Raw genomic sequence first — 144,179 nt, forward strand, 5'->3', positions numbered from 1 at the left:
AGGTAAAATTGTCTTACAGCTGCTGTTGCTGCTGCTGCTACCGCTGTGTGAATACTGATGTTGTAACACATTATGCAGCAGAGTCTATCAGTAGGATAATAAGAAAAACCTCAGTATTATTGCCATTTTGATGTTTGTCAGGACTTTTAGAGAAGGACAATTAAAAGGAAATGTATGATATTTTAGATATATCTTTATCTGAAGAAAGATAGATTGATAGCACTCTAATGTCTCTCCATTCATTGTGAAACTAGTCAGTGAGCTTGTCTTACAACAAAGACTGGAAATAAGTGGAAACAGTTGGCCAGTCTCTGTCCAGAGTTATCAGTGCATGTCCACCATCACATCTAAAGGACAAATAACAAAATAGATACATCTTGTTTGTTTAAGCAGCCTTAAAAATACATTTAAAAATGTTTTATTCATCTTCTTCTTTAGATTAGAAAAATCCTTTTACAAAATTATAAGCATTCATTGTTTCTAGAAACTATTTCCTTTCTACTGCTAACTAAAAAAAGGGGGTATAGCTTAGTCGCTGTATATAAAAGATAGAAATATCCAATGTTAGAGAAGCATTAAGGCACAACAGATTAACCAGTTGCTTAGGGCTCCCACAGCAACTGGGGGTGTCCAAAAGTGCTTAAAAGTCATACAAGACATGTGGATAAATGTATATTTGCTGTGCGTGTCATACATCACTAGCAATCGTGCAAGACTAAACAAAATATGTTTATAAGTATGTTAGCTGTCTGCAAATTTAATACCGCTGGTCTTATCATTTCTACTGCCTTTGTCAGAACTGAAATCATGTTCATATGCACTGTAACTGTTTATAAGTAGATTTCTGCAAGTATGCCCCAAAAAAATGGTTTTTCCCTCTGAGGGAGAAAAGCAAAAAATGAATGCACAAGCAGAACAAGCATTGACTGGTGGTGCTCAGACAGGTGGGGGCGAGGACCCCAGTTCAAAAACTTAAGGCTCCATAACACCTTAAGCTGGTTCTGGAAGGACATTCACCAAAATTTCATAGTTCAAGTTGTCCCATTTAATATGGCAGCCAATGGGAACTGACCAAGTGAAAAAAACTGTATCTAAAGAATGAAGTGTGGAAGTGACAACAACTGCAGTTCCTTTAGGTACCATTTGAGGCTGGCTCCAAAAGGAAGTTGATCCTCATTGACACCTTTGTTAAAATCTCCAATTCTAGCAGCAACGAGCATATTTTCCAGCCTGGTATAAAAACAGTTTTGACTTCTATGCATAGTTTCCACAAAAATAAAGCTAAACTCCATGGACAGGCTAGTCTGCATAGCAAGCCAGATATCTCATAACAATTCTGAATGTGGTGAGTTTTAATGTACAGTAACCCATCCCAATCAGCATTTGTTTGGCCTCTGCTACTCAAACTGGAACTTATGGTGAATGAAATTATACTGCTTTAGTAATCTGTTACTTAGCACCAATTAGCATGCCATCCTTTTATCCATATAAGGTAACCTTTGGCCCCAAAGTACAGCAGTGGCTAAAACTACCAAACTGTAGATTTCCCAATGTTGCATGAGATGTTACACATCTTGTGCTTCATTTAACATCTAACATGAACTTTACCTCTTTATCATTTAAACTGAGATGTTTGTGCTTCATTATGTTTAAGACACAAAGTGAACCATAAACTACATTTGTTTTTGTAAAACAAATTTGAGCCATATATTTTTTGCGTGAAGTGTAAAGTTCTGTAAAATAACTCCAACAAATGCTCTTATCTTTATTTAAATCGGGAAAAAGATGTTCTATTTCAGACAAAAAAACGTGTTTTTAAGACATTTAAAACATTTAAACAGCATATTGGGTTGCTAGAGGATGCCTTTTTTGTTTTGTTTTTATTTTTGTTTTGAAAAGCTAATACTTACTTACGTGACCTAATGATAAGAAGAACAAACACATGGCAATTTCCTGCAAAAACTGTGACATAAACATATAAAAATAAACGATAAAAGAAAATCATGTGCTATGGATATGTTGTGTGAACCTTTTCAACAGACTTTTCTATGAATAAATACCAGTATTGTTGAATAAATGAATTATAAACATTTGATATTTGTTATGAAGGAAATTCTTGGTTTGTATGTGATATTGAGATACCCAAGAAATTTAATTTGGTTCATTTGGATGAAACTTTTCCACCGCAAATACGTTCTTACCTGGATTATTGAACATTTACAAAGGCATGCTCATGAGATACTCTCAATAAATACAGCCTCACTCCCTCCTCTTTCTTCCTTATCTGTGTCACACAGCTGTTACATGCACCTTCCCAAGAATAGGGAAAAAGCTGATGAGAGCTGGAGAACTAGGGGGAAGGTGGGAGGAGGTGAGACAGGATGAGATAGAAGATGGAGGGAGAAACCAGGCAGTAGAGAGAGAGAAGCTCTTAGACAGATTATTGCTCATTAGAGGCTGCCTTGCACCATACCATTATGTCAGGAGGAATCCTTTTTCATTTGCACAAATTTGCCTGGAATTTTTCTTATTTAGCCTGGCCTCCATTATCAGAGCTGGAAATCAGATTAGCCTATGATTATTCTCTGGCTCGCTTGCCAACATTTCCCCATGCGGCCAGCGCCGGTGGCTTGGATTTGTCTTGGCCTTTTGTTAACCTCTGCCCACCAACAATGCACACAACAACAGCAGCAATATGAAATAATTCAGTGCTGGATAATAGCTCCACCTGAGAGCACGCATATTGGATTTGTCCGTGCTGTACAACCATTTCCAAAAACAAAACAAAAAACAAAAAATGGTATGCTGAGTAAAATATAAATAAAAATACATATGCATTTTAAATTTTACTTCAATAACACTTTTTAAAAAACAATTAGGACAGGGCCCAAAAAAGACTATAAAAAGTGGCAAAAATGCAAAAAATTAGGTGATTTTATCACCTGAAGTATAAAATATCGTTAAAAGACTCAGAGAATGTGACTGAATATGTGACCATCATTAAAAACATCCATATCAACAGTGTCAACTTTTTGGATTTACTTACTTGGATGATCAAGCATGCATTGAGACTACTGTGCGTAGAATATACGTATAAAATACTGAGAGAAGATTCCAGAAATAGCATTGCCCTTTCCAGGCTTGAACTTCTTCAACATGGATAGAGTGAAGTGGAAAACTGCCCTGTGGCAATGAAAATTTGAAATTCGTTTTGGAGTCCATGGACAAAGAGTACATCCCAGCCACAGATAAGGGGGACTATACTTCATGTTACGAGTGCACATTTCAAAAACTATTACCAGGGATTGTATGGGGGTGTACACAGTATGGAAAACTTAACATCTCTGAAAGCACCATTCATGATAGTGGAGAAACATATGCAGTAATCAAGTCAATATGAATTTTCTTATTTCAGCAAGAGAATCCTGCACCAATTCTGCACATAATGTAACAGGATGGCTCCATGGTGAAAGAGTTCAGGTGTTATACTAGCCTACAAGCTAAACTCATCTCACGTTAAAGCAAGAAGGAGAAGACATTTTGCTTTTAAAATTAGAGCAACTGTTCTCATCAGTTTCTAAATGGTTACAGGAAAAAGTGGGAAATTGTTACAACCCTTCTAATTTGTTTCCAGCACACAAGCATCAGTGAACATTGCATGTATCCCCCTGATTTATACCCAAAACACCATAAACTCCAGCCAGCACCACTGAGGTGAATTTGTGCTAGTTTCCACTGCCCTCAACTTACTTTGGAGTCTGACATCTGACAGATAATTTTCCAGACATTGTTTGAGGACAAAGAACTAAATGTACTTTCAGTTGTAATTTGGAAGATTGTTCTCTGCCACTACATTAACATTTCAACCACAAATATGAAAAGAGCACAGCCAGCTTTCGCTTTGAGTGTATATAGACAAAGTCTTTTTCAGCTTTTATTACTATGAACCATTGAGACCAAATTTTGGACATGCACCATAAAAATAAAAAGTCTATCCAAATATTGCATTTTTATGACAAAGGATGCATCTGAGGCTTTCCTTTTTACTGGTCCTTTAAGATATCTGACTGCTAGTAGGTAAACTAGTTTAAATCAGATTAACCTCATCCAGCTAAAATATTAAATTATGAATGGATGTCACATAAAAATAATTTACTGCAAAAGGAGTTTAGAAGCAGGATTTGAATGCAGGGGCTTTTATTTGCAATGCAGAACTTGTAACTGTATGCTTCAACATGACTTTCAAGCACTGTTGACTCATTCACGTGTACAGAGGGGGGAACAGGTGGATTGGTTTCCCATTGCTAAATAATCACTCCAATTAAGCAATTAAAATATGAGACAAAATCAAGTTATGGATACCCCACGAATGAGCCCCCCACACTAATCACAAATCAATAAAGACACATTTGATTGTTATCTTTCATCAACCTATTGCTTTTGAACTGCTCACACAGATTTTTCTTGTGGCTTTAATTGACTGTAAAGCAATAAGATGTAATTTGTTGCTAGCTAGGCAGTTTTAGGTTCATTAGTAAATAGTACAAGTCATTCATTCACATCATAAGGAGATTACAAAACCCTAATAACAGGCCATGGATAAGAGGGGTTGACAGAAAAGCCAAGCAGCTTCACACTCCTGAACATTAGTCATTATCATTATTGTTTATTTCATAAACCTAGTTCGTTTGTTTGTTTTTAAACCAGTCTTCCTGTGTTGTTTGAATCTTGAAACCTGACCAGTGTTTTCTAGCTTTGCTGTCTCCTTTGTTTTTATTTTTCTCCTTGTTGTAAGTCCGTCCCCAGAGTTCATACAGTTCATCTAAAAACCCCGAAGTCCTGTCTGATCAGACAGTGTGGCCCTAAACCTGCTTTAAGAAGGTTTGTGAATTTTTTTCGCCCTGTGCAATGCTGCTAAAATATTAAACAATTTAAAATGCTCAGTGTCCTGATATAATTTGTGCTCTATATATTTTGAATTAGTTAAATACACTACATTAATAATCAACAAACGGCAAAAGTTGAGTACAGGTCTAATTTACAATCATGTTGCTTTATGTTTATTTTGAACATCTCTACATCCACCTTTATTTCAAATCAATCCTTATGTGAGTGGATTATACTGGTCTGTCACCATTTTTGACAGAAGTACCTCTTTTCTAGTCTACTTTTAATTTGTTAAAGTGCTCTTAAAATATATTTTAACTCAGGGTTAATTCTTGTCCAGTTAAGTGTTTTTTTCTTCTTTTAAAAGTTCTTGCCTGGTTATTGCAGCACTGCAATAGAAATATCCTAAAAGACAAACTTAACTTTTTCTTTAGTGTTTGGTAAGAAAATGTGTATTTGTAGTGCTTCTATAAGACTCATCTACTTTTTTGCACCTTTAGCAGTCATTTCAAATGCTCAGTCGACTACCACCTTTGATTCAGGGTGTGGGCATTTTGGCCAGGTCAGCAGCAAGGCATCATTGTTCAAGGACAGCCCCTGCACCTTCTTCAATGTTTGACTCTTTGGGTGACATTCATTGACTCTTCCTTTACCTGCTAATCCACTGCTGGAGGTTAGGTTCTGTAGGTTTTGATGCTATTTTGGCTTTAATCGCTTTAATGAATCACATTTCTTTCTTGTTCAGGCTGTTCTACTCAGTTTACAGATGGAGTTTTTTCTTTAATGCTTCCAGCTTTAATAGGAAATTGCGTGATTGTTGTTTCAGTATGTCTGCAGTGTGTCTATCCTGTTTTTTTAAATTATCCTTAGGATCAAATACTTGAAAATTCAGTGACTGATACAACTTTGGATATCCAATTTAGTGTTGATGTTGGATCGGTGATAAATATAACTGCAAATATCTTAAGTTTAGACTATTTATTGGACTTTTGGTACATCTTACATGGCAAACATACAAATATAAAGCATGCTATAGCTATGCCTTCTTTATATTGGTTTTATCATAACATATCAAAAAACACCTCCTCATTCTCTAATCTACTAAAATTACAATTTGCTATTAAAATGTTGTTGACTTGAATCTTCTGCTTAGGTTCACCTAAAATCACCCAGTCAACTACTGCTTTGAGGTCTCAACAGCCTGAGGACGTTAGACTTGAAAGCAAAAACTTGATTAGTTTTGACCTCATAAGGCAATAAAAACTGACCTCACAGTCAATGCCTTCATTCACTGGAGAAATTTGTGCTCTGGGTTACTAGTAAGATTTGGGAGATGTGTGTTTATTCTGTTATTGTGATTCCATTTTTGACCTCCATTGTTTTGACCTCCGATGCTATGCCCTCCTGTCACTGTGCTGCAAGGACACATCAGCGGTAACTATGTCCTGGGATATGTTGTTCTTATATGGCTTACAAACCCTTATACCTTTCCTTGAATCTTCATGCAGGTGAGAATCCTCCATTCAATGTCCAGTGCCAGATAACCTCTAAATTTAAATTTAAAATCTTGACTTCCTTTCTAAAATTTGTGAGATATGGTTTGGACATGTGCTTATGAATATATATATATATATATATATATATATATATATATATATATATATATATATATATATATATATAAATAATATTATTGCATGGTGTGCAAGAGCAGATTAATCAAAGAGCAGATGTAGTTGGTGAAAACTTTGGTAGATTTATTTTTAGAATGCGTTAACACAAAGATGTTCATTAACATGCAATACAAATCCAACAGAAGAAAATGCAGATCTGAATGAGTTAAAATCTGTGCAAAGTATTCTTGGGAGAAGCGCATTCAAACCAGGCCGCAACTGTTATGAAACTTTCATTTATTTGTAAATTGATAGCAAACTTTTTTTTAATATTCGTCCTTATTAGCCCAAGCTCTGGAAAATGTTTCCCTACAACTTTGATCTTTCCAGACCCTCATCAGGCCAACAGTCATCAGTCCATTCTCTCAACTCCAGCCAGGAGGGTCTGCAGGACATCGTGTAGCCATGCTGGAGTCGCTGAAAGCTGGCTTGGTAGGAGCAGATTATTGCCTAATTGTGCTTTTCAGAGTTGCTGTGAACTAGGGGTTGCAACAGGGCTGCATGGGGCCACAGCCGTGGACGCAGCACCGAAGGAATCCAACCTAGCAGGGTCTCATTGATTTGCTGAAGCAAAGGTCACCGCAGTTATGCATCTGTAGGCTGAATAATGGCCACCAGAGTGGCAGCACTGGGGTCAGATCACTCAGTTTGAGTCTCCAGTCACTTTCTTGTGGTCAACTTTTTTGGCTTTTGATCATTTATAGTGTGCGTGTATGTGTGTGTGAAAAGCAGCCTGCAGATCTCATTTCCAGTTTGGTTCATCCGCTTCCCTTTTTTCCATTATGCATGCTGAGACTGGATGATCCATCTCTCGCTCTGTTTTTCCCTCTCTCTCTTTCCCTGTATCTCCCCTCCAGCACTCCACCAGCCAACCCCTGCTATTTTCACCCCACACACATCCGTCGCTGCACTTATCCAGCCTCAGACGGCTGCTGGCTCGATAGCTAAACAGATTATCCAACAACAGAGCACCTCTCCTTCTCCCTCTCTTCCTCTCCCTCTCTCCATGCACTCTTCTAGCCGTGGGTCCTTAGAGGCGGAGGGGCCCTATTGAGCGGGGCCCAGGCTCTCCACTAGCCAGGCTCTTTATTGAGGCATCTATGGGGCTTTATGCTGCTAGCGCTCGGCCTTGCCCTCGCCATCATCAATCATCCTCGGCTCCAGGGCTGCTATCACTGCCCAGACAGACGGCCAATCACAGCCTTCCAGGAAGCTCTATAGGAGATGGAGAGAGAAGCAGAGGAGATGGCAAAAAAAAAAAAAAATAGAGAATCAGTGTGTTTCTGTTGCTGCCAGTCTGATTTGATTGACATCTTCTGTACCTTCTGGGTGAATGACAACAGTGGACTGTGTGATATTTGATTAGATCATGAACTAAGAGTGCGAGTCATGAAAGCACATATAACCATGTTAAAATAATAATTATAGAAGGCGCATTTGTCAGCAATATCAAAGCCTTTTATGACAGATCTATATTAATCTTGTAAGAGTTCAGTATAAAAAATATTGCAAACCTATAAATCCCAAAGGAGAAAAAGGCTATTCTGACAGATTAAAAAAAATCACTAATGAGTGCTGCAGCCGCACTGGAGGGTTCTATAGTAATAATGTGGGTTTATTTAAAGAAAAGTCAGGCAATTTGTATGTTAAAGCCGACTTTCCTCTTTTTCATCAAGCCTCAACAGTATGTTGAATTTCTACTCAAGGCTTAACTTTTTTAATAACGATTTTTTCCCCCCCTGTTCTTTCTTTTTTTGCCCCATCTCTTTCTCTCCGCAGCCCTGAGCTCTCATCCTGCTCCAGGAGGAATAGGCGGAATCTGATTACAGACCTATTTTACAGCAGACGCCGGGGCGCAATAAAGGGAGAGAGAGCACGGAAACGGGACTCGGCCCATCAATTAGATCTCTATTAGCAGCCAATGCAGACCTCACCTCAGGAAACGCCGGGGCTCTGAAATTAAACAATTCTTCAAGCTCGACAAGCCAGTCAGTTCTGTTGTATCTTTTAGAGGGAATGAGGGAGGGGAAGAGTCCTTACAAGAATGCACTACTAGCCTAAAATCATTAAAAGAAAATACGCTATATGAAAACAGAAATATAACCGTGATGATAAAAGCAAAAAGAAAGATACAAACCTAAACCGAAAGTCGCTACTTATAAAGTAGAAACTATAAATTCTCATTTGAATAATAAATAATGTAGGAGGGCCATTGATGGGATTTTATATGAGCAGTAAACACGAAGGTAAAAACCACCCCAACAATGTCTGAGTAACATTACACGGCCTGTTATAGCCGAAAACATTGAAGTGAACAAAATCTTAAGTATTATATTGCAATATAAAAAATTACAGTCAGGTTTCCTTGTTACCTCTTCCTACAACCTCCTTCCGGTGTCATTAATCTCCAACTGCTGACCTGTTGACCTGAGGCGGGACAATATGTCAATACTGGATAATTAGCCGCGGCATTAAGGCCATTTAGATAGAACACCTTCATGGGCTTCTGAATGACCATTAAATCAAAACGGCTTTTTGGGGAAATTAAAAGTTTTAGTCCACTCTAAAGATGCTGCGAGTCTGCACATAATTGAGTTTTAGTCAATGGGATGTGACATTTCCATGTTAATAGAGGTTTATTGGATGGGAGGGAGGGCAGGAATAGTGGACCAGCTCCCTATAGTTCCAGGCCAAAACCTCCTTTAAGTTTATGAGCACGCGTTTCATTTGTTACACTTAACCTGGTAAAATAAAGACCAATATTATCGGTATGATATGGCACCCGTTGGTGAACTTAATGTCTGTCTGTCACTCACTGTTTCGGCTTGAGTAGTTGAAAAATAACCTTCATGGCACTAGTGTAAAAAGAGTTTTAACATTTTTCTTAAGCATGCGTAATACTTATCGTTCTGGTAATAGTGGCCATTAAGCTACTTAAGTTTTACGTAAGTGTGGATCAGTTAAGATCTAGCCTGCTCTTAAGCCTTACAGATTTCCAGGGTTTGGGAAAATGCAGTCGCTTTTATAGCCTAATGATTTGTGGTGATTCATTTCTGGCATGATCTGACGCAAGACCATGAGTCCTCGCCTCACAATCTTCGCCTGTTTCTCAGTACTATGGCACGTATTTCTCTATTTGCTCAATCAAAGGATGGCCATTTATCATCGAGAAGGACAGCTTCGTATTTTCTACCTTGCCCGCTCGGTTCCAGGACCAAATTCAGCATTTTTATGGAAAACTGCAGTCATTTTGATTGATGAAATCCAAAGATGTCCAAAACAATCATGGAGATCCCCAACTGTGGCGCACCGGCGGGGTGCTCCAGTGTTGTCATTGTTCCGCAGAAAGAAAGGAGCGCGTCCGGAGAACACCAGGGGAAAAATCACGATTTTCAGTTCAAAAGGCCCAGAAAAGCAGCATTTCTTTACAGGCAGTGGGAAAGTGCAGGAAAACCTTTTTCCACTTGCAGACGAAAACAATACTTGCTTGGCTTTTTCCTCCTGATGCATTCAGCTATAAAGACATGGTCTAATAGAAACAGGCCAGAATAATGAATTGATTATTTTACTGTGAGGGGTGATGTTATTTGTGTCTGAGCCAGCTGAATGGCTGGTGCAACACATCCCCCTGAAGTCATCCGATTTGCGCATACAGGCTCATTGTGTGTCATGTAGCTGCGAAAAGTAAAATAACTTTTCCTTAAAAGCGATTTCACATAGCCTTTATTTACCCGCGCTTGTCTTGTTTGCTGTGATTCATAATGTCACAAGAAATGTCACCTGTCTGGCCTAATTGCCACCTTCTGTTATTAATACCAGGAGTGTGACTCCCTTTTGCACCCGTGGATATAAGCCTATATTGCGTACTTAATACAGCGTCACCCAAAGGGAGATTCAATAAATCTCCCTTTAACGGCGTTTCCCCTCAAAACTCCTTCAGGCGAGTGGAGGCCGTGTCAAGATTGCGATTGTGCGCCAGTGCTTAGGACCAGCTGCTCCCAGGACAGACAAGCCCTTGTCAATTAGGCGGTGACAAGCAGGTCCTCCAACTGCCTGCAGGCGCTCCACTAGCCAGCAGTGTACAGTCCCTGCAATTAGTATCAATTTCTGTCGAGACCTCCTTGGAGCGCGCAGACACAGGCTGGGTAAATGGCCAAACATTGTCCAAATAACACCAAGAGCCACAAATGACAACGTGTAATGGGCCCAGTGTTAACCGCACGGCGCGCTGCAGAGAAAGAAAAACGTTTGAATTTAGGAAGAGCGGGACATAAACCCAGGATAGCTTTCACATAAACGCACAAACCTTTCGCTTATGACCGCCTTATTGCCTATAATTACCGTTACTATTTGCGTTGCTGCAGTTTACCCCAGGCACTGTTTATATTGGTGGAAGAATGACAACATTATTAAATATTTAATCGGAATAATCTTGTTAACTAATCACTTCTCTGGCAGGCGATGCATTCATTAATCAGTCTAATGAATAAACACAAAAATATGTTGCATGAACATTTTGCATTGCTGCGAAAGCACTTTCTGGTTTAAATGTTGCTGGTATTAGCAATTCATAGATACTTACCGCTGTTAGACTGCAGATCGCTTTTATTTATTTATTTATTTATTTACTGCACTAAGAAAAAAGCTGCAAATTTCTAACTACTGACTTTCAAATGATCAAACACAATGCTATTAGACCTGGGGTCTTTCCTCCCTTAATTACGATGGCAAAAGTTACAGCGTGGGTCTACCAGGTTGTTAACCTCTGTATTTGATGCCTTATTTAAACATATTAATACTTCACTGATAAATTGTATGGTTCTTGTCTATAGTTATTAGCATTAATACGTTTTACGAGTCAGTAATTAACACAGATTATCTACAGACTGTTCTCCCCAGTCAGGTAGTTTTCATCACCTGCCAACTGCCAGCATCTCATTATTAGTGGAATATAACTAATTTATAAAGCATTAGCAGATGCTTTCTTTACCTTTGAACCAATGTACAACTTGGCTCTTTGCTTAAGCCAAACCGTCAGTTTTGATCCTACAAGTAAATAAATGTCAGAACAGCACTGTCACAACACTGACAACCCATAGAAGGATTGCTCACCAAGCCCCCTTTGTAAATGGTGTCACCGCAAGCAGCTGGTGGTGACATTCCCGGGCCTTGGACGCTGCCCTTTGCCCTCTGTGGGGGTTGGACTCCGGACAGGGCGGTCCAGCCATCTACACAGCTTCGTGATAGCTCGGGTCAGCAGGGCCAAGTTTCCAGCGGGGGAAGTTGGGGGAAAGTAGGCGAACAAAAACCCCGAAGCTCACCAGGCCAGTGGGATCATTAGTATGAACGTTTGTTTAACTAATTAGCAAGCTGGGCAACCAGAGGGAGGCTTGTATAGACGACATGGACGTCATATATGGCAAAGGTACGGGCATCCGTCACTCTGATTCAACAGAGGATGAATGCAGTTTGGATGATGTGGATGGAGCACACAAATCCAGCCAAGACTGCGTGGATAGTGAGCATCAAGGATCAGATAATAATCCGTCACATCGGCCAAATTATGATGCTCGGACAGTCCGTCCACTCTGTTTTATAGCAAATTAAAGAGTGTGCAACATTTAAGGGACTGACTCCATCCGTTGGCGAACAATGCGTGTTTTTTTTTTCGACGGAAGATTTTACTGCAGAGTTCAAAGTACAGGATGAGGACAGGGCAGCGCACTGAAGTTCAAGAACAGTGCAAACAGCACATGCCAACAAAAGGAGCCACTGAGCATTCAGCTATGGCAGAGCAGAAGAAGTTGGTGGGGAGGAGGCTGCGGGTCCCGCGTTAAATATGGGAAAGTTTGGGGAACGAGGTCGGCAGGTCAAGAAAAGTCAACAAGAGAGCAGTCTTGATGACAGAAGGAATTTAATATCAAAAATACATAAATCTTCAAGTGAGGGCAGGCGCATAATGGGCACAATGGAGGCGAGTGTTAGAGTCAACACAGATTTGTTGGCGATTAAATGAATCAGGCCAAGTTGTTAACATTTAACACAAAACGTTGGCACTAGAATAGAGGTTGAGCGGGATGGAAGGGGGTTTCCTGGCTGGAGCAGAACTGTCAGGGCGTGCAGAAAGACAGCCAATGTGCAGCGACAGATCTGGCGCAAGACTGCACATTTTGTGCGTTTGATATTATGCAGCAGCTTCATTATTTTAAATTTGAACAAATAATTCCAATTTAAGTTATATGAGTGTTCTTAGACGATTTGCTGATCATTTGTGCCGAGTTGTTGGTGCGCAATTACACACTAAGTTTTAAGAATTGGGTGACTTATCGCGCATTAAGATAAACCCACCTCAGTTTGTTGAATCATATGTCACTGCAAGGATATCGGTCATCTCGAACAATAGGTATTAATCTTCCCATGGTGTAGGAAATAAGCCTACATTTGTCTCCACTTCCCTTCTGACTGCTGTGCTACACTGGACGCAGCGCTGAGAACTCTGTCTGACCTTCGCCCTCGCCCCTGCAAAGCCCTGCAAGTTCCCCGGCAGTCGCAAACAACTCTGAATTCCATAATTCTTCACGAAAAGGCACTATTAGGGAAAAATCCTTCCTTTTTGACAATTTAATAGTGCAAACTAATCATCTGGTTGACACGGGCCATTCATCTCCGTACAGGCAGACAAAGACAAGGCCTTTTCCATAGGTTTGTCTGGATCCTGGAGTCAGACCAGCCTCTATTTTGAGATCAAGTGCACAATAAAAGCATTGTGACTGCTTAATGGCTATGTTTGCGAAGCCACCCAAAACCCAGTGTATTAAATGCATTTTTTTGTAAAGAATGAAAAATAGGCAAACGTGGACAAAAGGCCGCAGAACTGACAATAAACCTGTTTCCACGGTATAAAACTTTGTTTGGGTGCTTAAAGCAATCAAAACACGAAATAAAAGAAAAGATTGGGGATAAAAACTGGGCGCCACAAAATTGCTTAAACGCCTCAAGTTATGAATTCGTTTCTGAATCAATTTAGCGGTGCAGGCATTTTCCAAACATCCTCTTGCGGGAGTAACAAGACAGGGAAATTGATCCGGTGAGACCTCACCTCTCGGTGCGCCTCAATAAAAGAGACATCAGCCTCTCTTGACGACTGTATAATTTTTAATATATATGCAATAAATGTTCAATTTGTTTCCAGAAATGACGGGAAATAATAACGTCAAATTTTAAAGCCATCCATTACAACCAAACAATGCTCACGCATAGGTGCTCTAGCGCAGAGTGCTTTGATTAATTCGCATTTTGATTGTGTTTGATAAAGCAATAACGTTACGGCGCTCGACTCTGGACCATTTTACACTCCTGGAAAACAAATACGATGGTGGCTGAGTTTTGATTAAAAAATATATGTATTTCAGGATCATTTCTGAAGCCAACAGATCCTCTTTTAAAGGCTTTACTGCTTGTTGTCCGGGTGGAATCTGATAAACTTCAAGAAACCCTAGGAGTGAATTTCCATGGAAATTAAGTAAATCCAATATGAAGAAACAATCTGATTGGTGTCACAGTCCTCGATTTCTGTGGTCATTAAGTGAGCAGTCACAACACCCCTCAACAGAATCTAGTTATAAATTCTGTTTTAGGGGTTGTTATTAGCAGTAAATTCATCAAGATCTTAAATAAACTAAACTTCAAAATAGTAATAGTAAACAGGCTGATTTGTTAGAAAATACATAAAAAAATAGCCATGTGCTGTTTAAATTGTCTTCCACTCCAGACTCATACAGTCCAATAACATCGCAAATATATGATTTAGCCTGTTACATAAATAACATTTTTAAAAAATGGTGCCATAGACACATAGCTACTTTCAATACCAGTATATTTAACACCTAATAAGTACCTACAGAAATGATGAAATGGCAACTCATGCTATATTATAAAAAGTCTCTTGGGGAAAAAAAGGGAAGAGACAATTCAGTTTTTGTGGCATAATAAATGTCCCTTTAGAAATTTGATTCAGCCAGGTTACAGTCCATGCATGGATATGTTCAGATGCAGGAAGTCCAGGTAGAAGGGGGCTGAGGTCCCAGATCACTGCAGACCTTGACACAAAGTGCATTAAGTTGGCTGATCTCTCTCAAACCATTTGATTAATTCACTCCCATTCAAAACCAAGCGAGCAAGGAGTGGAGGGACGTGACCAATGACATAATAGGTTCTGTCAAACAGCCTTGCAGAACGCCCAGACCATTTGTGGTGACAATCCTGATGCCATCAGTTCCATTATAGAACCCCCATTCAAGCCACAAACAAACATGGCTTTACTTCCAAAAAAGGGGAAAAGTCAGCTTTCTGGTAGATCCCTTTTTGCTTTTTATCTCAATAGATTTTGGCTCAGTGCTAAGCGTGGACACCAGATACCCTGACTGATCAGTAAATAATATACACTGATCAAAAAGAAAGACAAAAACCAGACCTATGTGCATCTATGCAAATTGCTCTAATTTCATATAATGTGAGCTATAATATCGATAGATGTACGTTAGACTTTAAAAAGAAATAAGGGCTCACATAATACATTTAAAATGGCTACACAATACAGTATGATTGTACACATCTCCCCTGTTACAGGAAGATAAATCTATTTAACGTTTTACCTTCCAAACAAGTTCATTTTCATTTGCCTTAAGTGTTCTGTGATCATTATGTCAATCAAAGCCAACATGTCAGGGAAGGTTTTATTTCTGAGCACTTGCATAAAAAAGGCTGGCATGAAAAAAGATTTCAGAGATTTTGCAAAATGTGATAAAACAGTTTTTAGTGTGTAAACACATACAGCAGCAGACAGTAATGGCCATCAAAAACTGAGGGTCGTTACAAATGTAATGAAGAAAACACACTACATGTAAACAACAGACAAAAATGTGGTACAACTGGAGCCACTTGTCTGTTAAACAGTAGATCACATCTCCTCCAAAAGTGTTTAGCTCAAATAAATATTCCAGGTCTAAATCTCCAACAAGATGGTCCAATATCAGGAGTCAACATGCTGTTTTTGTCATTTTGCCTTATATAAGAGCAGCCTGTTAAAGCAATAATGTGTAAGATGACCACTTGCAGGATATCTTTTGAAAATTGTGCATGGTCTAATAAAATTAAGGGATAATTTGTATAACCTAAAATATTTAATCAAAAACATTTTAGTGTGCTGTTTTCTATCTTTTGTGAAAAAAAATATTAAGATTGTAAGAGAACCCTAATCCAAATAAAATCTGCCAAGAGAACAAAGTATATTTTAACCAGCTGACAGAAGTGAAAACAGGCACAGCAAACTCAAATAAATAACTTAAATAACTGACAAGTTACTGCAGGTAAACGGGTATGTAAATATTTGTCTTTCCTTTAGCCTTGGGGGAGATCTGGTACGCGTCTGACTTTATTCCGGCTTTCTTTGGGAGTTTTAAAGCAGTTCAAATGTTTTTCCAACGCGTGATTGGATAAAAATTAAGCAAAAACATTCATTTGTATAAATTGTACAACTTCACTTTTTAAACCTGAAGATATAAAGATATCATTCGGCCTCATCAGTTCGCCTAGAGGTTTCACACCCACCATTAATCACTGCAGTCATCGTGAAATAAGCTTGAAACGCATTCTTTGAGAAAAAAGGCCAGAGTCTGTTGATAACTCGTTTTATTGTTCTTTTAACCAGTCTGAGGGAAATTCACCGTGTCCTTCTTTTCCTCCCTATCAAACCAACTCTCTCTTAACATCTTCTTCCTCGCTTGTCCCGATTTTCATCCCCTTCCACGCCCTGTTTGTTTTGTCCGAATAGATTCAGAGACTAAGATGGAGCCACTACAAGCGCATTCCTTTAAGCATACACGACTGTTTATTTCTTTAAGAAGCTTTTCGCTTTGGTCTGTCACTCACACTCCTTTCTTTTTTCCCTTCTTTTTTCTCTCGAAAACTGTTGAAGAAGCTTTGAAGGAAAAGATTAAAAGCGGAATAAAGTGAGTGCGTAATGCGTAAAAGGGTGTTTCTTTAGATCAAAGACAATAGATATTGTTCTGCTGAAGTCAATTTCTGTAAGTATAATACTTGCATCGTTTTCCCTGTTACTGATAGTCGTACGTGTCCTCGGACGATAAATAACCACAATAACACTTAAAAATCGAAATTTAAGTACAGTTTAAAAAAGAAAAAGAAAAAGAAAAAAATGAAAAAACAGATTGAAGGGCCCCACATTATGAAGGCAAGACAATTTCAAAGCTTATCATTACTTTGGCTGGCTTCCGGATTGTTTATTTTAGATTTTATTTTACTTTATTTTATTTAAACGCAGACTTACGCTGTTTGTGTTCTATTATATTTTTTTCGTGTCATATTTTAAGTTCTGGGCTCCTAACCCACAGAACTCGACCCACAGAAAAGGAAAAAATCGAGTAAATTATTCGAAACTGCGAGTTTGTTGATGCTGGTGTTTGATCTCAAGGGGTTTCTAATCATTAAAATGTTTAAAGGCAGTCTGGCTTTCTAAAAGCCAAAATCGTGATAAATATAAAACAGTAATGATATATATTTGTCCCATTTGCTTTCAAACGATAATGTTGAGATTTCAATAACCTTCACCTTTAGAAAGCTTCCTCAGCTGGTTCTCATCCACCCAGCAGCAATGCGGGACTTATACTGGTATCATTAACGTCCCCGAAGTCCCACATTTCTGCAAAAACATCGACATTATAATTTTTGTGACATATTTCTCTCTGCGAAACTTATCAAATACCCGCTCCATTCTTCCGTGGGAGCTCGGCCAAATTAAAAGTTGGCCACATAATGTTCTCTCATTTAAATTCTCACCTTGAGCTCTCTAGTGACTGGTAATGGTCCGAGAGGAGCTGACACCTAAAAAAATCATCAAGGTCTAGTCTCAGTGTACGCTATCGTTCGGAGAGTTCTGTCATGCCCAAAGAAGAAGAAAAAAGATAAAATAGTAATAACGTTTTGAAGCAGGCAGGCAGAATCATCAATTAAACATAGAAAATGCATGCAAGGCAGGGCGCTGCAGCCTTACTTACTCTGTGCTGTGCTGAGTCTCCGCAGTTTAATTACAAGCCCTAATTTCCGATCGCAGATAGTGTCAAAAATCTGCGACTATTTCTCAGAGATTCCCTTTAACAAGTGGAAACTTAGTGTCCTCCTGCACCATTTTATACATGATGAGCCGTCAGTAATGGGATTATTAAACAAAAACGTTTCAGGCGCTGGCGTTAACCTTTTTTAATGCCTAATTAGGTTTTGCAAAGAAATAATTAGATTCTACAGTGCTTACACTGCCTATATTTTCAAATGGCATCTGCAGCAAACACATCATCCTGCGACACTCGTGCCAATAATCTGCGGACATATGCGCCACAGCAGCAGTCAGATGCAAGATTTTAAAACATGATGGGACCAAATAAGGTGCACTTAAAGCTAAAATAATTTTCAGCACATGCTATAGGCCAACCTGCAGCAGAAGGATGCTCTGGTCGACTGCGCCCCCTTGTGGTAGTAGATTTAAGGTTCACCATTACTGAAGGAGATTGGTTAAAGGGAAAAAATAAATTCGATATTGTTATTGTCTAATAAAAAGCCCAGTAAACCTAAAATTTTTAATCCAAGCAGTACCGTTTCTGAGCAGTGCTAAGGCTAAAATAAATAAATACCACTGAAAAGAGCTCTGTGAGGACCATAATATGGGCGTTGACTTTGACGCAGGCGCAGTTTTTCCTTTAAACGGGCATAAGAGGTGCTTTTTAACAACACCAATATCGTTACTAATTTTAGATAACGTTAGACTTCCATCTCCTAATTGTTTTGTTATGACATATAACATTTATAACATTTTTTTGCACATGTCGAGGAGCGTGTCAGGCTACATTTCACTGTGTGTTATACTTGTATAACTATGCATGTGACAAATAAAGAACCTTGAACCTTGAATAATAGCATATCTTTGGTGCCAGACAGCAAAATGGACAATAAAGATGTATCCTCTATATGGGGAATAAATAAACAAAAATAAGTTATTATCTCTTTCTATTCATAGAAAAAATAAATAGAAAATTATTAAATTAAACAAAATTTTTTTTTTTTTTTTTTTTTTTTTTTATTGTTAAAAGATACACACTGCGTTTGAAGTACTTCTAATCTTTCGCTTCGTGGTTTACCCTTCTCTTCATGCTATGTTCCTAGCTTTCCATGTTCATGTCACCTCTGAATATTTCGATTTTGTGTATATCACTAACGTAAAACTGCTTTTAATGTTTTCGTTTTTGGTTATCATGTTCTGTGCGAAACCTATGTAGTTTTTGATTTATTACAGCTGTTTATATTATATATCCTTTTTTATTATTCACTGTTCTTTAATTTCGAGTTTGAGCTTTCAGTATTGTTTATATTGGGGGGAGTTCACGGAATGGATTTTGTCGTTTCACTTCAGTTAGAATGCTTTGGATGTATAATTTTAGTTTAGTCTTCATTAGTTCAATTGTAGTATTAGTCGTTTAATTGCCTACAGCCTAATATGGAGGGTATCTGTCAGGAGCACAATTTTCAATAAACATATAAAACAAAGCTTCATTAGGTACATTAAGACAGTTTTTGATATATCGCGAGAAATAGCGTACTTCCCGTCTTACGCTACAAGGTCAGCTGATCGTTTACTAGAGTAGTTCCCAGAGTGCCAAGCTTCTGCCTGTCACGTTAACCGGTTAGCACGCGACGTAAATCAACGCTGTAGCGCTGGTAAGCAGAATGCTTTATTATTGCCATATATAGGGTCAGGTGTAGCTATTAATTAAGTCTTCTTTAAACTGCCGGGCGACCTAACGTTGACAAAGTAATCAGGGAAGCATTCACGTACGACCTAGGTAGCAACTATTAGCTGAGGCGGTAGCTGACGTGCTAGTAACGATGGTAACAGAATATTCTAGATACACCTGCTGCTAAACAGCGTTAGCCTTAATAAAATACACACAGGGCTGCCTTGTGATAAATTTGCAGTCATCAGTCTGGGATTTAACAGCAGTATCTGGATATTTTAACCATTTGGCCTTATAGTGTCTGTTATTAACAAGTCATTACCAGCATAAATTAGCACATCCGCCAGCTAGCTACCGGTATATCTTTCCTTTAGAGGGAATGATCGTTGTTAGATTCCATGTGTCCCATTCATATGTAGTTTGTGCTTACAAAGGTTAACCATTTAATCGTCCCGATTTTACCTTAGCGAATAGATCATCTAAGTGTCCATCTCCAGCGTCAGTTAATAGATGAATCCGGAACCTTTGTGAAAGTTAAAATTTACCAGTATATGGTGAAAGATTCATAAGGCCAAAGGTGGCCTCTTTTGTTTGTTCATCAGACTAAAATCTAAATGAAGCCAGTTTAAAAATAACAAAGGATGGAAAAAACTAACAGAGTGAAACACAAAAGTTGTGGTTTCAGCTTGAAAAACTCAGAATCAATAATAATTAATGTTACTAATTATTTTACCTTTGCAATCAGTCATTTTTATGAGATTTCTGTAGAATAATTGACCCATGTCTGGTGGAAGATTTATGTTTTACAGCAGCTCTTGGTGATACAGTTTGTCAATGGTTTTATATTGACATATATTTTGTTCAGGAAGCTGATGAAACTCAAGCCAGAGAGTGAAAATCATCATTGAGGAAGGGATGATATTTTCATCACTTGTACTCATGTCACACTGTTGTGATCGTGTGATCACATGTAATTGCTAGACAATATTATCGATTGTCCATCTAATCACAGGTGACCTGAAATTTCAATGAGCAGTTAGGGTTACTTCTAAACTTGAATTTTTTTCCCCCAACAGAGAAACCAGCACCCCCAAAGATGGCTGATGCAAACCAACAAAACCCTCCGCCGCAGCTAGGCCCTGTGGTAGGTTGGCTGCTTTAACTCTGTAGTTCAAATATTCCAGTATTATTGTGCCCAAAGGTGTACTCTGATTGTACGCATCCTGGTCAGAAAAAAAAGAAAGAAAATGGTGCTTCATTTTCTGTTAATTGTTTCATCAAGAACTTTTATCAGATATTTTGAAGAAATTGGGAACAGTTTTGCTAAGATTTAAGATATCTTGAGCCCCTTACAAAATGTATGTGCTATGCATAGTTTTGACTGAACAGTTTACTTTTTTTAAAATTGATATTATTTATTTGAGTGCTTTAGCCCTAGATTGTTTTATTTTCTACATATAATTGGAATGATTTCATCCTAAATCTGTAATTTTGACACCCAAACGTGTTTATCTTAGGGGGCAAGTAGAGTAGGGATGTGTGGCATGTATTTCAGTGCTGTTTGCAAGAGTTGGATGACATACACTACCAATCATTCACTTGAGTAACATCAGTTGAATGAGGATGACCAAGATGAGTTGCAGCTGCCCCCTGACTTTTGAAGGCAAGGCGGTAAAATTAACTTGTAGATTGCATTAAGATGCTTTTTAGTTTGACTGAATTTTCTATGCTAGCCACTGAGAGAACCTGACTGTAAGTTTAAAGTCAGTAAATCTGCTACCAGTATATATGAGAAAAATGGAGACAAGAACAAGGGATTGGTTCGGTTTAATGTTGAGCATCTTTGTGTCTCTGCAGCAATTTCTAATGAGCAACAAGCTGGAAACTGCAATGTGGCTGTCACGACTCTTCACTGTCTATTGCTCTGTAATGTTCATTCTACCAGTTTTGGGGTGAGTTCACTGTGCAAAATCATCTAATTATAAATGTCAATTAGCTTTAAAAGTAATTGTAATCCAGCCAAAATCAGCATTTGAGTCTTTGTCACTGCTTGTATATTTCAGACCCTATGCAGCAGCTAACTTCTATCAGAGAGCGTTGTTAGCGAATGCCCTCACCAGTGCGCTTCGCTTACACCAGAGGCTTCCACGCTTTCAGCTGAGCAGAGCTTTCTTGGCCCAGGCTCTGCAGGAGGACAGCTGCCATTACCTGCTCTACTCACTCATCCTGGTCAACTCCTACCCCATTACAAGTATCCTTTCATTATGAGCAAGTCTGCAAGATTAAATGGAGATTAGAGCAGGGCAATATGGCCAAAAATATTTATCACGATATATATTTGAAAATTTGCGATAACGATATAACCGACGATATAATTAATGCGAGACAAAATACAACTCCACAACATTACTAGCGCAAAAAGACAACCTTCCATTTATTTTCACTTAAACAAGAAGCTGGTTTTTATGTACATTAAAGCTTTATAAAAATGTAACAGTGCAAATGCAAATTCCTTGCTGAAAGTTTAACCAAAAGGCATTTCCAGTAGAAATGGGCTGACATATCCTGAGCATAGAGCTGGGCGATAGAACGATAACGATATGTATCGCGATATAACTTTTACTCGATAGAGAAATTAAGCTATCGCGATAGACCTCGCCGCTCTTGTCCTCTTAAAAAAATAAAAAAATCAGCCAATCCAAATTAAGTAGCGCAGAGCCGAACCAATCACAGCCGCAGCGTCACGTCACGTGACTTGTAACGTACAGCACAAGTGCCAAGCCGCACGTGTGTTTGTTTGGGAAGCAGCCAGCAGGTAATGGAGGAAATGAGTGTGCCGACTAGAAAAATCAACCGAGCGTGACCGAAGAGAAAACAGATAATGGTTCCAACGCCGGAGAGATTGTCGAACGGAAGAGCCATAGAAGTTCCGTAGTGTGAAGGTATTTCGGCTATTTCAAGTCTGACAAAAAACAGAGTAGCGTGCACTGTAAATGTGCCGAAAGCAAGTCTGGAAATACAATAAACTGGTGCATGCGTCACACTGTGCGCCATGTTATTGTTTCGGTGAAATGAATTTCTACAATACTGTTACTGTTAATTCTACTCTCTGCAGTGTTTAAATGCTTACATATACACACAGTTACTGTCCGTCCACACATACGACTCGGTTCTGCTTCTATGCCCCAGCTTTGTTTACTTTTTCCCCACCGAGGCTTCTAGACTTCTGATTGGCCAATATTTCTGCACGGTTAGGAATCTAGCGCCACCTGCTGCTTTGGCATGTTCATAGCAGCGTTTTCCTTCATTTCTGCCTTTATGTGTGGACAGGATTATTTTTTAAAACGAAAACGGAAAATCTCCGTTTTCAAAAATACCCGTGTACGTGTGGACGTAGCCTCAGTCTCTGACTGGAAGCGCTAATTCGTCATTCGGCTTTTGTCAGACTAAAGTAACTGTTAAAACTGTTTGAAAAGCTAAGCTATACAACAAGAAGAGATTGAGAATTTCCTTTTAGTTCTCAGTTTATTTGATATTGACAAAAGTTAGTCAGTTTTGTCTGTTCTTCTGTAACACAAACTAAGATTTATTTTTAGAATTAATATTTTGTTTCTAAGTGGAATTGACAATTTAGTAGTCTGTTTCGTTTGTTCTATTTTGAAACTTAAACGCTTTAGCGGCTGCCTTTTGTGTAGTTTGCAATATTTGCCTTTATTTATCTGAAAAAGTCTGATGTTCCTTAAGTACATCTACCCTGTTGAACTTATTATGGGAAATAAATATTTACATAAAAACAAGCTGCTGATTATTTCACATTTTACTTGTGAGCAACGGCACATTTAAATCTTACAAATATAGTTATTTGGCTTATATCGTGATAGATATCGTTATTGCCTGAAATGAAAAAAACATATCGTGATATGAAAAAATCTCATATCGCCCAGCTCTACCTGAGCATAACCATGTATAATATCCACTGAAGTTAAAAAGAGGTGCTTTGCAACATTAAACTGCAGTGTGCAGTACGCATTTTTCGGACCATAAGGTGCACGGGATTATAAGGCACATTAAGCGAAACAAAGCAGTCAGATAAATCAAACTTTATTAAACTCATTCTTCTTGCTTCCTCCACTTCTGTACCATTGATTCATTAATGTTGAATTCTCTGGCAGCTGCTCTATTCCCATGTTGCTGCAGTATATTAATGACTAACCTCGTATTGTGGATGGATTATCTCAGTTGTTCTCCTGACTGAAGTTTGGTCCGTTTACAGCATCCTGCCATGCGATTGCATTTGTCTCTAACCATGAAGAACCTTCACGTTAACTTTTATAAGTGGAAAAGTGTTAGTGTTCGTCCTCCAGCTTCACTGTTTATGTTATGCTAACATAGCTGTGTCGCTAGCGATCACGTAGCACATCATTATATACCAGCTAGCCCAACTTCAGTAACCCTACAAACGTCACTGCTGTTTAGTTTCCTGTCTTTATTTATGTTGGAAGTGATAGCAGAGCTGTGTGTTTGATTTTTTTCAGAAATCTTTCAGTCAGAACATGCAATATCATGCTTAGGTAACTAGCGAAACTAGCGAGCTAACTTCCGCTAGCTTCCTGCTAACTTCTAACTCCGTTAAATGTAATAACTTTTGTTTTCATGGATGCCTGGAAGTTAAACTTTATAGTTACACCTGGTAAAGCAGCAATGCTGATCGTTTTATTAAAGATGAAAGAATTTAGACAGTTTTTAACTCTAAGTGATGCTGCAGTGTTGTTTGACCTGAAACATACGGAGTTTAGGACCCAGATTACTCCCAGATTTAAGAGCATCTTAGTCCGACAAATATGACAATAACAACGGCCGCTTGCATGTTCTGCAAAAAAATGTGCTTTGTTGTGTATCTGATGGACAAACACCAAACCAGTTCCACATCACGGAAGTTGCACCATTTTTACAAACCAATTCTGGTTCATCTGTTTCACTCAACAATCGGCCATGTGCGTATGAAAACAAAGGCACTGCGCATGCGCGTTTTACTCCCATTCTATCGCGATATTTCATTTTCCTATCGTTGCCTAACATTATACCGGTATTACCGTGAACGGTATAATATGGCCCAGCCCTAATGGAGATGATAGCATTGCTACATACATTGTGTGTTTTTTAGTTTTAAACAATAATAAAACACTATTTCACTGCTATAGTTGGACAGACATTTACTTGTTGCTGCAGTTTTTTTCCAAAGACGGTCTGATAGGAGTCCTTAAAGGGTTCAGACCTGCAGTATTACAAATCAATTAGTCTTAGCAGTAAAAGATTTAGTTTTTCCGTAGTTGGAATCATGCTCCCTTATTATTGTATTATTTAGGAGGAAGTTGTTCTTTTTTGTTATTTAATCTTAACCTTGTTGTCCAGTGAGCATCTTTCCAGTTTTTCTTTTTTCCTTGCTTCACGCAACTACCTACACAAAGAAAGTTCTTGATGTAAGTATGAGTCACCACAGTGACTTATTGAAAATTACTGTGAAATCAGTTTAAACATTATATAGCCACAAGATGGGATATTAGTACCAGCCAGGCCACCATGTCTGAGGCAGCAGAGTAGGTTTGTGGTTGGGTTCACACAGTTGCAACAGAGCAGCGCTTTACATGGCTGCTCTGCTTGTGTGTGTGTGTGTGTGTGTGTTTGAGAGAGATTAGGCAAATGAGAAACACAACGTAAAGAACTTTATACTTAACTGTTACAGTTAAATTGAACTACGAACGTATAATGTACCATTAAGCGACTTAAAGTCTGGAGGCTAATGATTTTTAATGTGTTTTCCTTTACCTTTTACTTCTTGCACCCACTGCTCATTTCAAAATGTTGATTTGCCAAAGCTTTCATTTCACTTTGTGACTGTTTTCTGTTTCTTTAAGACCATGGGCCCAAACAGCATGATGTTTATCCGGGGTCTCCTGGACAAACTGACAACTAATCAGCAGAATATCCTGAAGTTTATTGCCTGTAATGAGATCTTCTTGATGCCAGCAACTATTTTTATGCTGTTCAGGTATGCTTACAACTGTCAACGATTTCTTTTTCTGAAGACCAATTGTAGCATCCCTAATCTAGAGATATGTGAATATTGATTAGTTGCAGTGACTGTTTTGTGGTTATTGTTGTGTTAATCTCATAAATATCTATCAGTTTTCTCTTAACAAATGCAAGCCCTTCTTTGTAATCTTAATACAGAGTGTCCAGTTTTCACATGTTCATGTCAATAATATTTTGTCAACAGCGGCCAGGGGAGCCTATTGCTGCCTTTCATTTATTACCGATTCCTCACTCTGCGCTACACATCCAGAAGAAATCCATATTGCCGGTAAGACTTTGAATTATCCGTTATTGTCACATAGCAACATGGTGACTCAGTGTTTTGCGCTGTTGCCTCACAGCAAGAGGCTCTGGGGTTCAACCAAGGACATGGCCCTTCTGTTTAGAGTTGGCATGCCCTGCTATTCAGAAGGTACAAAGATTAGATTAAATTTGCTTTCAATACAATCCGAGTGAAGTACTTTTCTTTCTATCTCAGCACCTTGTTCACCGAGCTGCGAATTCTTTTGGAGCATTTCATCATGAAGCCTGCCTGCCCTGCCTTCTTCAGGAGGATGTGCCTCAGCAGTATCGCCTTTATCAGCCGCCTCGCCCCCACGGGGGTTTGATTACACTAAATTTGTTTTCCTCATGTTTTGTTTTTCAGTAAGATGTACGATGTGACTTAACTTCGATGGGGAAAGACTTTGCCATCAATGGAAGGAACCGTTTTTTTTGAATGTCAACTTTACAGTCTGTGCTCCAATTTTTGTGTATCTGAGTGCAGCTGAAGACCAGCCAGTAATGCACTGAAGGCTAATGCTGATATTTGCGTTTCCATCCTTTTAATGTGACCTCATTGAAGCGGTGGACATCCTGTTCTGTTACCTTCGATGGGCCGAGCACATTAGCTTGACATCAGCTGGGTTCCCTGTTTATCGGCTGTTATCATTCTTTCCTTTCATGTCTTATTTATTCATTAAAATCACTTATTATATAATGAAACATTAACATTCTCAGATTAGTAAATTAATGAACATGTGTTTATAAACAATGGATTATGATCATTTCTTTAAATAATTATATTGTACTTTTTCAGTTTCCAACTATGTCTGATTTGTAAAGCATCCAATGCTCTTATGTGTCTAAAAGCCTAAATATTAAATGTATTCTATCAATGCCATTGACTCACATTTCAGCAACATGCAAAATCTTATGTAGCTATGATGTCAAAATGGATGTTAAACTGAGAAAATAATCTGCTGTATTTTATAGGATATTTTAAGGTACCAGATGTTCTGCTGTATGATTCACAAATGGAATAACTTGCAGAAAGCATGCCATGCTTATGAATGCACCCTGACCTCATTTCTCAGTTTAAAAGCTGTTTTGATTTTGAGTCATTCATTTTTTATTAGGCTATAGGTTTCTTGCTTAATGCATGCCCTGGTATGTTTTTCTTTCCCTGCCATGTTAATTGTGTTTACTTGCCTACAGACAAACCACATTTTTATAATGAGAATAAAGTTATCTCCTAAACAAACATAGTGTTGAAGAATGCTAATTGGGTTTGGTACCAATAATTTCTTGCATTATAATAGTTGACTTCAATATGAACAAATCCTAATAAGGATTTATTTATGCCTGTTTTTAATTGTTATTCAAAGCATAGGTCTAATATAAAAGTATTTATCACAGATAATTTCAGTGTAATTGTATATTGTTTCTCACTAGAGAAATGTGAGTTAGTGAATAATTGTTCAGACCCTATGAGTACATTGTAAAAACAATTTTACATGTACATATCAAATACATCTTATAGACACACTGCACGCCATTTATCTGGGATATATTTGCAAAAAACGATGTGTGATATTTATGTGTCATTTTAAATAAGAGTTCTTTGATTTTATGATACAACAGATATTTATGTGGGAGAGTAAAAAGAGCTTGTTCTTTCATTTAAGTTCATCCATGTACTCTTCCCTGATTACTCCTGACAACCCCAGTTAGTCATCTGAAAGCACAAGAAAGAAGACAATTTTCAAGAAAACTCTGACAAGATACCATCACTAAAACCAAATTTTAGTTTCTCTACAGTATGTGCCAGCATTTGTATAGGTAAAGGACTGTGTTTATTAATGGTGTAAATGAAAAAAATATATGACTATGACTTTTAAGTACCTTTAACATTGACATAATAAATGTGTCACTATAATTAAATGGTGTTTTATGTTTATAAATGAGAGGTGCCAAGAGGGTCTGGATAAGTAGTAAACTTTGTATTTCCCAAAAATAGAGAAAGAGTAAAAGTTGGTACAGATCCTTGAGTAAAAACTATTCAGTTGTTTCCAAAACTTTGAAAATTCAAAAGGCTAATGGGATTTTTCACATTACTGGCAGAATGGCACACTTAAGCCACTTTTAAAAACATTATTGTCATTATTTGCTGCTTTTATGTTTCATTTCTCTTTTTGTCTTTTATGTATTCTTGTATTGTCTGCTAGATATAGAAGTGATATGACGCACCGGTAGAAAACGTGAATGAGATAGCCAATCAAAATGCAGCTTCAATGTCCGTTACTCCCTTTCAACCAGTGGAATTGCAGTTTTGTTACAGCCTGCAACGTTGCCATTAGCAACGGCAACTGCCCTCTACAAGTCCCAAAATGTTGCACAGATCGTTTATACCTGATATCGGCGTTTAATGGGAATTTATTCGCGCTCACATCTACACACATCGACTTCCTTCGTGTCTTTTTTAAAGATGATTTTCGGTCGTTGAGGAAGCCTGCGTGCCAGTACCAGTTAGCTCCGATTGCTAAAGCTAGCACGTTGAGCTAATCCCATTGCTTTAGATAATCCCAGTCTCAGCTAGCATCGTTATCGTCTTGGAATTGGGTTGAACGTTTTTCTGACAAAGTGTTAATTGTAACGGGCGGCTATGGGCCAAGAGTAGTGTCTGAATAACCTGCTTGGAATATTTGCAGATTTTTTTTCCTACTTAAGTTGAAACAGTAGAAAGAAGATGGATCTTCGCCTCAATAGAGTTGATTACATTCAGGTAAAACAAAGCAGACTACGTCGGGTTTATGCTGTGTGTGTTTTTCTCTCTCTTTAATTAATATTAGGAGTAAAAGTTCTCCTCCATTCTATCTCTCAGGTTGGCGTGACATCTCAGAAAACTATGAGGCTTCTTCCTCCACTGGGAAAAAAGGCAACCCAAAAGGTATCGTTTATGAGCCATACAGTAACCTAAATTAATTAACATTTGTGGTGTTAGTATTGTTTTCTGACTAAATCCAGATTGTTTTCCTGCTTTTACTGAAGACTGCAGATGATTAATTTTGTTAATTGACCCTTGGGGATAAATAAAGTCTTTCTGATTCTGATTTTAAAAATGTAACCAGTTTTATTATTTGGGTTTTAGTTTATTTATCTGTAATACATATTTTGTTTACTAGATGCTCAGAAATCAAAACCAATGACATTGATTTCTGATAAATAATTGCTTTACCCGAGCCCTTCAAGAAGTAAGACTTGTCATGCTGTGCAGTAAGTTGGGCAGTTGTTTTGAAGTTTTAGTTTAATTGAAAGAGGGACATGTAAACTGCTTGTATAGTCAGTCAAATTTCATAAAGATCAATAGACTTTGTCTCAAAACAAGATTTAGACACTATTTTTCCAACAGGCTTTAATTAAACATGTTTTCTATTAGTTCATTGTAGAAAACTTTAAAAAGTGCATTTTGGGTAAACCTCAAGGGTCATATCACCATGTGGGATCAGTGCTCGGTCGAAACAAATTATAGTATATGTAAGGTCTCTTTTATACTCTCTTTTGATACTGGGCTTATCTTCTAGATATGACTCCTTGCCTTTGCTACAATCGTTAATTAAACTAAAAAATGAAATTGGTAAGTATTAGAGTGCTTGACTGGTGTCTCCTCATGTTTTAGGTTGCTATTGCTGATCATGATGGAATACTCACATGTTTTGGCATCAAGAAGGGGGAAGCAGTGGTGAGTAAATATTTTCCTGTCATCACAGAGATTTGAAATGAACAGCTTGTAAGACTTTTGACTCTTTGTTTCAGCCTGTCTTTAAAACACTTCCTGGCCAGAAGATAGCCCGAATGGACCTTGGAGGTGCTGCGGGAACTCCCCAGGAAAAGATCTTTGTCTGCTCTGGTTCTCAGGTCCGAGGATTCACCAAGAAAGGCAAACAGTTCCTCACTTTTGAAGCCAACCTAACTGAGAGCATTAATGCAATGTAGGAAACATGTTTTGTTTTTTTTCTTCATTTTGATTTACATTACACGATTGAGCTGTGCAGAGTTGTGTCATCTTTACCCCACTGGGTCTTTTCCAGGCATGTCTCAGGCGCTGACCTTTTTGTGTGCGCAAGTTACATCTACAACCACTACTGTGACTGCAAAGATCAGGACTACTACCTCTCTGGAGACAAGATCAATGACATCACATGTTTGTCCACTGAAAACCTCACTCACCTCGTCCCCGTCCTGGCATGCCAAGATCGAGTGCTCAGAGTCTTGCAGGTAGACTGAGCTCTCATTTACTGTTCTGATTATGAGTTGCTCTTTGTCAAATGAGAGATGCCAATTGTTTTATGGTTTTGTATGTAGAGATCTGAACTTGCATATGACATAGAAGTTCCTGGACCTCCTTCTGTGTTGGAACTGTATAAAGAGCAAGGCAAGTTGATTTCTTTGTTTACTGTAACCATAAAGCATAAAGCTGCTTTATATGTACCCGTTTGAACTTAATTTCTGAAATTTCTCTTTAGGAGAGGAAATTCTCTTTGGAACCACAGATGGAAAAATAGGATTGGTTGAGATTGGTGAACTTTCAGCTGCGACCAAATGGGAAATTGACAATGACAAAAAGAAAGGAGGTATGTACAGAAATGCATTATTTTCTCATGAACACTGTTAGAAAAGATGGGCATAGCATCGAGTTCTTACACATGAAGCCAGTGTACAGGTGCCTTAAAAGTGCAATATTTTTACTGTCTAGCAGAGGGTGATTGCTCTGAGTCAAAGCAGTCATAAAGCGGAGTCTACTGCATGGGCATGCAGTAACAATTTGTTTCTCAAACAGATCTATCTGATCTCATTTTATACACAATGTATGTTTCCACAATGTTTAAACAGATACTCATGCATACTAGGTGATGACTTAACCTCTGGCAAAGTGATCATGTTTTCTGTCTCCCAGGAATTCTTTGCATTGACAACTATGATATTATTGGTGACGGAGTGAATGATATCCTGGTGGGGAGGGATGATGGGACGGTTGAGGTCTACGGCTTTGACAGCTCTAATGAACCGACATTGCGCTTTGAGCACGTAAGTGATTAAAAATTCACTCTCCATAGATTTACAGTTGTATTTTTGTAACTGTTACAAACCTAAAGTTATTTGAATAATTGTTGCTTAATTTACAACTATTAATGCATTTAGGTATTAAATGACAGACTCCCTTCTTAATCTTCAATATTTTCTCTGCTGTGTTTCCTCATAACAGGTATTGTCAGAGAGTGTGACCTCCATCCAGGGTGGTTGTGTAGGGAAGGAGTCTTATGATGAGGTCTTGACTGCCACCTACACGGGTTAGATGATAATGTTTCCCTTAATACTGCAGCTTATGCATTTTTTCCCCTCAGGAACAATAAGTGTCTGGTGTCTTGTGTCCACTCTTTTCTTCACTTCTAACAGGATGGGTGACTGGTTTGACCACTGAGCCTCAGAAGGCCGAGGCTGGCCCCGGAGATGAGGTCAGGATGAGCAAGGAGACACAGTCTAAAGTAGAAGCACTCAGGTATTAGCAAAATCTTGTTCCCTTTTTTTTTTTGTTTGGTTTACTGTGAAGTGTGATTTCAAAACAAGTCTTTCAGTTTTTCAGTTAGTAATGTTGTTAACTTTCAGGGCAGAGCTGGAGCAGCTGCAGGTCAAAGTCCTGCAGGGACGTGAGCAGTACCAGCAGACCTCTCAATCAAGCACGGCTGTCTCTGCTGTCCCCGTCTTCAGCATCAATGACAAGTTTACACTCTGCCAAGACGATGCCAGCTACAGCCTCACCCTGGAGGTGCAGACTGCCATCGACAACCTGCTGTTGCAGGTACATGTGTCTGTTATACCGCACTGTTAAAAGACAAGTTGCAATACCAAAAAAAAGTACACTTTTCATTCCGTGTAGCAAAAGTAAGCTAGCAGAATATGACTGAGACTAATGTTCTACACAGAGTGATGTCCCTATTGACCTCCTGGATGTGGATAAGAACTCAGCTGTCGTCAGTTTCAGTGAATGTGACTCAGAGGTGAGCTGTGTAAACTATGTGCACACAAAAACTTTTACAAACTAAGTCATAAACCTGCTTCTGTGATCAAAGGCCTCACATTCATTCAGTTTATGTTTAGCAGCCCAATGGGAACTTCCTCCTGGCCACATACCGATGTCAGGCCAACACTACCAGAATTGAGCTCAAAGTAAGTGAAAGTGTGGCATTTTTAAAATGGCTACATAATCAACTTGCCTCAGCTATTTGTGATATGATGTGTTACAGAAGAAGTAATATGTTTAATCCACAACAAACTGTTCTATAGGTGAGGTCCATTGAGGGACAGTATGGAACCCTGCAGGCGTATATCACCCCAAGACTGCAGCCTAAGACATGTCAGGTACGCCAGTACCAGATCAAACCTCTGTCCCTCCACCAGCGGACTCACAGCATAGACCAAGAGAGGTAATTAAAAGAATAAAAGAAAAATTTGCACTACTTTGAATTTTGAAAACAGTCTTTTCAAGTATAATAAAATCATAGAGATGTGAATTGAAATTTGGTAATCTCATTCTTTTTGAAGCAGAACACAAAAGATAGTTTTAAAGACAAAAACACATTATTAGCTTTAAACCTAGAGTTGTGAATGGTTCCTACATTTAGACCCTCGAATTGAAACTAAAATTGTCAGTGCAACATAAGACACAGTGTCCAGTTTGCCTTCCATCACAGTGATAAAGAATCCTGAATTAAAAAATAATAATCTGGATCTGAATTCCCAACAAACATAAATCAAGCCCCAGCTCTGGTGAAATTCTGATGTTATTTTTCCATAACTTTTAGAGTAACAAACCCACAAACAAATAAAAGTGTGAGTGACTACACACATATATACTGACAGTTCCTTTGACATCATGCATGCGTTCCTGGATCCACAAAGACATCTGAAGATTAGTAGCAACTAGAACTGCGATATCTCCCAGTTTTTGTTATTTCACTTTATTATGTGTTTGTTGTGAAATGACATGGAATTTCTAGTTTTGCTTCCAGTTTTTAGCAGACACATAATCTCCTTGGTGGATTTAATATTTTTATTTTATCATTTTTTGTGTGTTGAAAATAAATATGCTTACTTCTTGCTTTTAGGGTACGTTCACACTGCAGGTCTTAATGCTCAATTCCGATTTTTTGATCAAATCCGATTTTTTTGTCTGCTTGTTCACACTACAAATAAAATGCGACAGCAAATGCGCTCTAGTGTGAACGTCCAAAGCGGCCCGCATGCACAAAAGAAGACGTCACACACACAACGCGCTCTGTTTAGACCCAGAGAAAACAATATTGTTTGACTGATGGCCCTTAATGTAAAGACTTCGGACTTTACGTTTCCCAATTTTTGCTTTGAGTTATTTTGTTATTTACATAATAATGTAAATAACCTAATAATGATCCTTATTGCTGTTTTAGAGGAGCGGTGCTTCAAAGGATAGTTGCAGATTTCTGTCAGAATCTGCAGATTATACAGTATAAATAAAATGTTCATGTTTCTCCAAAGTTGTCCTCCCAACAGTTTCACTAACATCTACACTGGATGGCCAGGAAGTGTTTGCGATGTCTTATCGGGTGCTTCTCCGAAGCTGATAATTGGCGTCTGTCTTGTGTAAGTGATGTAAAAGATGGATTTAATGCGACTTGACCTTTCAAATAGCAGTCGCTTTCTAAAACATCGGATATGTATCGGATTCAGTACCACATACGAAAGTGACCCACATCGGATTTGAAAATATTGGATTTGTGCTGTTCACACTGTCATAGCATGATCGGATATGGGTCGCATAGGGTCAAAAAAATCAGATTTGATGCGCTTTCGCCTGCAGTGTGAACGTAGCCTTAGTAACCTCTACTTTTACTATGGTTTTCTATGAGATATGTGTCAGCAACTTTGTGTTGTATGTATATATTACTGTTAATAGCAGCAACACAGGAATGTTCTAACACGGTTCTTTTATCAGGATTTCCCTTTTTTCTCATAAAATCCCATATGGAAAACAAATAGTAAAAACTTATATGTGATTACTCATGAAAGTGGCCACTTTCTCATTACTTTCATACATTGTTTTAGTAAGTATCCAAAACATACAAGTTTCATTATATAATTTTTCAAGGGATCTTATATCTGTTTTCACTCTTATATGCTTTTCATACAAGTTTCACACAAGACAGATACAAACTTTATAAGATTTATATATATCTTTCCCAGATGGGATCATTTGTTTTCGTTTCTCTTTGCTTTTCTCACTCTATTTAAGGCCAATGAACAGGCTCAGTCTGGTTGGGCAGTTCAGTTTTGCAGAGATCCACTCCTGGGTGGTTTTCTGTTTGCCGGAGGTACCTGAGAAAACACCCGCAGGAGAGAGCATCACATTTTATTTCCACAACACCTTCCTTGGCACACAGCTTGAAGCCACCTACTGGTAAATGCAGGCACACAGTAGACAAGCTCTAAACTACATACACTTTAAGTTTTTGAAGAGTTTAATAGGTAGTTTCATATAGTTTAATATATTGAACCATTTTGTATTCACAGCAAAGGGGAGGGTCACTTTAAGTCTGACAACATCTCTACGATCTCCATACTGAGTGATGTTCTGTCTAAAGAAGCTACCAAAAAGAAAATCAATCTCAACATTTCGTACGGTAGGTGTATTATTGTTCTATTTCAATACCATCTGTCAGGTTTTATTTTTGTTTTGTTTTTTTAAATAGAAGAAATAGAAAACCTGTATTTATGTTTATTAATCTTCCAGAAATCAGTGATGACTCTGTGAGCCACACCCTTAACATGATCCATCCAAAGCTGGAGTACCAGCTGTTGTTGGCTAGAAAAGTTCAGCTCATCGATGCCCTTAAAGTAAGTGTAAAAGCAAAAAAGATATTCATTCCTTTGAACTGTGTTGTGGAATTTGCAGTAAAGACCACCCGGTTTGATCAGAATTTAATCAAATACCTTCTAGAAAAAAGTCTTGCAACTCGGCAGCCATCTTGCTAATGCCACAAGCAATTATTTGTAATGGTTATGTAAATGAGAGGTGAGAGAGTTATAACTCTAAGCTGACATAAATTGCACGTATAGAATCTTCAGTTAAACTGATGATTTTAAAATGATGAAAACTGTTTTAAAGCTATTTAAACCTAAAATGAGGATTAAAAAGCTGTAATCCCTGCAGGTTATATTTTTATTACAGAGGCACCAGTTTCACAATATGGCAACGTTATTTCCATTGCATCCCTGCCAATATACTGTTGAAACTGTTGCAAATCTGCTGTGCACGATTTAGTGAAATGATACAGTTTCCTCACATGTTTCTTTTGAGTGTAATTTAATGTAGCTACTAATATCTGCTTCCTATTTCCCAACATGCGTCTCTACTTCCTCTGTGGTCATCAGGAGCTTCAGGTTCATGAGGGGAATGCTGATTTCCTCATTCCAGAATATCGCAACATCTTGGATGAATCCGCTAATCTCCTTGAGGAGTACAAGAAACAGCCTGCACACCTTGAAAGGCTTTACGGTACAATGTTTTAACAGTTTCATTTAACTGATCTCATTGTGATCCTTACCGTATTAATATTGTTGGCCTATGATAGTTAATATTTTTCATTCTCTTTCCTGTAGGAATGATCACAGACCTCTTCATCGACAAATTCAAGTTCAAGGGCCAGAATGTAAAAACCAAGGTGTCCTCATTGCTGGAGATACTTGATAACTATGACTTGAATTCTCTGTTAGATTTTTTTAATGAGGCCTAAGTTTTTAATAGGTCAGAAGGTATTCATTTAGTTGTCTTTGAATGTTTGTGCTATTTTTGTATTCTAATGAAACACTTGTTTCATGGTAGTATCTCTGTGTTTCTGTAATGTTATTAAATATATTTAGTTACTTTTTATCATAGCTACTGAGCACAATATTTAAATATTTATGTATTTTAAAGTATCTGGAAATAACTATAAAAAAAGTTACCTGTGTGAATAGCTGGCATTTGAAGTGACCAAATATAAGGTTGTTAAAGAAATATGTAATGTATATTTTTATGTTATGGTTTTCATATGAGTGATGTTCATCTCTTCAAATAAAAATGAGATGATGTAAAGTTCATTATTCACTGGACTAATGCTACTACAAAAACCTACTTGTATAGAAGAAGAAATGCATAATACAGTGAATTTTAACAAAGAGCCAATCAAGTCTCATTCATTAAACTGTTACATCTACACTATCATGGACAGCAAATCTATAGATTGCCTATTTGCTTCCATTGTCTGATAGAGTACCAGAGATCAAGTCCTGCAAAATCACACCAACGTTGTGGAAGTTAATTGAATACATATACTTTGAAGGACTGAAAGTCCCAATGTACTTTTTCCACAGAATTTGTATTTTTTGCTACTTTGTGACTTTACACTTTTTACACTTTACACTTTACCATTTATTTGGTATCTAGTTTCTTTGCACTTTTAAATTTGACATACAAGTAGTTTAGAGAATATAAAGCAGAGGCAGATTTAGCAGTTTGCATTGTCCTTTAAACTGGTGCCATCTGAAACGCTCCCTAAAAGACGAGCAAATATATCCTCCTGACTACCAGGAAAAAAAATGTTGTCCTTTTTTTATTTTTTTAAATCCCCTAATGTTTGTAAGGTAATCAGAAGGCTGAAAGGATTTTTTTGGGGAAAAAAAAGTTTTTACTTTTTAGATATCACATGACATTGGAAGGCCAAACATGTAAAACTGATCTTTGATGGCAAACATTTACTTCAACTCTTCACCAAGGAACAGTTTGAAGTCAAGGAACTTGAGTGGTTTCTTCCCCCAAAACTGCAAGTCACTGCTATACTGAAGCCATGAGTTGGTGATTGCCAGATCAAAAAAATAGAGAACTGCACGTGCTGTCAATTTCCGAGTGCGAGAGACCATCCTATAGAAACTCAACATTCGGTCGACAAGGTCCACACCACCTATGTTGGTATTGTACTCAGCAATTGCCAGTGGCCTTGGCACCTGGACAAAACTTTTGTTTTTCTTGGACCATCCTATGTGTGTGTCCTGAGGTTGATTGCCATAGGCAGAGGATGCCATGACAACTGGCTTGTTGTCCAACCACTTAATGACAGCAAGTTCAAGAGGACTTCGTCTGAGTACCATCTCTGATGCTCCTCTTTCTTTCTTCTTGAAGGCCTTATTCCCTATGATCTTCTTCATCAGACAACTCAAGATCCTTGTTTCCCTCAACAAATTGCAATAAATTTCTTTCTGCTTCTAAAAAGGACTCCTTTTCTGGTCATTTAAAAGAAACAGAACAAAATGGAGGAAATGACTGCAAAAGTCCACTACGGAGGACATTTAGGAGGATATGTAACATGCTCTGTAAAGGAGAATTTCCTTTATTATTGTAAGTATATTTTGCTGTTAACATTTAGTGAATATTTAAACATTATATTGTATTAAAGATTAAATATTTAAACTTTTACTTGCAATAAAATACTCAAGGTTATCAAAATTGTTAACTAAATAACTGGATGGAAGTATAGTTCAAACTGCTTTGTAAATAAAAAATATATATATATAAAAAAACAGTCATATCAGTAAAAGCTGATATTTAGTTGCGTTTATAGCAGTGCCTGTTCATATGTCATATGTAAATTATAGCGGTCCACTATTTATGCAAAAGTAGAAGGATATAAACTTTGGTTTTATGTGCAATTTGCAGACAGCAAATAATTAGTTTCAGACTGATTTTAAAGGCAAGCGCACTCAGTTATCCAGGTAACAACTTCTCTGATTATGTATTCATTAAAAATTAAACTATAACCAAGCTAATTCAAAAAGTGGTTTAATTATTGTGTGTATTGCATGCAGTTAGTACTTCCCAACACAAGTCTTTAGTCACTAAGAACAGATTACAAATGGTTCATATGATTAAATGCCTTGGGTAACCTGTGTGTCTGAACATATATGAAGATAGCAAAATAAAAAAAGGAAAAAAATAAAACAAGATCTTATCCTTTATGCGTGCATTTGCTACACAGGCCCAGCTGACTTAATAAAGCGATTTTACGTTCAAACATGCCAAACCGGTTTTGAATTTAGTAATCAGAAGATTATTGTACTCTTCGGTTCCCCGTACATTTTACGCGTCACTGCCTTCGCGGCTTCTGATTGGTCTGTTTCAATCCTCGCGGGCTACTTGAACTGAGAGAAAGCTGCAGTCTCTACAGGTTTCTGTGTAAATGGATCGAGGTTAGCTCCCTTGTTTCCAGGTTTGTAGTGAATTCGAAACTCGTGCGTTATGGCGACTTAAATTCTTGTCTTCCGACTGTAGCCATTGTACCACCAATTGTGCATGTCTTGTTTTTGTCTGCTTTGTTTTAGCACGGGGATTCCAAGTGTGGTTACCATCTCAACAGCTTAGTTTTGATTGTGAACAATTCTTTAAGCTTCCTCGGCAAGGTAGACGCTAATGATAACCTCGCTATAATATCCATATACTTGATCCCTTTATCCACGCATCATATTTGAGGGCTCATTTCACTAGTTAACAAGTACTCAACAATTGTAGTTAAGCTAGCGGAAGGCAGGCTGGAGTTGGAGGGCAACATGTCAGGCGCTAACAGAGCACAGGGAAGCGCGGCTAGTGACTACCAGAATCAGGAAAATGTACTGCAGAGACTCAGAGGCTCGCTTAAAGCCCGACCTGTGGCGACTGAAAACCAAGAAAACCTTCCTCCGAAGCAAGCCGCCAACAGAACCGTGCTAGGAGCCCTGCAGAACAACCAGAGGAACAAATCCCAAGTCGGCGGAAAGCAGGTAACAATGCTAACTGGTAGCTGCTTAGCTGGTGCTGCGCTTTGCTGTTGACTACATGTTTTGGAGCCAATACATTTTACCATGTCCCTGCTTGTTAAAAAATACTTGATGCTTTTATTATTTCTTAAAACTTAATATTTACAAACTCACGAACGTGTGTGTGTGTGTGTGTGTGTGTGTACGCCCCGTTCCCACCAATTGACCGCCATTTTAATATCAACATTAAGGTGAAGTCAGTCATGTAGTTGGCTGCTTAAAACAACAAACATGCCTTCTTGAGGGTGCTTTATTAACGTTTCCCTCCCGTCAGCGGATGTAACAATTGAGTATTAACATTGAACCTGACTAGTGTAATATCATCTGAATGTTCTCAGTCAAGTGCAGCACACTTAGTGTTGTAATGAAAAGTCTTCATCTAACCACTAAGTTGAGCAGCATGTATGCCCTTGGATGGTGTTGCTGTCAGATCTAATCTAACAAAGTTTCTATTCTGTGGGCCATGTCTGAATATTTCTTTGCTTCCAGGATTCAACACAATCCTTGTCTTGTAAAAATGAAGACTTTGGGAAAAGCTGCTTTGATAAACCACTGGCCAAGCAACCCGCTTTCCAGATCCATATTGATGAGCCTGGTGGAGCCTGTGTCAAGAAGCCACTGCAAGCAGTTGAGAGTATCAAAGCCAAGCCCACAGTTGAACAATCCCCACTGGAGATCAGTGCTGTGGCACGGCTCCGGCAGCCCCTTGCCACTATTGAAATTCCATCAGCGATGGATGTCAGCTTTGGTGGGTTTAAAGGAAATGATGCTAGCAACTGTTACTCTGATCTGGGTTTTTACTGTTTACTAAATATAAAACTCTTCTCAGATTCTCCAATGGACATGTCTGTGGTTGAGGGGGAGGAAAAACCAGTGAATGTAAATGAGGCCCCAGAATATGCAGCTGAAATTCACAGCTATCTGAGGGAGATGGAGGTGAGAAATTAGCATACGAAGTGCTAAAGCAAAAAGCATATGAGAATTTTCTGGCAGTGCTGCCATCTTAGACATGTCCCCTGGCAACATTTTTCAACCTAAACCTGTTGATGGTTATCTGATCCTGTTTGCAAACTGGCTCTTTATAACTAGATTGTCACCCCACAGGTGAAAACCAGGCCTAAAGCTGGCTACATGAAGAAGCAGCCTGACATCACAAACAGCATGCGAGCCATTCTGGTTGATTGGCTGGTCGAAGTTGGCGAAGAGTACAAGCTCCAGAATGAGACACTTTATCTGGCTGTTAACTACATTGATCGCTTCCTTTCCTCAATGTCTGTCCTAAGAGGCAAACTTCAGCTGGTTGGCACTGCAGCTATGCTGCTAGCTTCGTATGTACCTCTTTGCATGTCAGATTCTACAAATGTTCAAAGCCCACTACTTTGCAAACATTACATTTGTTCCTTTTGAATGTTATGCAGGAAATTTGAAGAGATCTACCCACCAGAGGTGGCAGAGTTTGTTTACATCACAGACGACACCTACACAAAGAAGCAAGTGTTAAGAATGGAGCATCTGGTGCTTAAAGTGCTCTCATTTGACCTGGCAGCACCAACAATAAACCAGTTTCTCACTCAGTACTTCCTGCAGCATGCTGTTACCAAACAAGTGGAGAGCTTGGCAATGGTGGGCATGAGATTTCTGTAGTCTGAAAGTGATGTCTTAAGTGCATTGTCTAAACATTTGTTGTTGTTTTTCATCTTCAGTACCTTGGTGAGCTCAGCCTGGTTGATTCAGACCCCTTCTTGAAATACTTGCCATCGCAGACAGCAGCTGCAGCCTACATTCTGGCTAACACCACAGTGACTGGTGCCTCATGGGTGAGCTCTATAGACTTGTACAAATGGGCAACTAGGAGGTATTGGTCTATATGTAGGTGGAAATGCCAATGGTGTCCAGCAGCACAGCCAATAACTCAGAGCTTGCATCTACTCTTAACTGTTGTTTAAAGTTAAACTTGTCCAAGTTTATGCAAGCTTTAGTTTAGTGTGTGGGGAAATGTATTTGTATATTTGAAGACACAAACTGACCAAAGTTGTGCTCCTTAGCCCAAGTCCTTGAACGAGATGACTGACTACTCTCTGGAAGATCTGATGCCGTGCATTGAGGATCTTCACCGCATATACCTCAATGCCCCTCAGCATGCACAGCAGTCTGTCCGGGAGAAGTACAAGGGCACAAAGTAAGTCAGCAGATTTGTTTGAAAACTTCATGGGGAGTCTTTGTTTACATTTGGAACAGTCTGGGTTTCTTTATTTGTGCTAAAGCACTAAACCCTTGTCTCTTCCACAGGTACCATGAAGTCTCAAGCATCAATGCACCAACTAAACTGCAGCTGAACTGACTACTTCATTCCCTTCTATCCATGTTGTACTCCCCTGTCACTTAATGATGTGTGCCACAATATCAAATGCCCTGCTCTTTTTGGAGTAGCACTAGGTATTTTAGATGTTTTGACTTTTTTTTTTTTTTGTAATTTTTATATTGTAAAGTCTAAGATTCATGCCACACTACAGTTATTGGCAAAATCAAGAAATTTTAATCAGACAAATTATAGGCTTTATAGCACTGTTGGGCTACTTGGCTCCTCAGTGTTGCTAATTGACCTGCACATGTACCTAAACCCACAGAACAGATTGTGGCCTCAATTTTTTTTTTTTTTTTTTTTTTCTAGCTTAGTTTCCTAAGCAAGGGTGCAGGGTTGCCTAGTTTTTTTTAAAGAGGTGTAACCTTGGACCATTTGGCCTAATGGGATGCAGATTAAAGTGTAGTTTGTCTGTCATTGAGTCATTTGATTACATTGGTGTCTTGAAAGCTTTTTTTGGGACATCTTCTGCACTGTTAAACTATGGCTCTTGTAAATAAAATTCTTTTAAATACATTTTCTGATGCTTTATCAACACCCTAGACTCAAGAGGGCAGCAGAGGACAAGTTCTTAAAAGCTTACATCAGCTTAGGAATGTGAGCCCTGGCTAAACTAATTTCTGGGTATCCAAAATGGGATTTCTGTTTGAATTGAGGACAAAGTGCCATTGAGGAGTGGTAATTATGGGAAAGGTAAAGTCAGTTCTTTAAACCAGTAAGGTTTTCCTGTGCAGCCTTTCTTACAACAGGATAAGTATGGTTTTGAAATATCAAAAGCCCCTCAAGGCATTTAAGGTTCTGTTCAACAAGGGAAGGGGAAAATAAGGACACACACCCCATGTTTGGAGTTTTTGTTTCAAACTAAATGCTTTTCCACTTGTCATTCAACAACGGCTTGATTTTTATCTGAACGCGAGTTAGTCGGCCAATAGCATTGAAGGTATTGCACGCTCCCCCTCGTGATAAATTGGGAGGCTGGCTTTGTGTAAGGAGTCTGACAGGAGAGGGGAAGTGGAGCCCAGCCGCAGAAAGGATTTTCATCTCAGAAGCGTGGACCGCTCAAAAAGCATGCACTCTCTCAGCAGGTTTCCTTTATTACTGACTGCATGCACTTGTGACTAACGGGAGGATTTAACCATGGAAACTGATGGGAATTCTATAACATAGCCTAAATGGCTGGATACCTGGCTGATGACTCGTGCAGCTACGGCATAACTGTTTAACTCCTAAGATCTAACTTTGTTAAAGACCATTTTTGGTAGTGTAAAGAGTGGCTTGCTGCTTAACCCCATGCCTGCCCCCAGAAGATTTGTTGTGGCGTCCACGTCGCTGCCGCTGGCACTGGGCTGGGGCTGGAACCTGAGCTTGTACGTGGGGATGCTTCTCGGTCTCCTGATGCTCATGATGCTTCTCCTCTGGATGCTTCTCAAACAGCTCAGGAACTCTGTGGCAAAATCGATGCTGCAGCCCGTTCGCTCTTTTAGGCAGCCTTGCTTTGAACAGAGGTTGGAGCGTGTGTTGTGAAATATGGGACAAATCTGCCAAAACACTGCCAGGACTGAGGCATGTTGGCGTACTTGATTGTGCCTTTGCAGAACTGTGTAAGAAAATTACTTTAAAAATGATCTGTTATGGACTCGTGCTGAAACTGCGTCACAAATAATAAAAGCTCATGATTTTATTCAGAGAAACCCGTTTGTTCTTTTACCAGCTTTATATGTTGCTTATTTTCAGATAAGCGTGAAGCAGGGAGCCTTATCTGTGTTCTCCTTCAGTAATTAAAATTACCGCTAATTTTATGCAAGAGCTATTAAGTGTATTTACACAGCCATAGCCCAAACATCTAAACTGCTGAGTAAAAGCAGAAGCCAAGATTAAATCTGCATCCTGATCCATGCTGATTAAAGCAGTGCATTCAGTAGGCCAATTTGCACTCATCTCATTTTCGTGAATTGGCAGGAGGAATATTAAGGATTTCTGCTGATGAAATATATAAAAGGTGCTATGCCACCTTTATTTTTAAGTATTGTACATATCAAGGGGCAAAGTGTCATGAGACTTAAGGTGAGAAAGCTAATATCAACTAAAAGAACTCACAGGGTTAATGCCATTTAACATTTCCCAGGGATGTAAAAGTGGCCAATACACCTGATCTATTGACCACAGATACAACAACAACAACAACAATCTTTATTTATAGAGCACATTTAAAAGCTTTGGGCATACCAAAGTGCTTTACATAAAACAATAAAAGGTTCAAACAGATAGGAAGCTATTTTACTGCCAAGTGTGGAGTCCACTTTTCCACTTATTGAAGGACATGTTTATGTCCTGATGGGAGTGATCTTTTGCAGGATGACATAAGGGATCACTGAATTATCTGATGCATATCAAAATAATGTGCACACTATGGCTTTCCTGATCGCCAGATTTCATACAGCACCAGATAGATGCTCAACACAAACATTAAATCATCAAATGCATAAATATCTTTCGGAAGAAAGACTTTCATCTCTTCAGTTCAGCTCCAGGAACAGAGTCAATGCCAAGATAATTTGTGTTGGGTTTTCCTTTAATTTGCCATTTACCTGTGGTTCTTACTGTGTTTTATTTTTATTCCTCTTCAGTCATTAGTCAGAGGAGGTCATGCAGGCTTTGAATGATTGAATAGTCCCAAAAGGATCAATATCCTGTTAACCTAGAGGGGAGCATGTTCATAACACAATGGCAGCTGATTTCCTTATACTTCAACACAATAATGAAAACACCCATTATTCATATGTAGTGTACCTGTGTGATGCAAGTTATTTCTTGCAAATCATTGTTGCCAGAAATAATATTGTTAAGATTTCTCAAGATCTGTAAATATTTGCATTCCTACATTAACTTTATATTTAAAAGTCAACTAATTTGGAGGTTTTCTTACATCTTTGACTAGAAATAAACAGAAAGGGGTAGCATGGCTAATCCAGCTGCCAAAACTACTAAAGGTCACTTACGCAGATGTGATGGATGTAGAAATTTTTCAATGTGGCTCTCTGCAAGAAAGCAAAGAAGCATAGTGTTCCAAGGTGTCAAGCTGTTTCTGTGAATACTTTCTCTGAGACATGTCTGAAAACACTTCGCCACCTCTCAGCTAATTTCACACCAGTGAATCTTAAGGGATTTTTCTTCAGCAGATTCGTGCACGGGTTATTTCAAAATAATAACAGTTTGTTTATCTGCTCACTCCAGCTGTAACTCAGAGCTCTGCCAGCTCTGATTTATTTTGCACATGTGCTTTTGAGCTTAAAATTCTCCTTTGGTTACAATACTATGATCTCTTTATTTGCAATATATCGTAAAAAAAAAAAAAAAACCTTAGTGCAAATCAATCTGAATCCTGAAAAAGTCAAAAGCAGCAGCATCTGCGGTGTAGGTTCCTGTAGAGTCTATGCTGCAGACAACAGAGAGTTAGACTATGACCACGAAATAATCAAAGCATCTGATCTGATGAAGATGAAGAATTCTGCTGAAAAGAGCAACAAAACTGCTGAATCGGACTCATCTTCTGAGACCAGAGATACACTTTTTAAATAGAGACGTGTTCAAAACACCTGCTTGGCAATAATAATAAAATATAAACCAAGGTAAACTCTGATCAAAACACTAACCATTTTATGGACAAAGATTTTGTTCTTTTTGGTATTTTTAACATTTGGGTTGGAAAAAAATTAATAAAATTCATTACCTGTAAAATGGGTAGGCTAGCATTTTTTAATTTTCAGTGAATATTCAAGTGTTGTTTTCTTGATTTTATTAATAAATTTCTAAATTTACTTATTTTGCATTTATCCTCGAAAAAGACGCGTTTTCTATATAAACAATATATTCTAAAATGCTGCTAATCTGACATGCTTACATAGTTTTATGCTGTAGTTTAAGCGCAAAGCTAAAGTCAATCCTAATAAAATATATTTATTATCAGAAATATTAGCTGGAGTTTTATGTACTTTACATCTTTGATTATTGGAAATTAACTATGTATATAGTCAGCCCCCTACCCCCAACCCCCAAAAAGCTAAAAAATAAAAATAAAATAAAGATTACATTTCATGAATATTTGTCTAAATTAAGTCTGCTCTCAAACACGACAGTAGTCTATTTGTTCCCTAATCGCAAATGTTGCATCTAGCACAACATTTATTCACTGGCTTCATACACAAGAGCTGTGGATGGTTTCCTCTTAGTAGAGGCAGTTTATCTGCTCTTTTAATATATTATGATGAACGTTCCTGAAAAGGTATAAGACACAAGTTGAACCTGGCCTCAGCAAAGCTGTAATTTGTGGAAAGTAGTAAACATGTGATCTATGGTGACCCTTTGATTGATGATAGACCTTATTGTCGGTCATTCAGTACTGCATATATTGAGTTGTAGACACAGAGCTCTGTAACACAGCTGTCGCATGGCACACCGCTCATGAATGAAAATCTCTCAGTGATTTGGTTTTAAAGCTGACAACTTGGGAAGGGCAATGGGAAGAAACTGCTGACTTTTGGTTTCACTTCCCAGCAGTTTGCAGGATCACTGATTTAGATGATAAATAATCAATAGATGTTTTCTCATATAAAAACAAATAGATTTTAATACATAAATGTCATATATGATTTTAGAAAGTGCAATTTAAAAAACAAGGTTAACTCACTAACTTTGGTTTTAACATGATTTTCCTGCCACACAAATTGTGCCAAACATTGTGCACATTTGTCTCACCTAAATGTTTCTGATCAAACAAACATGAAAATAGTTTTAATATAAGACAAAGATAACGCACGTTAAATGCTTTATAAAAAAAAACTATCCAAACTATCTGGCACTGTTGCATTGCTCCCTAAACCAATAAGTGGTTGTGCCACCCTTGGCAGGAAGAACTGCAATCAAGCATTTGTGATAACAGGGAATCAATGATGAACACTGATCTTAACTGAGACAAGTGAGGTCTGGAGTTCTTTGGATGATGTTTTGGGTTCTTTTGTGACCTCTTACATCAGTTGTTGATGTGCTCTTGGAGAAATCTTGTTAGACTTTAGTAATTTTGTTACTGTTCCAGTTTTTTTTTTTTCCATTTGTTGATAATGGTTCATTGTGATTAGCTGGAATGCAAACCTTGTAACTTTTTCCAGACTGTCAAGGACTTTGCTTCTCAGCTGTTTCTTTAGATGGTCTCATGATGTGTTGCTTTTTGAGAGCTGAAACTAGAGTCCAAACATTTTGATTAATCTCAGTTAACTCATGATTTAACAAAGGCGACCTTTACTTTTTCACACAGGGCCAGAAAGGTTTGGATAGCTTATTTTCTCTTAAAAGAAATGAAATCATCATTTAAAAAATTGCAATTGGTATGAACTGGCATTACTAGAATTTGTTTGATGATCACAGTGACAAATGTGTGAAAAAGATAAGAATTCAGGAAGCAGCAAATACTTTTTCATGGCAATGTTTGATGTTTTTTTGGACTAGTCTTCAACTTACAGACAGTATGACCAAGTATGTCTCCTTATGTAAGCTTCTTTTTAAGTACATATGTATCATTAATCACTAACTGTCTGAATTTAACCACAACAGCAGTGATTTCTGTATGACTTGACTTGTTTTATTTTTTTTTATTTTTTTACATTAATCTTTAAAATTCAGAAAATTAGTTAGGTTACAGGCAGAAAAAAAAAGACTTATTAGTTATTAGTTATTGCACATATTAATAGATATAGTGTTACTGCATATTTTAACACTTTGCAAATGAAAAAATTGCAATTTGTCTTATTTAGGCTTAGATTAATTATAGTCGTTAAACACAGCTAATGACATCAATGTTTTTAAGACAGCCAATGTCATCCATCACATTGTCATTGGTAGGAAATTATAGGAAAATCCCTTGCAGACTTGTGTGTATATATATATGTGTGTGTTACAGTTGTGTGTTACTGGCATTCAGAGCTCCCTGCTTGCCATTTGATGGAGTGCAGATTAAAAGAACTTTTGCACTGGTTTTACTTTTCAGACCTGAAGTTATGTCCATCTTTTGTTTACTTACTTACTTTATTTACAGCTTACAATCAAAATCATTACAAATAGATATGTATCTGAAACTATCACCCCCCCCCCCCCCCCCCCCCCCAAAAAAAACAAAACAAAAACAAAAACAAAAAAACCCAAACATTTCATTTGAGAGATAAAGATGATCAGCTAAAATATTTTTTTAGGTTAATCCAGGCATGAAGTTTGGTGCACTGTATGAGGATTTTGCTAAAAATATGAATTGTAATTCAGTGTCCGTAGCGTTTTTAACAGTCATTATCTACATGCACATATCACATGAGAGAAAGAATGAGAAATTAGTTTTTGTAAAAACTGCACATATTATCCAAGCACTTCATATGAACACTTGTAGCTTATCCGATTGTGAGATATTAAATACTCAGAGAAGTACATAATCCATTTAGTTTGTGTATGTCTGCCTCTGGTGAGTAGACGATATCTCAGTTACCTGAAAAATATCTCCATTCAATCTGATATGTTTGTTATTAGCTGCTATACGCTTGTTTATGTGGGAATCAAGGAAATTGGCTCCTTGTCAGCCTGGGAGACTGTGAAATGAAACTGTGAGCTTCCGTAACTGGATCACTTCAGAGATGGTATTCACACTCCCATCTTCTCACAGGTGCTCACTTTAATTAAGGTTTGCTGCGAAGGAGACAACTATAATGATATGTGAGCTGCGCCGCTGATCCCTTCCCTCCTATCAGCCATCAAGCATCTCCTCTTTGTGTCCTGTTTGCACATTAACCTCTGAGTAGCCATGCAGAGCATGAAACAAAAAGCTAAATGTAGACAGAGGCAGATTTATTATTTAATAGAACACTAGCTCTCTCAGGCATTCATTCAAGACACTGGAGTAATTATGGGCACATGCTATTAATCACCCAAAGACATTTTCTCATATGCCATTCTGGTTTCTGGGTGGAAGGCAACCAAGTACTGCCAAGTACAATATGTGAGACATGGCTAAGTGGTGGGGCAGAAACAAAGAGCCTTTAAACTGTTCATCAGGTCAAGTGGATCAGTGTTTTATATTTAGTTTGACTGAAACTAATAAAAAATTATCAAAAAAAGAGAAAAAACAAGAAATTAGAAAAAAGTCTGCAGCACCTGCTTTTTTTGACACAAAATAATGCTGCAGCTCCTGTCTGTAATGACAGTATTGCCTCTGATTCCAGGAAATAACAATAGAGTAATAAATTAAATGAATCTTAACTATTTCCTACAATCAACACATCCTGCAAACATTCCCCTCCTGCATACTATACTTAGCACATTCTCCCCAGGAAGTTGACCATAAATGGAATTAAACAGGGCCCTGAATGGTTTTGCAGTTCTTAGTTTCAAACAAGAGAAGAAGTGAGAATAACAAACAAAAGAATCAATACACATCTTAAAGCTTCTGGCCTTCTTTCAGAAAACTCGGTTTTTGCATTTCACTTATATTATACTTCACCTAATTGCTAATTAGGATTTTATACAGAATATATATAAGCTATATGATGATGAATGCATTTTTGTAAACTACTCAGTATTGTCCAAAACATATCAAATTTGCTCCACCTCAGCCAATTGTTGGTCATAAAAACAGAATACAACTATTTTAACTGTCAAACTCAAAGGAGCATTTGTATAAAGAACTACAGAGTACTACAGACTTTAGTCAGGGTTAAATTTAAGATAATTTAAAGCAAATAATCAACCCCATCATAGGGCCACTAAAACAAAGAAAATGTATTTCTAGAGTGCAAACAAAGTTTACCCGCAGAAAAGCTTGGAAACAAAAATATTCAAGACTAGTAATAAAACTTGGAAAAAAAAACATAAGAAAAGAGGAAAGAATAAATGATTTAAAAAATGTATTACTAACAGTTTCAGATAGACTGGTGGAACTTTAACATGTTTGCAATTTTTTAAAGAGTTCAAATTAATTAAATACGTGATCAAAGCTGCTGGGCAGCATCACACATTCTAAAAAATAACAACTGCTGTCTGTGAAAATTTGTAGAAATTTTTAACCGCTTAATAAAAGTCACACAAAGGTGACTTGAAGCATGAGCTAACCATCTCACGTTTGATTGTCAGTGAAAGGCAACACTACCTGCAGATGAGGATGTGCATCTTGTCAGCTTTCCTTAGTGAGGAGGAGTTTTAGGGGGAAGAAAATAAAGAGCGTACCTGACTCCAGATCATCTGTGTGGAGGAGAAGACAGACATCAGTTGGTAAGAACAGAAACTTGTTACTGTTGAGTAATTCCACTCGATTTATACTGTTTTTGAATAAATCCAGTGAATCTAAGCCTTTGTTTCAATATTTTTTAAAATTGTTTCGTTTCCTTTCAGTTGACAGCCATTATCTTCAATCATCAATAAAAAAAAAGCATGGTAAGTGTGTCCTTTCATTGTTTTGTGCTCTGTGAAAAGAGAAGCTATGCAAAGTGCCAAGAATCCCTCCTGTTAAGCTGCAGCTCTAGGACTTTCTTTGTGTAATGAAGTGTGGCTTGACTCTTGAAAGGTCATTCCCTTTTCAAGTCACTGTGACATTCGTTCTGAAACGATGCCCATCACAAATAGCTCAATCAAATGGCTTGCATGTAGCCCTAAATTATTTTTCCCTCTATATATTTAGCTAAATTCTCATTTTTCCAATTTCCTTTTTCCACGAAGACTTGGTGTGTGTGGATACCCTGACTCTTTGATGAGCCTCATTTCACCGAAAGGAGTTTCTGTGTGAAGATGCACTCATTACAAAAACATTAGTATGCCTGCGCTGTATACTTACATTGGCACAAAAAGAGAAGCAGCAGCTTCATTTGATATCCTTGATTTGATTTTATCCCCATCAGTGTGCTGAGATACCTCAGACTGTCTAATGAGGAGACGTGAAGAAAGAACTCAGTTTCAGTTGATGACGGTGGTCTAGTTTGTACCATATTGAATTACCATGTACATGGAAACTGCAGGCACCTGTCTCTATTGTATCCCCACTGGCTTACAATTTCATCAAGAGACAGTTGGGAGATGGCACTGCATGATGGTTTAAAAAGGAGACTACTCCATCTTCACTTAAAAACTAAAATAAGTGAATAAAACAACCACATTTTGAGGTTGGGTATGACTTCTAAATGAACTAAGGCTAAAACCATTTATTTATTCCACCATATAGTCTAGTCGTGAATGAGGTATATTGAAAATGTTGTCATTACAAAGGTCAGAAACACAGGAATAATGATCCACAGTGAAATATATATATATAAATCTACATCAGTAATCCTCTTAAATGTCTTATTTGATGTTCCAGCAGGTGACGTTTTTAGATACAATGAACAAAATATATCCAGCTTATTGCCTCTAGAGAGTTTATATTTGTGTTTATGCTCATTTTATAAAAAGTGCTGGACATAAACACCTTGCTTAAGTAAGTCTAAAGAATCCCATATGTAATTTGGGCATCTGTAATCCATAAATCTCAAGTCATCTTTAACTGATAGGACCTGACCTGTGATCTCTCAGGATTTAGTCAGGAACAGCTTTTAGCCAAAAGAGAAAAAAGAATAAAATTTTAGAAGAGGAGATATTGGTGAAGATAAAGTCAAAGGCAAATGTGTAGTTTTTGAGCATGACTTCAATGGTTATACATTGAATGTTATACACAAAAAGTTATTCTGGTCTCTAAAAATGCTCAAAGGACATGTATCAGTTTTCAATGTTTCCCGCTAATGTACAGAATAGGTAACTCATTTACAGTTTGACACACTCACAAACAAACACCCAGTGCTGCTTTTAAGTTAAAATTTGTGTTTGCTTACTAATCCCTTATATCTTCATTTAATTATCCATCCATTCATCCAGACATCTAATGAAAAGTTTGCTACAATACCTACTACAGCATAAAATGGACAATTCCATCTCAATTTTTCATATAATAACAACCAAACAAAGAAAAAAAGCCTTCCCCCTGAAGCTTTTGCCTTGAAAAAAAAAAAAACAATCCAGGGAAGAGACACTTCTTAATAAGAATAATCCCTGATGATAGAAGCCTGTATGTAGGTAGCTGAAAGAACAAGTTTCTGTTAATATGCTAATATGCTAATGCTAATATCCTACATTTCTGATGGTTCTCTCTCTCGTTTTCCCGTTTGAATTTTTGAGTTCAGTTATTTGTTTATGGCAGCCAAAGACTGTTTCAGAAGTACAGCAAGATATTTTAATTCAATTTATGCACGCTCACTGCCCAGTAAGAAATTATTTTTCCTGGCCAAAAAGAGAGTATGTGTAATCAAGTGAGTCCTATTTTCCTTGTGGAGTTTTGCTCTGGCAAATCCAAGCTGGTCAGCTGGGAGGCAGTTGATAAACTGACATGGAATTATCCATCAGTCGTTTTGCTTTTTGTGTGTTATTTCATGTGATGCAGATTTGACTAATTATCCTTCAGAGCTGCTCTTGACCCCAACGTTCAGTGTCGTTTGGACAATAGGTTCCTTCACATGTCAGAGTAAGAATTTATAAAGGACTTCTTTACATGGTTTTATCTTTCAGCCACACATGACTTTTTATCATAAACTGCTTTGTAAAACTGTTAAGATTACTAGTGTATTTCAGGACAGTTGATCTGATAAATGCTGAGACACCTCAATTAATGTTGGGAAAAGGCTAAGTAAACATTTCCAGATGAATATCTGTTCTAGATTCAAGCCTTTGCACCATTTTTAAAACACCAAGATTGCCAAAGTGAAAATGCCCAACTACTGGGAGATGTTAAAACAGATGTCCATCTTTTGTATACATTGTGTGTCTCAGTAGAAAGGTGGCTTTATAGTGTAGTGGTTTACAAATGCTAGTGCAATTCCAGCCAGAGACACAAATTCCCTTTTGTTTTGCAGTAGGAAGGGTGTTTGGGATAAAACTCAAACACGTTGAACTACTCTTGTTACAAGGAAGCATCTAAAACGAACTGTTGTGTGTCTTAGTAGAAAGTCTGAATGATACAATTTGTAGCAAAAAGCAGAAAGAACAATAATGCTAAAAACTGTAACATAAAAAGCTTTTGAGAGGTTGTGGTGCCAAATTAAACTGGTTGACAATACAGGCAGAATAAACACAGTGACAGTAGCACTGACACTTCAAGGAGACGCTGTCAAGTTGCAGAAGGAGGTTGCTCTCTTGAGCACGCTGTAACATTTATAAGCCATTTTTGTATGAACATACAGAATAGCACACACAAATGATCAACAAGAGAAATAATACAAATCTTTATAAAGAGGTGTAGGAGGTGTATTTGTTCATTTCTCCACCTGCACAGTTTATTACAAGGCTGCAGCTGAGGTTTTACTGCTTCTTCTACAAATGGCCTTTTCCCTTAAGAATGTGTGCACGTCCAAGTAAGATGAAAACACATTTTTTTAAAATTACCTGCTGACAAAAACCAGCAGTCAGACCTGATTTAGGTTCTACTTAAAGTATTGCCTCACTGTTGGGTTAGACAACATTTAAACCCATGCAGGTTTTTGATGGCCTTTGGCAAAAGTTTATAGTGCTGCTACTAACAGTCGCTTGCAATTTTCAGTATCTTAAAATTTTTATGCCCACAGAATAAAAAATTTCTGCTGGAGTTTTATTCTCTGCCAGAAAAGGGCATTGCATGAAGCACCATCTACCCGACTAGCTGAAATGGTGCTAAAGTTATGAAAGTCTTGTACTAATTCACTACTACTGCACTACCATTGGTTTTAAATTGAGAATTGATCTGGGAAGGATTTAATTTTAAGTGCAATAGGTGCACAAAAAATAATATAATTGTTTTTTTTTTCATGTATGATTCGAGCCAGAATTGGTAATAACCTATGTGTGAAAGTACAGTGTTACGATCCAATGTTGTCAGTGTTTTGTGTTAGGCGTGACTGTTATGTGTTTCCTGTTATACTTTGAAGGTCTGTCTTATCTCAGTGTGTTCAGTTTACGCTTCCTTGTCTCGTCAGTTCTGATTTGCCCCAGCTGTGTTTCCCTCCTGTTGTCCATTCCCTGATTGCTCCCTCTATGTATTTAAGCCCTGTGTTTCAGTTTGTCATGGGTCGTGATCTCCCCCCGTGTTGTAAATAATTTGTTGTATATAGATGTAAATAGTTGTCAATACTTTTTTAACTCGTTAGCTGTAGGGGTGAGAAGCCATTTTTCTTTGGGAACCTTTTCTCCTGTTTTTGGTTAGGGAGGCAGGTAAGACACCTGTAATTTTCATTTGGGGTTTTCTGTGAAGGTAAGCCAGCTGCATTTCATTTCTAGAGTTTTTGTTTGTTTTGGCCATGCTCACCCTGATGCCTGCTACCTTTTGGGACTCAATAAACTGACTGGCTGTTGTGAAATCCGTGGTAGCTGTTTTTTGTTGGTTCGTCCTCCTTGAGAGCAGGGAGTGTGGGGGGCATTTTTTCCTTATTTTTATTTTCCTTATGTCGCACGCCGGTTCCCTGGTCTGGGGTGTAACAACAGTGAGTATTGGGTATATAAAATGCATGCATACTTGCACTTACATGAGTGCATTCACATCAGCATGCTAACTGTTGTTACTAACAAAGACAGATGAAGGAAACCTTTGCTTGTTACAAATGTTTTATTACTTACATGTGTTGCTCTCTTCCTACAGGCGTACCGAGGCAGCGTTAGACCTTACGTCAACTTCAATGCCAAACATGATGCTGAAATCCTCCATAAGGCCATGAAAGGGATGGGTCAGTATCCTGCTTAAATGTATTGCTGCTCACTTTCATTTCACATTGACACTAGCATGTCATACGACATTAACTAACTATTGTATGCAACATTTCACAGCGATGACCATAAATACAAAAAATGAATTCTTTGCACAGTTGAAAGCTTTTTTTTTATTTTATTTTTTTTATTTATTTATTTTTTTATAGCTGCTTAGGTGTGTTTATTTATTTACTTGGCAGGTCCCTATGTAAGTCATTCAATGAAAAAGCTGTACCTCTGAAAATGGGGAACTAAGTATAAAACTACTGTAATTTCTAAATAGTCATGCACAATTTTTGTAACATTCCTTGGTTTAAAGCTGAAATTCTGCACATAATTACATATTGACTGCTTGATTTAAAGTCCACTGTGGTGATGTAAGGAGGCAAAGCTACAAAAAGCATGACCAGTCATTTCATCCTATATTAATTTAATAAAAAACTGTTGTCTTCTTATTTGTCAGTAGTGGTTGTAAATACAGGAAAGGATGTGAAAACAGATAATGAACAAAGATAAAAACACATTACTGACACAGCTGTCAGAGCATCTGAACTGCTCCCTTTTGTAAGCATCATCTGAAAGATGGGAAAGCAATTCATTTTTCTAGTGTGTTTTACCAATTAGTGTATCACCAACATTAAAACTGACGCATGTGTCAGAGAGAGAAAGCGATAACACTGTAAATTATATTTCCTAACACTTTATGACCAGTACAAGCAGAACCATTAGATCTAATTAATGGTTTCCCTGTCTGCAAACTACTGTGGACTCAAACTTGAAACAGCAGACTTGCACTACTTAAGTACAGTTCTTTAGTCAGTGCTGTCACTGCAGATCAGCTGGGCTTTGTGCCATAATTACCTTTCACTAATTTAACATTTGATCCCTGAATTGAAAATGATACATGCTGCTTCAGCCTGTTTGCGTCTCTGAGCCTTTTTTTTTTTTTTTTTTTTTACTAAGGTGCTGTTGACTTTAGAAAGCTATTGGTTGTTAGATCATCTGCCATGCCAATCCTTTTGAATCCTGATCTCATGCTCTAACAGGCTGACTCATTTAGGTTAGGATATACTGGAAGCTATCATAATAAGGATTTGTGTTGTGTTTGAAAAGAAAGACTTGAAATGAAAAGCTTCTTTTGTCTTGACCCACATTGCAGATGATTTCAGAGTCATTTTCCACACATTATTTAAGGTTTATATGATTTCTGGTGCAGGTACAGATGAAGATGCCATCCTCATGCTTCTTACAGCCCGCAGCAATGATCAGCGCCAGCAAATTAAGGCAGCATATAAAAAGGCCCACGGAAAGGTGAGAAGAGCCACTAGGAATTAAACAGAGAACTGATATACAATTACAGGTCGTGCCATCCACTCTGCATTCCTCACTTCACAAAACCAACCTGGCTGATGGTCAACTTCACCCCAGGCACTGAAGACTGAGAATATATCATCCTTCTAAATATGCTGCAGGTGTTTCACTGAGCGTGAATAGTTGTCTGTCTTTCTGCATTCACCATGGGATGTATTAGTCTTGTCATGAGTGTACCCCACCTCTTGCACACTGTCAGCTGTTATGTGCCTCCCCACCTTCCTGCACCATGCTTCTGTGTTGGGCTCACAAGTAATAAGCCCAGAAATGAGTATCTGTCTACAGTAGGTTTGTGCATGTGTAACATCTTGACTGTTTTAAGAATTGTATATTTAACATGCACTTCTCATGCTCATTTCCAGCCCAGTATATTTAGTCTTAGACTCCAGCTGTGTGTGTGTTTCACAACTCAAAATAATCCTTATTTATGTCAAATTGGGCCTTGATGCAACCTCTCACTACTTTCTCTGTCTCAAAAAAGACAGTTTAGCTCCTCTTCCTTTAAGGTAACTGTCTTCTGATTGGCTGCCCCTCACAAACTAAAACTCTGAACAGCGGGTACTTGGGGCTTCTGTGTTATTTGACATCAAAACAAAGGGGACTACAATGTGTCGTAGCTTCCAGCTATCGTTTACACCTGAAGGCAATTTACAGTCATTATATTTTACTAATTTATTTTTTTTTACTAAAAATAATAATAAAAAAAACAGAGGCCCTAGCCTGAATTTAAGGACCTTTTTGCTGTGAGGTGACGGTGCAAAGCACTGCACTAGCATGTCAGAGTCACATTTTAAAGCTATTAAAGAATGAATTAGCTATGTTCAAAATACAAACAAATGTGCTTAAGTAAAGACCTCAATATTGCACTTGATTAGTTTTGAGCTTTTCCTTGGATGAGTTCTCCAATACCTATTTAATCAATTAGGGAGCAGGTACAACTGATAGAGGAATAAATCCTTATGACTTATAACATTTCCATTGCTTTTTGTGCACCTAACTAGGTGAAATTTTGCATACAGGACCTTTGCTTGTAATTTTTTCACATTGTTATATTACTTAAGTATAGAATCTTGCTGGTTTTTCACCATTGGCTGTCTTCTGTTCATCAATTTTTAACAGCAAAAAGGCAGCCAAAAACATTAAGTCTGTGATTTAAAGGGCAAGATTTTGGATCAAGACTGAACAGTCCTCAAATAAGTGGCAGGAAGGGCAGTTCTCCCCAGTCTCTATGGCGCAGAATTCAGTGCAGCTAGTTAGACAGAATTTTAAGCATCCATAGTCTCACTGTTCTGTCACACAGTGAAGATTTTTTTTTATGCCCACCTGTGGATTGAAAGCTGAAAGCTAATTTTCTTTCTGTCTCAAGTATAAGTAGATGGAGGAGTTTGAGAGAGCATAGATGTATCACAAAACAGCTCCAGGGATAGCTCTGTATATTACAGTGTTTTATCAAAATGACCCAGAACGTGAGACTTTTTGCTTTGCTCAGTATTGCAGAGAATCTTTATGAGATGTATTAAAATGTCATGACGCCATTACACAATTGTGCTCAACTGCAAAAATATCTGAAGCCCGAGTCTACTTTTTTCTATATAACCGAACAAAATATTACATCCTCTGTCATTTTCTTTTTTCCACATTCTTTGTAGGGATTTGATTAGTCTGACTTGAGAAATTTAACTCGTTCTACACACAAAAAATACGGTAACAAATAGATGGATTGTGTTATCCAGAAATATGGGGAATTTCTGCTTAATATCTAATGTATTCAGCTAGAATCGTGATTTCTGGACTTCTCCAAAGAGCACTTGGATGAGCACAGTGCTGTGGGTGTTTTTGTGTACACAAATAGAGCCACATACTCAAATAACAATGGTATATGCTGTTGTTCATTTGGTTCCTGCAATGCACAAATCATTGGAGGCAGAAAACAATTTAGAGAAAGCCAGCTGTGAGTAATTTGCAAAGTAAATATATTTTCCTCTTCTGCAGGTCACATTGAATACTCTAAGTATAAGCGAAGCAGTGAGATGTAATTTTTTTTCCCCTCATCTTCTTCACATCAAGGTCCTGAATGGCCATTTTGTGTTTTTTAACTTGTTTTTCTGGTTTTAATGTTGGGATCTGGTGTGGTTTATATAAATGTCCCTGTTACCAATATAGTTATTACTGTTTTAGCTCCTCTCATTATTATTAATTATTTGACCACAGGACTTGGTCAGTGCACTGAAATCTGAGCTCGGTGGACTGTTTGAGAGTCTTATTGTGGCTCTGATGACCCCATCTGTCTTATATGATGCTACTCTCCTGCACAACGCTCTCAAGGTAACAACTTAAACCACGTTACAGGTCTCATGTAAATGTGAATGTAGCCTACGTTTTTATTGTGATGTTTTTTGAATAATGTTTGATTAGGAAACACTTCATAGTTGACAACAGACATTTCAACTTCTCAAAGCCAGACAAACAAATGAGTAAATTAGGGACCACTGAAATTTCAATTTTTGGTGTATGTGTGTGTTTTGCTGTTATTCATTATTCACTTTGTACATAGAAACAAAATAATACTGTTCAGCAATGCAGTGGCTTCTCAAACCAATAGGTGATGTCATTATGATTATGTCCATCTTTTATTCAGTCAATGCACTATATTCATATTGAAGCCACTTTACAGATTTCAACTACAAGAGATGAAAAGGTTTAATTTTTTTAATCTACATTACACAGAGTTTCAACATTAGCAATAAAGCATCTAATACATGAAAAAAGAGTTGCAAACATAATTGCTAGTAAGATATCATGCACACTACCAGCTCCCTCCCTCTCTTTAGCCCACATAAATGGAACTCAAACATTACTGAAAAAGTGTTCTGAAAAGTTTGGTTGAAAAGTTAAAATGTTTGCCACCAGAAGGACCTTTTTCCAGTTTGTCTTTTTAACTAAAAGCAACAGTGGCAGGAACTCTTTCTACATAATAAAAAAATAGTTCCTGCCACTGTTGCTACTAGTCTCTTAACTCAACTCAGCTTCGTTATAAATCTTTGGGCCAACAGGTAGGCCACCTAACATGTATTATTATCTGTTTTCCCACATGACGTTCAAAACCTTTTATTTTATGTTAACAGTATGCGATAGAAGCTGCTTGACAACTCCACAAAGACCATTTAGACCAATCTCTGATGCCCATTCTTTTTTAGATCAACATTTTGGCATTACATCACATTTACTGATATGTTACAATGCTATCATCAAGCTCGACTCCAACAGCAGGAAGCAGCTGTTTTCAACCAATAGCCAGGGCTCGTTTCCAGAACACAATAGTTTAGGGTGCTTCTAAAATTAGTGGGAGTGCACTTGTACTGACAGCCAAAGTGATCATCAGCCATTTAAAAACTCATTACTCATACTTCTTATTATCTGACTATTCAGTTTTTGTAGGTCTGCTAATTCATATATCTGAATCAAACAGAAATATAATGAAAATGCAGTCTTTGTAAGTCTTTAATATTTTGAACAAGCAAATTTTCAAAAGAATACCATAATAATGCATGCAACCACTAAAGTATTATTTATTTCTCATTAATTCATACATATTTGTTGTTTCTAATGCCCCTTTTAGACTTCCTAGATTAAGAAACTATGATTATGTATTAATGTAATAATAGCTGAAGTAGAAAAATGTTAAACTCTAGGCTGTCCAGCAACAAATAGCTAGTGGAGACATTATATTTATCTAAGAGTTAAAATTAATAAATTGAATTAAATTTGTTAAAATTATAACATTTATCCAGAGTTTGTGGATGACAAGAATAATATTGGACCTGTTTGTCAAAAGTTTGCTGGAAGTTCACCACAGTTTGATAGCAGTAGCAGCTGTGATGACTGCATAAGGTGATCATACTGCTGGCTTTGAGTTTGTCAGCTTATTGCAGAGCTCTTTTCTTTCAGATTACTTTGTTTGTATTCAGCAGCTTGCTTTAGACTTCAGACAATGTAGCCATGACTAAGACATGTTTAAAACTGAGAACAAAGGCAAGGACAAAACAATTAAATTCAGGCACAAAAGACTTATTGTGTTTTGTCACAGGTACTACATGGTGGTTTTAGCCTTTTTGTTTTCATTGTTACAGTAAAATTGAAACTGTCATCTGATGACTTAGCTGCAGGGGGTAATGCCTAATGATTCAGGGGGTTTTGGTGACATCCAGACAATGAATGACTGATAATCAATAATAGCCAAGACTTTCGGTTCCATGCACTTGATGAATGCACATAATTGTATTTAAAGTTAATTCATAGTTAACTCGTTGGCAGACCGTAGCTCAATATTTTGAGATTGCAGATTTGACAGTTTGTTAAATTGTCAATACAATTTTAAATTCAAACAGACTAAAACTAGAATCTAGAACGTCTCAAATACCATAACTCTTTTTTTCTTTTGCCAATATATTCCAAAAATTCATATACAGATATCTTTAAATTGGTTAAGCTTTCTCTCTATATCTCCTGCAAACATTTTGTTTTGCAGCATTGGAGCATTGTAGTCCATTAGATCTATCTTTTGTACCTTCAGTGAAACTCAAATGAAAAAAGATGTCAGATCAAACTGGACATATTATATTATAGACATTTCAGACATTTTATGAGTGCTCTTTTTCAGGTCACAGGAGGCTCATAAAGTTAGAAGGGAATTGCATGAGGGAAAAACATTTAGCAAACTCTCAGATTCTCATACGATTTACAAATGAAATTTTTTTTCTGTCTCATTATTCTTCAGACACATTTACATTTGCATTACCCATGTGCAAATGAAGTGTTTAGTCAAAGTGAGAGCAAAGCATTTAGGACTTGGCCTCAACATTCCTATCACACCCACTCCTCCATTAGTTAGGTTTGCCAGACAGTCTTGCTGTAAGGTTAATTGCAGCATAGAGAAGTGAACGTCAAAGATAATTCTCTTTAGTATTGAACCTATTCGTTCTCTAATTGCAAACCTTTTAACTCTGCTATGCTCTCAAGTTGTACATCTTTTATTATTTCTATATTTTTCTTTATCGACTTTTAGGCTTTCTTTTTTTCATATTACTAATCAATGATATAGCCTAATGTATAATAAACATGTACTAAAATTTAATATTGAACAGATATGGATATTGTTTCACACTGACTCCATTTATCTCATGCGTCGGGTTCCCAGGGTGCCGGGACTGAAGATGAAGTGCTAATTGAGATCCTGGCCTCAAGGACTGGCGAGCAGATTAAAGAAATCACCAAAGTGTACAAGAAAGGTAAAACACTCCACTGATGAAGAGGCAGAGAAAAACAGACAAACATGGTTACTGTGACTACTACAAATAATGACGCATCTAGAAGAATGCATTACGATGTTTTGTTTTACTGGCACTGCACTGGCAGAAGATATCTGCGCCTTTAAAAGCTTTATAGCTTTTTACTTTTTAAAAGTAAACTGCCATTAATGTTTTGATAGTTTTTGGCACAAAGGGGATTTGATTAATGTCAAGATCATGTTTTGATTAAAGCTTAATTGGTTATAATTGTCACAGTTAAAAATAACAACGAGGAAATGAGTCATAATTAAAAGAATCCAGTTTGGATTATTAGTGGAAAATGAGAACTTACCAAACGTAATTTAGTTACATGCCCATGCCCACAAGTTTTTTGGGGGCGCTGAAAAAAACACAACAGTTTATAAAAGAACTAAGATGACTATGCCACTTCCAAGTCATCATTTTTCAATGTGTAGGGTTACTGTTGTTACAAAAGGACGTGTGTGTGTGTGTGTGTGTGTGTGTGTGTGTGTGTGTGTGTGTGTGTGTGTGTGTGTGTGTGTGTGTGTGTGTGTGTGTGTGTGTGTGTGTGTGTGTGTGTGTGTGTGTGCCTGCCTACGAGGCCTTCAAATATTCAAAATCAAGATACCCAGTCTGTGTCTGGAGTGATTTTTTTTATAGGTAATTAATTGTCTTAAAACTATAGAGATGAAATTCGATCCATCCATTTTCTTAATTGCTTATTCCATTCAGGGTCACTTAGTAGCAGGAACAGTGTGTAACAGTGTGAGAGGCGGGGTACACTAGATAGGCTGTGAGTCTATCACACGTTTAAGGATTACACTGACTTGCTAATTAGCTAATAGGCTGAGTTAGCTGAAAATTATCTGGCCTTTCCTTGTGCTTACAATTCCAAGTTGTCCAACTTCTCACTCAGTTTAATTTGTTCCAAATCTTCGTTAAATTTATATGATGTTTGTGTAGGAAACTTGGGGATCTACATTAGAGTACACAGGACAAGTTTGAATCGCTTTATCCTTATGACTCTGTAAGCAAACATAGATTTTATAAGACAACTGTGAATAAGAAATTCACATTTCGAAGCCAAAACATTCATTTTGGACACCACAAAAGCCAGAAGTGACCATATTTAGACAAGATGGTTGAGTGCTAAGTTATTAGCTGAGGGTAGCAAGCAAGGGTATACAGCTTGGATATCCAAGCTGCATAGGAGCAATGCACAGGCACTCATGCCTGCTAGTAAAATAAAGGTCTGGGCTCATTCCCAAGGGCTCACCACAGCAGATGGATCTGCATACTTGAGTTGTAACAGATTTTACATTATATCGTATATAGTTTCTTTATTCATATAGATTTATAATATCTCCTCTTTTCTCTAGAGTACCATGCTTATTTAAAGCCCATAGCGTGGTGCTGATCCTTTTTATTTTCAGTGTAATATGTTCTGTCATCCGAGTAATAAACACACTGCACCTTTGTATCACCTGTCACACTTTAATGAAAGGTCTCTAACATAGCAGCTGTGACTTACAACAAACCGTGATGGAAAATATGTGATAACAAAGGCTCAAATGGCCCAAGGCAGAGAATGCAGTTTATCTGATCTGGACGAAAGCATAGACCCTTAGTCAACTAATCAAATCTCTCCTCTCATGGCTCATCCTGCAAAACAGAGGACAGCCTACTAAGGTCGACTGAAATCATTAGCAACTGTCGTGAACAGGAACTGTAAGCAATCGTCTGACCCCCTTCTCTTCTTTCCTCCAGAGTTTGGCGGAAAGCTGGAGAAGGATATCTGTGGTGACACCTCAGGGCACTATCAGAAACTGCTGGTGATCCTGCTGCAGGTAAAGAAGGGCACTGCTGGAAAGACTTATGTTTCTTTTCCTGATAATGAGATCCTACAGTGATGCCATTAGAAAGTCATGAGACGTGTAGGCTGGAAAGGGGGAGGGGGATGACAGCACATTTAGTTTCTTTAATGTGATGTTTATACAGAAGGAAAAGTAATTTTCATGGTTCTTGTAGATTTGAGGGATCATTTAATTAGGTGTTCAGATGTTACCTGGGTTGAGAGGTCTGAGCACACCATGTTTCCATCCACACTGACCTACTTTACTCTATGTTTGTCCACCTGTCTTTGTACCTGTCTGGTTTCCTACCTCTCTTTTTTTCGTCTGGCTGCAAAGGGGAGTAGGGAGGAGGGAGTAGACGAGGAAAAGATCGAGAAAGACGCTAAGGTAAGAAGGAAGAACATGAGATAAAAATACACATGGCAAGAGCTGGCTTTCCACTTTAGCTTTGAGTTTGTCCAGCGAATTCAAGCAACTTCAACACTACATTAACAAGAAATCACTGTTTTTATTATTACCCAATTACACTGGTGTTAATCGAGCCGGGTTTTTTTTTTATTTTTTATGTCTAATTCCATTGTTTTTACAGGACTACTATGTTTTCCTTATTTTTTGTATACAGTACTTTGAAAAAGTCTTGAGTTACACTTCATTTCTTAATATTTTACTTGAAAATGGGAAATAAGTGCAGCAATTTATTGAAATGTGGAACATATATGACAAAAACAGAGCTTATGCTATTCTAAAAAGGATGAAAGTCAATATTTGACCATGTTTTAACACAGCCTGAGCTTTCTTGTAATTTCTTTAAGTAGCCTTCAGGAATAGTTGCCCAGGTTTCTTGAAAGATATTCAAAGCTTTTCTTTGGAGGTCGGCTGCCTTTTTGTTCTGTTCTCTATCAAGATGATCCCACACTGCTTCAATAATGTTGCTGTCCAGGCTCTCCTGCGAGCGGTCAATGCCCATAATAGTGTTCCATTGTGTGTTTTTTCTATCTATGCATGCTTTTACTGCCCTGGCAGTGTGGGATCATTGTCATGTTTAAAAATTAAGTTGTTGTTATCAGCTGGTATTGCATGCTGGATCAGAATCTAATGGTTCTTCTCTGCATTAATAATTCATCATTCCATTAATTTCAATAATCTCCAACACCTGTGGCTGAAATAAAGCCCCAAACCATGACAGAGCCTCCACCATGTTCTACGACTGCAGACACTCACTGTTTGCCTATCAGAACAAGGTTAATTTAAATAGGAGGAGATAAAATGGGTTGTTTCAGAGAAAGAATAAATGGAGGCATCTCACCAAAGCCCATTAAAGGGTCAACAGGGATTACTTTAAACATTTCGTCACTCATCCCAGTCACTTGGATAAGTGACGAAACGTTTCTCCAACTGAAATCGATACATCCAGATCAACAGAATTAACTTTTTGGGTAAGGTATAGGGAGGCTTAGAAGATCATTTTTAACATGGCAAAAAAAAATGTAATAAATAAAAAATAAGGATTATTTCTCAACTAGTATTGATTTCCAGCCACCCAGTGAAGATTCCAAGAAGTTATAGCTCTCTACCAAAAAGTCCTGCACATATCCCCTGCAGTAAATTATTGAACTGTCACGTACACACTTCGATCTTTGTACTGGATAAATAATGTGTGAGGTGTTGAGGTGTAGGGAGGCGGATTTTGTTACCTTTGGAGAGACACAGTCTAACTGTTTCCACATGTCCAGTATGTGTGCTAAGCTCACTGCATGATGTTTAATAGATAGACATTGGGGTATCACTATAAATATACAGTTTTCCACATATTCAATAAGTCTGTTTAAGTTTAAGGAAATGGAAAGTCTGTGCCTCAAGGGGAACTTTACACACTGATATAATTTGTATTACTTCCTATACTTGCACCAAAAGTTGGCATTAGACATACAGAGGTGTGTGTAATTATGGCATCTTGTTTTAAAACCATTACATGTAGCAGACATTAACATTCAATAACATGTATCTAAACACACACCAAATTATCATGACTAGCAGTCCGTCTTGACTCATAACACCAGAGCGTTGTTAAGCCACTCTGTGATCAAATTAGGAGAAATAAGCAATGCTAATTCATTAAAAAGCAATAATAAATGACTCATATGAATATGTTATTATTTTGGTATTTGATCATATGATAAAATATTTCTGAGCAAGGATAGGAAAAAAAAAAGCAAAAACCTTCGTTTGGTGAAGGACATAAAATCAGGAAATCTAGATTTTCTTTATAATAACAAATAGGGGGAAAAGACATTGTTGATTTGGCACAGTACAAGGCTGTCATTTCTTAACATGTGTTTCAATAAATCAAGTCAGCACGAGGTGTGTGTGTGTGTGTGTGTGTGTGTGTGTGTGTGTGTGTGTGTGTGTGTGTGTGTGTGTGTGTCTTCCATTACAGGACTTGTATGCTGCTGGTGAGGGAAAGTTTGGCACAGATGAGGAAAAATTTATCACAATTCTGGGCAACAGGAGCGCTGAACATCTCAGAAAAGGTGAGTTTGCCAGTTTGCCTGTGCCAGCCCATTTGGATGTCGTGATATGCTGTGTAAGACAAACACTGAAAAAAAAAAAAGGAAAACAAAAAAGTCAAAGTGTAAGAAAATGTGCAGGAAATATCAGTGAAGCATGCTTAAACAGCACAGATTGTGGAGAGTAAGTTGAGAGCGTAGAAAGTGCAATGGTTTAGTCAGATGTGAGCAAACAACAAACTGATCGATGTGCTTTAGCAAGTCTTTTAAAAGTCAGTTGTTGGCAAGTTTCTATCAAATTACTTTGACTGCTCGTTTCACAGTTTTTCTGATCTAGTAACTTTAACTTTTTTTATTAAAATAAAAAATGTAGACAAGTTTGGTTTAGTAAAATGACGCAGCAATACTAAGATAAAATACAAAGTAACATATTAATTTCACAATTAAACCAATATAACATAACATATGACAGTGGATATAAACCTGTTCAAACTCGTATGCTGACCTATTCTCTGAACTCTAAAAATTGTGGTCCTCATTAAGAGGCGAAAAGCTACTAACTTGCTCCACAACTGCAATATGTTGTTTATCAGGAAAGAGTTAAGTAAACAACAGACAATCTGTGTCTTTTTTGTGGTTGGGACAGTCTCTTTTGCATTTGCGTCAACATTCAACTTTTTAACTGATGAGGCAGTGAGGTACACCAGGAATATGTCAGTTATTTCAGTTTACACTGATGCCTCTGTATCTGTGCCAATTAGTTTAGATTAGCCTTTATTGTCTTCCTTGACAGAAATTTACTTTGGAGAATCGAGAGGAACACGTCATGTACAATAACACACACATATAAACACTTATTTACAATTTCACCTATTACCATTCAGTAATGGCACTAGAGACAGTTTTAACCTTAAAGTTGTCACTTGTTCAACCTTCTCTCCACTAATGAAAACCAGACCGTGATCTCCAATAGATCTTGGATTTATTGGAGATAATAACTACTTGTACCATCCTTGAGAACAACAACAACAGTCAAGCATTTGCAATAATTGGCAATGAGCCTTTCACATCACTATGGACACATTTTGTGAATTTTGACCCACTCTTCTTTGTAGAATTGCAAAATTCATGGTTCCATTGATGGAGTTTGGGTAAGTTGTCCAGGCCCTGAAGCAGCATAGCAGCCCCAGGCCATCCCACTACCACCACCACATTTGACTGTTAGTATGGTGTTATTTTTATACAATGCTGTTAGTTTTGCACTAGATGTAATGGGACTCAAAACTCCCATAAAGCTCAACCTTTGTCTTGTTAGTCTACAAATTTTTTTCCCAAAAGTCTTGGGGATCATAAATGGCAGACATGAGACGAGCCTTTGTGTACTCTCTGATTAACAATAGTTTTCATCTTAGAACTCTCCCATAGGCATGATGCCATGATTACCCAGTCTCCTCCTTGTTGTTGAATCATGAACTCTGACCTTAACTAAAACAAGTGAGGTTTTCAGTTCTTTGGGTGTTGTTTGGGGTTTTTTTTGTGACCTCCTGGATGAGTTGTCAGTGCGCTCTTAGAGTAACTTGGTAGATAGTGCAAAATGTTCTCAGTTTGTGGATGATGGTTCACACCATGGTCCACTGGAGTCTGAAAGTCTTAGAAAGTCTTGCTTTGTAACCGATTTACTAACAGAAGTCAATGACTTTGTTTCAGAAACAGAATCGGAGAATGAGAGAAACTTTATTAATCCCAGAGGGAAATTGAGTTGTCATAGCAGCAAATATACAACAAACAACAAGTACTCATAAAATGTGAGTGTAGAAACAGTTATGATAGATAAATATTAAGATGAATAGATAAATATAGAGATATAGCATACATATAAACATAAATATACATATATATAAAAGTATGTGTGCAAAAATGTCATGGTGTACAAAAGAGACAGGGTTCATTGAGGTGCAATTAATACTGTATGGATGAATTAGAGAGTCTGATAGCAGCAGGAAGGAACGACCTCCTATAACGTTCCCTCAGACAGCAAGGTTGAAGGAACCTGTTGCTGCTCTTCAGATTTCCAGTGTGTTATGGAGGGGGTGGGAGTCATTGTCCATGATTGCCAGCATTCTGTCACTGTTTCTTATCTCTTCTCGAGTTTCTTTAAATTGTGGGATGATGTGAGATCTTCTAACCTACTTCATTTTCTCAGACAGGTTATATTTAAGTGATTTCTTGATTCAACAGGACTGACAGTAATCAGGCTGGGTGTGGCTAGTGAAACTGAACTTGACTTTCCAAAAAATGTGGTTAATCACAATTAATTCATGATTTAACAAGGGATGGTCAATTACTGTTACACACTGTGCCAGGTAGATTTATATAAATGCAATAAAAAAAATGTAATCCAGTAAACTCACCAAAACACTCGTATTGTGCACAAAGAGATCATCTAAGGGCTGAAACTGACATATTTTTTGCCCTGAAGTAAAAACAGGTTCAAGTTGAAAATTGCTTGATGTGTTTCTCTCTAATGAGGATGTATGAGTGTCTGTCACTGTGGCTGTTTTGGTTATTTTGCAGTATTTGCTGCCTACAAGAAGCTTTCTGGCTCTGACATAGAGGACAGCATTAGAGGCGAGACCACTGGGAATTTGGAGAACTTGCTGCTGGCTGTTGGTAAGAGCCGCAATTTATCTGGGTGATAATTTAGGCGTCACATACGGGGACAAGTAATCAGAATATCCCTGGATGGGGTTTTCTTTCAAGAAATTTTGAATAAAATATGACAGAAGATAACACTTGATAGCAAAAAGTGAACATCAGACAGTGTCAGCTTAACTTTGCAAAAAATGTAGTCTTGCACATAGCCTCATCAGTTTTTGTCTTTTTCCTCCACAGTGAAATGTGCCGGGAGCATCCCAAACTTCTTTGCTGAGAGACTATATAAATCTATGAGGGTATGTCTCATTATCACATCGCTCTAGTCTAATTAATGAAAATACTCACCGATCACTCACCTGTAAAATATATGATATGTATATAATAAATAACAATCTTAACAAAGTTAAATCTGTCAAAAAAGATAACTTGACTACATTAGATTTTGAGGTTAGTGTTGGTGTCATTTTTAACCCTCCATGATGCTTCAGCAAATTGTTTTCATGTTAGTCTTGCTCAAATATGAGAATATCAATATATTAAGAAGACTTTAAATTCAAATCAGAAGAGTAGCTACAATACAAGCTGTTGCATTAGAATGAATAGGGCAACAAAAGTGAAGTCAAATCAAGGAGTGACTGTGTAGTCATTTTCCAGTAAACTAAAAGGCTGTTTTCTACATCTAAACAGCAAAAAAAAACAAAAAAACAACCCAAAACAAAATGGTGTTTACAGTGATATAGTTTAAAAGCTTAACTAACCTGGAAGAGGCCTGAACCTGCCTTTCAACTCTGGGCAAGAAAATGTACAAGCATTTTTTTCCGAAATGTTGAATTAATATTTGAAGTGCAAACTAAAGGTTCACTGTGTAATAACTGTAGATTTTGGGAAAGAAAGTACACCTTCCATTCTGAAGTTATAGTCATCAGAACCTCTGAGGATCACCACATGACATCATTCAGCGTGTGGAAATTTAACACAAAAAAGCCAAAATGCTAAAGCCGTGTAGGCGGAAGTAAGTACACCCTTATTGTAGCAGCCAGCTACTGCTAATCAAAATCACTTGATCAGCTGATCATCAGCATGTTTAAAATTCTGTTTAGAAATGTAATGTTAACAAAATGTTAAGAATGAACAACATCAGCAATAACCCTAGAGAAGTCATTGTTGCTGCCCATCAATCAGTAAAGGGTTAAAAAGCTGTTTACAAAGAAACTGAAGTCTATAATCTAGAATGATAAAGACTGTTAATATAAAGAAAACATGTGAGGCAGTTGCCAATCTTTCCAGGAGTATTATTATAGGGCCTTTACCTTACAATATAAAGTGCATTGAGGCAACTGTTGCTGTGATTTGGTGCTCCAACCCAGTGTTAGACCACGCAATGCCACAGAAATTGCAAAGACCCCAGAGCTATATCTCAGACTCTACTGGCCTCAGTTAGCAGATTTCTTTCTTTCTTTCTTTCTTTCTTTCTTTCTTTCTTTCTTTCTTTCTTTCTTTCTTTCTTTCTGTGTATTTAGCGAGCTGGAACTGATGACGACACTCTGATGAGGATAATGGTGTCCAGGAGTGAGGTGGACATGTTGGACATCAGAGGCAGTTTCAAGAAGATATACGGACAGTCTCTGTACACCACCATTCAGGTACTGCTTCAGCCCCCTCAGGATTTCTGTTCATTCCCTTGTGCTCTTTTTTTTAATGAAACATACTGAATAGTCTATTACTTCAGAAGAATAACACATTTCTGTAAAATGTAATTTTCCTCAGTTGTCTCCATATTCTGCTAAATATACTCATCTGTCCCTCTGCATGACTTTAGAGCACCAGCTGGGCTTACTATGGATATGATGGCTGTACACTACTCACGTCAGTGCAGTGATGGAGTGGGGATTAGTGATTTACTTTAAATGTCTCCCTCAGTGTGCTTCCCTTCTTTTCACACCAGATGAAGTGAATAATCTGTTTTCCTAATGCCAGATGTTCCTCCATTGAAGAGTTATTACGATCCTCCTGTAGAACTAAATGGCCAGTACTGAATAGATAATAACACATTATGAAATAATCTTGAATAAATATATTATATATTTTTTACAGTTCACCAGAGTTCATTTTTTCCTTAATTATGGCAGTTATTCTACAATTTCTCCACTTTTTAAATAATTTATAATTCATTCTGCATGTTCACAGTCCCCGTACTGTGTACTATTCACTTTGCCTTCCAAATGAATCAGAGCTACATAAAGCTAATGACATTAATTACGCCTGTGCTTTTCCTGCTATTATAAGAGCACGTTTATGTCACACAGTAGTTGCCACAATTAATGGTGTCTAACATGTAAATAATGATAATTTCAACATACAAGCCGTAATTATGACTTGGAGACTTGCTTTTTGAATATTTTCTGACAAAAAAATACCAGCCAACCATGGATGCCTGACATTAAAAGTGGAATAAAAATGTAAAGCCTTAACTAAGCTTATTTAAGGCTTTACATTTTTATTCTAAAGTCAAAAGCTATTTTAAGCTTTTGGCTCATTGCTTATACTTAGGCTTACACCCTAGCGTCCACCATTGTAACTGTATTTATATGAGAGAAAATAAAAAAGCTTAATAGGTCTCCTTTAAAGGACAGTGTGCTAAAGTTTCAATGGAAGTTTTCAATGAGGAGTGATTATAAAGTGATATCAAACTTTGCTTTTCCTTATCAATATGATGTAAACATGGATGGTGTAATCTAATGTGTATTGAATAATAATCAACCATGAGTAATTAGAGTGGATCGCTGTAAGCAGTACTGTATAATGCAGAGTATTAATTGTCCTGAAAATAACGTCTCGATTATGCAGGAAGCACTTATTTCATTTGTATCATGGATATAAGTGACGCTGGGATCTCGGATCATTTCCCAGTTATATTTGATACTGGCTTATGTACTAACGAACTACATCCTGCGGCTCCCCTTCGCCCACTACGTGTAATCAATGCTGAAGCGGTGTCAAACTTCTCTATGTCTTTCTTGGATTCTGCATCTGTCACTCCCGACTGTTGTTCATTTCGCTCGGTTGATGACTGTGCTAATACCTTGCTATCGTTATTTTCTTCTATCCTTGATACTCTTGCCCCTGTTGTGCCAAAAAGTGATTGTCTGCCAAAAACTGATTGCTTGTATTTAAACTGCTATAAATAACTTGTTGATCTACAATATGTGAAACATATGTCAAATATATCCCTCATGAATTATATCAAGTCATCTTGACCAACAAACAACATTCCCGTAACGAGGTAGAAGCCGCAATCACTTTTTGGCAGTGACTTTTATGTATCCTTTATTTATGCAGTTAAAAAAAAAAAATTCTTGTTTGCTTTAAAAATGTCTCTTTTAAGAGTAGTCTGGCCAAGAGGACAGCTGAAATTGCAACAAATGCAAAAATAGTTCTGTAAACATATTTTAAGTGGACAAAAGGAAGCTGATTGATTATAATTAAGTACAATAACACAGCTACAAAGATAATTGAGAAACAGGTAATTTTTTAAAATTGTGTATTTAACCCCTTTGCAATACCTGTTCACCGAAGTCTATTTAGCAACATACGTAACAATATTACACATAAAAAACACACGGAAACATTGGAAATCAGTTTTTGGCAGGCAATCACTTCTTGGCACAACACCCCTATTAAAATGAATCGCCCTAGAACCTATTCTCAGTGTTGGCTTAATGACACTACGGGCGCTCTACGTCGCGTGTGTCGGCGCGCTGAGATAAGGTGGAAAAAAGATAAACTTCAGGTTTCTTACGACATGCTACAGACTAGCCGCTTAAAACTCCAAAGTGCTGCTAAAATGGCCAAAGCGTCTTTCTTATCCAAAATCATCCGGGCCAATGGTCATAACCCCCGCACCTTATTTAGAATTTTTAACTCAGTGGTTAACCCTTGCCCAGACATGCCTTTACCTTATTCTCAGGCTCTTTGTGAGCGATTTCAAATTCACGTTTTAGAGAAGGTCTCATCTCTTAAGTCCTCCCTTCCCCATGTCCTCTCCCCATTCTTGAGTGCATTTCAACTTTCCACCAGTTTTAGCCTGTGTCACTTTTGTCTCTTAAGCGGCTAGTTGATCAAATGAATAACACCAATACTGTGCTTGACATTCTTCCATCTCGCATAGCTAAGGACTGTTTTGATGTAATTGGACCTAGTATCGTATTTCTTATGAACTTTTCCTTGCTCTCAGGCTGTGTTCCTTTGGCTTTTAAGCATGCTGTAGTCCACCCGATTCTTAAAAAAAGAAACAGACTGTTATGACCTTTTAAACTACAGACCGATCTCTAAGCTTTCGTTTTTGTCCAAGATCCTGGAGAGACTAGTTCTCTCCCAGCTCCAGGCGTACTTGGACACGAACAATATTGCTGAGAAATTTCAATCTGCCTTTAAGCCATTGCATAGCACTGAAACGGCGTTGGTTAGAGTTCTTAATGATATTCTTGTAATTACTGATACTGGACACTCTATGGTCCTAGTTTTATTGGACCTCTCTTCAGCTTTTGATATGGTGGACCATAACATCTTATTATTAAGACTTGAGCACACTGTGGGTATTAGAGGCGCTGCCCTTGACTGGTTTAAATTATACCTCGCTGACAGGTCCTTTTCGGTTAACTTGGGCACCTTCTCCTCTTCCTCCGCTCCGGTGTGTTGTGGTGTACCTCAAGTGTCAGTTTTAGGCCCTATTCTTTTCTCATTGTATTTGCTCCCTCTAGGCGTAATCTTTGAAAAATACAATATCGTCTTCCACTGTTACGCCGACAGCATACAGATCTATTTTGAACTTACTGACGACCTTGCTGTGTCCCTGCACTACTTTCAAGAATGCATGCGTGAGGTCAAAGAATGGTTCCTGAGTAATTCCCTCGTTTTAAACGATAAGAAGACTGAGATTGTGGTGTTCAACAGTAAAATCCCTCGTGTCCAGCTTTGTGCTGCCCTGGGTCCCTTTGCTAGCTCTTCCTGTGACTATGGCAGTAACTTAGGTGTACTGCTGGATAGCTCGCTCAAACTCGATGAGCAAGTCTCTGCTGTAGTGAGATCTAGCTTCCACCAACTGCGCCTTATCTCTAAGGCTAGGTATTATGTTCCGCATGAGGACTTGGAGAAGCTTATTCATGCTTTTGTGACCTCCAGGTTGAATTATTGTAACTCCTTGTACTACGGTCTTCCCTCTTCTCTTCTTCTTAGACTGCAAACAGTCCTGCCTCTTGACTGGTACAAGGAAATTTTGCTCTATTACTCCTGTTCTAGCTGGCTTGCACTGGCTGCCCATAAAGTACTGTATTCAATTTAAAATATTACTCCTTACGTTCAAAACTATTGATAAATTAGCACCGAGTTATCTTAGTGAACTTCTCAGGCCGCATACTCCTGCTAGAACACTTAGATCTGCCACTCAACTACTTCTGCCGCAACCTAGATCTCGGCTGAAATCTCGGGGTGACCGTGCGTTTGCACTGGCTGCCCCGGTACGGTGGAATTGATATCCACGCCTCTGATTCTATTGCACTGTTTAAATCACGACTAAAAACCCACTTATTCAATCTTGCCTTTCCCTCTAGTTAACATTTCTTTTATGATTTATTATTATGCACTTTTATGCTCATTTAATTCCTTGTTTGTTCCTATGTATCAGTGACAGCTATCTGCTTGCATACCTAGTACTTGCTTTGGTCCTATTTCTGTTATCTTCCTTTTATTCTCTATGTTACTTGTTAAGCACCTTGGCATACCCTTGGTTTTAAGTGTGCTTTTTAAATAAAGTTTATTATTATTATAGTCACCTCGGCTAGCTTTGCCTCAGTAGAGGAAATGACTGATGGTAGCAGAACTTGAGTACCTGTGGAAATATTTCCCAGCAAAATAGGAAAAGATCCAGAGGAGGCAAAGAACATGAAGAGAGAGAGTCATCAAGCATGCTGGAGCATGACTCTAGACTTGAGAGATTTGCCAAACAGTTGGCATTTCTGTTATATTTTTGATGTTTTGTTGCTTAGTAAACTTTAAATTCAACTGTCTGCATGAAAATCTCTGGGATGATAAATAACGTGCAAGCTTATAAAACCATTCCACCATAAGTATGGTATGGTATAACACATGGTAGCTAGCTGGATAGCCATGTAGCATTTTGCTCAGAGAAGCAAAGTAAATTGATATTTTATTGCTGTATTTATTTATTTACAGCAGTACCTAGGTGACGTAGCCCTGTGATGGCCTGGCGATTTGTCTATGGTGTCCCACCTCACCGTTTGTTCGATGACAGCTGGGGTTGGCTCGAGCCTTCCTTCCAATCAGGATTAGATAAGCAGTTAAGACAATGGATGGACAGGTTAGCTGACCATTAAGAACATGAATGCTCTAGATAAAATATCTGTAACATCAACATTTCAAGGTTTTTTGTCAACAGTTGCAGTTATTAACTTGATATTTTGAGATAACAGATGAAAAAAATGGGACTTTTGATGGCAGAAAATCTGCATTGATATCAATGCACGTGTCAGGGGGAAAAGGTGCTGTGGTTAACTCAAACTGGACACTCTCTACCTTACTCTGTGTAACATCAGATCAGCAGAAGTTGAAGTCAATGTGGAAGGAAAGCTCATATATGTTTATAGCTTTAGCTTCGATTAGCTAAATGTTAGTAGCATTTGTGAAGCTGCCAAAAGACACTGGGACATGTGACTAACTGGAGGATGTTGATGTTGAGTTAAATGCTTTTACTCAAGGACAAACTGACATGTGGAGAGGAGGAGTAGGAGAGCCAAACACCTGAGCTACCCACATGTCAGTATACAGGGAGTGCAGAATTATTAGGCAAATGAGTATTTTGTCCACATCATCCTCTTCATGCATGTTGTCTTACTCCAAGCTGTATAGGCTCGAAAGCCTGCTACCAATTAAGCATATTTGGTGATGTGCATCTCTGTAATGAGAAGGGGTGTGGTCTAATGACATCAACACCCTATATCAGGTGTGCATAATTATTAGGCAACGTCCTTTCCTTTGGCAAAATGGATCAAAAGAAGGACTTGACAGGCTCAGAAAAGTCAAAAATAGTGAGATATCTTGCAGAGGGATGCAGCAGTCTCAAAATTGCAAAGCTTCTGAAGCGTGATCATCGAACAATCAAGCGTTTCATTCAAAATAGTCAACAGGGTCGCAAGAAGCGTGTGGAAAAACCAAGGCGCAAAATAATTGCCCATGAACTGAGAAAAGTCAAGCGTGCAGCTGCCAAGATGCCACTTGCCACCAGTTTGGCCATATTTCAGAGCTGCAACATCACTGGAGTGCCCAAAAGCACAAGGTGTGCAATACTCAGAGACATGGCCAAGGTAAGAAAGGCTGAAAGACGACCACCACTGAACAAGACACACAAGCTGAAACGTCAAGACTGGGCCAAGAAATATCTCAAGACTGGTTTTTCTAAGGTTTTATGGACTGATGAAATGAGAGTGAGTCTTGATGGGCCAGATGGATGGGCCCGTGGCTGGATTGGTAAAGGGCAGAGAGCTCCAGTCCGACTCAGACGCCAGCAAGGTGGAGGTGGAGTACTGGTTTGGGCTGGTATCATCAAAGATGAGCTTGTGGGGCCTTTTCGGGTTGAGGATGGAGTCAAGCTCAACTCCCAGTCCTACTGCCAGTTTCTGGAAGACACCTTCTTCAAGCAGTGGTACAGGAAGAAGTCTGCATCCTTCAAGAAAAACATGATTTCCATGCAGGACAATGCTCCATCACACGCGTCCAAGTACTCCACAGCGTGGCTGGCAAGAAAGGGTATAAAAGAAGAAAAACTAATGACATGGCCACCTTGTTCACCTGATCTGAACCCCATTGAGAACCTGTGGTCCATCATCAAATGTGAGATTTACAAGGAGGGAAAACAGTACACCTCTCTGAACAGTGTTTGGGAGGCTGTGGTTGCTGCTGCACGCAATGTTGATGGTGAACAGATCAAAACACTGACAGGATCCATGGATGGCAGGCTTTTGAGTGTCCTTGCAAAGAAAGGTGGCTATATTGGTTGCTGATTTGTTTTTGTTTTGTTTTTGAATGTCAGAAATGTATATTTGTGAATGTGGAGATGTTATATTGGTTTCACTGGTAAAAATAAATAATTGAAATGGGTATATATTTGTTTTTTGTTAAGTTGCCTAATAATTATGCACAGTAATAGTCACCTGCACACACAGATATCCCCCTAAAATAGCTAAAACTAAAAACAAACTAAAAACTACTTCCAAAAACATTCAGCTTTGATATTAATGAGTTTTTTGGGTTCATTGAGAACATGGTTGTTGTTCAATAATAAAATTATTCCTCAAAAATACAACTTCCCTAATAATTCTGCACTCCCTGTAATCTCCATTAATTTTCTCAGGTCGCCAATCTGTTACTGGGCAAAACTAACTCTGTCAGTACTTAAATTAAATGAAAAGAATTCAGTCATTTCTAAAACGAACATACAAGAGTAGATAAATGAATGTTCAACCTCCCAAATTAAATGAGACTCTTTTTCTTCTTCTTTTTTTTTCTCTTTACAGGAAGACACAGCTGGAGATTACCAGAAGGCTTTACTCTACCTGTGTGGTGGGAATGATTAATGCAACCTTATGACGCATTTAGCAGCAATGAATGATGAGCCATCATGTTGCTGCTATACACATGAGATGAGGATATTGATCTATAGTTCTTCTTTCTGTTAGTGTGTGTTTATTGAGTTAGTGTGAATTACCTGAGTGTCATTTTGACTTATGACAATATTATATTGTATGAATATTATTTACAAGGCACTGTTCTTTTTTTGTTTGTTTGTTTTTTAAATGCCAGACAGAACATATAGCTCTAATTTAGTCCTTGGTAAACAAGCAGTTTTAATTTTAATGCTGATAATAATGCTTTCTGAAATGATGAAATGCCTGATTAATTTAAAATCTTTGACCTCTTTCTCTTGTCAAGCGTACACACAATATTAGCAGCTGTTTACCTTATTTGAGCTCGCTTCTCACAGCATGTGTTAAATGCAAGTTTGAAAATACAATATCGCTACTCAATTATTAAACCCTACATGTTGACAACCCCGATGCTCTCATTAATAAGAAATGAGACTTGACGTGCAATGCGGCTGTCAGTGATCAATAAGTAATGGGACGCTATTAGACATTTGTTGATGCATATAATGAGATCTATTGCTTCCATGCCTTTCTGCACGATGAGGCCAAATGTCAAACAAACGGGGTCCCTATAGGTCACTCGGTGGAAAATGATTTTATTTTGCTGGAACTGAACCACAGGGTGGCAGCAGAGTTTGAAATGAGGACACAATGTCTTTATATTGTTTCTCATTACAGTGATTGATGAGATAGTGTCAATATATTTTACTAAAAAGTAATTTTCTTTTCACAAATTAACAAATTCAAATGCAAATAAATGGAGTGATTACAACAGGGCCTTCGCAGACTAGTACTCGGGCCCTAACTATGTTTTTCAACCCTCCCATTTTAACCACACCGCATATCTTAGGCAACATGTGTAATCTTTCTCATATATCACTGCAATGTTTCCTCATTTTCTTATAATTCAACTTCACATATTTAATACCTTTTAAATACAAATGGGTTATTTAAGTAAAGTTCTTGGTTGGTGAATTTGCTCATTAATGGGCATATTAGCCCATTAATGAGTGCAAATGATGACTGTTATTGATTAAATTTGAGGAGGATGCATATAAGGATGAGTCATATAAATGTTGATCTGTTTAAAATTATAAAGTCATTAAAATAACCCAGAACAGATGTGCATGTCAATACTCTCGAAATGTATCATTTCTCAGTGTGGTTCAGAAATATTCAGTGTTTCAGTTCAGTGTGGTTTGACATATTTTACAGTCATGTGACCTAGACACTGTTAAGTATTCAGAAAGCACCTCAGGGTTAAACCTGCAAAGTGTTTTCATGTATAGTCATGCTTTCTTCTGAGGCTCCTGCTCTCTCTGCAGACACAAGTCCACACTGATTCATTGCAAAAATGACTGGAAAGTTGATGCTCCACATCTCTGTTGGTATTTATTCATCCAAAGAGAAAATTACATTTGCTTTTCAATGCAGCTATACTATTGCTTTACAATGAATCTGCTGTTTATTTACAACTGGATAGATTCCACAGCTCAACAGAAATGCCAGTGCAAAATAAGAAAATAGCACAATCCATATAACATTACTCCAACCAGAATAAAAATACATACATACAGTACAATGAATAGCAAAAGAGAGACACATTAAAATTTAACATATTTAACATCCAATGATTTGAAGGGTTTTGATATATTTAGGTGTAGTATTATAAATTATGAATAGCAGTGCTGGCTGTTAATGACAGTCCAGTAATTTGAGATAAATCACCTCATTTTAAACTTTTTAGTTTTAAGTTTATGAAAAGGGGGTTAATCAGGAAAAAGTTTAGTTAAAGTTGGTAAACCAAAATATCCTTAAATTTAGTACACCAGATGGAGGAAAACAGGTACCCATGTGCAATGTAAACCATACACATATTTTGTGTATGGTAGATCTTTGAAATGTGCAGTTTAAAGTCTTTCCTGTAATCACTGTCACTGCCAGTGCCTATCCTAAATCAGGCTTGCTCCATACTAGATGATCATTTCTACTGCAGGACGACGCTGTAGAACTTAATTGTCAGTTATTTCTGGGAAATCTTTGCTCTGAGTCACATTATTTTAAAATGCAGCTTATGCATGCATATTGAGCCTTTATAATATGTCTAGAAAAACGATACTCATACAGCCAGATGGATGGTGATGTTTGTTTGGTCTAGACTGCCCACAACAGCACACACTCATCTGTCTAACTTCACACTAACAGTGCCATTTTATGGCATTTATTTTTATTCCCTTCAGTTCTTTGTTATCTTGGCTCCACTGAGCCTAAAGCTTATAAACGAAAAGCTCACTTGCACACATACAAAGGCATTCATATAAGCTTATAAGCCTGACTCACATACACACTGTGCCAGATCTCCTTTGTGTCAATAGTGCTGAAATGTGTTTTGAATATTTTCAGCTTGACCAAGCCTTACATCGCCTCAGCCAATCAGGAGTGGTTGCAGGCAGTCACACCACCTGTACGCCCACCCTTTCCTGGGTTCACTTACTGGGGAAAGATTTGGCTTTACATCCATTCACGTATCATGAAATTAATAGCAGGAACAGACCAATGTTAACATTTGTTTGGATTTTGTTAGAGGCCACCTGATGAAAACATCTTACTAGCTGTTTTTGTTTTCACATACTCATTTCTGCTAATTGGAGTCACTAAACAGTTCTTTTTTAAAATGGTGCTGGGGCTTTTAGAAGCATTTAAATGCAATGATATGACAAATCTGGCTTGGATTTCTTTTAACACAAAGTCTGAAATGAGGTTGTGTTAGTGAGTGAAATTCTAGTTCATAAAGATAAAACTTGCTAGCCAGGTTTTTTGTTAATAGCTGCTAACTTACTACTTTTGTTTCCACTTCTGGCATCATAAAACCAATATGTTGATGTATACAAGGGTAAACTGAAGAACCTAAAATTGTAGTCCACAAACGAATTGGTGACATCATGGAGGAAACATTTGTCTGATAATTCTTTCTGTGTATTTGTGACTGCTTTCAAAATGAATTCCCTTGTTTAACTCACTGGAAATGAGGAGATCATTAGTGCAGCTTTAACAATGCCATTAAATACATGACTTATTGACTGTAAACAAAATAATGAATGCAGAGACCTACATACATTTTTAAAGCTATGATGAGCTCATAAAGATAACGTTAAAATAAAATAGTACAAACAAATAAATCAATGTTAAACAATAAAATCATATTTACAAGACATAATATGAAAACACATTGTCTTTAGCCCTATTCCTCAAAAATGCTCACCTTCATTTCCTGTAATCATTCTACAGATACATAACTGAGATGCATGATGTGCTTCTGAATAACACTGGCAAGAGGAATCACAGTGCAGAAAACATACCAAAAAATACATAAATAAATCAGTCGCGCTTATCCGAAGCTTTTATGCAAAGTGTGCCACAGCATCACAATAAATGTGTGACCCCTGTTTGTTCACTCGCAGAGCTATAGAGCTCAGTCCTGGAAAGCAGTTCATTTTGGTCTTTTCTTTGGATCCTTCACTATAAAGCAGAACTAGAACATGTGGCAGTTATGTGCTTTCTGAAAAGTGTCTGGGTTAAAGCTGACACATTGTTGGTCAGGAAAAAATTAATGCATATTGGAGTATAAAACAACTTAAGAGCAATTTTGCAGCATTAGTCTCAGTGTTATTTTTCATAGCTTGATTGCATTTAGAATGACATTTGGTGTCCATGTAAGACCCATTTCATTAGCTTTAAATACTGCATTTGGAGTTTTTAAATTCAATTATTTCTTTGCAAAGCTGGCAGAAGAATAGCTCTTAATTTAAAGTACCATTCTTCTGGCATTTTATTATTTTTAACACATGCATCCCCAGGCTTTTACCTTTCTACCTATAAAACCCGGAGAGAGGGGGTGGGGGAGCTGCTAAAAGCTGTGAACTTCCTTTTGTGTTTCATCTTGATGCATTCTCAATCATCCAGGGAAATAAATCTCCAAAAGTCACCAACTTGGAGTGTTTCAGTTTGCCATCTTAGGGAGAAATCAACACACATGGGTATATGTCCTTTGTTGCTGAGATTTATTGATAAAAACAGAATAAAAACAGAATGGAATCCAGAGCCACACCACTGTGCCAGCCTCTCTCTTCACATGTTGCCTCCTGTGAGATTCCTGACACCCCTCCCCCACCCATCACCTTCACTCAATACCAGGTTGAGATGCAAATGAGGAGACTTCACTCAGGCAAGTCTGCTGGACCAGACGGAGTGAGTCCCCTTGTCCTCAAGACCTGTGCCCCCCAGCTGTGTGGAGTCTTTCATAAACTGTTTATGCTGAGTCTGAGTCTGCAGAGGGTCCCGGTGATGTGGAAGACATCATGCCTCGTCCCTGTACCAAAGACGCCACGTCCCAGTGGCCCCCAGGATTACAGGCCCGTGGCATTGACCTCCCACATCATGAAGACCCTGGAAAGGCTCATCCTGGACCAGCTGCAACCCATAGTAAGACCACACCTGGATCCCCTTCAGTTCGCTTATCAGCCTCGTCTCGGAACTGAGGACGCCATCATCTACCTGCTCAATCGTGTCTACACCCATCTGGACCAGCCGGCGAGCACTGTGAGGGTCATGTTTTTTGACTTTTCCAGTGCTTTCAACACCATCAGGCCGACCCTCCTGGGTGATAAGTTAGCAGCGATGCAGGTGGATGCTTCTCTGGTGTCCTGGATTGTTGATTACCTGACAGGAAGACCACAATATGTACGTTTCCCACAGTGTGTGTCTGACAAGGTGATCAGCAACACAGGGGCACCACAGGGGACTGTCCTCTCCCCCTTCCTCTTCACCCTCTACACCACAGACTTCAGCCACTGCACAGAGACCTGCCATCTTCAGAAGTTTTCTGATGACTCTGCGGTGGTTGGATGCATCAGCAGGGATGATGAGACAGAGTACCGGGCTGTGGTCGACTCCTTTGTCACGTGGTGTGAGCAGAATCATCTGCAGCTCAACGTGGCAAAGACCAAGGAACTGATCGTGGACTTCAGGAAGACCAGGAAACACTTGACCCCTGTTTCAATCCAGGGGGTCAGTGTTGACATTGTGGAGGACTATAAATACCTTGGAGTACACATTGACAATAAACTGGACTGGGCTAAAAACACCACAGCACTTTACAGGAAGGGCCAGAGTCATCTCTATTTTTTGAGGCGACTGAGGTCCTTCAACATCTGCCAGAAAATGCTGAGGATTTTCTATGAGTCTGTTGTGGCCAGTGCGATCCTCTATGCTGTTGCATGCTGGGGGAGCAGGCTGAGGGTCGCAGATGCCAACAGACTTAATAAACTAATCCGTAAGGCCAGCAATGTTGTGGGGATGGAGCTGGACTCCCTCAAGGTGGTGTCGGAGAGGCGGATGCTGTCCAAGATAAAGACAATGTTGGATAACACCTCCCACCCACTCCATGACATGCTGGTCAGTCACAGGAGCACGTTCAGTGAGAGACTGAGATTACCGAAAAGCACCACTGAACGACACAGGAAATCATTCCTGCCTGTGGCCATCTCCCTGTACAACGCATCCACTTAACACACTGTTTGCTGCTACAACTACACGTTTCTTTTCCAACTATTTATTTATGAGTGACTTATGTATGTATGTATGTATGTATGTATGTGTATATATATGTATATATTGTACTATTCTTAGTTAGTGTATTGTCTGTCTTGTCTTAATGTTGGTTTAAAATGGAGCACTGTAACAAAAAATAATTTCCCCCAGGGATCAATAAAGTATTCTGATTCTGATTCTGAATAGAATAGAATAGAATTCAACTTTATTGTCATTGCACATGCACAGGTACAGGGCAACGAAATGCAGTTTGCATCCATCCAGAAGTGCTTTAGTGATATAGATATATTACAATATATATTAGCAATAATATAGATATGTGAGTATATTACAGAAATGGGTCTATTATGGTACACGGTATGAAGTATGTTGTGAATATTCTATAAGTATGTACAGGCTGTAGTGAGTACAAGCTATGTACAGGATATGAACAGGATATAAATATGAAAAACTATACAGAATATGAAATAAATAACTACAGAATCTGAGATATACAGCTATACAGAAGTGGGAACTATGCAAGTTGTAAACAGTTGTAGGATTAAAGATTATCGAATGTACAGAATGATTATTTACACAGAGCTATACAGTAGTGCAGTAGTGAGGGTGTAGATAGTTTCTACAGAGGCTATATAAAGTGCTAGTGGTTGTGAGTGGTGGTTCAGTCCATGTTATTATTGTGTGTTTGAGGGTACAGTTGTCCATTGTGGGTGTGTGTATGTTCAGTCCATGAGTTTAACGTGAGTCAGATGTCAGGAGGCAGAGTTCAGGAGTCTGACAGCTGTGGGGAAGAAGCTGTTCCGGTACCTGGTGGTCTTAGTCCGGAGGCTCCTGTAGCGCCTCCCAGAGGGCAGGAGGGTGAAGAGTCCATGCGATGGGTGACTGGGGTCTTTGATGATTTTCCCAGCCCTTTTCAGACACCGCTTCCTGTAGATGTCTTTTATGGCAGGAAGTGGTGCTCCGGCGATGCGCTGGGCAGTTTTCACGACCCTCTGCAAAAACAGTACAAAAAACCAACCATTTGTACACATATTTACAAATAATAATAAAAAGTGAGTGAGTACATTTCAACATTTTCAGCAATCACTCACAATCCTGGTACTGCCATGGTATCTGTAGTCTGCATTTACCACATGTGTATCTGTTGCAGTGAACACATCGCACAGTGGCATGATTGTTCTTGCATTTGTGTTTGACCTGACACATGGCTCTTTTTCCAGGGCTAGGTGTGGAGGGTTGTGTCCAAAGCAACTGTTCTTTTCTTGCCTTCTTCGCAGCTACATGAGAGTGAGCCAACTCTCTTGCAAGCTCCACCAGGAAGTCCACCCGTCTTTCCTTCGTCCCGGTGCATGCTTGATACAGCACATGTGCATTCAGTGCTGCCATGTCAATCATGTTCGCTGCAATTTCCAGTGTGTGGGGATCATTTGTCACCAACAGCATCACGTGCTGCAACCCTGATCTACATATCACCGTTGATGAACAGCTTTTCCCATCAAAGACTCGGTGCTGTTTCCTGCAGTATATTGCAAGTAAACCTGACAAGTTTGGGATCAAGTTTTGGGTGGCTTGCGACCTAAAATCCAAGTACATTTGCAATGTCTTCCCATATCTTGGCAAGGACCCCAATCGTCCCACTGGGGAGAGACTTTCTGAAAATGTAGTAATGAGGCTGATGGAACCATTCCTAGACAAGGGCAGAAATGTTACCACGGACAATTTTTTCACATCGCTTTCACTTGCGCAAAAACTTCTTAGACGGTGTGTTGATTTCTCCCTAAGATGGCAAACTGAAACACTCCAAGTTGGTGACTTTTGGAGATTTATTTCCCTGGATGATTGAGAATGCATCAAGATGAAACACAAAAGGAAGTGCACAGCTTTTAGCAGCTCCCCCACCCCCTCATTCATACACCCCCACTCCCCTCCCTCCAGAATTCCCAGGTAACAACCTAATATACATATGAATGACTAGCCAATTTAGCTTCCACTTGGCTGAAGCTAAAGCTTAGCTAAAAGCCTACCACCCATTTGGCTGCTCTCCGGGTTTTATAGGTAGAAAAGCCAAATGGCTGCTCTCTGGGAGTTTAAGTTTAATAGAAACTGTTTAATTGAGCTCAGCAGAATTTCAGTCTTGTTTTCAGCAGCTGTTGTTTTAAAGTCCTTCAAGGAAAGCTACTCCTTATAAGTCTGTATTCACTACATTCTAGCAGTGACTTTGTGGCTGCTGTATAATTTATTTTTTTCTGCAGCCACACTGTTTTGGCCTTTCTGATCCACCAGCAACAGATTTCCTACTAAGCCCAGAATGCAACCTGCTGAGAGTCTGAACTTGATGGATTTAACCTGTGGGCAAACCATTAAGTTTCAGCAGGAGATGAAGACTAAGTGATCACAGAAAGCAGAGTCATTCCACTGTCTAAAATGACAACATGTCTTCCAGCTCTGGCTGAAGAATGTTCTTTCTGGCTTTCACAGAACTGTGTATGATTGGAGAATATTAACAATGGCACTTTTGGGAATGGAATTTTCTGGGATTCCTAGAACATAAACAGCCAGTGTGTATCTTTACAGGACTATTCCCATTAAGTTTTATTTACTTTCTCCTAGTTTGTTGTTCATGGATTGTCAGTACTAGTTTTTTTTCTTCTCTTTGACATCACCTCCCAACCAAGTGTAGCAGATGGCTCCCTGTCCCTGAGCTTGGTCCTGCTGGAGGTTCATTACCACTTCACAGTGTCACCAAGTGCTTTCTCAAACAGAACTATCAGGCCATCTGTATTTTCTCTATTATAGCAGAGATTTTATCTTCCCGTGTGAAACAGTTTTAGGTGATATATAAAAATATAATAAAATCAAGTTGGTTTAATTCAGACTGACGACCTGTCCAGGGTGTACCCTGTCTCTCACCCTCTGGCAGCTGGGATAGGCGCCATCTACTACAGTTTCCTTGTAGTACAACTTTAATTGTTCTGCAAGTTTTTATTTAAATTACTTTAACTGGTAACCTCTCCATTATCAAGTAAATATTGACAGTAAAAAAAGGAAATCAAATTACCCAGGAATGTACTTCATTAGTTAGTTTATACAGCTCATTGATACAGTAATATTAGAAATATTAACTCATATTCCAGTACAGCTTTTCCAAAGCAAATAGTATGAATTTTACAGTATGTACAAGTGTGGTATGCAAACTTAATTCAAGCTAATTCAAGCTAATGTTATCACGGAAATGATGAATAAGTATGAGAACTTCTACTGATCATAAGTGCCAAAAAATTATGCTAAAGTCTTCGGTTTAACCTGCAAAATATTATTTCTGTTTTATTTTGTCCGTTTAGATACTGGTATCCCTTGATTATGCAAGATGAACATATGAGGTTTTTATGGCTTCACACAGTGACTGTGGCTTCACAGACCTCTCGTTGCCAAGGTATGCAGGCTGAGGTTTCTAGAAATCACACTCCCCCTGGCTTAAATTGCTATGTCAATACCAGACATTCCCAAACATTTAACCTCCCATGAAAAGACTTCAGGCAAGACTGTGCACATTTGGGAGAGACAGAAAATGGTTTGACATTATTTTAAGGAGTATTTTGTCTTTTTATTTAAGTAGGCATTTTATATTGAGAAGGAGAGGTAATTTCAATATGGCTATAATAGGAAAAAAAAACCCCAAGTGAAATTACAAGTTACAGGAAAAGAAATAAAAATCGAGAAACTAATATTCTACATATTATATCTGTCTCAATAGGCTTGAACGCTTACACAAATTTCTCCAAAAGCGATAGATCAAAAACTGTTCATTGAGTATGTTTTTGTTGAGCAGCAAGCATCTATATGAAGAATCTATGGGACAAGTATTTACTGTATGTGACTGCAGAAAAGCTGAACTAATTCCAGTTTTTCTGTATCAGCAATCATAATCCCGCACCATAGTAAATAGAAATGTGCAAACACTTGACCAGGAGTTGTTGCAGAACTCCTCTGCTCTCTTCCTGTTATCAGCTTGACAGGATTTTACAGCTTTGACTGGAGAAGTTGGGGTATACAGTGGAGAAGTCTTCACCCTCTGTGTTACATTCAGTCTGAAATGAGCCTCTCTGGCAGCTCTTCTGCACATACCTGCCCTGACAAAAGCACTGCTGTCCTGGCAGAGACTGTTTAGCTTCTTCAGCTCCCTGCCGATCTGCTTCCAGTAAAGTTTAACATTTGAGGCATACTCAGGACAAGCAGTAGGTCTGGCAATATACTCGCAGCTGAAGCTCCTGTCCTCCTTCTTGCACGTGATGCTGAGAATGACGATATCTTCACCTGTTGCAACCCAGGCACATTCAAACTTGTCTTTGGTGACCACTTTGCCTCTCATGAGCTGTGCAGAGACGGGCTTTGTTTGGCGGCCCACTTTTGCTCCCGATCTATTCTTGTGCTGTCCTTTGTCCATGCCTCGTCCCCTCCGTCCACCGCTCTTTTGGCAGCTACCCAACATCACCTGATAGGAAACACAAGCCAAGACCAGGAGGATGGTGACGTTTGTGAGGAGAGCCATGAAATCAGTAGAACACAACCTGCCAAAGGATTAAATCAGATTTAGATACTTGACCTTAAAACCCTTTAATTTCCCTTTGGAGAAAGACATGTCTTAATCCCTCCGTTAAACTAACATTTCAAATGGAAACTGAATGTTGTGGGAATAGTTTTGGCTTTAGACAGCACAAAACAGCATTAAGTATTTTTTGTACAGCACATTCAAGACAATTTCAAGTCAAAGAGGTATTTTGAAGAACAAAAAGAAGAATGCAAAGATGCAATCTAAAAAATATTCCATAAACGGAATTTTGAAAAAAACATGGAGCACATGCACCTTTTAGTTTGACTTTAAGAAAGGAAGAGGTTTAAAAACTGTTAAAAAGAAGCACAGATTTAAATACTGATTAAAAAATAAAAATGTAAATGCATCATACAATTGTGATGGTGCAATTATCCCTTGATTATGCAGTTATGCAACTATATCGCCTACAGTATAACTACAACAGTTATAAACAAAATACAGACTAGTAAATATTGGAAATAGAAATAAAGACAATGTGTTTAACAGGTATTTTATAAATATTGAACCTGGCAACAAGGATTTCACAGAATGCATTTTACAAAAACTTAACTGTGAGCACATTAAATATATACTAGGCTGATGTAAGTAGCACACCCCAAATATTATTGCCAGATTAGGGTGCAGCTTAAGTTGTGGTGCTTTTCCTTACCTGAAGTTTTTAGAGAAACTTCGGTTTGCAGTCCTCACACATGAGAGTGTTGCCCTTACTTGCAGATTGCAATATGCTGCCACATAATCACCCCTCCCCTTCAAATATATACACTTGCACTCACACGCTCAGTCACACACCCTCACACACACACAGCATGACTGAAGAGCTTATAAAGTTTATTGAGGTCTCGAATAGATTAGGGATACTTTGAACCTGGTACCTGTGTCATCAAACTAAACTGTGTGTGTGTGTGGGGGGGGGGAAGACATTTAAAATTACATGGCTGATAGAAAATGAAATTACCCTAATACATAATAAAAACTTTTTATAAACACTGTCAATTTAGAACCAAAACTTCATCAACCCACAAGTGATACAAGTGTTAAACTTGTTTGCAGCTTCTATGGACCTGAATAATCATGAGCACTTGCAAGGCTTATGTTAAGCTCCCAAAACTAAAAGTTATCTGTTGTTCCAGATTTTCTGCTTCAAGTTCCACCTGCTTTAGAATAATCTAAGTTCATATTTTAAACAAATGCAAATAACCTAGAGTCTTAAAGGACCTTCACAGGGCCAACTGTAAGTGCACCGTGCCAGAGATGAAATGGCTTTGAATATCTTGAAAGGAGCCAGATGTTTCTGCTGGATAAAACTGCTGATTGATTGAACTTAGTCTCAAAGCACCAAACACCTAATGGTCATATACGGTACAGTAGACGAGTCATATGGCTTAAAAATATTAAACTGCACACTGCCATAAGACATAACACCCTAGACAACTCATTTTCACAAATACTGCTGCTTGCAGTTTTATTATCTAATATTTTTAATCAGGAATGTTAATGAAATGGCATTAATCAGCACATAGAGATTGAAAATGGTTATTTAATAAAACATTTTCACATTTATACATATTTTGGGACAAATACACCAGCATGGAAAACCAGAGCAAAAAAAATAAAACAATCCCCCAATAATTCTGAAGGTAATATTGAGTGATGCAAACAGATAATATGCAAGTAATAAACATAATAAACATACATTATATGTTAAAGCAGTATCATTCAGTACAGGTTGTTCATGCAAAACATTTGTCATTACATAGTCAAGTGAGACCTTTAAGTTCTTCCAGCTTGGCTCTTAATGGAGGCTGATAATTGTTGGTTTGAGTGAGAGGAGTACTTGAAAGTCACTGTAATAGCACAGCTTGCCCTGAAGAGGGTGTTACAGTTCTACAACAGGCTAACAAACTCCTCGTTTGGAATTTTCCTCCAAGGGCTGCTTGAGCCAGACGCCAAGTTATTTTCATTAGCGGTTAAAAGCTGTGCAAGGTGGAAACTGGGTGCATAGGCAATATAATTAGGAGCAGCAAAATAAATAAATAAAAAAAATGCTGGAATCTAACTTAATTAAATAGCCTCATTCTAGATTAGTTATAAATGAATATTTTTTTAAAAAGTGTTGCATGTTAACAAACAGGCCCAGTACTGCTGCTCACCTTTCTGGTTAATTACGAAACAAACCAATGAAGAACGAGCAGATGCCCTGCAGCGACCTCCAGCAATTCTGCCGAGCCATTCTTTTAGCGTTGCTCTCAACAGCAGGTGTTGTTGGTGGTGGTTGAGTACTAGTTTCCTGAGTGGTCTTTTCTTTTTGTGGCTCTTGAATGGATTTTGCGTCAGCTTGTCTTGTTGGTGTAGGCCGACGTTGAGGTCTTGCTACTTTCCTAGAAGAAGCCTCTGCTCGTGACTGGGAGAATGAAGATGATGAGAAGACCATCTGAGAGTCATCAGTTGCCTTCCTGCACATGTGAGGTTTAATCTGTCTTGGTGCTTGGCAGGCATTGTCCAGCTTTCTCAGATTCCACATCATCTGCACGAAATAGTGTCGAGGATTTTTGTTGTAAGGGGTGCAGGTGTGAGGCTTGCCTATGTAGTCACACCAGTAAGAGCGCTTGTTCCTCTGGCATGACAGTCTCAGCCTCGTGAATTCCCCTTGACCGGTGACAATCATGGTGCATGAGTCTTTAGCCTTGGTGCTGAATTTGATAGGTGGATCCCAAATGCTTTGACCCCTTTCAGTCTGAGCCTCAGCTGGCCAGAGGCAGCAGGCGAGCAGCAGAGCAGCGGTCTGGGCCCACATAGTTTCCAATGGGTGCTAAATGTGAAACTACTGGAAATGAGCGTCCCTCCTGCTTTTTATTGGCCAAGCAAAGAAGGAATTCAGGTTCCAAAAAAAAAAAGAAAAAAAGAAAACAACCCAGTAGACTAAAAGAGGCCAGCTCCATGGGAGGAGGAGAGTGGCCTTACCAGTTACAGCTGCCAGAAAAAGGAAAGCGCTACGTGCAAAACGATGCTGACACATGTAGGTGTTCTGTTTAAAAAAGAAAAAGAAAAGTACATCCTCTCATGCATGTAACCACTTCTCAGTCATGTTAAATTTACCTCATGGAAAAAAATCTTAGTTTCACTTGTTAATAAAAGTTCATTGCAGAATGCAGGCTTAAAATGTCTTGCTTGCTGTAGAAAACAGTAATAACTCTTAACGATGTAGTGCAACCTATTTTCCTAAAAGATCTAAAGTATAAAGAGAAGTGTGAGAAGCCACTCAGACATTGGTCATAAAGTGTATTATGAGTGTCTTTAAGAGGCTTTATTTTCTGGGTCCATCTGTATCTGCATTGAGAGTGCTGTCAGTGATAGAAGAACAAGACATGGTACTCAAAGAATCTATACAGGCAGTATAACTTCCAGGGTTTTAGTGTTTTGAGACTAAGAAGCAATATATCATTGATCTGCATTTAGACCACAATTTTAGAATAGCTAAAAATTATATTCAGTTGTGAATTTTCCATCAGTAATTTGTCTCAGTTTCTAGATGCAAGAGATGAAACTCTTCAGCTATAGTGCCGGTTGGTGCCAAACACAATATTAGCAGTTTCTTCTTAAAATATTCACTACCCTTCCCTGTGAATGTTTCCATTTCCCTGAAATATCAGCATGTTCATTCCCACACTTGAAAATCATAATATGTGGGCTGCCCACTGTGCATAACGACAGTGATATCAGAGCTCAATTTTGTCCTGTAAAGGCAAAAGTATGGTGGCCAGGTGAGCTCACTACACTATAAGGAAACATCATTAATTTTTCATTGAATGTGCAAAATACAACATAACCAAATAAATAAAATCTATTTATTTAGGAAATGGAGTAACACCTGCAAATTGCATGTGGCAGAGCGATACTCGTCAGTGGTGCTGAAAAACAATGAAAAAATGTCTTTTGTGTTTCCTGAAAAATTTTCCATTGTGTTCTTTATAGTTGCGCTGTGTATATTTTAAAACTATGTCCCCGGCACAGCGTTTGATCTGATGTAAACACACTGAAGAGGGTTTCTCTGAACCGCTGCTTCTGTTTTTATGTAGTTTTGTGCTCATCTCTCTCTACACAAGCCTTTTTAGAAGTAGGGCTGCTATGCGGTTGTAGTGGTGGTGGTTATTCATATACTGAACTATTTAATGTCTCAGAAAACCTCCAACCAGAGGAACAAACAAATGCTTATGGAAGATGATAACCTCTTATAGAAATAGCTGACCAGTAACATAACAGTGGCAGCACCACATAAGAATGTGCACTCTTGCGTTAAACTGTTTTCCTTTTTAAGTTTTTTTGTCTTGTTTGTTAGAAAACCAAATACAGAAAAAATGAAATTGTTGTGAACTACATTTGCCCATTTAAAACAAGTTGATCCAAACTGTATGGCTCATTCAAAACACAGACCACAAAAGAAAAATGTCACTGAAATGCAAACTTTGGATTTTAAAACTTTATTCACAATTTATACACTTTCTTTCCATCACATCATATAAACCTACTCTTCAGTGGCTCCATCAGTGCCCAACTTTGGAGCATCACAGTTCAAACCAGTTACCGCTGTATCTGATCCATCCAGGGTTAGCATACAGGATATCTAGTGTAAGCACTTAGTAAATTCAAACATTTTTCTCTCACATCCAAACTTTCGCAGAAACCCAATGATAGTCCTGTGAGCACACGGATACTTCAAAAATGTCCATTTTAACAAGAAATGTGTCTCAAAATAAAAAGAACATCAGTGACTCAATAGAAGCCCGTCTGTGTTTAAAGTTCAATATAATTCAGAAACTTCATCTTGATGCTGGGAGTTTCCTACACTGCAAATATGTTCTATTACTACATCATAATTTAGGTTTATCTATACAGAGTATTTCTTTTCTCATCGTCACTTAGCCCTGGTTTACAATAACACAGCTTTGGAAATTAAAATATTGAAATAAGATAAATAAACTGGATATTTCAGTCATATTTCTGATGCTAATTCATTGATGCCAATGTTAGAGACAAATATTCTTATCACTTTATTTTCCCCTAAATTAATGATTGTGTGGTACTTGAAAGAACAACTGTGCTATGTTAACAGAAATATATGTTTCAGTGTTAAGATGGACATTTTTTTTGAGAGTGTGCATCAACACCATGCTGTGCAAAACATGAAGCATGCTTATTTTTCTACTCTTGATTGACAGCACTCACTATTCCCAATCATGGATTGTCTAATTTCTTTTCGCCATCATTACTCCGCTAACAGCAGCTGCAAATCTAACCTGTAAACATAAGGGCAAAGAGAGTGGGACAACTGGATCTGTTTGCCCGTTGCGTTACACATAGATTTCAGCATATTTCTCAAATTCCATATCAAGCAATGTGAAATAAAAAGAAAATAGCTCTTGAATACATTCACTTTTTTCATAGCTTTAAATGTATCCATAGCTACTGTGGGTTTATACAAAGCAGAGGAACAAAATAAGCACATAGTTGATAGACCCCTAAAGACCTGAGAACTACAGTTTAAAAAAAAAAAAAGAAAGAAAGAAAGAAAAGATTTGGCTTGAGAATTATTCTCCACTGTAAAAGTATCACCACTACGAAAAAACAAATCATAATAAAAATATTATGTTAGTGAACTCAACAAAACTTGGTCCCATGTGACAAAGGATTCAATCTGCCACACAGGGAACCTAAAAGCCAGACATATGTCTGTTTGTGTTTTGAATTAAGTCTATGATTTAAAGGGAAAATCCACCTAAAAAAGCTTACACTGTTGGAAAAAAACTGGTGTGATTTTGTTTTATGGTGCTGAAGGTCTGTCCACATCAGTAACATGCTATATGGGGATGAGACTTCCTCAAGGTTCTTGTATACCTGAGATATCCAGAAATTATTATCAAAACAAGGGCCGAGGAGGTGGGGGGTTAGTCCCAACATTTCTGCCCCATAGTACCATTAAAAAACCAGCTTACCTAATCTATGAGGTTTCATTGACCCATCAGGAAGCATTTAAAACCTAAAAGATTAAAACATATTCAGAATTTGAATTGGAGCAATCTTATTCCCAGGGCATCAAATACAGTAATTTTGTCTGAGATGCACATTTTGAATGTAGGACGTTAGTACTGAGACGCACCGGCTAATAGTGAGATGAGTGTTGCTATATGGACTCTTAATTACAAGAGTCCAATTAATATCATTTTTTTCAAGTTGCAGCGTTGTTAAGGGGAATATTTTAATCAAAACGGCCATTTTTTCCTAAAAATAACCAGCTAGTTCTCGTGCCTAAACCCAACCAAGCACCCAGTGAACGTGAACGTAAAATGACAACAAAACGGACATGAAACACAAACACTGGAAAACCTGTAATTTACATCATCACCACCTTGCCTCCCACATAATAAAGATGAATATCCTGGTCTCTCAGTATCAAATATTACAGTCAGTGCGTCTCCATATTAACACCACAGAACACCTCGCACGGATCAAAGAGGCCAGCAGCCACAGACAGAATGGCGGTGTTTGACACCCTGGGAAGATAATGCATGAGCAAAACATACTGCGGACATCATCGTCACAGTAGAAAGCATTACAGAATCAGTTTGTTACATTTCATTTCATCTTTTTGAAATAAAGTAATATAACATCCCCACTGGATACAAATGACTTGTTTAAAAGGCATTCTGGAAAAATGTAGGGAATTGCCACCTGTAGATGTAGATGACACAGGGTACGGGAAGATAGGTATTCTAGGAAAAAAAGAGTACAGTTTGGATCTTTACTGCACAAATAACTCCCAGATTGTTGATTTTCAGCAGTGTAAGATTAGCTGTTGGCAGATTTCCTCTTTTAAAAAGTAGCAGCTCTCAAACTCCATACAAAGGCAACCAGTCTTTTGTAATGCGCATCAAACCAGCAAAGATAAACGTTCCTGTGATATTGTAAACATTTTAAAGAGACTAATGTTTTTGTAGAATACCCCCTAACCTCTATTTTACCACTTTACTCAAATTCTCAATCATGAAGACACCACAGATCCACCACTTCACACATGCTGCACTTAAAAAAAAGTATTTGCACTATTCAACACTTTTTAACAGGCTGTTATCGTTAATTTGCATTCATCACAGATGTAATGACACACTAGTTTGCCACTAGTTTGAGTTGAAAGTGTCACATCTCTTTTTAAATGCAGGAAGCAGGAGAAGGAAAAATAAAGAGTCCTCTGCTTGCAGTTACCTTCGTCTGACCTTCCAGCTTTTGTTTTCGTAAGCACAAAGAAGCACATTAAAATGAACAAGCATCACAGTTAATGTCATGTCCCGTCACTGAATATTTTTCTGCTTTGTTTCATATCTGAACAAATGTAAACGCAGACAAAGCAGTCCTTTACAAAAAATGCAGAACAAGCCTGGCTCAGATTGATGCTGAGGGGAGAGGAGTTTGATATCCTGCAGGCTGTAACCGTACTGAAGGCCGAGAAGGTTCGGTTCATCGCTGAAGATAACGCCTGCAGGGCAATTGTTCTTTTGTTGTGAGGAAACCAGCTTTCACTGAGCCTCATCTGGTCCAAGGATTTAGGAAATTAAAAGCTTAAAAACAGATGAGAGAATAACATGCTTTAGTTAGTCAACCCCAAAAAAGACACCTGGTGGATGTGATGCTGGATAAAGTTAGTTCATAAAGTATGTAGACACAATCACGTTTTGCACATTTTACTATAATGTACTTTACTGAACTGAAACATGCGTTTAAGAAAGTATTTCAAAAGGTATTCAGACATACAGACATAGATCAGATCACAGGTATAAGCCTATTTTTAAATCTTTAAGCAGGGTTAAGATATATGCCCAAACTGTGTGAAGAACAAGCAGTTCTCTCGTCAAGGAGATGACTAAAAATCACTCTAACAGAGCTTCAGTTGTCCTCTGCACAGATGGACGACAACTCAGATAAAAATTCAACCTCTTTCATTTATCAGGTTTTTACGGTAGGGCAGGTATAAGAATATTCCTTTGAGAGTGAAATCCTGGATTATCTGGGCAGAACTCCAAGGATGATATTAGTTGTAGCTGTCAGGGTCAAGTGGTTGACCGTTTGGTCAGAGTGGACTAGAAACTAATCAATACAATGTCAAAGAAGCTGCCAAATGCAACTTGCCTAACAACAAATTCTAAAAATACTGTGAGTACTGTAGTAGTGAGTACTGGCATTTGTCCAGATTTGGAGCTGAGCATAGTGCTACCTTACAGAAAAACAGATCTGATGCAATTTGGATTTTGTTCACATAATTCTGCAGAAACAGCAAATTGGGTCTTTGTCTTTATCATTAAACGTCCATCCTCATTTATTATAATGAGCAGGGTGGCTATCAACCTGCAGCTTTAGCATCATTGTCAGGGTTTCCTTTAGAGCAATTTGCAATCCCAGCAGTAGTAGCGCAATGTGACCAGACTGCTACCACTGCATTGCCAGCTCATTTTGGCTGCTTTCTAAACATCAACTTCAAGTACTAATAGTTCAGTTGATACCTAATATAGCCCATCTTTTGACAGATGCCACTGTGATGATAAGGGGTTTAAATCTTATGGATGATTGGTGCACATTCTTCTCAACCACTGCCCTTTTTAAAATGATAATTATTTTTAAAGTGTAAAGAAGCTACATAGACTCATTGCACCACATAGCACAAATCAACATTTTCAAAAATAAATAAATAAATGAGATCTAAAAATTACCCAGGCCCAAAAGAATTTTTGTTATCTTCATAGTGATGAGCTGTCAAGTTACTATAACTACTCATTTTGCAAACTTTCCCACTTCCTTTGGGGAAAATTGGATTTGCAGAGTGTAAGCTGCTTGTTAAATTGTCACTTTAACAGCAACAGTACTGAACTACTTTAATACCAACTATTGATCCAGGAATCGAAACTCATTCTGTTGATAAAGCCACTGTGGATTCAATTTAAAATGTAAAAATAGTAAAAAGGCAAACCTACTATGACGTATTTCAGTTCCAGTTTTGGAGGGCACTGAGAACACAAATGTTAAGAGAAAAGAGAATTAAGATTTTGTTTTTTAAAACAATTCAGTAAATAACTTAAAACATACTGCATTTCTTGAATGAGATTTATGGAGCTCTGGCTGCTTTGTAAAGCAAAAAAAACAGTCTGTCATACTCCAGAGAATATTTTTAAAGACTACACCGAGCCTTTTGTGGATACAATACTCGCATGAAACCTGCTTTCCACAGAGCTTAAAGCATTTTCCCTGTTTTTGAATTTAAAATGATTCTGGAAAAAATTTGATATTTAATGAACTGCAACTCAAAGATATCATGATCATGTACCAAATTTAAAATGAGAATAAAAGCAGGTCCTTTTTAGTTCTGCAACTGTGAGAATTATATAAAAAAAATAGGAATATTTATTTCAAAATAAAGAAAGCCTGCAAGTGTTGAAAATAAGTTTTTTCTCAGAAATAAAATAAAACTTAATAAATTAAGAAAATAACAATTAATTGTGCAATTCATTACATCTAGCACTTGGACTGCAACAGTATTACCAGCATGTGATGTTAGCCATTACCCAGCTGGCAGTTTACATCACTGTAAAAATTGCATCAGCTAGTTTTCAGATACTGCAGCTTTTCTCTGTGCTTGTTCTGCTTTTCCATGACACAAGTACTCAGTTAGGAACAATTCAGTACAATACAGTCCAAAAAAACAACACGGCCATTATAAAGTGTCTAGACGTAACACTGTAAAAAAGTGCAGCTTGCAGCAGTGTGAGGTGTTGATGGCATAGTAGAATGCACAGAATTTAAAAGTACTCCTATTATTTTGTAGGTCCCATTAAGAAACCCAAGGAGAATAAAATATTTGGAGAAAAGCACATTATATCCACTAAAAACACAAGCTTTTTATCAGAGAAGTGCAGGTGTTACCACTGCTTTGTTGTATTCACACGTCTCAGTTTCAGGAACTTAAAAGCTAAGTGACTGAATGTATTTCACGGCTTGTAATTGTGACACATTTAACATTTTCTCCGAAAAAGGCATAAATGCAGCGTTTGTCAAAAACAAAACAGAACTTACAAGCGACAGAGAACAAACACAGCACACCGACTAAGCAAGCCGTCACACTGAATAAAGATGTTAATGATTCCAAAATTAGTCATTCTCACCATGATGGTTCTTCAGTGAGCAGAAATGCACTAAAACAAGCTGTAAAGAGGTGTTACAGTAAGAGAATTAGGTCAGGGTACAAATACAAAAACATAAGACCAAAAACAGGAGAGAGCACGATGGCACAGTTACTGCAGACAGAACGTCAGGATAAGATGGCAGCTGTGAGAAGGAAAGATGTGAGACTGGAAAGAAGGAGGATTAATTAAAATCATGTTAGAGAAACAGTTGTCTGATTCATTAGCTTTGCAGTACCTTTCAGGAGCCAGAACAAGAGGCGGCTCTGTCACCAGTCGATGTGCCTCGGAGGAGCCGAGGCCCGCGGGAACCTGTTCATAGTATCATAGGTAGGGATGCTACCAGCACAAGAACACACAAGATACACAAAAAGGAGACAATGTTAACAGCTAAAATTCAACAAATCCATCATCGTTTTGTAAAGCCGCCGGTTTCTCCTCTTCATTTATTTGAAATGGAAGAGGAAAAAAGACGAGTGGCTCACAAGGCAGAGAGCAAAACAGCTGCATCGATATCGACTCAGTTAAACTGGACGGCCAATTAAAGAGGCATTAAGTACAATTACTGCAAATGAGAAATGTAGTATTTCACGAGGCTGTTGCCGTTGTTATTGATAATACCTTCAGATTACCAAAAACTGATGCAAAAATCTTTCCATCTCCTGGACTGTTCCGAACAGCAGAGAAAGGTCATCAGGTTGTAGAATACTTACTGCCCCTTTATTTTTTTAGAGAGCTTTGGCTAGATCTTGGACTTTTAACTGGATAAATAAAGGAAAATGCAGGTTTCATTCCATCTCATATTTGTATTTAAAAGAAATATGAACTGCATCTCATATGAAATGTAGGACAGTGAGGAAAACTGCACAAGCAAAGACCATCTTGAGACTGGACTCATCTGTAATTTAGCTGTTTTGCTCTCTGCCTATAGCTCCTGTTAAGGTTGGCTGGTTGGCCAAATTCATCCTCGTCCAAATGCAACTTAAAAATACATAACATGCAATTAGATGTTTTGTTAGTTTAAGGGAAAACAAATAAAAGGAGCATTTCCAGCATCACACAAAAGCTTGACATGCTTGCCTCTCTCTGAACATAATGATCAGGTGTACATTCATCGGACTTTGGCTGACTCTAAACGAGAGGAAAGAGGAAGATTCTTCACTCCACCAGAACGTGTGCACAGAGAGCATGCCTAGTTAGTAACATATTCCTCAAAAGACACAAAGTAAAAAACTGGCAAAATGAGAAAGTGAAAAGCAATCGCAGCAGTTCCTAACTAAACATGTAACTAAAAACATTAAAGGTGGAGGAAGAAGAAAAACTACATCAACCAACCACAACACTTTAGTATCTTAATAAATAATACTATGTAAAGCACTTGAATACTCCTCCACCTCCAACACTGGTTGTTTTGCATAATAGTTGAGCATTAGAGGCCCGGGTAATTAGATTTTTTTCATCTTACACAAAGCCGGGCTATCCATTTTCCTTTACTTCCAGCCTTTAAATTACACTAGTACCTCTTGCATTGCTCAGTGCTTGCACAGAAGTCATGGCGTTACCATCCTGTTCTCCTCTAATCCTACAGAATCTAGATACTGCAATACATCACACAATTTGTTGATAATACTCTGCTGGCCTTTTTAGGTTTTCACGTTTTCTGCTGCCATTACTTTTCAATTTTATGACCTCCAGATATTCAATATGTCTACACGTGTACATGCAATGAATCAGCTCCCCTGCAGTCTTGCACTATGCCAGGCCAAGCTCCTCCGGCATGCTTCCACCTCCACCATCACATGCACTTAACAGGATTAATGTAATGTTTACCTTGTCATCATAGGATTAGGAATACCTTGGAAGTGCTCACTATGATAACCATTATTACCAATTTCCATACTGAAAACAAAATATTGTAAAAACAAAAACAAAAACAAAAAAAGAGCGATGAAAAATGTAAGGTAATACGCCATGCTGAAATGCTTGCATACAAATGCTTTCTTTTTTTTTTGAGAAGCTAAACTTTTCAAAGATGTTAGGAAGTACACATATTTGGAGTAGAAACCATGTTGTTGTTATTTACACTATAACTTACAAAAACAGGTGGACTTGTAAGGTAATGATTGCAAGAGCCCTTCATGAAAGGTAAGGGGCACTTTTCAAAAGGTAGCACATGACAAGAAGCCACACCATCCACCCATAAGAGCAATTCCAAGCTTAGAAATGCAAACCAGCACCAAGAATTTAGTAAACAGTTCTATGTACAAGAATCAGAGAAAAGCACAGAGTGAGAGACGTTGAAAAGGAGAGGGAGGTGGATAAAATGTCTTACGTTTTCATGGGAATTGTCTCAGGGCTATAAAGATACACACAAAAGAAAAAAAAAAACAGCAACATAACATCATTAAGTTGGTAAAGGAAATGCACCAGATAGTTTCTTGTAATCAGTCAGATTACAAAGTAAGGGATGCCATTGATCATCCGAGACGTTATAGAAAAAACTACTGTATGACTGCAGAGTCAAAGAACGTTAAAAAAATGTGTGTAAAGAAGAAAAATAAACAAACAGATGTGCCAATGCTTCTTTTTAAAGTGCCAAGTGCTTGATAGAGAGTGATGGGGAAAAAATGAAAGTTTAAATAAGGGATGTGGGAAATGGAAATAGTAGAAATGGTTATCACAAAGTGAAATGCCAAGTCCCAGAAACAGAGGAACTACAGAGAGGAGAAAAGGGAGGAAAAGAAAGTCAACTGTAAACTTGTAGAGCCAATGTGACAAACAAGACCCATTCAAAGTTCATTTGACTGCAATAAACCCCAAAAATTCAGCTAAAATATTTATATAAAAAATAAAAACTTGATTCCTTCATATGATTTGCAGCTCAACATGCACAAAGCAGATAGAAAAGACAGAATAGAAATAACAGAAGGATGTCCTGCAACCATTATCAAAATGTGACATATAAACTGTCTTACAGTATGTGGACATTCACAGGGCAGTGTAGATGTTACTTAACTTTACACTGACTAGGTATTTAATATGAAAACTATAAATACATTTAAGGGAAAAGTAGAAGAGCATGTACAAATACTCACTCATCGTAAACATCCTCTGTGTCCATCCTGCGGTAGTACTTGGCCAGTTTTACTGCTAGAATAATGCTCGGGAGCAGGAGGAGAGTGCTGCAGCCCAGGCCCATCCAGAAAGTGTTCTGTTGGAAAGGCAAGTACTTAGGGTGGAAATGATAACCCATCAGGATATAAATTCATAATTATTTTAGCCTTCTGTTATTACTGAGGAAAGATTTCATGCAAAAGTTCAGGCTATGCAAGTAATATAAAATATGTCTTCCCTCAGGACATTATATAAATCAAATGAATAATAGATTAAGATAGACAGTAGTCGCTCCAGTTAGAGCCATTTAAAACTGTCACACTTTTGCTATGCTCATAACCATCCATCAAAACAGTACTGGATGTGACTTTTACAGTGGGAATCAACCTTCTTTACTCAGTTATAGAGTTTTTAACCCAAATATAATCTGTTACAAGTCTGTTTAAACAGGCTCTGTCTTCTAATATTGTTACCATAGAGTCAACCACGAAACTGCAAGCCATGATTTCTGCTGTGTCCACCATGTTGCTGAAGGGCTTGCATGGTGCAACTTCCATAGCCAGCTACAGAGGATATAAACAGGAAATGTCAACACACAACAGATTCAGTAACACTGTACAATTACGTTGCACGTTAAAGTCTGTCTTGGAGATGTAAACAATTGCACAACGTCTCCCTGCAGTGTTCTTGGCAAACAAAAAGAGACTTCTGAGATCAACAGAAAAGCTTCATGATTCAAGCATCTTGTTTTTTTTACTTTCATTCCTTTAGTTAACTAAAGCAGAAACCAACATGCCACAGAGCAAATTCCTCAAATTTATAGAGGTCGTAACTGTTATATTTGACTTTTCTTTATACACTCCAAAACCTTTATGCAACATGCAAAGTTTTGCAATGCAACATTCGCTTCAGGCTAAATTAACACTGTGAGAAATAGACCCACACCTTCAAAGGGAGACAGAATGTTCACATTCCAGCAAGTGAAATATGGTGTTACTGAGAATTATTTCTTGTAATTCCTTCTGAATTTTATTCTTTGTAGTTTGAAACATTTTATTGGAAGACTCTAGTGTCGTAGTATCTAAATCTGCCTGAGAAAAGAAAGATTTAATATGAGCTTTACATCATTCCTGAAATAAGACAAAGAATGAGCCGTGTACTATATATCAGATATGATAAATATCATATCTGCTGATTGAAGTTTTCATCGTTTGTGGAAGTGCTATCTAAATCTTGGTGCAGGTTCTTAATGATCAGTAACAGGTTGATATTTGCTTAAAAAAACAAACAAACAAAAAAAGCAAACAAACAAAAAACAAACAAACAACCTTTTTTGCAAAACTGTAATTTTGTTTCCCCTTCTTAGAAAAAATAGCAAATTAGAACACTAAAACTTACAGATGTTTTCACCCATTCAATGTATTGATGAAAGTAGCCAATAATGGTGTTGGTGTACTTTCTGGACTCCTAAGGAAGATTAGGACACAATGTAAGTACAGCATTTTATACAAATCAAGTATAAAAGCAAAGAAAAATAATTCAGCTGTTACCCGATTTATTAAATGCGTAGCGTTCTGCGAGATGAGGAACTGCGCAGCTTTGATGGCATCAAGAACAGCTAAGATTTTGTTCTACGGAGAAGAAACAACGGGTTTCGTTTAGACGATGATGATTAAATTATTTCTGACTTAAACTTGAGGACTATTTTACTTACAGGAAGATCAGAGGCTGTTCTTTCCAGGAACCTCATACTCTGGTTCAGCGCACTCTGTAGAGCACCAAAATTTTAGGTATAAAGGTCAAAGTTCAGAGGTTAATGACATCCGTTCAAAAAATAAGCCAGTGAAACAGAAATGGAAACCAGAATCAACCGACACTTGATGAATAACATCTTTGCATGCTAAAGAGTTCTGTTCCAAAATTAAATATCCACAATGAAAAGAAAAACATGATTCAGTTAGCTTCAAAGGCCAATTAATTGTAACATATGCAACAACTAACCGGTCTTTCCTTTGCTTCCACTAGTGACTAAGTAGATAGGGTTGCTACACAACATTTCTTTTCTTTAAGTGGATATTTCTGACATTTTAGCACAAAACTCTTCACGTATAACACCAGAGTACATGAGTATAATGTACATTTAATAAAAACACACAATGCAGCCTAAAATTGGACTTTTCCCACCTCTTTTTTAAAAAATTAATAAAATTGCTCTAAATGATGTCAGTGTTTGTTAATGTTCCACATAACGAATGGGGACACTTATTACACAAGACGAACGCATTTCTGCTTACCCTTGCTCTAACATACTTCTTGAAGTTGAAAGAGGAAAAAGAACAACATAAAAAAAAGCAGCTGTAAAAATCTGTGTTGAAGAATATCACTGCTCGTCTGAACTGCTTGTAGCTGTAAATAATTGCTGTTATTCAGAAGAATGGCATAAAACTGAATATTTAATTTGTTTTTCACAGTCATGTCTTAGATGACACATGCCTGAGGGTCAGAATTTCCCATTTAAATTATATTAAATGAATCATATAAATGTCTTATCTCTGTCAAGGTTTATGTAATTCTCTGAAATATATATTTGCAAATGTTAACAGAAAATACTCCTACTTGGTAGCTTTGAGTTTGGGATCCTGACATCTAACACATATCGATATAGTCATTTATAACAAAATAAATCTACAGGGCTCATGTCTTTTAGCTCTGTTGTGGTCCCGAGTAGAGCAGGGCGATATGACCAAAAATATTTATCACGATATACATTTGTAAATTTGCGATAACGATATAACTGACGATATAATTGACACTAAACAAAATACTTTACAACTCCACAACTTTATTAGTGCAAAAAAACCCCAAAACCATCAATGTATTTTCACTTAAACAAGCAGCTGTTTTTTTATGTGCATTAAAGTTATATATAAATTTAACAGTGCAAATTCAAATTCCTTGCTGACAGTTTAACCAAAAGGCATTTCCAGTGGAAATTGGCCGACATATCCTCAGCATAACCATGTATAATATCCACAAAACTTAAAAAGAGGTTATACACACACAATACGGCAATATTATGTTGAAGCACAGTACGTATCACTCCGCGAGGCTCCGCCTATGATAGCCGTAATGCTCCAACAATCCATCAAGCGGTGCGGGTTCGTAGCTTAGCAAAGTCGTACTAAAACATTTGACAGATTTGCGAGCGCTGTGTAGCACATAAAATCATTTCGAGGTCAGTAAACACAACCAGAATTCATACATAAGGCGCACGGGATTATAAAGGGCCACTGTCGATTTTCAGAAAAATCAAAGGATTGATTTAAAGTGTGCCAGTTCCACACCACTGAAGCTGCAGCATTTTTACAAACCAATTCTGGTTCATCCGTTTCATTCAACGATCCGCTTTCGCCTTCCTCATTCTCCGTCGCCGCCGGCATGCTTTTTCCCATATGCGTATGAAAACAAAGGCACCGCGCATGCGCATTTTACCCAAATTCTATCGCGATATTTCATTTTCTTGTTGTTGCCCAACATTATACCGGTATTACCGTGAACGGTATGATATGGCCCAGCCCTAGTCCCAAGTAAAATATGGAGCTCAACTAGCCACTGGTTGCTTATGTCTCTGTATTTTGGCACCAGGCAAAGTGTTATGTTAGGCGTCAGTAACACAGGCCTAGAGACCAGTTGGCGATCCCCAGTCTGACTGAGTGGTCCTCAAGGTTACTGTATGAAATAGGTTGTAAAAAGGGTGCTGCAACAAACTCCTCCTTGTAAATGGACTGATTCCCATATAGCGCTTTTCTACTCTCCTGGAGTACTCAAAGCGCTCTATACAACATGGTGCATTCACCCAATCACACAAGCACCGTCTTCTAAGTTTCTTAGTGCGAACATATCGGAGAGCAATTTGGGGTTAGTATCTTATCCAAGAATACTTGGCATACAGACTGGAGAAGCCAGGGATCGAACCATTAACCTTCTGATCAGTAGATGACCTGCTCTACCTCAGTGTTGTGATAGGTTATATCACTAGCAGTCCATGGTACTTTGCATGGATGACACTAAATGGTCCGCAGACACTCATGAGGCTAACCACTAAAAGGTAATGACACTTGAAAAAGTGTGTCACAAATTGGAAATGGAGACTGTCTGCCTATCTTGGAAACCAAAATGTTTCAAAAGGCACGACATATACTTTGAAAGCAAATGATGACGTGACCCATTTCACCAAGCGACTGCCAGCAAACTCCAGCAACAATTCACCAACTTGCTGGGGAATGCACATTTTTTCTTACCAACCAGTAGTTACCAACCAGTACACAGTATAGGCCTGTGCAAGTAGGGCCTCAGGTTTAAAAAGCCTAAAATCAACTACCCACTGAGGTGGGAAAAGTAAAGACAGTGGACCGAAAGATTTTAAATATTCTTTAGAGCTTAAGAGAACTGAATTTTTTGTTTACGATCATACAATATATACATAGCAAACAATATATATATAGGATGCTGCCACCATAATGACACCCTATTTTTTGTCAAGTAAATATCTTATATCTTATTCCGCTTCTTTCCCCATCCTCTTAATTAATTCATTTTTCTTCATTTTTTTAAAGTTTGGCCACTGTTTAGTTAAAATGAAGATTAGCTTGTAATACTTACTGACTAAAACTAACTTAAATAAACACACACCAATAAATGCATCTAATACATACTTTTATCACTTCTATAATTCACCTGAAAGTCATATCAATTCCTGTCTGAAGGGAGGGGCAGACAAACAACCATGACAACTGAATACACCAAATTAATGCAAATTAAATCAGCAACCACTGGCACATAGTTTTGAAATGATGTAGGACGAATCTTTCCTCAAAGAGAATAACTAAATGAATCTAAGCAGAAAACAGAAATAGCTATCTCAATAGTAAACAGAGAAACACAGTAGGGCATTACCATGGATTGCTCCATTGGGACGATCTGTTGCCTGTGGATCTGCCGCAGAGTGCTAACGTGGCCTTTCAGAGCAGACTGTAGATTACTTTTGGGCTGAAACGCACAAACAACCACACAATCTTGAAATATATTAAGATAAATATATCAAAGGCTTAGATGGAATTGAAGCACATATATTATACATTCTTAATTTTTTCCTTGCCTTTTATATAACAGTACATTAGAATATAGTTCTTTATCCCTTTCATCCAGGAGAGGAATCAAATTATTGAATTTACGGAACAGCTGGGTTTACTTCAGGACAACAAACTTATGGGACCTTTAGATTAAAATCTCTTTAAAAGCCCCTTTCTCTAAAATCAACTAACTACAAACTCCATCTTTCTACAGGACCCTAATGGACTTAGAAATTGAAAGTGAATGAGCATGTTGTGCTGCCCTAAATGCAATGGACGGCAGTCACACATCATTGAGAGCTTTTATTTGTTCAGGCAGAGCCGTTGAAAGAGAGCTTAGAGAGCAAGAACACACGTATTTTCTTTTCATTTTTTGCCATCAAGTGCTCCTGTGGCATTGTAAGTACATAAGCAAATTAAATCAGTGTGCACACAAAAGAAAACACTTTATACAACCACTACTGGGTGCTTGTATAAAAGTCAGATTCTTACCATCAGGTCTGTCTGGGCCTCCAGTTCTCTGGCAAATGAGAGTAGATCCACTACAGTGACCCCCTTATTCACCTAAAGACATCAAAGTAAAAGAGAACAAAATATAAAAAGTAAGGTTGTTTTCCTTTATAGTAGCAAAGTTAAATTAAAGATGTTTTTTTGTCCACTCCTTTTCTTTTAGCTACATTTTCACCTTCATCCTGTAGTTTCTTCTGTAGCAGCTTTTCAACTGCACAGATTCCAGTCAATTAGACCGCTAGAAAGCTATTTAATATAACTTTTTGTCACTTATATTATTTCCAACAGACAGCAGAGAGACATGCTGCACATAAAAATGTGTCAGCTTGACTTTTGCAGGGTGTGTGCGTTGAGTATCAGTCAGTCTTTAAAGCTTTTTTTATTTTATTTTCAGTCACTCTGGGGAAATAATTCTAAGGGAACCTGACGGGTTGTGTTAGACAAGACATGAAATGCCAAGTCCCTGCCTGTTCCTACATCCTCTTTGCCTTGGCAGGATCACCTTTGGATAATTGAGCTGCAGTGGTCCTCGACGAAACCCACTGTTCTGTATCACACTGAAGCTCTTATCAGGCGAAGCATGGCTGCCTGTTGTATGTTAACTGACAGCAGTGGAGGTGCCTCTTAGACTGCGCCCACAGAAGTGAGCTATTTCTGGTAGCACACCATTAAAGCACAGCTGAAATATGTTTGTGTGTAATTATGTAAGAATTTATAACAATTCATTATTATTTGACTCCCCACTCTTTCTACTTGGATTGTGCTTTCTCAGATAAACCGGTGCATCTACAGAACAATTCAGTCTAGTAATCACAAAGAAATACCTTGGTTGTGTAGCTGTTTTACACAAATATTGTGTGTGTCTCCTTCTGTGTATTGCTTCTTGTCTTTGTTGTGTATGCTGGCCTGTCCCTTGCAGGCACACAAAACCACACTACTTCCTGCGTGGTTTTGTGTGCCTGATTATCCAATTATGCCCTTCCCCCTTCATTCATGCATATTTTAAGGGATTTATTTGTGTTGCACATTTTTTTCTTTCCCGCTGATGTGTTTGCTCATTCCAGTATGCTTGTGCTGATGCGTCACCTCCTCCAGGTAGTCGGCGTAGTTGATCTCTGACAGCCCTGCTTCAGAGAAATCCAGGAGGTTCTGCCTTCCCTCTGCCTCCAACAGGATTATGCCTCTCAAGTCGATCTTAAGACTGTCCAGCTGACTGACCACATCCTTTGTGAACTGTTAACACAAAGATATAAAATACTTTTTTGTTTAGTTGTTCTAGAATGTATATATTAAATGTTATTCATGCATATTTTATGTGTATGTTCCAATTTTCTTGACATAACATCAGAAAAAAAGACAATCTGGTAATCTTAGGACTTTGAGTAAATTTCCAGTATTGTGACTGTATAGACATGAAAATAATGAAAGGCTTCCAAAAACACAAAACAAATGTTGGCACACGAGCGACCCAAAATCTTAAAGATGTGGTTTGGATGGAAGTCTACATATACCAGTGATGTTTTCTCTTGATTTTTTTTGTTTTACAGTCCCCAGTCATACATTTCTCTACATAATCCTTTCATTTAACATTAAATAGTAAGAGTACTTTTGCTTGCACTGGACTGTATGCTTTAAGGACTGTTGTCCCAAAAAGCAAAGCCATAGCCGTACCGAGACATATCTTGGCAAGTGTGATTTTCGTGAAGGATGTCGTGAATAGAAATATGTAATTTCACAACCAAAAAAGAAGTTGTTGTTTTGTGGCACTTTAAAGACAACCAGACCAAAAATACTGACAATAAAAGCTGTTCTCAGATGACATGGTTGTATGTTTATGTGTTTCCAATAACACTAGAAATGTCCTGCATGTGATGGGTTGCACAACTTTTATTTAATATAGAAAATTCTACAAAGAGATGAGCTGTGCAACACTCCATACACTGAATCCACATACGCCAATGACACCCCCATTTACTGCCTGAAAATATTAATTTTTTTAAAACTTTTTTTTGTAATGAATTTTGAAATGTGAATACTTATGATCAATTCAAAGGTATATATCATAGACTATATAATATAATATTTCATGTCACCATTTGGTGTTAAAGTTAGCACCCATGCTGCATACAACCTAGAGCCATGTGAGAAACTGCTGTGCATTTATACAGTGAGATAAATTAGAGTTACTATGGTGATAGCAAGCATGTTAGCTTAAATGAGGGAAGCTCTCCTTAGAATAGATGTATATTCACAATAGGGGGGGGGCTTTTTAGATTTGCTGCTTTTAGCTTGTATGATTGGTAAATTAACAGAATAAAAAGTGTCAGACTTTTAGAAAGTTTTTCAGGCTTTAATGAAGAAAAATGAACAATATCCAGAAGCCGCATGGAACATATCATCTGTTGGCGACAATGAGTCAAGGCAATTGTGCCAAGTGTCAGGAAAGTGCTGAATGTAGAAGTGGCTGGCTTAAATCAATATAATGTCACACAGGCATACACTGACTTAAGGGCTAAAGCATGCTGAAATTATCAGCTGTCAGCATCCCTTTTAGTTTGGGACCTAAGAACTTATAAGGTAATGCAAATGAAGTACTGCATGCAGCCTTGACTGCAGATGTCTGGGACCTTATTTCCTGTAGAGTCGTTTTTAATCCAGCTGTTTTATCATGTTTTGCGAGTGGGAGGGAAGAGAGAAAATGTTACACGTGGACAAAGATTACCCTGACTTTACCCTAATATGTGAGCAACATCAGAGTTATTCTTTTTCAGCTGATTAAAATTTGTCCTATTAAAGGTTAATATCATGTATCTTTATATGAACTAGTAATGTAAAGTGTATAACACTTTAGGAGAAAAAAAGTAGCTATTTTAGTTGCTCAGCTATTATAAGACAGCATCCTATCATAATAATAACTACAACAGAGTACGTAAAGGTTACTAACCACTGTGGTGTTCAGGTAAGAGGAAATATTGAAGACTTTGTCCAGATGCATGGCAGAGTAGATGCCTTGGTTCTTTTTGCAAGTACTAATGAAGACAAGTACACGAAAACAAATACACACAGAAATATCAGAAAGGGGAAATAAAAGAAAGAGAGAGAGAAAGAGAAATATCAATATGTAACTTTCTGTCATAGTAAAAATATTTGCTGCCACCAAGTGAAACTGACTGGAAGTACATGACTAATATGTCCATTTATGAGAGACAGTGTATTATTCACGAAAAGCTTAAAATGTTTGCAAATATATTAAAGCTAAAAATGCCTTGAAAGCATTTAGGTAGCCACATATCTTAGACTTGCTTTATAAAGTGTGAAAACTTGAAAACACATTCTGTTTGAAAATGGTGACGATGAATCTGCCATCCCAGTATACTGAGAATGTGCAGCATCACACTGCAGGAAGATGATGAAAGCTCGTGTAATCACTAAGAAAGGGGCTGCAGAAAAGCAGTGCAGACAGCGTAGAAAAAAACGATCCTAATTAGCAAAGCCAGGTTAATAGTAACCCTCTCCTTCTTTCTCATTTGCATTTCCATCAATGGAAACAAGATACTCAGTCACATGCTTGATGTCTGACCCTAAGCCAAATGAAAAACAGCATCATCGATTAATTTTGCAGACTATACTTAGATAAATGGGTTGTCTTGCTGAAAAAAAATCATTCATATTGTTGTAAACTAGTGTATGCATGAAATATAGAGAAGACAGGTGGAGAAGGGTGTGAGAATAATGGCATGACAGTGTCATCTAAATACACAAAAAATCATTTTCTTTGCCTGTATAAGCTCTCTGTTGTCAACTTCAGCTCAGAGTCGTTGTACATGTAGCCAGGGATGAAGTTCTTCCACTCTGGGTTGATCATATATGGAGTATCCACAACCTGGTGAATTAGAGAGCAGGAAACAGGATGTATAATCAATAATTCCTATGGAGAAGCAAAATGAATCCATCAGTAAATTCATTATTGTAAATTCAAATTAGAAACAAATGCACATCATCATCCACGATGCAGTTCGTCCTCACTGAGGCGGCAAGAAAGTCGAGAAGAGCAATCATGGAGGCACAGAAGAAAATGCTGAAAATGAATTTCATTTGCAGAAACTTCTATAAATTACTTAAGAGACCCCGCTCCAAATCTGACAAACTTCGTTCTCTTTCATGAGTGCCGATGCACCATAAATTAAGAAAAATGGCAGAATATTTCAGCCTTTTTTTGCCCATTTCTTTATTTGTTTTTTAAACTTGAGGCAAAATTAGATCTTCTGAATTATGGATGGGTTGAGTGCAGATGCATTCAGACTTAACGCACATAACAGCTTGCCCTTGACAACTGGTAGCAAATGCTATTCCAATGAGCCCACCTAAGGGACACCAAGTTTTATGTAGTGTGCTTATACTAACAATTATCTGTGCCAGTGGTTCCCAGACTGTGGGATCTCAGAATTATAACTCGGGGTGGAGTGAAGCTGAATGAAAATGACACATTGGTTCTGCACTGCTAACAATGCATGGACACGTTTTTGAGAGGACTGCCCAGTAAAGCTAAAACAGATTAATCTACACCAAATGTCACAACCACCAAAACAAAAACTAAACACTATGACGAAGCACATGCCGGCCTCAGCTTCACCACAGTGGGTAATGAAGAGAGATCACAGTGTGCTGTGTCTGAAAATATTCACTTCTGAATGTATGAAGCTAAAGTGAGACTGTCACTTTGTTCACTATTTACATTTTTAGTTGTATCACACACAGATACACATGTTGGATTTTTCTATGAATTACAGTCAGTTTTCAAAGAAAAATATATAGAATTTTCTTTTACTCTTCAAGTAGGACTTTTATTTAATAATATATATTAATCTTTGAAAGCAGGGCCCTTTGTATGCTTTATGTGTGGGATCCACTTTTACACAATCAAAAAACACTCTGTTTACATTTTATCTCCCTTATCATTGCATGACTTGCCTTGAAAAGCTCTTTGGTGTGGAATGGTTCGCACACAAGTTTCTCCATGTTCCCTCCAGCCAGGAAAATGATGGTCACCACTCCCATCAGTACCCAGGAGAAGAGAAAGCTAAATCCAACTCCACTGTGGAGAAGAACAAATAGTCCCTGTGGTACAGCTGATGTGTACAATTCTAACACAGTGAACTGTAGCTTTATAGTGAAACAAGCTGTCTGTCATAGTACAGTTTTAATAACTGTAAAAACTACTAGAACATGTACAGTTATACTACAGTTGTACTTGTAAAATAGCAACATAAACCTGAGTTGTGGCAGCTTTTTACACTTTGCATACTGGACTTACGCCATAAGCATCGTTCCTCCCGTATTGGAGATGCAGCCCCGTGTTGTAGGTGAGGCATGTTTGTCATAGCCCAGCGTGCCGCACAGCAGGCCCAGGTAGTTGAAGGCCAGGACCAGGACCACCATGCAACAAAGAGCAATGCAGCCAATCCACCTGAAGGCAGCAGGCAAAGCCAAACTATTAGAGATCTCACAGAAGGTGGTTTACCAAAATATAAATAAGCACAGTTCCCACTGTGGTTTATATCAACAAACTGTCAAAGCATCCTCGAGAAAGAGAGCTTTGCTCCACTTGCTTATACAGCCAAAAAAGCACATAAGCACAGAAACTAGGATGGGTACAATGAAAATAGAACACAAAGCTTACTAAAAAGGAAAAGAGAAAAAACATAAAGCAAGATAAATGTCAAACATCAGGCATATTGCATTAATATAGTTACCTCGTTTCAGCACATTTACATGATAGTTTCTATTTAATAAAAATGTTTTTTTTTACTTTTACCCTTAGAGGTTTTCCTTTTATGCAAAGCACTTATAAATACACAGATATGCTTTGTGAAGTGAAGAAGAATACCTGTAGAAGTCCATTTTGTCAATTTCTGGGTAGTAGTCTTCAATCTTGGCGTGCACATGGTTAATGAAGATGGTGAAGTTGGACAGGCAGCTCTGCACTGGGAATGCCTTGGAAAAGCTGCTGATGTTATTGCCAATGCTATCCACCAAATTTGTTACACCTGAGAGAAATCATTTTTTCAAAACAGAAAAAATGAAGAGTGTAAAGATACTTGAAAAATAAATAAATTCATCAGTTTTACCATTTTAGGAAAAATATTAACCCGGATTTAAATTTAACATTGAATTAGACTACGATATCAACAAATGTTTAAAGTGAAATCTGTGCAATTCAAAAAGGCCCCATTCTTGCTACAAGAAACAAACTTACAGTACATAACAAAATAAACATAAAGAGAAACGCAGAGAGTGCAAGGAGAACACAAAAATCCATTCATTTATATAAGCACTTATTGTAATAACATATATCAAGAGTTATTAACTTTTGTGTTTGATTTCAGAAAAACATCGGTTCAAAAGCCACTTACTCTCAACAACACTTCTGGTCTGTTCAATCACCATATGCGGCGTGTCATTCAAAGAGGAGAAGCCCTGTGAAAGGAGGAAAAACAAGAAGGAACACCAAGTTTCTTTGTCCATTTTGTGGTTTTGGTTGGATTTGAAAAAAAAAAATCAGGAACTAAAGATGAACAACTAAACAAGAAAACTGACAAAATACATCAGAAAATAGACTGGAAGACAAAAAAACTCCAATTAATGTGGTTCATGCTCACCCTCTGAACGACAGCGCTGAGGTCTGTTTTCAATACATCGTTCATCTTTTCCAGCTGTGCATTCACATCGGGTAGCTAACAAGTGAAAAACACAGCTTTGATAAGTATTTGCAATAAGAAATTATCAAAATGTAACAATTCCTGATTGCTGTTCAGAAATCTATTTTTTTCACTAGTTCAAATAACTCCTTAAAAAAATAACCTAAACCTTTCTATTGCTGTATTTCACTGTGCAGCACACTGCATGAGAAACAATGGGACAAAACAATTATTTCTAATGCTTAATATAATGCATAATCTTTAGGGTCAATATAGAAAGGTAGATGATTACTTTAAGACAGACGCAGAAAACGTTGAACTTATCCATTAGCCCAAAGTACTTAAGCCTGATTTTTAAGTGTGAACAATTTTATTGCAAACACGTGCCAAAAAGAGCACCACAGTTACAGTTTTGTACCCGTGTGAAATTTGAGCTGATCTGCAGCTGGGACAACGACTGGCGAATGTTGCGGCATAGCTGGGCTGTGGTAGCATCCGAGTCTTCATCATGGCAGTCAGTGTCATTTAGGGTGTGGTTGATGCTGGTCCGGACTTGGCCCAGGTTTAGGCTCAGTTTCCCTGTTCCATCCTGAAGCACCTCCAGAGATGCATTAACGCTCTCCAAGGCCTCCTTGGTTTCTCGCATGGCTGAAATAACGAGACCACAAGCGACATGGCAAGTGAACTGGGTTTAATATATGAGGGAAAAACCAATAAAGGAGAAATGCCCAAAGCAAAGTACCTAAAAAGTAAAAATGAAGAACAGTGGTTTTTGGGACTGTTCTCGCTGCAGTCACATGTTCTTCCAAAATGTAAATAAAGTCAGCTGGATTGTCTTATATCCTCAGAAAAATAAAAATGAAGGTGTTTTTTCACTTTGAAGAAAATTTTTAAATTAAAGGAGTTGTCATGTAGGGCTTTTCGATTAACTCTATTCCCATTGGATACTACTATGTGGTTTGGCTTCAGATGACTCAAAGAATCATGAATACTTTATATGAATCTTTCAGTTCTCTTCTGGAAAATACTGTAACAGTAAATGTGTGATATTAGACAGCCTTTGATTTCACCAGTGAAGAGGAAGTATGGAGCTGTTTTGTTTGTTTTGTTTTGCTTTTTTTAAACAGTGTATTGGTAACACAAATCGGGTAACCAGAACAAGGCAGTGGAGGCCAGAGGAAATCATAATGGTTGACCAGAAATAGCAGAAATACAGCTTAGAAACAGATATAGCATGATTTTTCATGCTTGTGTGCAACCCTGAACCCTGTTATAAAAAGCATTATGTGTAAAATGGGACTACGTAGGAAAAGAAAATTGTTTCATATTAAATAACTGTTTTGCTAAGTGGTAAAGGAACTATTAAGACCCTTTACCTAATTAAAATCACAATCCTACAATGTCAAAAGAACACATTATGCTGCTTGAATCATTGGATCATAATTATTGAAACATTAATGCGTATTTCATTTTAATGTTTCAGCTGGAGGTTATTTAAATTGCTAATATAGTAATAGGTAACTTTAGCTATATTAATAAAACATTATATATTAGTGACTTTATATAGTTAACATCTGCAAAATACTAAGCATTTCAAGTGTTATGTTATGGTATAGAGTACAAAGTACAATGTTTGTTTCAAAATATAATGTAGTTGAAGTAAAAGTCAGCAACAATGAATTATTTAAATAAAGCACAATGATATTAAAACTGTACTTTGTTTCCCAGGCACATACTAAGAAATCCTTACTATCAGCCCAAACTCCACAATCGGTGTATTCCTAGTAAAGCCCAGGCCTGATCCAAGTATATCTTTTGAGTTTCTCATCCAAGCTAATGGGGTCTGACATTTTGAGTGTGTCTGTAGTGTTCTCATATACTAGTGTGAATCTCTAGCATCTAAAATTACACTGTTAACTGCACTGCATGCAACAGAATCGCTTTTGGCGAACATTAAGCAAACAGGAATGCTATGAATAATATGAGCCATTATTAAAGATGTCGCTGTTCAGTAAATGACGCTTTTCCATGCATTTGGGTTCATTGTAAGACAGCAGCCAGTGTTAGTATAGAGTCTGTGAGCAGCCTGCAGAGGATGCTTAAAATTCAACAGGATAAAGAAAACAAAAACACTAGCATCCTTGAACAGAGGCATAAAAGGTGAACAACAGGAAACGGTAAATACACTCTCACATAGTGGCACGATTAGCAACACTGTGAAGCCATAGATGGACGCTTAAGCACCATTTTTAATTGTAGTAGTATATATCTCTTGGTTTTGTATTCCCTTTTTCTATCTTGTTACACTCTGCATTCTCAGTGAATAATAAAAAGCTTTGACAACTTGGCTCAAACCCAACAGAAACCCAAAAGGATATGAATATTAAAAACCCAAATTACAGTACAATCACTGCCATGCCAATGGCCAGACATTTTACCAACTTTACTTTTTTCATGCTTACTGACAGATCTTTCATCTTTTCTTGCTGATGTGGTGCAAGCCTATATATTTGGGTCAAACATCCACACAGTAGGGGTGGGGGAAAAAATCGATACTGTGTAGTATCGTGATAATAATAATAATAATGGATACTTTATTGATCCCCATGGGGAAATTACTTGTTTTTCTCTGCATTTGACCCATTCACTCAGTGAAGCAGTGGGCAGCCCACTAAGCAGGCGCCCGGGGAGCAGTGTGTAGGGACGGTACCTTGCTCAGGGGTACCTCAGGGTAGCCGTTAAGTGGATTCGAACCGCCGACCTTCCGATCATGGGGCGACCACTTTACCTACTGAGCTATCCCTGATATTTTGTTTGCTAATAATGTATCGATACAGGGACAGCAGAAATCGATATTTTGTTACAAAAAAAGTTTTTGTGGACTGGAACATGCTCTGACTTCAGAGCATGTTGATCAGCTCCTTTTTCTGAGCAAGAATCCTGACATTCCTTCGCTGTCCAAATGTGTTTAACTTTTTTTATTGCAGCAATAAACATGACAGTTTGCTTATTTTAATTTAAGACATGTTTTATTTTAATTAAGTTTAAAACTTTTTTATTTAATGTAAAATTATATTTTGTTTTAATTTACTTTCAAATTCTTCATTTGCTGAAGGGGCTGCATAGTTTTCACAAATTGCATAGTTTAGAATAGCTATAATTGTACCAGATGGTTGCATTCAGTTAAGTTGGACTAGACTGTAATACAAACCGTTCAGTTTGTCAACAATAAAACTGACTGAAATGAGAGAATGACTGAGTGCGAGACTTTGTTATTAGATAAAATGAATATTGATAAAGTTTACCTTTATGTACAGAATCTGAATATCGCAAAATATTTTAAAAAATTGCAATAATATCGTATCGTGCGTTAAATATTGTGATAATATCGTATCGTGGGATATATGGTGATTCCCACCTCTACCACACAGCATCTAGTTGTAATTCAGAATTTAAAAAACAAGAGAAAAAGAAAACAAGGTACTCTCATAGTTACATATTCAAATAAAAAAAAGAAATAAATAATAAAAGTAACATGATTGGTTACACAAACATTTTTTTTATGCTCACATCACACTGGGGTAACACAGTTACAGTATAAAGGGTTTGGGGATTTTGTCAAAACACCATGAACTTAAAACTGCACTAGGCTGGATTTTTTTTTAATCATTTCCATTTATATTCATAAATGGAAAGAAAATTGAGAGAATTTATTTGTCCAATTTACCTGGTGACAACAGAAGCAGACATTCACATAAAGGAATAAAGCATGAATCTAAAGTATGGATGCCTTATAGTAAAATTATATATATGTATGTATGTATGTATGTATGTATGTATGTATGTATGTACAGTATGTATGTATATATACTTCCACCCCCACAAGAAAAAAACCTTTCTACTTTCTTCACTCTGTGGTCACCAAAGTAAGATATAGCATAGTGCAGTTTTTATATACTGACTGTTTATTTTTCATCAAAAACTCAAGAACTGTAACTCGGGGCTCAGGTAGGCATCAAGGAAGAAAACAAAGGGGACGAATCACAGTAGCAACAATGGTGTCAAAATTCACAAAGTCAAGGGTCAAAGGACTGTGGGTCAGTTACTAAGTTATCATTACCTTTAATGGCCCTCTCGATTTTCACTTTATAAAAAAAAAAAAAAGCATAAAATACAAAGATTAAGGATTAATGAAACTATTATTATATGGTGGAGGACTTATTACTTATAGGAAAATACTGAAACGAGTCCTAAACCTGTATTTCCACCAAAAAAAGGTTATTCACACTTTAAATCACACATTTAAGGGAAAAACATTGTATTCATCACACAACTGGCAGCACTGCAATGTTTGCAGTGAAGCTGTAGCTGGCATTTAGTAGCTTAGAACCTGCAATATTTTGATCTTAGCTAGAGGAGGAAATTAAAAGTGAGCAACTGTACCTCCAGCCATATTGAGAACTTGGTCCAAGGCAGGACGGACCTCCTTATCCAACTGATCATGTATTCTTCCACCCAATAATGGACCTATGTCTGTAGAAAACATCAGCATAGACACGTTAGTCCAAGTCACTCTTGTTCCCAATTTTGTTCTCTAGTAAACTTGTGTTCTAATGGTTTGAGTATACAAGGCATAACTTCTTCCTTTTTTTGTTTTTAATTTAAAAGCTTAAAATCCTGGCTCTGCTTTTGCAAGTCACAACTTCTAGGAAAGAACTGCCTCCAGAAGAAAGTAGCAGGAATACTCAAGAGATGTTTTTTAAAAGTTGCTACTTTGCCTATGGAGCTAGTTAAGTCACAGTTGTGAAAACAAGTAAAGCAGACACATTAAATTCACATAATAAGCATGCTACACAACTGAGTGTATAAACTTAGTGACTTGTTTGTGTCTACCTAATTTACTATTGGAGAAACAGAGAAGAACTACTTACTATCTAGGTCATAGATGACTTTGTTCTTGGCCGTGGCATACTGTGATATTAGGTATTCAATTTGCTGCATAGAGGAAACACAGAGACGAGCAGAGTCTTAGAAATAGCTGCACAAAAGTACTTTATTGGTCTAGACACCAACAAACTACTTCCGTGTTACACAATTTCATTAATCCACTTGAGAATCTGGTTGGAGTTGGTTTCTTCAGCAAATACCACCCATAAGAGTGAGACTGATTGTTGGAGAAATTTCACCGTATGAGAACAATCTTTTCAAAAGCAACTTTGCAGGTGTTGCGTGCACAAAAGGTGAGAAAATTCTCTTTTCCCGTGTGAAAGGATTACACAAAGCCAGCATGACAAGAAACCCCAGTTTCAACAAAGAAAAAAAAGAAATAATATGCACACTGATTCACAAGTGTACCCTCAAGGAAAATTCGTAACTGAACCATCTATAATGCTTCACCCCAATTCTTTATGTAACATCGTGTTTCAAATGGAAACTTTCTGCCTCACCATCGGTGTGTCGTTAGCAAAGGTGTGCAGATCCCTCATGTTGCTGTTGACCAGTCTCCGTACGTTCTTCACCTGAGAGCTCAGGTTCTGGTTGGCGGCATACGCACACAGCACTCCAATCCTAATAAAACAGTGGAAACAAGAACACAAACATGTAATCTGCCTGCTGTCGGACATGTCTGAGTGACCCTGCTGCCCCTGTGTCAGTCAAGAGTAAGGCAGGGGCGAGCCATGCAGAGCAGGGTGATGACAAGCCATCAGCAGTAGGGGTCAGTGTGCACCACCACATTCACTTTACTTTGTTTTTGCAACTGCCACTGAGTGCACCTGTAGAGTGCCTTCATTCTTTGAAAGCCAGCATTACATTGGACTATTCTCGTACTCAAGAAAATAAATTTACCTTAAATCCATTTTAATTAACTGTTACATACAATTTCATTCATTTAATGTAAGTGTTGACATGAAAACACAATTTCCTGTTCATCAACAATGTTTTTAATAGGCTAGAATAAGGTAACATAACAGGAATAGAGGTCTTGTGTAAATGCATCTTTACAATACTGTATGTGTGTGTCATATACTGACATGTTCTGCAGTCTCAAGATCTAAACAACTATTATTTCCCCAAGTAATTTAGAAATAGACTCATAGCTATAAACCCAGGTGTCTTATCTTTATAATCTAAGGTCCCTGGGTTGTAAGCATATTCAAATTGAATGTGAAAACACAGAATCGCATAGAGCAGACCATTAAAGTGAATCTCTTGCATACTTCAAACAGACCTGAGTAGCTTACTACAAGGCTTAATTAGCTTGAACAACATCAAGGGAAAGACAGCCCATAATATTAAGCGGTTTCCATGACTCACTCTCATCCCAGCTGAATTTTCTCCTTCAGCACCTCACAGCTACTGCAGCACTACAGTGTGTGCACGTATGTTCTTACTGCAACTGATGTGTGTTATTGAGGTTCGCGCGTGAGCAGCTTAAGGAAAGGCGGTCAAAAAGGAAAAAAAAAAAAAAAAGCTTCTCTACAATTGACTCTAAGGATCAAAAACTCCCAAAGTAGAGTTGTATGACACAGTGAATCCCCTTCATGGAAATGCTTCAGTGGAATAAGCAGCTTTATGAATGATGTAAGATGACTGGCAGAGAGGAGTAACAAAAGAACTGACTCAGAAGCTTCTGGGAAGGTTTAGATCAATGGTGTAGAATCGGGGTGCTGTGACTGACTCTATAAAAAAGGCAGGGGTCTTTATGTGTAAGTATGACAACAGGTTGTACGTATGTGACCACAGTGCACCCAGAGATGGGGTTTCTATTGTCTTACTGCTAATGCATGAAGACATTGCTGGGCGCCGTTCTTCTTTACAGAGCAGTAAAGTACAGCCACTGCTGTAATCACAGTTTCCCTTTGTGCATATAATCTAATTTCTATCCTGGATTATGCTGTGGACATTTTGCAACATTAAGCATTGCAGTGTGTTTGCACACTTAGTGTATGCATAAAATGTTTTCTACTTTCAAAAAATGCAGCGCATTGGAGCACATTTCCTTCCACTTTGTTAAACGTATGTATTTTTCTTAATTTCTGGCATGGAAATGCAGGGGAAAAAATGTCTTCAAATATTGTTACACTTTATTCTGTATGCAGACACATGCTTAAGTTTAGGCAGTCTAAGTCAGTACTTGTCAGATATCACAGCATGTAGCCAGCTAAGAGTCAGCATGTTTAGGATTTTTTTCTGGGGTTTAAGTCAGAAGACTGAAGAGTTAATGATTCAGTAACAACCTAGTAAAGTTTGAATATTTATAAGCAAGAGGGACAGTTTCACAGATATGCCACAGATACTTTGAGTGGGCCAGTCAAACACCTTGGTTATTTTCTTTTTTAGACAGTTAGCTGTAAATGTGCTGGTGTTCTTGGGCCAAGAACACCTTTAGCTGTGGTTGAGACTGACTCTAAAATACTTTGGTATACACAGGAGTTCATGTTCAACTCAGTGAATGCAACAAGAGGAACCCAAATCATTATGTGGTATGAGGTATTTGTGCTGATATACTGTGCTTGGTTTTTGCCCAGCGTGGCACTGTGTATTACATTCTTGTCAAAGTCTTGCCATTTGTTCAGATGTAACTTTGCAATCCTTTGCAAACTTGCTACCCTGTTCACAGGATTCCCTCGACATATATTTGGTTTGTTTCTAAATCAAAATGAATGTAAATATTCACTTGCTGGCATCTGAAGGAAATTCATAATGAACATCTTTCAAGATAAAAAAGAGCCTTCTAACAGCATTGTCATGGTCTTTAAAGAACAAATGTGTTATAGGATGTGCTGCCCTCGGGAGAAAAATTCACTGATCTGCATGGCATCAAGCTGCACCATCTCTAGTGGATGTGTGATAATGTTTGCCATAAATAGTGAGTGTGCCAACAGAGTAAACACTGTCACCGTACAAGTGGCGACTTAATGAGAAACTAGGCCAAACAAGTAGGCTGGGACACAGTGAAGTGGAGCCATCCGTAACCAGGGGAAGATTCAAAATGGCCACTTTCACAACAAAAGCCTTTTGTCAAACACTTTCTCTGCCCTCCCTCTGTATCTTTCTCACTCACACTTCATACATTTGCTTTCCTCTTTCACACACAAATTCACAATCCCGCACTTTTCTTTTCTATGCTTGCTTTTGGTTGTCTGCTTGTCTTTATTACTTTACTTATGAAGCCTCTATTCCACACCCTCGCTAAACTATTTCTTTCTCTACACCAGTATTTCTCCATATATCTCCCTTGATGAGGTATTTTTGTTTGACTATGCTTTCTTACTCTATCCCAAAGTGAAACGTAACTACCATTTTCCTACTCCACCCTTTCTCTTCTTTAATCTCCTCCTCGGTCTCCTGTTTTGCCCTCAGTTACCTCTCTCTTTTCCCTCTTTCTCTCTCTCTCTCCCACTTCCTACCTCCTGTCCCTTCCTTTGTCTCTCTCACTCCCTCTCGTAGCTGAACAAAGACTCTTTGAGGAAACAGCCTGGTGCTTTGCAACAAGCTGTGTTGCTGACTGTCCACCATATTTTATGAGAATCATGTTTGAGTTTAGCTTGAGTTTGCTCACGTTCCAGTTTGAGTCTGTTTTTTAAAAAGTGATTAAATTAAATGAGGGTCTAAAGCTGCAAGAAGACAACAAGGCATACACACATTTGTATTTGAATACGAAATGATCAAACAACCATCAAACTTAAAATGACAAGCAGGGCTTGCTAACCCGCTTTCTCACTTACAGCGTCTGTATCCACGAAACATGCCACTAAGGACTCAATCCCCCTGCAGTGTCATCTTCATTTCACCTTCTATTTAATGGTGTTTATTATATCACATGTGACAGAGAAATATTCCATGGCATTCAGCTGATGATAAGCCAAACTATAAAATTCACTTATGAAAAAAAGATGTGAGCTTTGCATGACAACAAAGAGAAGATCTGAAATTCAAAGCAGATCAAACAGGCATCAGTTCATTATATATATCTCCGATTGAGCTTCTAGCATTTATTCCTATCCTTTAGTCTGTTATCTAAAGTTTTTGTCCATATAAAAGGTTTTCAAAGTTATAAATGCCAGACTCCTCTCTTATGTTACTTATCTACATCATCATATAAAAAGCCCTCAAACCAAGAATAAGCATTTGCCTCCCGGAGGAGCCAGCAACCTTTAGCCAGAGCTGCTTTATTGCTGGTCAGCACAATTTTTAGTTTTGATGACCATATCCTGTTTGCAAATCAGTTATAAGAACATGTGCCTAACATGGTTTAAAATGTTTACAGTTTCTCAGGGATCCTGGATTTGTTTGAATGTTTAGTGTTAGCACTATGTTCACCTAATGCAAATAGACCGGCACTTATATATATATATATATATATATATATATATATATATATATATATATATATATATATATATATATATATATATATATATATATATATATATATGTATGCTAACTGAGCACTCACAGCCCCTTTTTTTCTACAAGCCCCTAATCACACACATGTACTTTATCTAAGCACCTTTTTATAACATTCAAATTAACACTCAATTCAGTATCTTGCCCACACAGACTGGATGACTGTCCACAGCCACCACAAGACATAGGCTACTGTTCCATCTCTTTACCTTTCTCCTAAGCTCGGTATTTTCATGCAGCCAAATTCAGAAAAAAATTAACTCAAAATTACAGTTTTTCCACTTCTTTTTTTTTTTAAGTCAACAGAACAAGTATGAAAGAATAGCAATAATGAAACTTATTCAAACTAATGTAAACTAGCTCTCACTTTGAAGAGAGTCGCTGATTTGTTGCACTGCTAAAATCCTCATGAGATTCATCTTTCAAATCCACGATGTACTAATGTGCCACCAACTGTTTTCTGTAAAGTACTTGGTGACTCCTGTCTCTCCTGTCTATAAAAAGCATCAATATTGTTTTGAAATAGGAATATAACTATTGATTGCTTATTTGCATATGGAAACTTTAAAAACCTTTGAAAACTGTCTGGCTTGTACCAGACTAGTGTGACGGCTTTAAAATTGACACCCTCATAAAAAGAAATGTTGCATTTCAATGAAGCAGGTGGCCTTTAAAAATACCATTTGTCACCTCATCTGTGCACTTCAGCCATTGATCTTTTGTGCAGCATCATCACATTTCACTGCTATCAGCAACGTCTGAACTGCACAATCAACTCTAGCTATCAACTGTATGGCTGCTTTTTGACTGCAGGGGACAATTCAAACACAGCAGGAGGCAGATTTACCTCCAACAGGCTTGAAAAAGGGCTTTAATTCCTGCTTGAGCAAAAGCCAAATGACACATGAAACTGCCCCATGACAGCAGACGAAGAAGAGCAACAAACTAATGCAGTGCCCCAGAATCTAGGGCACTACTGGGGGCTGGGCAGTGAGTGTTCCATGGTCTGGTGGTTCCATAGCTTTTACAAACTTCAACAATGGCCTGCATTCAGTGTAACTGTAGTTCGGAGGCTGGGACAGTCCCCTTACAGCCCCTTCCTCTTTTAACACTGCCGGAAATGTCTCTTTATTGTCCAGCCTCAGTAAGAAAATGATCATTCTAGTCACTGTAATAACTACAGTGATCATTTTAGTTCACACACATCGATAGACAATGGCAGCGTAATCAGCACATGTGCATAATTAAATATTCTGAGTGCAATATAAAACAGCTACTGTAACTGTCAATCAAAGCCTTATCCAGAATAATCACTATAAGAATAATAATTAATATAAATAATTTTTTTAATTATTATTAAATCTTTATTTTTGTGCCAGTCTGACCTGAATGCAAACGCTAACGAGAAGTGATGCATTTTGGTGCATGTGGGACAACAGAGGTGTTGACTGAAAAATGTCGGGCCTAAGCAATTTGTCCTGTCATATACTGTAGGTTATGTAGCAAATCTTATGTAATCTGAAATAATTCATTAGACATTTTATTGTGCCAACAGGTCACTGCCACAGCCAGCAACTGCAACTTTTTCTAATTTTAGCCACTTCGTGATCTCATTACTCCACTTATTTAAATGTATATAAATGTAATAACTGAATTGCTATTGCATTCATTTTAGTACCTACATAAAGCCTTTGGTTTGCCTGTTTTCATTCCATTAAACTGCCCTTTCTCCTTCAAGTGGCTATTGTTATGTATTTTTATTTGCTGTGTTATTACTGTCCTCAGAGCTTGCCAAGTCACATTCTGAGCCCAACTTCCCATTGGAGCATTGTGTCCTGTGAAGAATTTAATCAAGCAATGAATGCTTAAGCTTCCTGGCTTCAAGGCCTTTGCTCCGAGCATGACAGCCCAGTAAAGACAGTGCTATTAGTTCTCAGTTTTCTTCCTACTCATAAGGATGCTGCGCAAGCTGCTGTCAGTTGCATGTGAAGACTGTCTGGACTAGGTTGATGGGAGACAACAGACCATTAATTTCACAGTAAACAGTCCAGGAATGATATGAATACCAAACTCTGAGCCAAACAGCCTCACGGGGTTGTGTAAATAACACAGAAGGTCACTGCAGCACAATAGGATTTTTTTTTTTTTAAATCTGTAGAAGGGCCAAAAGACAAAAAAAAAAAAAAAAAAAAAAAAAATCTTCTGCAGTGCATGCATTTTTCTGATTAAATTGTCAAACAGTGTAACCATTGATTAATCATTTTTCCGTCCTAAAGCATAGCTTATACTAATATTTGTTTTTCCTTCAGTGACTGAGTTTGCTCAAATATGATGCAAATGACACATTGTTAAGGACACTACCCTGATTACCTGGGCAAGGACTCTGGTTATCTGGATATCTTTGCTTTTAAAAGTTAAATAGTAAAGTTCTCACAGAAGCAGTCTTTCTATAATTTGTCTTCTTAAGGATGTCCAAAACGCTTTAATAGACATCTGTGTTGCTCAGTAAACCATCCCTGGATAGGCTAAGTTTAATTAACCCCCTTCAAGCAAACATTAGTGGTTTGATTTAAAAATAAATATCAGCTGTCCATAACTAAATAACTTGTAATAGCTAGTGAAAAAATGAGGAAATTCAGAGAGCAGATTATTTAATCAGAAAATGCTAACTTCATAACACATGAATGCACTTTATGAAGCATTAACCAGTCAAACCTAAGCGTAATTAACTATTATTTGCATATAATTAATCCACTTTGGAGAAGAAGACGAAGTTTAAATCTTTTACACCTTTTCAGAGGTCCTGGTTTTCTCTGAAGTTAGAGGTCAGCTGAATCACACTGATTTGCTTTGATCGTGCCATCCTCAGTTATTTAGCGAGTTCATCCCTAGTAAAATAATGTTAGTTTGAGGTTTAGCGTCCACTGAATGTGAGAAGAATTCAAAGTCATTCAGTGTTTTCACACAAAATCATCATTAATCCCCTTTCAGATGAACTGCAGTGCAGTTTGTAGGAATTGGCAAAGAAAATTAAAGTATTGACAAACAAAATTACAACTCTAGTGTCTATCAAATATCAAATACAGGTGCAGGTAATTGTGTGGATATCATTGCTTTCATGCTACTGTTCTAATGCAACCATCAGTGGCTTGGTGCTTAACAAAGCACACAGGTCTTTGTTTGAATCTGCGGCCACAAACTTCAGCGTGAAGTTTGTGTGTCCTCCTTCCGTCTGTGGATTCTGGCTTCCTCTCACACTCCAATGATATGCATGCTAGGTTAACTGGTCAGTCTAACTTGGCTGGAGGTGTGCATGTGAGTGTGGATGTTTGTTTTTCTCTGTGTGTTAGCCATGGGATGACTCTTTTCCTATCCAGGTGGCATTTAACCACTGGGATGAGCTCCAGTTTTAAGGGATGGGATGAGTTTGTACACTGCTAGTAAAGATGGCCCTTTGTACATATGCTGTATTATCCTGTGAGTTCTTGTACGTTTCAAAAATCAAATGGTTAATGTTCTGCTGATTACGTTGATGACCTTTTTCTTGTTCTTCCCTCCCAAGCTTCTAATAATTTGACATTGTTAATATTGTTAAGCTGCTATCATCAGAACCCTTGTTTCTACACTAAACGAAACTACAAAAAAACTACTAAAAAGCAGTTTATTCTATTTGCACTGTTTCTTCACCACTCACCTTTCTTCACTTTCTATTATGAATCACTTTACATTTAATCATTAGTTACTATTAATAGGGGTCGTCTGATTGTTGGGGTTTTCAATATATTATTGTAGGATCTTTATCTTACACTATAGATACCCTGGAGGTGACTGTTGTTGTGGTTTGGTGCTATCAAAATAAAATTGAATTGAATTGTATTATATCTGAGTAACACTCCCAATATAGCCCCCAAAATACTATTTGTTCTTTTATAACCACAAAGCTCTCATACAGTGGCTCATTACTAGTGAGCCTGGTTAGTATAAAGTTGCCAGCCTTCATTTTGCTGGGGTACACCCTGATGACCACAAAGTGACACAAAGACATGTATGACAGATCCATCTCCCAGAAATGCTGATATTTCTGGGTTATACCTCCTACTCGTAAAGCCATCACAGATCCCTGCAGCTTTGCCTTCTCCTATCTTTTCTCTCCTGTGTAACAATGTGCCATATCATCACTACTGTAACATAAATGTCTCCTATAAATTTGAAAGAAAGCCCGGCCTAGCTAGGAAAGTCAGTTAGCTTCACAATATTGAATTCTTCTAAATCGTGTGTTGATTTGTAAGGTGTACACTACAAGAATCCACGACCATTAGCATCCCAGGGTGAGAGGAAAAAATTCAATTAGTAAAAAATAAGGCGGATTTCAGCTATAAATGCAAAACGAGGGAAAATTTGAATGATTAGTATGAATGAGGTCTCTCCAGGGGATGTGATAAATTATGGGATGCACTGCAAATTCTGAGAACAACCTCTCCAGTTAATTAGCTTGGCTGTGGCATGTGTAAAGCTGCCATTGTTTGGTGTTTGTGTGCTGTGAACAGGAGATGATAACTTTTTTTTAGTTTATTAATAAAAAAAAAAAAAAAAACTTTAAACAGAGACAATTCAAGAGAAAATAAGGATAAGGCTTAAGGGCCAATCAACGTAAAAGAAGAGCGCAAATACATATTTATGAATCAGAAACATAATTCTCAGTTGCAGCCTGAGAAATTACACAGACTGAAAAGCTGTATATACAAAAATAGCCAGAGGTAAGTGGTTAAAAGCTTTTTGATAACAGTGATTTTTTAATGGGTGGAGTTCAATGAAAATCAAAGCATTAGATGTCCAAAACAATTATTTACTTTTTTATTCATTTATTTACTTATTTTTTTGATGAGAGACTGTTACACACTGCAATGTATTAAAGTGAGATGTTTCACGCTGTTCGCTTGTGCACATTTTCCCCAACACATTAGGTAACCCACATTTCCATGAGCTATGTGTGATTTTAAGATGCAAAAATAAAATAAAAATCAATGGAGACAGTTGGATAATGCACATAATGCATGTTAGTAAAGAGTAGAAATCCTGTGCAGATCTCACCGATTACCTGCAAGCTTTTGTTCTCTTTCTAGTCTGCAGATCAGAGGGGTGTCCAACTCCAGTCCTCGAGAGCTACTGTCCTGCAGCTTTTAGGTGCATCCCTACTCCAACACAGTTGAATCAAATGGTTGGACGACCTCTTCAGCATGCCATCAAGTTTGCCAAAGGCCTGATAACAAGCCATTCATTTGACTCAGGTGTGCTGGAACAAGGATGCGTCTAAAAGCTGCAGGACAGTAGGTATGTCCCAATTCATAGGCTGCACCCTTGAAATTGAAGGCCGAGTACGTCACAGCCAGGCAACGAAGGCTGCTCCAATTGCGGCCTTCATTTCATTCAGCTCTCAAGGGCTGGAGTTGGACACACCTGCGGTAGATTATGACATGCCCACAGATTGCACTTAAGTTCACACTTCAGGTACATTTTTGTTCTTGTTGATGGTTTTAAATTCTCAGGATATCTACCTTATTTTATTATCATTTTAGATTTTCGAATTTTGTTCGACTCAACACTAAATATAGAATGGAGTACAAGAAAAAGGACTGGAAGCCTAGCAAAAACCACCTGTATGGCATTTTTTCATCATTATCATCAACAACAAAACAACAGCGACAACTACTACTACTACTGCCTAATGCATAATGCTATATATAATGCTATACATTATACTGTAACTATACTCTCCAATATATACAACAATAATCCTGGCTATTGCTGGAAAAGAACGGAGCATCAGGATGGGTTAGTTTCTTCATTCTGTGCATATAATCTCAGTCAATCATACTGAAATAATTACTTTGCTTTACTGTACTTTTAATTTTATTTTTAACATCAAAATGTGTTTTTTGGGCTCTCCTTTCACACTAGAATCCTGTTACTTTTGCTGCTACTACTCCAAATCCCCTAGAGGCTTTTAAGTAAAATGTAATTTTATATTTTGCTAGTGTAACAGCACCCTAATGCCGCTCTGCACTGAAAATAAATTACCTCCCAGTAGCCTGACATTTAGTGAACAAGTGACATCTTCATAGTTGTAGCTTCTTTCGTGAAAGAGTTGATGCTCATCACACTATTAATGAGCCCCTAAAAATAGTCCTGCATGTGATTTCTCCCCAGGGAGGCTGTTAACTGAGCAATGTGTGGGTTACAGAAGGTGCAGGATTGAGGTAAAAGTTTACTTGGCTACTTGTGTTTATACGTAGCTAATTGTGTGCTAGTTTTTTTATGTGACAGAATGCAAGAATATGTTTGATCTGTTATCAGCAAGTGAGTGGTTTATAATAAATTCAATGAAAATACTTTTGCAGGTAGATAGATGGATGGATATTGGTTTTTCTGTTTGATCAAAAGGACCTTATACAAGAACTCTTCACAACCACGTGCAATTATTTTGTACAGAACACAGCACATCTGTGAGACAAACTTCAAGGCTTTTTGAAAATCTCACCATTTACCAAACCTCTCAAAGAAAAAACCCAGACAAATTTATTTTAATTTGTTGTGTTTATTTTTAGTATGTATATTGATCAATTTTTATTTTGTTTGCTATTCTATAGACCTATTTTGCCTCATTTTATGAAGCAACGTTACTTTGAGCTATTTAGTTTTATATTATTGATTTTTTTGTGATTTCTCATTATTGTAGTAAGCATTTACCTCTCAATATAAACCACATTGAGGTAACTATATATATATATATATATATATATATATATATATATATATATATATATATATATATATATATATATATATATATATATATATATAACTGAATTCAATTCAATAAAACATTAGAATTCTCCAGTTTTTGGGATGAAAGTCACATCTCACAGATTCAATCAGTGATGGAACTTAGGGTCATCGGGTATTTCAGGTCCAGCAGGAACTGTTCATGGTTCCATACTCTGGATGCAAAGCCACCCAGTAGCCTTCTCTGTGACTTCAGATGCTCCATTGCTAAATGATTGCCCTGCAAATCCTGTTCTCTTCTCATTGCAATTTTAATTTCAACATGATCAATTAGTTGGTGGATTTGAATACGATGATCATATCTGGCTGCAGCCATGATGGTGTTATTTGGGCTGCAAAATTCAGCTGCTTGCCAAGGTCCCCTTCCATATGCCAGCTGTTGGAGGCAGTGAGGAGCCCAGCATTTGTTTAGCTTGTGGGTCAGGTTTCTCTCCAGCGCTAACAATGGCAATGGTCTTTGCCTGACGGTGGCCTCTGATGCCTTTAAAGGCCACGGTCCTCGATAAGGACTTAGTTATAGTGTCAGTGATAGAGCCAATGTCCAAAGGTTTTTAAAGCGTTCTGCAAAACAGGTTACATGTGTCGAAACAAATTAACTTACGCAAAATGAGCTGTGATTGCCAATGGTCAGTCTTCTACATTTGTGCATTATATTATATTATATTATATTATATTATATTATATTATATTATATTATATTATATTATGATTTCACAAAACATCAGCCTTGTAGAAACATTTAGCTGATTAAAACGTTGAAATTAGACTGCCATCTTCAGTTTTGTCTTTCAGCTGGTGGAGATATGGATGTAAACAAAGTAGTCATTGTGCACAACACTGTCAAAGATTGTATATGTATTAAAAGATGGATCACTCTGTAACAACACTGTAATAAACAGTTTCCGCAGGCCTTGAAAATGCACAAAGATTTTCTTACTGATCCAATCATGTCTGCAGTTAATCTCTCATTTAAACTTTCATTCACTTTTTTTTTTATAAATAAAACTTTAAAAAAGATCAGCTTTAAGCTCCAATTCAGTACTTTCAGTACTCCGATCAAGTTACACATTGTTAGAAGATAAAATGTGCTAAAGGAAGCATACGCAATAACTTTCCATTCCATTTTAATGAGCTGTGAGAATTTCAGTGGGAGGAATTATATTTTACAAATAACTAAAGGAACATGCTGGTATACTGACAAGTTTGTACTTTTATTTCACACACTTTCCCCTCATTATGTGAGAGGAGATAATACTACGGTTGAAGTCTTTTGCTAGGAATGTCAAGGGTTTTAAGGGTTTAAAAGCTCCGAAGTCAAAAAGTTAATCTTATGCGTTGCATTTCTAGATTAATGTATGTAGTATTGCAGAAGTAATTATTTTGACTGTGGCTGCTGAGCTCCTGGTGATGTCCCTTCTGTGTGTTGTGCTCCAACAACTTAAGAATTAATTGGGTCACTTTATTAATAATTCAGCAGGATCCAGTGCTATAACTCACACACCACATAAACAGAAGTGGAACTTGTGTTCACTTTGTTTTAAACTAAACTAAACTGACCCATTAAAATAAAAGCAACTACTTTTTGTGTTTAGCCTTGGTTATAAAAGAAAACACACACACACACACACACACACACACACACACACACACACACACACACACACACACACACACTAGAACAGAGCTAAGCCGAACACAGAGACCAGTCTTTGCATTCCTTCACTCCTACTTTGGCCAGAAAACTGTCTGATACACTGGAACTTTTATGAGCTTTGCTTTTTTTGTTTATGATTGTGGCGTGTATTATCATTCTGCGACACCACTAATCTATCTACCACTTAACAGGCAAAGCTGCAACAGTAAGAAAATAACATAATATCTTTGAGAAGGTAGGGGAATCTGCACAAGCTTGTCCAGTAGCATAGCTGTCTGTGGACAAGCATGTGCTCAGAAATTTAAGTTTGGTCCAACATAAAGGCAGAAAGTCTTAGCCTGGTTTAAAAAAAATCAAATTTGAATTAACTTGCATACTGAATTCACAGTGGTTGTTTTTCATTCAAGCAGTGATTTCCCATGATATACGAGTATTTTACTCAGCACATCTAACATGGTTTTGCAAGGTCATTTGCTGACCTTCTCTTCCTTCATAAACGTAAAATGATGCACAAAAAGATTACCAACCAAAACTGAATCAGTACAAGATATATTGTACATCGCTTGGGATGCCCATTTATAGATATCCCAGACATCAGATAGCTCATTTACAGACAAACCCTTCAAATCTAATCTGGGTGCCTGAGATTTAAAATTCAGCTTGCTGAATGCTCAGTTCACTGTCGCCTGTATTATCATTAATAAGACCCCATATAATTAGCATGGATTACTAAGTCCATAATATTAGGACTTTTTGTGTTAATAATATTGGACACCCAGCAACTGAAATAGACTGCTGAAGCCCATACTGGATAACAGCATGGGGCAAGGGTCTTCCACTTGGTCAGAACAGAAGCAAAGATCTTATGTCTGTCATTTTCTTATTATAAATCCATGCGGGTGTTGTGCAGAATCAGAGCTGATTAGTAGAAACTGAAATAACTCCTGCTGTTCTTTTAATAAAACAGAGTGGGAATATACAATAGCTGGCAGATATAACAAAACATGCTGTTTAGCATACAGTACACATGTGAGCTACGATATATTAATGGCACAGTGCTGAATGGCTAATGCGTTGCAAAATTACCCCAGCGGTGGCAATCACATTCACAAAAGAAGCATGAGGACACAAACATTGACAATTAGCCCTTTTCATATAAGCAGGAGTTAAACATTTATCTTACCAATTTGCTACTGACATGATACAATCTCTCTTTATTTTAGGTTAGAGATATTATAAAATAAACACTAACCATAAAGAAGCAAACTCAAAGAGCCCAGATATCCCCAAATGATAAGGATCCAATCATATTAAAAAACATATTAATCAAAAACACCACACACACAAAGGAATTATGTAATATAATCTCACTGTGATGCTAATTCAAACTCTGTAGCACACCCTGATATTATTAAACAACTGATGTCCCTTCCTTCCCCAAGTAAGTCTCCATTAAGGCATCCTTCCACTAAGATGACATTGCACCTCGACCGCAGGTTGTTTAAAAGAGGAAAGGTGAAATTTGTCAGCCCTTGGTTCCCCCCAGACTGCCCTGAGCCCCAAGCAGTTGTGTATATATATTCACAAGCTGATGGGGTGACTACATTAAAAAAAGAAAGAAAAGAAGAATCAATAATAATAATAATAATAATAATAATAATAATGACAACCAATTATCCAGACCTGCAAGTTTCCCAAAACTTGGCCAGGTAGAATTTTTTTGGACAGATGGACAAAAACCTGAATGATCAAACATAATATCTGTGTGAAAGGTATTAATGCATATTCATTATTTCTAAAGGTTTAATCTCACTGTAAACTGAGTTGGATTCTAACTTACTCACTGTGAGTTTTCCATGTTTCTTTTGTTTGCTTTGCTTGTGTCTTTTCCTGCTATGTACCCAAATTTAAAGCCCTATGAGAAATCAGTTTAACGTGCTTACACGCCACAGTAATTATCAATTTCTCAAGGCCTGTTTAATACATCATTTTATGCTTAATTAGATTTCAATATTCCTTCACCTAAATTAACCTGGTGAATGTGTTAATAGTTCAGCTCCACTAATTGGCAAATTGCTGTAATATGTTTCTGATTAAATTATGAGTATGTCCACAAATGTAATTAATCATTCTCATCATGTTTGTTCCCACAAAGCCAATCCAGTGATAGATTTTTTTATATTATGATTATTACATTTTTGCTTTGCTTTTCAGTGTATTCATGTTTCTGTTTATGTGGGCTTTGTATTTATATTTTTAGGGACTTGAACTGTTAATATGTTTTCCTCGGCTGGAAAGCACCTCAGGGCAACTCCTGTTGTTTTTACATGTGCTAGATAAATAACAGTGACTTGACCTGACTGCAGAGGCCCCACTGCACAACCTACAGGACCGAAATAATCAGCTGCCAACGTCCCAGTGCGAAACACCACAGGACACCCTTCTGTGTTTAGGCAGGTGGTGTACAATAGCAAAAATCTGACTGATACCAAATTCTCCTGACTCACTTTTTTACCATTCTGTTTTTATTTCTTAATTCAGGTTGCCTTCACATTTGGCATGGCCATTATTTAGAGGCAACTATGACTGCTTTCCACTCTGTAATTAGGATAAGGGTATGGGATTTACCTTTTCAGTAAGGGCATGTTATCTAAACTCAGGAAAGTGTAGTGTCTTCAGGCAACAGTCAAAGGCTTGTTTGACATTTCTGGCAGAGTTGATAAGCCCTTAAGCCTATATGGCAGGCTGGATTGTGACAATGTTATCTGTGTGCTTGGGTGTATCTCCAGTAACAGCAGCTTGGTAGCCATCCCGACACTGAAATCCACTTTGCATCACTCGGTTTTTATAAATAAAGACACAATCCTTCATAAGATCTTGTATATTGAGAGATTAAAACCTTGCTGAGTTAACTGACAGCAAAGCAAGGTAGTAAGAGATTACATCTCTGTCTATACTACTTAGATATGAAGGGATGACTGGAAAGTGCTGCGAAAACTTCCCTACAATGAATGCTTAGCATCAAATATGAGTTGACATAATGCATAATAAAGAGTTACTTGCACTATATTATCTCACAGTGCAACAGAAGGTGATGCCCAGGTTCTGTAGCCATCATTTAGCTGTGTTTATATCTCATTTGTGGTCATTTCGATGTTCTCACCCTTACCTGGGAGTCTTTCCCCTCTCTTAATCCGATTTTAACACTTCTTGGAAAATAAATGTCACCCCCGCCACTTTTCTGTGCCTGGCTGTCAGCTTTTTAGTGGCAGTAAAAAGCAGTCTTGGCCTGGGCTTGGAACTCATCCCTCTCAAGCCTGTAATTGCTTCATTAGAGCCTCTGCTGCATCTCTGCCTGGTAGCTCGGGAGATTTAATAAGAGCTGTGAGGATGCTCTCAGACTCTTCTGTCTGTGCTGCTGGGATGTTGCTGGGGAATTTCATATAACTAGGCTCTGTTCCAATGAAGACTGAAAGTCGAGGAACATCAAACTAAGTACACTCCTGGATGCCTTCAGTCTAGCTCAACTGTTGTTTTCCCACATCTTTTGTAGTGTTGCTATATCCCCAGTGGCTATGCTTCTTGTGCTGCTGAGACTGTAAACCAGAATGGAAGGAAGATTAGGTTTCTTGTGGTCCATTTTCTGACAGATGAGACTCATCAAGTTACAGGACAGTCTGATGGGCTCATAAAGAAGAAGTACAGGGTGAATGTAAAGCTTTATTTCATCCATTTTCAACTGAAGGCAGCTGAAAAGACTTTGTATTCCCCTCATGCCATATGTCTGAATGAGAGCATGAATTGTTGTCCGTCTCTGTGTTAACCCAGGAAGAGATTGCTGACCTGTCCAGTGTGTATCCTGCCTCTCGCCCTATGGACAGGCTCCAGCTCTCCTGGATTAGATAAGCGGAAGAAAATGGATGGATGGAAATCTATATTTTTGCCAAATATGTGCCTGGTTACATTATAATCAGTAGTGATTGGTGATGTCCATCAGTCACTGACTGAAAATGATTTTCATCCAAATATTAAAAACAATCCCCACATTTAAAGTTATACTAGCTTGTCTAGTTATTTTTTTAGCCTCTGAAAAACAGGGTACTTTGTATATTGGAATACTTATAGACTTAATTGAATGTCCCACTTTATCTAACACGATTTTCATGTCAGAATTATGCTCTTAATACACATAGAAAATGCTAGCTTACAACGAGGTTACTGTCCTGCATGTACTTCGGGTTTAAGTAACAACACACAAAAAAAAAAAACCTGGGAAACAACAGCAGATAGCTACACTGGCAGATTACTGGCTGCCAGATTAGTATTAGCACGATAAAGCAGCCAGATACACTCACATCCTATCATCTATTTGTAAAAGCATGTGTTTAAACTGACATGCATGCTTATGTGGCATAACAAGCAGAACAATCCCAGTTGCGATCAGCATTGCAGTAATGTGCAGTTCCATTTCCAGAGATTTGCACGTCACGTTGCAGTTGAAGCTAATGAGACTGTCAAAGAAACGGCTAGACAGTATATCTGAGGCCGATTGGTCAGTTTGGTTACGGGGAAAAAAGGGAAAGTGCCGCTAAAGAGAACAGCTCATTCCAAATGAAAAACTAACACTTTAAACTTCGAAAAAGTGAAAGAACTCATATAGCATCTTAAAGCTTTATCACTTGCATTCGTTAAAGCTGAGCTAACAAATCCAATCTAACATTATCAAACTTGGCACATCTCCTGGATAATTGAGAATGCATCAAGACAAACTTGGCACACTTTTAAAGCAGCAAACTAACTCATGTTTACCAAGAGTTTGACTTTAGCCCATAGCTACCTTTTCTATACACTTCTTATATAAAACTTTTCTATCACACCACAGCAAAAAGAGTCAGACTTTAGAGAAACAGATGTGTTTCTGTGTGTGAATATGCAGAATCTGTGGGCAAAAAGGCCCACAGATTTTTGTTTTTGTTTTTTAAAATGATCTGGTCAAAGCAAGTGAACAATGGGGAAAGGAAAACAAAATATATTTTTTGAACTGAAATCTTGAAAATTAAGTCTGCTTTTAAACTCACCGCAGTCCTATTCGAGAAAGCCACTGCTTAAAATGTGCATATAAAAGACAAACAATGACGACTGTGCAGTAATGTGAAAAAAGTTTAATGGTATTATATTCATTACAATGAATACCAAGGAGTACAGGTCTAGGTGAAATTGTGTGTATTGTCAAAAGGTCAGAAGTGTTTACCAGAATTATTGCGGTCAAATTCCAAAGCATATTGCGGCTTTATCTTCGATTTGTAGTATTTTAGATGTGCACTGAGACATTGCCACAAGAGTAAATGAAAGCTTTCAGTCTGGATCCCCAGAAGGTTATAGTGACCAGAGCTTTGAATGAATAAAAGAATGAAGGGTGCTGCCACATGCAATCTACAGTAGGACTCAACTATATATAGCAAACAGCATGGGGGAGGAGGAAAACTGATGACTGTGTGTGTGTGTGTGTGTGTGTGTGTGTGTGTGTGTGTGTGTGTGTGTGTGTGTGTGTGTGATACTAACATGTGTACACATGTGCATGAGAGTATCACCGTAAGAGACAGACATGCATCTTGTTTATAACCCCAGTGTATGCATACATGCATGTCTGCATGCAGAATGTGCACGTCTGCTTGCAAACCGATTTCTGAATATTTCACTTATGTGTGTCATTTCTGCATGTGTCATACTCACGTGATGACCAGTGAGGTGGAGAAGAGCAGCGTTCCCAGGAGGCCACGCCGGCAGTCTGCATTCTTCCTCTGGCGTTGGTGCATCTCACCACCACAGTTGTCACAGCAGCGGCACATGCAGAAGAAGAGCCCGGCTATTGGCATCAGAATGGTAAAGAGCAGGCCCACTGCTGCACAAACTAGGAAGCCTATCTCATAGTAGATGGCCTGGGGTCGGGGGAGAGGAGTGAAAGGGAAAAAGAAAATGAGATGCAGAAAGATGGACAAATTATTTATGAATAATAACAACAAAGAGAGGTGAGTCAGTAAATGAAGAGATGAGGATTGGTTTGGTAGAAGAAGGAGGGGGTGAATGTTTAGGAGTGAGGGAGAAAATGAGGAGAAAGGGATAAATTAATAGCAGAAAACACAAAAAGACGGAAGGATGCACACAAGGAATACAAGGATAAAATGATGAACAAATCTAAAAATATCTGGTAGAATCCCACCGCTGCGAGTTCTCTCTAGTTGTCCAAACAGGATTTGCAGATGAACAAAGACATTGCGTAACACTACTCACTGCAGGAGAATCCTCTTTGTTAAATACAGCAAGCTAATTCAATAATTCAACTTCCTGACTGCATTTTTACACAAAACAAATGCCAAAACTAAAACAAAAAATGAGTAGGATGAAGGTTTTTGTCCCTGCACACGATAGTGCAAACTGAAAGTGAAAGGGGAAAATGTGTTGAGACTGTTGCAGAAAGCAATTGTTGGACATTGTTTTTGCAAACATTTTAACCCAACAGCAAAATGCACTGGCAGGATAGTAACAGATGAAGCATGATGGGAAAATACTCAAAGGAGCTTCCCCTGTACAGTAGGCCTGTGGTACAGTTCTTCCCACTATAACGAAGCAAAAAGACAGCATTTCTGATGAAAAACCTGCTTCAATAGGAATGGATTGCAACGCAGTTAACATACTAAAGGGAACGACTTCCTAATCTTTCTTCTTTCAAGAAAAATCAGGCCCCAGAGTGAGATCATTATACCTGTTTCAGTGGAGCTCTGCATTCATTGAAAATAAGGTATATGCCTAAGACCATTATAATTTATTTAAGTTTAGGGAGTCAAACCATGAAGCAAGCGAAATCATTTGTTGGCAGTGGATGATTCTTCTAACTTCCAGGATTCAGGAGAGGATTTTAGTAAGTAATGGTGAGGTGAAGTTCTAAAACAAATAAACAAAAATAATTAAACTTAGGTGGCTGAAACTGAAATTTTACTGTGAAAATTTGTAGCCGGTAATCAGAAAATGTAACCATTTCCTCCGCCTAGCTAAAACTTGCATGCATACTCAATCAGTCAGGTAAGTAAATCCCAAAAGGTTAATCTGTTCATCTGGACATAGCGTTTTCAGTGGGAGAAACGATTCGTCACTCATCCAAGTCACTTCTTCAGTTTCATAAAACAACCTTACAAACTTCAGGAAGATTCTAACGAATGTGTCCATCTTTATTAGACCGAAATACTCATCTTATATCAACTTCATTAACTTCTTAGCATAAGACAACACAACAAGAAGTTTTAAGTTCTGCACCTGAAAGAAACAAAAAACGGACCTGGTTTAAATTTGTCTCTGCATTGCTCTGTTTGTGGTGCTCCTGCTACATTTGAATTGCTCCTAGGAAGTCCTGCTCTGACCCCTTGCAGGTGCACAAATTTTATACCCCAGAGGTCAAACTTGAGCTCTGTGGCAAAGCCTGTGGCCTCCAAGCATAACAAAGCACTCTCATCAGTAGCATCATATCAAGAGTGCAAGCATGAGCATGCAGATATTTTTTAAATATATTTTTAATATATTTATGGGTCTATATGTGGTGAATTCATCCCCTAGGGTCAGACTGTCAAAACTGTGAGAAGGCACATTCTCCTTCACCACTCAGTATTTTCCCGAGTCAGTTCCTGCAACTTTAAAATGAAATGCATGTTAAAGGATCACTGTTGTGACACAGTGGAGGAGATTTTGCATTCGCTGTAGATGTGCACCTCCACAGCACAAGGGCAAGCCTGGAGACGGTGCTTTCTATTACTGTATTTACTGGAATTAGAATCCTTTCAACATCACCTATGAAATCTGCACATCATTTGTCAATGACGGCCTAAATAATCCTTAACTTTCAATATTCAATATGACAAGCTTCTTTAGCAAATTCTTTCTGATATACTGAGAGTTAAAATGCTGCTGTCGGCAGCTTCTCACTTGCTCTTCTTGTCATGTGCCACAGTGCTCCTACTTAATCTGCCCCTACCTAAACTGCACGCAGCATAGGCTCTGGAAATTGTCAAAATTAAATAGGGGATTGGTAATTCCCACACCATATGTAACTTGTCACAATGATGTTCAATAGCTTCTCGTTATGAAAGGATCAAAGCAGCACTGCTATCACTGCTTTGAATAGAGGAACTGCTCTCCCAGCTGATTTTTACTAATCTTAATCGCCCTCACAAGTCAGTGACCTGCCTCCTTCAGGGACTCCTTCATTGGCTTTTGGCTAAAAGGTAGGGTAGAAATAGATTCTGAATAAGACTGAGAGGAACAGTCTTCTGGTTCATTTTTAAATCTTTACGCAAACATGGAAAACTCGAGTAAAGATAATAACCCACAGTCCTGTCGCTAATGTTTGGAGGAGTGAAGGCTCCAGCTGTGTGACTACATTAATTTCTAAGACATCAAAAAAGTCTCTTAATCGCTTTCTTTATGACCTTAAAAATATAGACTGCAGAGTCCAAAGAGAAAAAGGGAAATCAGAGATTCTGAAAATGCTGTGAGGCAAAAACTAAAGGAAAGACTGTGTGTCTGCGTGGGTGTGTGCACATATGTGTATGTGTATCATCTAAAGGCACCAATGTCAGCACAGTTGTTGAGGACACTGTGCAAACTGTAGTGCTTGCATTGTCATTCTCCTTCTGGGCTCTGCTTGTTATTGGGTGAATCTTCAGCAAAAAAAAAAAAAGGTCAAAAATGTGCCGTTTTTTTCCCACCGCCACTCTTAAAGGGCCTCCAGCTCTTACTATTTTGGGACTATAGCTTTGTCTTGGCAAGTGCCCAAAAGAAGAAGGTGACCTTCCAATAAGAACAAACTGGATGATGGGTTGGCAGCATGTCTGAAGAGTGAAGATGTGAATTTCTTTAACATGAAACAGATTTAATGCCAGCAGCAGCCATGAGGCATGCTGAAGCATCCTCAAGCAAGAAGCCGTTTCCTTGATTCATTAACAGTTAACTTAATGCCCAATAAGAGCTCAGCCTACTTCTCTGCTCTGTTTTTCTGGGATTCTGTATGTTTACTATTAGAGTGGATAGATCTAAAATGGCCATGTTTATTTATTTATTTATTAACCTTTATTTAACCAGGAAGATCCCATTGAGATTAAAAACCTCTTTTTCAAGGGAGACCTGGCCAAGATAGGCAGCAGCAGATGTCTCACAGTTACAGAAATTACTCAAACACAGGCAGCAACAACACACATGCAACAATGAGGCCATGTGAGGCCATATGAAGCCCCACTCACCTATTCAAATCAACACAAAGTTTAAGAAGAGCAGCCTATTTTAAGAAAGCTTTGTTTAATACAGGGGAACTGAGATAAAATGAATAACTGTAGCACGGTTGAATGAAGAGGTAAAAGTGTACGATTTGAAGAATTTTGTCAAACTGATTTTTAAGTAGGTGTATAGCACCCACTAACACAGAAAATACCCTATAAAGTCATGAACATACATTTATGTATAAGTACTCTTTAACATCATATACTTGCAGGAAAACATGTAAATACACACACTCTCAAACACACGGTTGGACAATTTAAATCCACCGTAAGCAAACTTTGGTTAAAACTAAGACTACCGTACACACTGCCAGCTGTGATTTTGCATTAAATAGTCTTTTAAAGCCTGATGATTGATTTGCTTTGCATTTGTCTATGAGGGCTATGAAAGGCTGTTCTTAAAAAAATAAATATTAAAAAACAAAACAAAAACTGCAATGCATTGGGCCTGATGTGATAAGCAATTTCCCCAATATGAGGAAGAATTTATTTTACAAAATGTTCAAGGTAGCAGGCATGACACTGGATAATATCATGCTGGGACAGAGTCTATTCTGCTTTGCTCTTCCAATAAAAGTTTGAAATCACTGCCTTTTACAGGCAGGCTACAAGCACAAATTCAAACCATTTAAAAGCTCTGCTGTAGAATCACAGTAAAAATCACTGTTACAGTTTGTTGACCTGTGAGGTAGTCCGGCCTGTTTATGCTGATATAGAAAAGATTTTTAAACCAGGGAAAATGCTGCACTTAATGCATACTACAAGTCCAGGTCCAGAGTTCTGCCACCATCAGGATCCCAAACATAATGTATCTGTTGTGTTACATGTGGCTTTTACATGCTGTGTTTTTAAGTGGATGTCAAAGTAAATACAGCTGAGATGCTGACTAGTGAATACAGAGATATTCACCATGAGCACTGAACACTGTTTATGCACTGATATAATGAACATAAGTATAATATCCTTGTTAATCATTATAATAATAAAAACTAAAGGAGGAGACTACTTTGCAGTTCAAAAAAGTCAAATTTGAGTGACGATGCTTGGATTGATATGGCAGTAAGTGTCCCGTTTTGTGCTACATATTAGCCTCACAGTAGGTCCTCAGGAGCCAGTGGAGAACTATAGGCAATATTTTACCATAACCCCTGTAACACGAAGTTCAAACTAGATGAAATTCAAAGTAGAATTCTCTGACACTTAGTGGTATAAAACATTTTTTCTATGTTTCTCTATCCAGTCATCTCTGTCACTTCCATAAAAGTGAAAAAACAAAACTCTGCACGAGGATGTGCTTCAAAAAGAAAGAGGGGCTACGGTTTAGGTCAAGCTAAAGGGAAGGTTCCAAGGTGGCTGTGAGGTTGATGGGATGGCTGAGAGAAAGTTACAAGGCTGCAAAACTAATCCTGTATATTCCAATTATCAATATGACAAAATAGACAAAATATACAAGATTAATATCTCAGCTATGATTGTGCAGCCTTGATGACTTTCATAGTGGAGAATTATGGGAAGGGGGGGATCGGTTAGACTTTAAGTCCAGTGTGCAGACTTTACCTGAAGGGTCAGCACTATGTTCTCTGGCTGAAGGAGGCCAGATCAGATGAAGAGGGCATGCAGAAGACAAAGGCAATGCAGCATCAAAAAAAAAAGAGCAAAGCCACAAAGTGAACACATGTGATGAAAGAGAACAACAAAAAGAGAAATTAAAGTCATGCATTTCCATACATAGCACATAAATAAGACTGCAAATTGCACTCTTTATTTAGCTCTCAGGCCTAAAAAAGCCTTTGGTTGTCAAACCTGTTTGCTCCAATGAGCTCAAATGATTTATCTCTCTAAATTTATAGGTTGTGCCAGAAGCAATAACCATTTTTTTCCCCTGGAATGCCGGTAAAAAGATGGCATTGCCTTGGCTAATGAAAGCTATTGACACCTTGTTTTAGAGAAGTCACAGACTACTGCGTTTCTACATTTCTAATGTAATGTATTTCATGAGTTGCTGTTTCCAATCAGTAAAAACATGCAGCAAGGAGGATGAAAGGCACAGAAAAGCAATCATTTCACCACACAAACAAGCACACACTCAGTTACCTTTTGATATTCCGTCTGAATGGCTCCAAACTTGTCCTTTGCCAGTTTGACAATAAGATCTGCAGTGGCATAAAGAAAACAAACACATGAAGAGAACTTTGGTGTTTTCCTGTAATAAAAAATGACATGCATGGAGGATTCTTTTATCCAGCAGATTATATCGCACTCTCATTAAATTGTATGAATTTCTAGCATCCGTGGCAACGTTTTTAAACACATCTGCCTCTGTTACAATTTAGACATTTGATATTACTACAGGATACAACACAAAAACATTACATGTCCCAAATTAGTCCCAAATAAATACAAAAAGTGTTCCATACTCTATACTAGTCTTAATTGGGATTTTTTTAGAGTGGTACACAAACATCTTTATAGTTCATGCTCAATATTACTGTTCAGCATATTGATTGACAGTTTGTTTATAACAGTCTTAGTATTGACACTTTACTTAGGTAGGAACTGGAGTAAACTGTAGACTCTGCACATTTTGAGAAATAATTTATGCCAGGCTGAAGAAGGAAGTTGACATTTTTGACAAGAATGTCAGGAAATCCAGAGCCACACTGTGACACTGCAGCCTCCTCATCCCCAACTCTTGTGCTGACAGTGTGAGGAACTTGTATTTTATTTAGTTGTAGTCTGTCTATATGTTTGGACTCTGTTGTAGCTATTTGTATCCTGATTACTTAAAATACTCTACCTGGTGGATGTCAGTATCACGATTTTGTTAATCAGCAAAACCACCAACATGTCACATTATTGATATTAAATTAGATACCAAAAATCAATCAAATTAAATGTTTCTCTCGATGAATTCTTAGCTAAAAATATGAGTGTGCAACACCCAGCTCACTTTCTATTTTACTGCGTCTTTAAATAATGAACTAATGTTAGTTATTGCTTTAGCACATGCAGCAGTGGAAATAGCAATAACAGTCACGCTATACAAGAATATATATATATATATATATATATATAAATAAATAAATAAATAAATAAATAAATAAAGTTAACTGAAATGGACTCATTTTCAACTTCAAAAGCAGAGTTTTTCCTTTTACCTTTCCCCAAATAATCTGAGTAACAAAATATCTCTGTACTAAAAAAATATTTGTGAAATGATCTTTTTGGATGATTGTTTTCTTTTCCCACTTTCCCACATTTGTCATCAAACCATTGCAGAACCTACATAACTATAGTTCTATGAAAAGAAATGCTTCTTGGCAAGAAATCTTATCTTATTTCCTTATAAATAGTGCCACATTTATACGGGAACTATATCTGTGAGTATGTAGACCCATGAAAAACTTGCCGAACCTTTCGTTTAATCTACCTCTTTTATTTACAGTGTAATTCTGATGACTTTTGGTAACATTTTAAAAGCCTTAATTAAAGCCATCCATATGTATATAGAGCAATATGAGCCATTTAGATTTTGGTTAGTTTTCATAACTACGTGATTACTTGGTATCGTGTGTATTTTGTATACATATATACATAAAACGTAAAATTTATTTATTTTTTACACTTCAACTAATAAAAACAGAGATTGTAACAAGAAATGTGCAAATTTATAACAGATACAACTAATAATCTCAAACATGACTTTCACATATGGAAATACATTCAGGACCAGAATTTCTGACCTCACTTTGCTCTGTTATACTTCTTTAAAGTTGTGATAGCAGTGTAAGTATGTAGACATTTGTGTTTCTGTCTGTATGTATGGTACTGTTCATTTAATTGGTAACTGTTCTGCTAGGCATTTAGTAGAGCCTATAACTTACAGTCAGACAGAATTTAAATATGAAATCTTTAAAGAGATTTAGAAAAGAAAATGTTGTCCACCTACAGATTCTTAAAACTCTGAGGAAGGATATTTGTTATCTTCCAAAAGTAGCCAGGAAAGGAAATGAAAAGGCACCGTTTGTTACAAGAATGGAGATGGGGTATTTCCTGATACAGCTGAGTAGCTAAGATAATTAGGTGTTTTCCCAGCAACAGTGATGCATCAGCAGTAGTTTCAAGGTAGACAGAGCACATAGCTCACTGTGTAAATGTTGAATAATCAGTAACATTGCACACCTTTAGGAAGAGTAAGAGTAGTAAAAAGAATATGCAGGGGGAAAACAAAACAATTTGCTTTGCATTTTGGCTCCAGGCCCTTTCCACGCAAGATTTGTCTTTGCTGTCCACTGAAGAATAGCAGCTTTGTGACACGTATCTAAAGATTCATGTCTTTTTGTTTTGTTCTTAAGAAACTTAAAGTGGTAAAAGTTAAACAATGGTAGACCTGTAGTGACCTTACCAAGAGATAAAACTGTCCTCAAGTGGACCCTTTCCACTATGGATGAAGCCAATTAAATACAGTACAGTTGTATTCAATGTTAGAAAAGGAATTTCATGGGTACATCCTAAACAATTATATCTCCTGTCAAACAGAGCATCTTGGTGTTATCTTTTTTATCTACACCTGGAGCTGGCTGTGACTCATCATGCAATGATGACAGAGACAGCAAGGCTTCTTGGAGGCAAAGGGTTTCCAAAAATAATGATGTCAAAGCCACAGCTTGAGTTTTCTTCTGCAATGCAGTGAATACAAAAAATATCATGGAATTGTTGAGAAGAATTACTTTTCATTCTAACAACAGATTGTTAGACATCGTATGCTTGCGTCTTGTTCACAGCCAGATTGGTTTTAATGGGAAGTTGCTTTATAATAAT

General features: G+C 37.8%; 7 protein-coding genes and 1 long non-coding RNA gene across 28 annotated transcripts in view; 4 read left to right on the forward strand and 4 right to left on the reverse strand.

The window, feature by feature from the left end:
- Positions 1–6,634: 6,634 nt before the first annotated feature.
- On the reverse strand, positions 6,635–17,899 carry LOC147338206 (uncharacterized). The gene is made up of 4 exons (XR_015124446.1): positions 17,636–17,899; positions 17,418–17,514; positions 17,190–17,280; positions 6,635–7,775 (listed from the first exon to the last, which is right to left on the reverse strand). It is a non-coding gene; the product is annotated as an uncharacterized LOC147338206 (long non-coding RNA).
- A 1,346-nt stretch (positions 17,900–19,245) lies between these two features.
- tmem33 (transmembrane protein 33) lies at positions 19,246–26,978 on the forward strand. Its single transcript, XM_086259285.1, has 8 exons — positions 19,246–19,346; positions 20,440–20,507; positions 21,221–21,315; positions 21,427–21,614; positions 24,776–24,843; positions 25,279–25,412; positions 25,641–25,724; positions 25,935–26,978. The coding sequence occupies exons 2-8, from the start codon at positions 20,460–20,462 to the stop codon at positions 26,062–26,064; spliced, it is 747 nt and encodes a 248-aa protein (XP_086115411.1). The 5' UTR covers positions 19,246–19,346; positions 20,440–20,459; the 3' UTR covers positions 26,065–26,978.
- Positions 26,979–28,025: 1,047 nt separating this feature from the next.
- Positions 28,026–35,964, forward strand: bbs7 (Bardet-Biedl syndrome 7). 4 transcript variants are annotated; one of them, XM_086259314.1, is made up of 20 exons: positions 28,026–28,499; positions 28,599–28,664; positions 29,394–29,456; positions 29,531–29,706; positions 29,806–29,992; positions 30,080–30,149; positions 30,241–30,348; positions 30,672–30,802; positions 30,981–31,065; positions 31,172–31,274; positions 31,382–31,574; positions 31,699–31,773; positions 31,877–31,942; positions 32,060–32,199; positions 33,290–33,394; positions 34,044–34,208; positions 34,322–34,431; positions 34,542–34,645; positions 35,183–35,306; positions 35,411–35,964. In XM_086259314.1, the coding sequence occupies exons 1-20, from the start codon at positions 28,464–28,466 to the stop codon at positions 35,542–35,544; spliced, it is 2,241 nt and encodes a 746-aa protein (XP_086115440.1). In that variant the 5' UTR covers positions 28,026–28,463; the 3' UTR covers positions 35,545–35,964. The 4 variants fall into 4 exon arrangements, with proteins under 4 accessions (XP_086115440.1, XP_086115432.1, XP_086115456.1 ...); XM_086259306.1 differs by having other exon boundaries at positions 28,028–28,499; positions 31,874–31,942; XM_086259330.1 differs by lacking the exon at positions 33,290–33,394 and having other exon boundaries at positions 28,031–28,499; positions 35,411–35,963.
- Positions 35,965–37,932: 1,968 nt separating this feature from the next.
- Positions 37,933–41,513, forward strand: ccna2 (cyclin A2). The gene is made up of 9 exons (XM_086259342.1): positions 37,933–38,052; positions 38,165–38,599; positions 39,125–39,383; positions 39,465–39,571; positions 39,740–39,963; positions 40,054–40,258; positions 40,339–40,452; positions 40,681–40,814; positions 40,925–41,513. The coding sequence occupies exons 2-9, from the start codon at positions 38,390–38,392 to the stop codon at positions 40,974–40,976; spliced, it is 1,305 nt and encodes a 434-aa protein (XP_086115468.1). The 5' UTR covers positions 37,933–38,052; positions 38,165–38,389; the 3' UTR covers positions 40,977–41,513.
- Positions 41,514–49,276: 7,763 nt separating this feature from the next.
- Positions 49,277–77,415, forward strand: anxa5a (annexin A5a). Of its 2 annotated transcripts, XM_086264282.1 has the most exons (13): positions 49,277–49,298; positions 49,419–49,460; positions 53,713–53,797; positions 55,036–55,130; positions 57,402–57,515; positions 60,388–60,478; positions 62,267–62,346; positions 62,689–62,739; positions 64,790–64,883; positions 67,434–67,529; positions 67,752–67,810; positions 69,035–69,157; positions 76,103–77,415. In XM_086264282.1, the coding sequence occupies exons 2-13, from the start codon at positions 49,458–49,460 to the stop codon at positions 76,160–76,162; spliced, it is 951 nt and encodes a 316-aa protein (XP_086120408.1). In that variant the 5' UTR covers positions 49,277–49,298; positions 49,419–49,457; the 3' UTR covers positions 76,163–77,415. The 2 variants fall into 2 exon arrangements, with proteins under 2 accessions (XP_086120408.1, XP_086120414.1); XM_086264288.1 differs by lacking the exons at positions 49,277–49,298; positions 49,419–49,460 and adding an exon at positions 53,153–53,288.
- A 6,552-nt stretch (positions 77,416–83,967) lies between these two features.
- On the reverse strand, positions 83,968–88,612 carry fgfbp1a (fibroblast growth factor binding protein 1a). The gene is made up of 2 exons (XM_086259356.1): positions 87,103–88,612; positions 83,968–86,409 (listed from the first exon to the last, which is right to left on the reverse strand). The coding sequence occupies exon 2, from the start codon at positions 86,388–86,390 to the stop codon at positions 85,755–85,757; it is 636 nt and encodes a 211-aa protein (XP_086115482.1). The 5' UTR covers positions 86,391–86,409; positions 87,103–88,612; the 3' UTR covers positions 83,968–85,754.
- On the reverse strand, positions 88,612–89,500 carry fgfbp2a (fibroblast growth factor binding protein 2a). Its single transcript, XM_086259370.1, has one exon. The coding sequence runs from the start codon at positions 89,245–89,247 to the stop codon at positions 88,612–88,614; it is 636 nt and encodes a 211-aa protein (XP_086115496.1). The 5' UTR covers positions 89,248–89,500.
- A 1,420-nt stretch (positions 89,501–90,920) lies between these two features.
- The window catches only part of prom1a (prominin 1a), an 84,565-nt gene continuing 31,306 nt past the window's right edge, over positions 90,921–144,179 (reverse strand). The window contains exons 2-31 of one of the 17 annotated variants that reach the window (XM_086259384.1): positions 141,453–141,511; positions 140,916–140,942; positions 135,769–135,974; positions 117,575–117,695; positions 117,059–117,122; positions 116,571–116,660; positions 116,248–116,271; positions 112,546–112,775; positions 112,089–112,163; positions 111,843–111,906; positions 111,317–111,476; positions 110,744–110,896; positions 110,401–110,524; positions 109,209–109,312; positions 108,374–108,458; positions 106,516–106,662; positions 105,412–105,483; positions 104,744–104,836; positions 102,082–102,099; positions 101,502–101,555; positions 101,338–101,418; positions 101,186–101,254; positions 100,261–100,350; positions 99,769–99,884; positions 99,006–99,029; positions 98,504–98,572; positions 96,912–97,012; positions 96,656–96,695; positions 95,467–95,503; positions 90,921–94,063 (exon numbers count right to left, since the gene is read on the reverse strand). In XM_086259384.1, the coding sequence (XP_086115510.1) occupies positions 96,943–97,012; positions 98,504–98,572; positions 99,006–99,029; positions 99,769–99,884; positions 100,261–100,350; positions 101,186–101,254; positions 101,338–101,418; positions 101,502–101,555; positions 102,082–102,099; positions 104,744–104,836; positions 105,412–105,483; positions 106,516–106,662; positions 108,374–108,458; positions 109,209–109,312; positions 110,401–110,524; positions 110,744–110,896; positions 111,317–111,476; positions 111,843–111,906; positions 112,089–112,163; positions 112,546–112,775; positions 116,248–116,271; positions 116,571–116,660; positions 117,059–117,122; positions 117,575–117,695; positions 135,769–135,974; positions 140,916–140,942; positions 141,453–141,511 (2,489 nt within the window). In that variant the 3' untranslated portion in view covers positions 90,921–94,063; positions 95,467–95,503; positions 96,656–96,695; positions 96,912–96,942. Of the gene's footprint in view, positions 94,064–95,466; positions 99,388–99,768; positions 99,885–100,260; positions 100,351–101,185; positions 101,255–101,337; positions 101,419–101,501; positions 101,556–102,081; positions 102,100–104,743; positions 104,837–105,411; positions 105,484–106,515; positions 106,663–108,373; positions 108,459–109,208; positions 109,313–110,400; positions 110,525–110,743; positions 110,897–111,316; positions 111,477–111,842; positions 111,907–112,088; positions 112,164–112,545; positions 112,776–116,247; positions 116,272–116,570; positions 116,661–117,058; positions 117,123–117,574; positions 117,696–135,768; positions 135,975–140,915; positions 140,943–141,452; positions 141,512–144,179 lie in introns of those variants that run through there. The other 16 variants (XM_086259422.1, XM_086259413.1, XM_086259392.1 and 13 more) reach the window with 16 other exon arrangements.

The sequence above is a fragment of the Aulonocara sp. 'chitande type north' Nkhata Bay genome, linkage group LG2 (assembly GCF_057382095.1).
Source record: "Aulonocara sp. 'chitande type north' Nkhata Bay isolate Kocher_YH1m ecotype deep benthic linkage group LG2, A_spYH_male_GT1.1, whole genome shotgun sequence".
In the NCBI taxonomy this organism is placed as follows: Eukaryota; Metazoa; Chordata; class Actinopteri; order Cichliformes; family Cichlidae; genus Aulonocara; species Aulonocara sp. 'chitande type north' Nkhata Bay.

Bases quoted from the DNA above. Each gene is read 5' to 3' on its own strand.
- ccna2 (XM_086259342.1), top strand. From the start codon at position 38,390: ATGTCAGGCGCTAACAGAGCACAGGGAAGCGCGGCTAGTGACTACCAG. The intron at 38,600-39,124 runs GTAACAATGCTA...CTTTGCTTCCAG, and splicing joins CCCAAGTCGGCGGAAAGCAG to GATTCAACACAATCCTTGTC. The intron at 39,384-39,464 runs GTGGGTTTAAAG...AACTCTTCTCAG, and splicing joins AGCGATGGATGTCAGCTTTG to ATTCTCCAATGGACATGTCT.
- fgfbp2a (XM_086259370.1), bottom strand. From the start codon at position 89,247: ATGTGGGCCCAGACCGCTGCTCTGCTGCTCGCCTGCTGCCTCTGGCCA.
- tmem33 (XM_086259285.1), top strand. From the start codon at position 20,460: ATGGCTGATGCAAACCAACAAAACCCTCCGCCGCAGCTAGGCCCTGTG. The intron at 21,615-24,775 runs GTATCCTTTCAT...CTTGTTGTCCAG, and splicing joins CAACTCCTACCCCATTACAA to TGAGCATCTTTCCAGTTTTT. The intron at 25,413-25,640 runs GTATGCTTACAA...TTTTGTCAACAG, and splicing joins ACTATTTTTATGCTGTTCAG to CGGCCAGGGGAGCCTATTGC.
- anxa5a (XM_086264282.1), top strand. The intron at 57,516-60,387 runs GTAACAACTTAA...TCGGGTTCCCAG, and splicing joins TCCTGCACAACGCTCTCAAG to GGTGCCGGGACTGAAGATGA. The intron at 62,347-62,688 runs GTAAAGAAGGGC...CTGGCTGCAAAG, and splicing joins TGCTGGTGATCCTGCTGCAG to GGGAGTAGGGAGGAGGGAGT.
- fgfbp1a (XM_086259356.1), bottom strand. From the start codon at position 86,390: ATGGCTCTCCTCACAAACGTCACCATCCTCCTGGTCTTGGCTTGTGTT.
- bbs7 (XM_086259306.1), top strand. From the start codon at position 28,464: ATGGATCTTCGCCTCAATAGAGTTGATTACATTCAG. The intron at 28,665-29,393 runs GTATCGTTTATG...CTCATGTTTTAG, and splicing joins GAAAAAAGGCAACCCAAAAG to GTTGCTATTGCTGATCATGA. The intron at 34,209-34,321 runs GTAAATGCAGGC...TTGTATTCACAG, and splicing joins CAGCTTGAAGCCACCTACTG to CAAAGGGGAGGGTCACTTTA.